We start from the raw sequence: 121,363 nt of genomic DNA, 5'->3' as shown, positions 1-121,363 counted from the left end.
TACTGATTCTGATTTTATAATGCTTTTTATTTTTATTTTATTATTATTATTTTTAAGCAAAGTTAACTTAAAATGATTATATATATATATATATATATATTTATATATATATACATATAAAATGTCAAACAAGTAAAACACACACCCAGTTAGTCGAAATGATCTGACCAATCAGATTTTAGATTCACAACTCTGCGCCTTCAAGCAGGCTGCGTCTGATTGATTCAGCTATGTAGCCCTCTGATTGGTTGAGCTCAAGACGCCGCATGAGCATTGATTGACGAAAGAGGACGATTTTGAACGTGATTAAAAATTCATTCTCAAGGCCACTTAAAAATAATAATAACAATAAACCCCTTACTTTGTGGGGCTAGGTCAACCAACATATTACTATCGGACTTGTTTTCAACCCGAAAAAGGATTTTGGGGCACTTTCAGAGTAGCATGTAAGTGCTAGCTTACACATAGCCAGGTGAAAAGAAAGGAGGTCAGCATCTCCGGTGAGTACGATGTATTTTATTTAATGTTTTAACGTTTTAGTCAGCGGTAAATATTGCTTGTGAACTGTTATATTGTATAACATTACAACTTTTATAGAGGGTTGGAGGTGATGTATTGGAAGATAAAGGTAACTGTTTCTTGCTTGAATAATGGTATTCATCCTCAAATATGAGCAATGGCGCTGTCTCTTCTTTTAATGCCACACATAGTTCTCGTTATTGTACGCTATTTTTGCGACGTGATGGTGTTTTTAAGAAGTGGATGAGGTCACTGATGGCTCAGGGGCCGCTGTATTCGAAGAGTGCGTAGTTTTCTTACTAAAAGTTTACGTACGCACAAAAGTTGAAAATGGTGCACGACCAAAATCCGATCAAATCGTTCGTACGCGCAAAGACACAGCTGTAGGGAATTAAAAATTAAGTTTAAAAAAAAAAAAAAAAGACAGTGTTACTGCTACTACACTGAAAAAAAGTCCAGAGAATTTACTTAATATAATTTGATTATTTTCGAGGGGAAATATTCTCTTTTATATATTCTTTTATTGCAAATAAAATGCAACACGTGAACAAATAAAATAAAACATTGTTTAGAATGTGTCCTTCGTTTATTCCAGTTGGGAGCGGTCGGTGAGTGCTGGTCACTGTTGCATTTCCAAACACACCTGCAGGGAAGTTTCCATGACAAGTCACAGTTCCACTTATGAAAGTGTGCATGTTGATCCTGCAACAGAATCAAGACAAACAAAAGAAGCTCCTGTTTATAAATGAAACTGCACGTATTGTGATGGGGAAATTTATGGTAAGGCAGTTAATTCAACAGCGAGGACTTGTTTGGAAATAATAATAATAATAAAAAAAATCTAACTTAAAAGTAGTTGCCAATAAAAAATAACTGCACCCCATAGCTAGACGCCAATTTAATTTTGCATCAGAGCCATCTCAATCAATCAATAAATTTACAGGCCCCATTTTGTGCGCGCGCAGCGGTTTCATAACTGATAATAGGTGTCATAAAATAAGTGCTGCAAGATACACCATAAAGAAAAAAAAACAATACCTACATCTCATTCAAAATGGCTTTATTAGTATGTGGAAAAGAAGTTTAGGTTAACAAAGGAAATGTGAAATAACAGCAAAAATATCCATTGATGTAGTTTGTCCAAGTGGACTTCAATGTTGATTTTCGGCCTTGCTGCTTACGTGTACTTATTTCTCTAGATTGGTTGAATCTTTGGATGATACTATGGATGAAATCCCTACATTCCTTGCAATTGTAAACTGAGAAACGTTCTTAAAACTGTCGGACTTCACAAAGTGGTGAACCTCGCCTGAGCCTTGCTTGTGAACAACTGAGCCTTTCGGGGATGGTCCTTTTCTACATTACTCACCTGTTTCCAATTAACCCGTTCACCTGTAGAATGTTCCAAACAGGTGTTTTTATTATTTTTTATTTTTTTCCCAGCTTTCATCAACTTTCCCAGTCTTTTGTTGCCCCTGTCCAAGCTTATTTGGAATGTGTTCCAGGCATCGAATTCAAAATGAAAATAGATTTGCACAAAATAAAACCAATAACCTCCATCAGTTTGAACCTTAAATAACTTGTCTTTGTGGTGTATTCAATTGAATACATAAAATATTTGCAAATCATTGTATTCTGTTTTTACTCACAATATCCCGATTGGAGTTTGGGTTAGGAGGCGCTCTAGTGCGACAACAGACAGTCGATTGACACTTTTGAGACATAAAGACATTGAGAAAAAGTCACTGAGCAATAAAGGGATATATATATATATATATAAAAACATTAAACGGCGTCCTGCAGAGCACAATGACCTTCAGTAGAAGAAAACTGCCAAAAGCACCGGTCTGTTGGTGATTGGCTAATGCGGGTTTTCTCCACCGGTTTCTGTTTTATTATTACTATAGAATTACTATATTATCATTGTGTGGCTAAATTTCTGCATTTTTTTCTTTTAGGAAAGGCTACAGCTTGATTAAATGAAGCTCCATGCCTCACTTCAACATGGTTCCTTGGCTCCAGGATGCCACAAGATCACGGCTTGATCTGCGACTAGGTGAGTTGTATAATGCAGGGTAGGTCCACAACAAAAATCCGCCAATTGGGAAACACCCAAAAAAAATACGCATCTATAGGAACCTACAAACCTTTTCAGGGGGCTCAATTACTTTGTGGGTAATCGAAAACAATTACGATGCGGCCCGTAATAAAATCGACCTTGCGCTAAATCATAGGTGTCAAACTGGTAGTCCCGGGGCCAGTTAAGGCCCACCACATCATTTTATGTGGCCTGCGAAACCAAATCAAAATACTAAACTAACTAGTAGTTTTTTGTAGTGTAATACCATTGAGATATTTGCGAGCATTTTTGGTTACTAATCCCCCTTTGAAAAGAAATGTAATAGTTGAAAAATGTTTTTATAGGCTTCTGATTTTAAAACTGGTTATTCATCAATGTGTTGTGTATAATGTATGTAATTACAGTATATGAGGTAATCTTTAATTTATACGGGTTCACAGTCGTAGAGGCCATCCGAGGGCAGTCATAACTACGATGTGGCCCGTGACAAAAATGAGTTTGATGCCTCTGCTCTAAATCATCCATTGGTGTAAATGCATCTGCTTGTCTATATCAGAATGCGTCTGCTTGTCTATATCAACGGTAACCAACATGGACCACACGAGTAGCCCATGGGCCTTTTCTTAAAAAAATAAAAATTAAAAAAACCTCTCCAGTAATGGGACATGGTACATCTCCTAGGAACGTTGTAGAAGTGATCATTTAAAAATGTAAATACAAATGTTTCAAATGGGACAATGTTTTTCCGGCTGTTGTCGTGCCCATTATTTTCTCCACCCTTTGGACTTTGGTGTCTTTACATGTTAATTGTAAATAAAATATAGACTTTACACCGATCTGATCGGTATCGGCCGATAATTAGCATTTTATGCCGATTGGCTGATCAGCTTTCATGTCATAATTCGCCGATCCGATCAATGACGTAATCCATCGGCTCCGCAAAAGACATTTACTCCTTGTTTTTAGCCTTGTGGCGTAGTACTGTAACTATCTGACGGCCAATAAAGTATTTTTTCAGTCTTGTCAGTGAAAAAACATGTCGTGGTGTGGGACTGTTTTGTGGTGTCTCAGACAAACAACACGTTAAGTTATTTGCAGTCTGTGCACAATTGAAGTACGTCGTGGGGAACGTCATCCAAATGCTTCAACACAACAAATTTTGTCGGGCACCTGAAGAATGTACACAAGGAGAACGCAGGGTGGGGGGGGAGGAAAAGCCAAACGGACGCAAACTCTGGACAACACCTGTCTATGTAGCCGGCACAGTGAGAAAGTTAGAGTAAGCATGTCATTAACATTATTTGTTAAAGTAATTTAATTGCAGTGACGTAATTTAATTACAGTAAGTTAGCACTCATTATTTCTGTAATGTTGATTTGACCTAAATTTACAGTATGTCAGTGGCCAATCCTTGACTACCCCCTTGAGGTCATTGTTTGAACTTTTGTCTAAAATGCAAGAGAATAATTTTGAAGATACTCTGTGTACAGTACACAAGTATATACAATAAATAAACAAGTCACGTAAATGGACACATTGCTCCATCTTGTGATCGGATCGTTTTTTTAAATTTAAATTCAGCCCCAAAAATCCTCATCGTGTAAAGCCTAATAAAATATAGAGGTATTTTAAAAATATATACAGTATTTTTATACATTTGGGCTATAAACATCAACCCATTTTCCATCCATTTAAAAAAAAAAATCTTCCTTTATAATACACAGCACAAAATGTGTGTTTTTGGCAACTTTTGTAGCTTTGCGTACGCAGATTTGTGCCTATATCGTGCGTAGGCACGTTTGACGCACAACTCTGTGAGTCATCAATATATTCATACTTATTTTTGTTCATACTCTGCGAACATATTTAGAACCTCCTTCAACCATGTGGATGCACAAATAATACAGGATCACCGTTTGAAGATGCGTCAAACTCAAATCATTCTGACATGTTTCAGCGCATTGCGCCAATCATAACACAGTTCATAAAATCTGAACTCTTATCTCCACTCATTACCCTGAAAACTTGCTTCAGTTAAATCAGCTTCCAATATTTTTGTCTTAAGTTCCACCATTTCACAAGTCATATCCCTGTTGTACTCCTCCGTTTGAAATATTTGTAACCCAGTGAGTTTTGAACAATATGATAAAACCCCCAAAAGACCGTGGATGCCAGCACATTGTGCCGCATATTTTTTTCCAGTAATGTAAAATCTAGGACAAAAAAGTGGTACTGGTAAGAAATGGAATGAGAATTGAGCAAGTTACGACTTAATTTAAATGTCCATGTATTGGCTTCGGTGTGAATGTCGACCTCTCCAACATGGCCGCCACGTAAGGTGCTTCGGTTCGCTGAGGCTGCTACAGCGCGCTGGCGTATCTCGTCTTCATATTGATGCCTACACAGGCTGGGGATCAGAGTGAGTGACAAAGTGTAACTGCCGGCAAGCACAGGGGCGGTTTGTGATATAGGCAGCCGCCCAGGGAATAGCGCATTACACTTATCGCATTTTTCAAGGTACTGAAAGACGGTTTACATTTTCAGGCATTATTAATTCACTACACAGTCACACCCTGGTGGTGGTAAAGCTACTGGTCTAGCCACAGCTGCCCTGGGGCAGTCTGACGGAAGCGTGGCTGCAAACTCTACGCCCACGGCCCCGCCGACCACCACCAAACATCCAACCACATTCATTCATTTAACACTGCTGTGGGCGGCGGCCCATCCCGTTGGGGTCGTGCCTGTGGGGCCACGGCCCCGAGATGCTGTGGTGGGTGTCCCTTATTTTGATTTCTGAAAGGTGGCAATCCACATATTAATTATTATAAAGAAATTATAAATGTATTAACATTGATCCTAATCAATTGCTATTGTTCCTGACTTTGTAATATTGCATACTTCCCTAAATCTGGCAGCCCTGGCACTTCATTCTGATAAAATAACAAATCAAGTCAAGACTGAGAAGTGTTGGACGAGCAGCAACTGTCTGTTTTAGGTTATGTCATTGTATTTTAAAAATCTAGGTGAAATAAAATAAAGGTATGCCCACACCGAAAAAGAGCAGTGTCTAAGTGCTTTTGCATGAGTTGATAAAGTTTTATGCCTGATACAAATGTTATTTTAGCTTTTAAAGGAAGTATGGGTCTTAATAGGTAATTTTAGCTCAAGGAAATAAAACTAACAGCCATTTCCAATAATATCAATGCATTTTGGAGCAACTGGTAAATAACGAATTGCTTTTGGAACAGCCCCGTATCATAGCTAAAATCGACATAAGTTATGTTTGCGACTCACTTTTAATTCATATTTAGAACACATGAATTCCCTTGTGTAAACATACATTCGAAATGAATGTTGTATTTTCCTGCTACATTAGACATAGCCTGAAGCCTCACAGTCCACTACAAATTTTAGAATACACACAAACACTTTACATACATTCACTCAGAATTCAGCGATTACACTATATATACACGTATTTGTATTTACGCATATTTATCCATATGGACATATAAATGTAGTTATACGCCACGTATTTTCAGAAAAAAAAAATCTCCCTTGAGGCGAAACCGGAAGTACAAAAAGGGTTTCCTCTTGATTTCCTTTTTTTCGCGACGCTACGTGGACTGCTTCCGCCAATCAGAGGGCTCGAGTCACTGCGTCCGAGGAGTGGACCAATAGCGTTGCGAGTCGTGGTGCTCGGGCTCCGGAATGAATTTCGTCAACAAACGTTAGCTTGCGGTTTCGTATCAGCTGGACCTGTCAGCAGTGTCAACGGCCTCTTTAGTTGACCTAGGTAAGCATCACTTTACACACTTTATATCCTAAATAAGTGAAATACTGTTAAGCTTTTTTTTGTGTTGTAAAAAGACCAGCGAAATGTCCTTACTTTTCCAGTCAAAATGGCGAGTTATTTTCTTGACTGCACACGTCCCGATTCAGAAGGGTTCAAACAACCGAGAACAGTTGCCTATAACTCATCTTAAATCCTATTCGCGACATCTTTTGAAATCGTTCTAAGTGCAATTGCAGTGTGACGTGTTATTAACAAAAGTGGTCCGGCATCCGCTGACGGTGCCCAACAAAAGAAGCCCCAAAGCAGTCATGGCCACGGTGCAGTGTGTGTTGCTGCTCGCCCTTCACATCCTGCTCATCTCCGAGTTCATACTGGCCAAGAGGGACTACTACGATATCTTGGGGGTACCCAGAGACGCCTCGGAGCGCCAAATCAAGAAGGCCTTCCACAAGCTGGCCCTCAAGTACCATCCGGACCGTAACAAGGACTGGGACGCAGAGGCCAGGTTCAGAGAAATAGCGGAGGGTGAGGAATTGCACGAATCTCAACAAATGTTCGGCTGCAAAGTTATGGATAAACTCTGTGTGATGTCACAATGGTTCGCTTACACATTTACAACAATAGGCAACTGGCAAAACATTAATGTTGTGTAATTTCATACACTGCCGTTGATGGCTGTGGAATTTAAATATCCATGTGAATGTGGAGGATTGGCACTGAATGAGTTTTAACATTTAGGAGTACTAAGTACTTGTATAAAAGCAATCCAAAAGTTAATTTCCCCCTGTGTTACCTCAGCCTACGAGACATTATCAGACGACAAGAGGCGGCGAGAGTACGACCGGTTCGGCCACGGCCCGTCGTCGCGCGGAGGAAGCGCAAACTACGACTTCCGGCAGCACTACCGGTCGTTCAACTTCCACGACATCTTCAAGGACTTTGACCTTTTCAGTCAGCAACAACACTTCCACTCCCATCATCAAGCCCACCGGAAGAGGTTCTTCCGGGAGGCTGCGGGGAACCAACCGAGGCGGCCCTTCGGAGGAGGAGGAGGGGGACTGTTTGATGACATGTTTGAGGACTTGGAGAAGATGTTCTCCTTTAACGCACATACTTCCAGGAGTGGCAGCAGATTCCAGCGCTCAGTCAAGCAGCACTGCAGGACAGTGACGCAAAGGCGGGGCAACATGGTGACCACCTTCACAGACTGCTCCTGAGGGAGGAGGGGGGACTCTGACACTGCTTGGTTTCGTTTTGAAATTGAATGCCAATTTATCACGTGGCTTTTGGTGACTTTCAGTATGAGATTTGTACTCAAGGAACAAAGCCGGGTTGAGGTCCCTTCCATTTAGGTCAGCTTGTTTACTTGCTCAGGAATCTGCATAAGCGTGTGCATTCTTTGCTCTCGACAAGCTGCACTGGTGTATTATTTTTGTGTGAGACTGAATAAGACGACGTACTATTTGAATTTACAAAAACAAGCACTTATGTTCTATTTTGCTGGAAATGTTTTGGGAGTTCACTATTTTCATGTTCAAAACAAAAACCTCAAGCTGATCATGTGCAATATTTAGCACCTTTTGCTCTTCTTGTTGCCTACTATTCATAGACAGTGCTGTTTGAATAATCATTGTCAAAATGTCTGCACTTTGTGTGTGTGTGTGTGTGCGCGCGCGTGTGTGTTGATCGATTGGATGACGTTTGAAAATGGAATAAAAAATAAAAAAAAACTTGCAATATATTCTATTGTGTGGTGATTTGTTGATAAACCTTCAAGTGGCATCATGAGGGGGCATTACTGCACAAACGTACAGTTGGGCAAAATAAATCAATTGTGGGGAGGAATCCAAATGCTGTTGCAAGCACAAAGGAAAAACAAGGAGAGGAAAAAAAAAAAAAGAAAAATGCCACTATACTATATTGAGAGTGTGAACGCAAGACAAATGAATGAAACATTGCATTTATGAGTTTGAACGCAAGACAAATGAATGAAACATTGCATTTATGAGTGTGAACGCAAGACAAATGAATGAAACATTGCATTTATGCGGCAGACCGGCCTGCACCCAGATGGCAAAGTAAAAGATGTGAACAGACCATTGGACCAGCTTACAGAACGGAACAATACATCTGTTTTAGTTTGTAGCGGTGACGTCATAGAATTACACAGCAAAACATCTTATTATGCAGAGCGATTTTGAATGACCTTATATATATATATATATATATATATATGTGTGTGTGTGTGTGTGTGTGTGAATGGAACAGAATGTTCAAACTACACTGCATGGAAAACAACATTCACAATAAATAATGCACACCATTGATAGTGTATCCATCCATTCTATACCGCTTATTCTCATTAGGGTCACTCACGGGTGTGCTGGAGAATACCCCAGCTGATTTAAACTTCTGTAATTGAATTCCCCCCACTGAGAATTAATAAAGAATATCTTGTACTGTCGTATTGGCTTTTCCTTAGTCAGCTGTGTGATAGTCCATTGTTGTCGCAGTCGTCATGCGCTTAAGTGACAGTTTAATTTCCCCCTTAAACCCCCGCCTTTTATTTTTGTATTTTTTAATAAACCTCTGGGCAACAGCCCTTCTCTGGTTGATGTATAGCACCACTCTCATGAGTGTATTGTGGATGTTCACCTTCTCACTTTTATTTTTCAGAAACGAAGGAGAAAAAGATCTCCGAGATTCCTTGTTGAGCGTCAACAACGGAGCAAAGATGCCCTTTGTGTGACTTGGGACGTGGAAGGTAAGTCTTAATATTCTGATACACAATATTTAATATCCATCCATCCATCCATCTTCTGAGCCGCTTCTCCTCACTAGGGTCGCGGGCGTGCTGGAGCCTATCCCAGCTGTCATCGGGCAGGAGGCGGGGTACACCCTGAACTGGTTGCCAGCCAATCGCAGTATTTAATATTTACTCAATATTTAAGGTTGCTATTGCATGATTTATTTCCTTGTCGTGGCTCCTTTAAAATGTGATGACCTTTGCAATACAAGCATTTGTTCAGGCTTTTTTCCCCCTCTACATTTTAAATGAGATTTGAGAAGTTAGCCAGAATTGTATTCTAATATATTCTCAAAAATGTTCTACACATGATGTTTGCACAGCTATGAAATATTTATTTTAGGTAAGACTCCGGTTTCCTCCCACATCCCAAAAAACATGCATTAATTGGAGACTCTATGACTGTGAGTGCGAATGGTTGTCTGTTTGTATGTGCCCTGCGATTGGCTGGCAACCAGTTCCGGGTGTACCCCGCCTCCTGCCCGATGACAGCTGGGATAGGCTCCAGCACGCCCGCGACCCTAGTGAGGATAAGCGGTTCAGAAAATGGATGGATTGATGGATGGATGGTACTTTGTAGGTATTTTAGATTATTATTATTATATTATTATAAGTATTTCTATTGTCGAAATTGAGTATAAGTAGCACGGCAAGTGTGGAAAACTGTAGAAAATGCTTCTAGTGGCGGAAACAACAAGCCTGGGATATTTTTGTTCCTTTCACGGTCCTTTCATTACTAAGAAAGAGCGAGGCAGTGAGCCCACGGCAAACCACGAAGTCACAATTTGGGGCAAACGTGAGCAACTCGTGTGCCTCCAGTAGAAAGAAAATCCCTCATTTGAACTATATGCGAAAAGAAAAAAATAAACCCTTCAAATAAACTGGCAAAGTGACTAAGAGTAGGCAGGCCTGGACACCCCCAAAACCCGAAGCCGCGCGGGGACCAGAGCACCCCAGCCCAGGCCTTACAACTCTGCAGTGCCAAAGACCACCATACCCCAGGTGCTCACCCCACCTAGAAGGCTCCCACTACCAAGAGTTGATTGTCTTTTAGCCATAAATGGGATTAGCTGTCGTGCTTGTGGCTTTCAATTTGGCACTGATTGTAATCCGGAGACTAGCTAGTAGATAGATACTTTATCTATATATGGATCACAAATAGATTCCATGATTCATGAGCAGCTGATACAGTGTTCCTCCTGCATGCAGTCATTCTTTCTTTGTATTTGTATTCTACAAGTAAATTGTTCAAGTAAGTGACGTGGAAATATTTGATTTCCAGTTTTGAAGGGTGACCTTCTTGGAAATCATTAAAATAAATGAGTCGAGGGTTTGTGTATTTAAGTGAAACGCTGACCTGGGTCCAGTCTCGGAGCGGGCAGGGAGCTGGTAAGAGTAAACCTCCAATGCGCCTCCATTTTTTTTTTTTTTTTTTAATTATTATTATTTTTTTTTTTACATGTACCACCATTGTATACAAGAACTCGAACAGAAGAATTGGGGATCAATATACCATCCAAAGGCAAAGATATCACAGCAATCTGATTGAACGCTATCATCCATGCTAATTTGTTCCCCTGAGATTTTGCAGTGTAATGACATGCATAATCAGTCAATACCGTTTGCCAATGCAGTTATGGTGAGGAAGGCTTGTGAGAAGACTATCAGTGACCTCAGACTGGACTACCTGGACCTGTACCTGACTCACTTCCCTATGGGCGTCAAGGTTTGCCATCTTTCCTCAAAATAAATCCGTTAATGATTGGTCCAATTCAGAGTAATAATAAAAAATAAAATAAATAACAAATCTTGTTTTGCCACTTGCAGGCAAGGGATGAGCTCTTTCCCCTGGATGAAGACGAGCAGGTCAACTCTGATGGCAGCAGCTTCCTTGAAACTTGGGAGGTAATGAGAGTGGCTGGTCGCAAAGCACGGATAAATAAAGAGGGGTGATGCAGCACTAATGTGTGTTTCGCAGGCCATGGAGCAGCTTGTTGATGCTGGCTTGGTCAAGGCTATCAGCGTGTCCAACTCGAAGCAATTCTCAAAAAGCCGTGTCTCAAGGACAAAGCCGGCCATCAATCAGGTGATTGAAGGGACGAACAAGGAATCGATGTAACTAAAGTCGCATTTGACTACGTTCCAACTGTGTACGTAGGTCGAGTGCCACCCATTCCTGATCCAGGAGAAGCTGGTCAATTACTGCCATTCAAAGGACATCTTTATTACGGCTTATAGTCCGCTAGGATCCCCTGACAGACCTTGGTAAGACACAGTGTTAACTACAGCAAAACTTTAGTAGCATATTGTACAATAATGCAATGTAATAAGGGCCATTTTGTGGTTTTGAAGTGTATTCCTGAAAGTCCAACCACTTTTAATATATGAAATCCTTTATAAAAAATAAAAATAAAAAAAGTCACTGCTGCTTGCGCAGGAAACTGGCACGTTAACACTAAATTTTCTGGCAAATCAGCCAGCCCTAACCAATTTAGCGCTTATTTTTCGATTGAAAGTCCTGTGACTGCACACCCCATGAGTTGATAAGATTTTTTTTCTTTACTCGCAAAGGGCATTATGAGGTGATCCTTCGCACTTGGATGAGTCAAAAGTCAAGGAACCTGCTAGAAAGTACACCAATACGGCAGCACAGGTAAGAAACGCCCACCTCCTGCACTGCACTGCAATCTTTGTCACACTGGTCACAATGCAGTCCGAAATACCCAACGAGGTTTTGACATATGATGATTTACCATGGAAAAAAAAAATGCTTTGTTGTCTTTCAGTAAGACATTTATCTTACACAATTATTGAACACATAGAATACCGGCGTTAAGTTGTGACTGGCCTGGAAACGATAAGACATAACAGGCGACAGCTAGACGGCAATGCTGAAAACAAATGTTTTATTGTGTGAATGATGATGTTTCGCTTCCATAATGCCGCATTGTCACATTATCTCCACCAGGTTCTCATCAGGTTCCATATTCAGAGGAACGTGACTGTCTTCGCCAAGTCAGTGACTCCCCATCGGATCAGGGAGAATTTTCAGGTATTCAAAACTTCAAGAGATACTTAAAATGGATTGTTACAGGTTATTTCTGGTAACGCTCATATTTAGTGTAGTTTCTGAAAAAGTTAATCCTATTGATCTGGGTAAGTCAAAGGTCGTCAGGTTGCCATCTTCAACCATTCAGGGATCGAAGCAAGAACACAGAGTTTTAACTGACATCTGATAGAAGATCATCAATATATCTGTTGTTGTAGCAGGTGATGTCGTCTGTCTCGTCGGCCGTTTAGTAGCAGCAACCAAAGGGGAGCTGGAGCTCTTGGAAGGGTTTAAATAGTCAACAATAAGATGTCGGAAAGAATTCCAGGTCCTCCCATTCAGTTGGATACTGTAAATGTAAAAGCCATCATTTATAGGGCTCAAAACATGAAAAAACACCCACCGAAATCGACCCACCAGCCTTCATTAGGGTGGTGGTAAGAAAACAATGGCGTGGGAACAATTTTAGTGCCATTGACATCACGTGTGTCACTTGCAACATTTCTGTTAGCCACTGGGGGCAGAATTTCAAATAATGCTCTGCCCTTTACCATCACGGTCAGCAGCAGTTAAAACAATTCTAGATTTTTATCCATCCATCAATTTTCTACACAGCTAACCTCACGAAGGTCGTGGGTATGCTGCGGCTTATTCCAGCTAACTGCGGACAGGAGGTGGGCTACTCCCTGAAGTGGTTGCCAGCCAATCGCAGGGCACATAGAAACAAACAACCATTCGCACCTACGGGTAAATTTTTAACAAGACAAAAAACAGATGAATATTATTGCCAATACGACTAACATTTATTTTTACCATGTGAATAAATGTGTACAATATTTTTCAAAAGCAAATTGTAAATAAAGTGGTGGCAGGTAATTCCTGCCGCGGAGAATTCTGTGGACAGCCGCATGAAGCAGATAACAGGTATACTCGTACAACAGTAAGTGCGTCGAATCCATTCGGAAACAAATCATGATACACTGTGATCACAAGAAGGGCGAGAGCTCCAAATCTTTAGAGAGGCCTCGATAGCTGGTTGCCTTCAAAGAGTAAATCCAACATGTCGCTCTGTTTGAACCGTTTACTTTTATCCCCACCCCTGGCATCATGGTGAATAGCTTCAATCCCTAATTGCTGTGTTGAGTCCCTCCCATGTTCCAACCTAAATTAACTTTTGTCCCAGAATATGTAAACAAAATTCGGCATTCAGTATCTGGGTACATGCTAGGTAGTTTGCCTGGTTTTAATAAACTTGGCAAGGAAAATAAGCTTGTCTCCAACATGAGGCTTTAGGCATGCCTTATTAAATGTTGCAATGTCACCCATACACTCAATATCCTTTGTTTGGGCACTTAGCGATAAAAAAGCCTATATTGATTGACCTTGGGAAGTTTATATTATGTTGCTATCAAGTCTGGTGAACTTCCAGACACTCTTATTTTAAAGTCACACCACTGGAAGCAGTCATATAAAAACTGATGGATTATGACTTGATGGGAATAAACCCAGACTGTGTGACGCATTAGGTAAATTTAGCTTGTTGAGGCGTATAATTACCTCGGTATCTGGCTGGATACAAATCTAGATTTTAAATATCACATTAAATGCATTAGTCAAGAAACTTACGTTTCTTTTATCGCTATAAAATTATCCGAATCAGAATCGCCTTTATTTACCAAGTATGGCAGGAATTTGTCTCCTTGATTGTCAAGGAATCATGCTTTTCGCTTTCCCACAAACGGCTGGTTATGGCCCTATTTCTGTCACAATTACATTATGGGAGAAACATTTGGTTGTTCCACTGCCCTAACTAAACACGAACCGCTCTACGATGCAGCTGAGATTTATTAAAAACTCTGCATAAAGGACACATCAGTGCTCATGACTCCTTCTATGGTTTGTCCTCACTTGCAACACACAGGCTGCAGCACTGGTATTCTTTTATATCTAAAGCTGTTCTTGATATCCTTCCATGTTACATATATGTCCCAAGTTCGTGATGATTCAAAATTCCGCGAATCTCAGCTAAAGAGAAGTTTATCGGACTTTGCCCCTTGGTCCTAGAATGACCTTCAGCCGACTCAAGCTGGCCTTGTTGGTCTCTTTCTACTGTATACTTTTATGTATACATTGTATTGTTGTTGTTATGACATGTATGCTCTACCTTCTTGGCCAGATCACCATTGAAAAAGAGAGGTTCTTATTTTCCGGTTAAGTAAAAGCTTTGATGGATGGATTCATGCGGTTGTCCACAGAATTCTCGTAGCCAGGAATTGTATATGCCGCTATTGTATTCATTATTTGTGACAAATATTGTGCACATTTACTCACATAGTAAAAATGAAATATTGGTATTGGCAATAACATTCCTCGTTTCAAATCAAACACATTTTGAGCCCTATAAATAAAGCCCTTTTATATTTACAGCATCCAACAAGGTGTGGGGGGTTTCCCTGTTTTTGTTTTAAATTCCAAAGTAACTTATCGTAATATGCAAATTGATTAACAGTATGAGGTGTCAGAGAACATGGGAGGCACGCCTCAAGTGTAAAACAATGAGGGGGGGTTTTGCTTTGACATTTCCCTCCAGGAAAACAACTCTGAATCCCATCAAATAATTCATGGAGCTGATGGCAACAGTTTTAGAATGGGAGACTGGAAGTGAACTTTTGAACAAGAGCAGCAAGGGAAAAAGATAGCTATCGCAGGATGTTACAAAATAACACAAGAAGCCAAAAAATGTAGTTCTTGTTTAGTCAAAGACGTTTTTACAGCAATTTTCACTTTTCCCTCCTGTAGGTGTTTGATTTTGCACTTAAGGAAGACGACAAGAACCTCCTGCTCATTTTATGGTAAGTGGAGAGGACGACAAAGAGGCACATAATCAGATCGTGTTCCTGTGTGTGTTAACTGTTGCTATTGTTTTCCTGAGAGGGCGTCGAAACACAAAGGCTATCCAATCAACGCTGAATATTAACTCAGGAGACCATAACATGTTTCTGCATGGGATCCAACAACTGAGAAACTTGTTTGTGCTCGTCGGTTTTTTTCTCTCTCCCCCACAACCCTTTTCACTGCGAAAAGTAACTCCGTATTGAGAACCAAGATGGGGGAAAAAAAACTAAGGCACATTTACTTCATTTCACATGCCACATAATAAAATACGACAAAAGCCAGTACATACTAAAACTATTTTATTGTAATATACCCCGCAGTGAAAATTGTTGGAAGGCATAGAAATGTTCTGCCCGTGGCCTTTAGTGACCCCTAGTGCCCATTAAGAGGACCAAGGACAGCAAATCCTGGGTGCCCTTCAGGCACTGTGTCATGCAGCTTTGGCACGCACACGCAAACAAATGAGGCAACGCAATCACAAGCAGCACATATGACAATAGTCACAAGTGCCACATATGACTCGGAAATAAGAGGAAGTGCTTGTATCACGTAAGGAGAAACTACAGTGCAACGTATTCATGCTTTGTAAACCTTGTTGCCAACATTACGATGCTACTATGATTAATTGAGTAAATATGTCTCAAATCAGGGTTGCACGGACAGTTTTTCCTCTAACAAGGACAGTAACAAACCACAAGTGCGCAAAAGAAAAGAAAGCAGCCCGTCTTTTAGCAAACTGCAGCACACACTTGCAGATTTTCCGCATCAGAATTCAGCATGGAAAGGGTAGTCCTTGTGCTTCACGCTCCTGGAGGGCAAAGGTAAATAAAACCATGTATGAAAAACATGCTGCACCACAAAGAAAGCCTTAACATACTGTCATTTCTATACACTTACGATTTAATCGGACAGACTCTCCAATTACGATTGAATCCCAATATGGTCTTCATATCCTCGTCGCTTACTTGAAAGTCAAACACCTGCAAACATTTAAATCAACAAAACGTAAACGACAAGAGGGCGTTATGCAAATATCGGAACCGTTTCTTGCTCCCTACCTTGAAATTGTCCTGGATGCGGTGAGGGGTGACCGATTTTGGAATCACAACCAGATTTCTCTGGATTTGGAAGCGGATCAGGACCTGATTTTACATCCAGAGTTAACACCCACTTTTTCCCAATCAAAACAGACTTAACTTTCATTACTGCTGTACCTGAGCAGAAGTTTTTTTGTACTTCTCTGCTATGGCTGTGATATCAGGATGCTCCAAAAGCGAAGGGTCATCTGATGTAGCCCTGCAACGCAGCCAGCGGACTTTGTCACACACTACTTTGAAATCGGTGTAAACTCTCGTTTATCGTGGGGGTTACGTTCCAGAAACCCCCAGCAATAAATGAAACCCCTGAAGAAGCGGCTGACATGATGTGAACAGGCGATTTTTCTCCCTCAATCATTGTACCCCGTTCCACACACTGACGGTCCTGGCAATGTAGTCAGCTAAAGACATTATGGGAACCCAGCATCCAGCGCGGTGATGCTTTTAACTATAGTACCGTAATTGTAGAAAAATCAAGCTAAACGTTTCTCTTTACTAGTATTTGTTCCTATTGAAATTGTTATGAGTGTGTGCAGATAACTATTAACCCTTTATTGCTCAGTGACTGTTTTTTGTCAATGTCTTTATGTCTCAAAAGTGTTCTCTGTCAATTGACTGCCTGTTGTCGTACTAGAGCGGCTCCAACGACCAGAGACAAATTACTTGTGTGTTTTTTGGACATACTTGGCAAATAAAGATGATTCTGATTAGCTAATAGTCGGGCTAAGGTTGGTATTTGTAAGTTAATTGAATAAAACTCTTAACTGTGGCTTGTGTTTCAAACAGTGGCTTTCCAGGCAGGTTCTTCGTATCCTCTGCAAGGTTTCATTTTCTGCTAAGAACAAGAGGCCTGTTGAACTAATGGGAGTCACTGATAGCAGATTAAAATCATATAGCCAATAAAGCCAACTGCATCAGAGATGTGCAGGTGAGTAACTGCACTAAACACTGACCTATAAAACAAAAATCTAATAAGTGAACCGCAATATAGCTAGGGATTATTGCAGACAATCTACCCTCAAAGACAAGTAAACCTACCAGGGTCTGTCAGGGGAGCCAAGGGGGCTGTAGGCTGTCACGGAGATACCCTTTGAGTGGCAGTAGTCGATCAGCTTTTCCTGACACAGGAACGGGTGGGACTCCACCTTCAGGCATAAATATGCAACCAATCTCACCCTGTTCATCAAGCAGTACGAATGACGGATCAGTGCTGCTTTGTGGCTCCCTTAAACGTTCAAATGTGAGTTGAGATGAATCTTTATATTTCTTTTTGGAATAAACCTAATATTTCCACTGTTCTTGATCTCATTGTCTGCTAGTTTTTGTACAATGTTTACAGGTCATAGGGGAAAATGGCAGCCCAATCTAATATGTGGCAAGATTAAACCAAGACAACGGGTAAACAACATCCTAAATTTATTAGCCTAGCCTAAGGGATGAACTGCATCAAACTCGGGGGAATTAGAAAATATTTTATTTTAATTTATTCTTGAGAGAGGAGCACACATTTCAGACAATTACCCCTAAACTCTTTTTAAAAATTTTCTTCTTCCTTTTGGATGACGCCATATTTATAGAAAAGAAACATCAATAAATGTGCTTTTTATATTATTATGGATTTATATTGTGTGTGTGTACCTGGTTATTGGCAGGCTTGTATTTGAGGCCTGGCTTGTTGAGGAGACGCTCAATCTGATCCCGGTTGAAATTGGAAATGCCGATGGCTTTGACTAGACCAGCATCAACCAGCTCTTCCATCCCCTGAAACACAAAACATGAACATTTTTATTTTTTCCCTTAATGATTCCCTTCTATTTGTATACTTTGAGGAGCTCCACAGGGCTGTAGACCAGTGCTCCGCTTTTGTTAATTAACAAACTTGCATAGGGTGAATGAAATTCAATCATTCACTGGATCATCATATCCATCCAAATAAGAATTTAATCACTTTTTAAAAATTATTTTGGCAGACTCCTAACTCACCTCCCATGTCTGCAGGAAGTCAGAGTTATCAGGAATTATTTGGCCGTTGGTATCCGAAGGAAACAGGTCGCTGCCAGCCTGTATAAATGCAAAATAAATAAATAATAATAAATGTTAAAAAGAAAAAAGAAAATCCAGAACAATATACAGTAAGTTACATCTTTCAGCATTTACCTTGAATCCCATTGGCCAGTGCACGAGATAGAGGTCAAGGTAGGCCAGTTTGAGATCGCTCAGGGTCTTCTCACAAGCTTGTCGAACCATAGCCTTGTCATGGAAGGTGCACCACAGCTAAGGTACAAAAGATGTGGTAAAGGAACATTATGAATCATCCTTAACAGGCACTAGGCTTATTTCATCACAACACCATCTGCCTGTTTGATCTGCACCTTTATTTGTATTTGAACCAACATTTAATGGCTTCTTCGCTGACTCCTGCTACCACCCTAAATGTACCCCCTCGTGGCCAGCAGGTGTGCATTTTGACCAGAATTTTACACAATAACTCCTTACCTTACTAACAATGAAAAGGTCCTCCCGCTTGACCACTCCGTCCTTGATCATGGCCTGGATTCCCTCGCCAACCTCCACCTCATTCTGGTAGATGAAAGCCCCGTCGATGTGCCTGTACCCCGCTGATATGGCTGCCTTCACGGCCTCCGTCACTTTTCCAGGGGGAGACTAGAACAAAAATATGATTGAACGTTTCTTTTACATGAAGTGCAAAAAACATTTTCGCAAATATTTTACGACATGCATTTTATATCCACAACGAATCACCATGTACTGTCAGTCCAAAAAGGGGCAGGAAGAAATAAAACTCATTTAAATCATAACTCTTAACCATTAACTACAATAATCCATCCTAAAGTATAAACCAAAATACATACAGTAAACAGCTGTTATTCACAAGGGATAGGAACCAAGCCCTGCCACAAATAGTGAAAAAACAAGTAATAGACGCCTGCCCAATTTTTTTTTGGTAAATAATTGCCTGTATACAATGAGTTTAAACTGTGTATATATATCACAAACTATGACCCCAAACACTTGACCCATTTTACAACATTATCCTTAAAGGCGTACAGATGATTTGATTTGGTACAAAATCCACCAGAAGTGCGCATGTAAATGCGGCGAAGACTCCTCCACGTAACTTCCGTTAGCAACCCCAGGCTAAACTTAGCTTCTCCTCGACATAAAGACTTCACTTCATCATACTTCCTTGACATGATTTTGGATAATTGCAATTTTTTTCCTCGATATTGTGATTGTGATGTAATATGCAATTCGTTTTTTCCACGGTCCTCATGTATTTTTCAACAAACAAGCAATAAATTAATCTGTATTACAATAAACAATTAGATTTCTTATACATGAATTGTTCTCTCTTGTAGATTAGTCTCACTCCAAAATAAAGGCAAATGACGGATGACTTAACATGAAAGACATTTATCTACTTCAATTACAGTTGTAAACTTACTACATACTTGCAGTCTTTTTTTTTTTTTTTTTTTTTTAAACCGCGAGGCGAAGAACGTCAAATGTGTATTCGCCTCAAGGCCTCAAGAGAAAAACTCACCAGATTACGCGCCGCAATGTGGGGCAGATTCTAAGATCTCTCTCCCTGACCAGTTAAATAGCAGCTGTTGCAGTTTGAAAACCGTGATTTATTGCAAATGCAATTAATTAACAGTCCAGCCATACTTGTCACCAATTACTACTTTCCTATTAGCAAGGGCTATGGCATCTTAAGAGTGTTACTGAAAGAGCAGAAAACGTTTGCCAGCTATGAGCAGAGGGGTTCCACAGGGAAAGAAAATGTGAATATGTTCACTTTATATGCACAATCTTCACATATACACACAGGTAAATCTCAATATATCAGAATATGGCAGAAAAGTCCATTCATTTCAGTATTCATACATTATATAGATTAAACACTTGGGGAAAATACTTTTCAGAGGGCAAAAATCGTAATTTATACATTCAAAATCATCTACATTGTTTCTTGATCGTTTGATATGTATAAATATTCTAATTTCTAGAGATGGCAAATTTATGGTCTTCGTTTGCTGTAAGCTATAATTATCAACATTATGCTGCATGTACATAAAAAATAAATACAAAATGTGTGTAGTGCATCTCCGAGTTCCACTTTTTGAATTAAACTACCAGGTACATACCAACATTAACACCTACGTATACATACACATGACGTATTTATACATTCGAGCCCCATATAAATTATGAAAAATATTTTTTGCCATATAGATGACGTTATCTATTTCGCGTATAAAACCTGATTTTAAAGCGTGCATAAATTACACACACACAAAAAAAAAGTCAAGAATGTACAGTTACATACATATGTTCATTAATCTGTTGTGTGTTGTAAGCGTCCATATGTACATGAATAAGTGTCAGATGGTGTGAAATTATGATGCATAATGTGGCGAATCTGCTAGTATCAAAACACCGTCACGGACGTTATCTGGGGCCTCCATGCTTGCTAGCATTAGCCACGGTCAAATATAAGCACAAAAAATGATTCATTCACACTCAAGATTATTTCCGAAGCGTTATGCAAACACCATGACGTCTACATTGAAGTTTATATGGAGCGCCCCTCAGAGAAATAAATCAATTATTAACTTTCTACACAATCGCGAACATTCGCAATGGATCACTCACGTTCCACGTCCCCAGCCCCACGATGGGCATTTGTGCTCCGGTGTTGAGCTTCACGGATGTCGCCATTGCTTCCCGAGGACGAGTGAAGTGGATCCCGTCAGTTTGGCTGGTGTTGGTCAACAAGTGGATACGGCCGCGTCTTAAGCATCGTCGATCGATTGGTGATGCCTTGCAAGTTGCCCCGGGCGTGAAACCGAATAGTGCAGTGATTCAGCGATTTCACACAGGAAAAAAAACCAAACAAACACATATAATATGATTTGGACTGTAGTCATAAATAAACTGAAACAATAATAAATACTCAAATGATGTGATATACTCCAAGATGTCAATGTCTTTTTGTCTCCAAAGTGTTCTGTACATTGTCTGTTGTCGTACTAGAGGGGCTCCAACTACCGGAGACAAATTCCTTGTGTGTTTTTGGGACATGACAAATAAAGATGATTCTGATTCTGATTCTGATGCTGTGATTTGTCACGCCTGAAACATTATTTCTGACGTTCTTTCCACGACCACTAGAGGGAGACAGTGCACCAGCCTTGCTTCGGGCACATTTTTATTGCAACAAATGGTGACAAAATGTCTCAAAAATAAAATAAAAACATCCATCCTTAAAATACAGATATCACATCGTTTGACAATTATTGATGGCGGATACAACACGGATGCCACCTACTTTGAGACCTTGTCCAACACAGGGCATTAAAAAGATTTGATTTCTACTTGTATTCGGTCCTGTGTGAATGACAACTGGGCCTGTATTTACACTTGGTTGTACAACATATTGTAGGTTGTTCAGACAGGATAGTTCTTAAGCTTGTTAGCTGTTGTGTTCATAGTCAAAGATAGCTGAATTGTTTTTCAAGGAACAGATTTCCTGCTTCCCAGCTGCTACACATCTGATGATTAAAAATCAGTCAAACAAATTCACGTTGACGGTCTCGAATTATTTCTTCTATTCAGGCGACAGTAATTTGGATGTATAAACATAGCTTGACATTTCATTCATAATACAAACATCCCAGTTTCTTATTGCAAAAGGGTCCAAAGCTATTGAATGTTTATATCCAAATTATGATTGTCTGAACCAGTGGAGCAAATAATTCTGATGTTCAAAATATTTAGGTTGACATATTGATTCCATTTGCACAATGAACACTCTTTGCATTATCACAATGGGCTATGTGAAGTTACATGCTGCTTTGTGGTAGTTGAATAATCCCTGTAAACAATCTCTGCATTCACATAAATCATTCATGCAGGAGTTTTATTGCACTGTCAAATACCATAAATTAGTTTAAAGGAGACTTAAATGTAGCTTTCAATGATATAAAATGAACTACAGTCCTCCCTCGCCATACCGTGGTTCACTTTTTACCGTCTCACTGTATTATGGATATTTAAATTGTCCATACCTAATTTTACATTGTGGATTTTTCGCTGTATGTTGGGATTTTGTGCCGATACATTTTCCACACGGACTAATGTAATTGCAAATTGCGTGGCGATAAGCATCAGCCAGGAAGAAAGTGCGTGTAAAAGACAGTGAATGTCCAAAGTTTGGGATCATTTCACACTTAAAACCTAAGAACACAAAGTGCAACGTGTCTACTGCAAAGCACAACAGGCTGACTGCACGTCAATGGTAAAATAAACATCGTCAGATAATTTAATAGCGCAATTAGCACCGCTAGTTAGAACAAACTGTCATCCCTCCAAAGTAGTGCTGTGCGTAAAACGTGCAGCTGCTAGCAGTTGGAACGTACTACATTGCGTCAGTGAGGTCTCAATATTCATATATATTCATATCTCTTCTGTTGAACAAACCGTTGGTTGTGAACACTCTTCCCAGATGTCAAGCGGCTCCGACTGTGCATAATGTTACAGCGGCTTCCAATAATATCGATTTTTTTTTTTTTGTAGGAATACAACACTCGTTTTTCGTCAAACCTTGGGCTTACTACGCTACTGCATTTTCATGATTGTGGTACTTGGAGAGCTACAGTACTGGAATGTCGTAAAACGTTTGAGAGCGAGCGCTATAGTCACAGTTTTTAATGCAAAGTCAGTCATCATACTACCTACCTCAGAACCGCAGGTGTTCACATACTGCAAGTGAACCACTCATATACTGCTCTGTCAGTGCAATATTGCAATTTAAATATTTACAGTACGTACTTTAGGGCCAGGAGAAGTGGACACGGCATTCCCAGCATGCCTAGCGGCATGTCTTACATGGGCTAATTACCTGTCACCTGTAATGTTGGAGATTTTTTGTGTTTCACCATAATAACAGTGACTTTTGTCTTCGTTGTACTGTACGTGTAGGCTGAGACTCCTGGCTTGTTTTCATTGTGCGGCAAGTGTGGAGTCTTAGAGCAGTACAAGTAACAATGTCTTTTGTCGTACATTCTTTTTGTGCTTTTTTTTTGGTACACGGGAACAGTTATAAAGTTATCTATTGTACTACTTGAACTCAGTGCATCCGAGAATTTGGTTGGATCATGCAACTCACTGGGGAGAATCTCCTTCCAAAATGTTTGTGTAGCCTTGGCTAGCATCCAGGGTGCACTGAAGATTAATCGTGTTTTGGAAAAGAAAACTCAAGGTGAAACAAACAATCTCAAGGTGAAACAGCTCTTCAATTCAAATCAGATAAAACCTCACAGCGCTTTAACTGAGCCATGAGAAGATCAGAGCTGTCGAGAAAAGTGCTATACCTATAGTTGGTCCAAATAACAGAAAAAGGAAAACATTGCAGGAGCCAGCGGTGTTGTGTACCTCACAATGTCTCCTCTGATGTTCTCCCCCGGCTGGACGTCTGCTTCTACGTGCCCCCTTGCGCCTCTGATCTCGCTTCAGACGGCCTCCGAACTGTCAAAGTGGCTCCGGAATCAAACGTCGTCACACGCTGCCTGCATCAAAAGACCGAGGCGAAAACTGACACAGTTTTGTGCGGGGCAACCATCTATTAGAATAAAAGGAAGGGGGGGTGGGGGGTGGGGGGGTGACCACATATTTGAACATGCTGTATGAAACGAAGTCGCTCTCAAGAAGAGTTTGAACAGAAGTCACATCACCTTTCGAACATGATCCTTCATGACACAAACTGTGACTTGACGGACACAAGGGGGCGACAAAACACAATGAAAGATGTGTGGAGGACTTGGACTTCCACAAAGGGGCATTTGTTTTCATCCGATTGGGTTGCGCAACTTCCTGTCTACTGTTTTTTTGATATATCACAGTAGATTATATTTTTTTAACCCGTGAAGAAAATGGATGGATGGATGTTATTCCCCATTAAATATCAGTAAAATTTTACTGACCACATAATGGAAAAAAAATCTAGATCCAAAATTAACTATTTAATTGAATAACTATTACTATTTAGTTATAGTAAGCCCGAAAGGGTAACGTGGGTCCCCCTTCCCATGGGCTCACCACCTGTGGGAGGGGCCATAGGGGTCGGGTGCAGTGTGAGCTGGGCGGTGGCCGAAGGCGGGGACCTTGGCGATCCGATCCCCGGCTACAGAAGCTGGCTCTGGGGACGTGGAATGTCACCTCTCTGGCAGGGAAGGAGCCCGAGCTGGTGTGTGAGGTCGAGAAGTTCGGACTAGATATAGTCGGACTCGCCTCCACGCACAGCTTGGGCTCTGGTACCGGTCCTCTCGAGAGGGGTTGGACTCTCTTCCACTCTGGAGTTGCCCACGGTGAGAGGCGCCGAGCAGGCGTGGGTATACTTATTGCCCCCCGGCTCGGCGCCTGTACGTTGGGGTTCACCCCGGTGGACGAGAGTGTAGCCTCCCTCCGCCTTCGGGTGGGGGGACGGGTCCTGACTGTTGTTTGTGCCTATGCGCCAAACAGCAGTTCAGAGTACCCACCCTTTTTGGAGTCCTTGGAGGGGGTGCTGGAGAGCGCTCCCGCTGGGGACTCCATTGTTCTGTTGGGGGACTTCAATGCTCACGTGGGCAATGACAGTGAGACCTGGAAGGGCGTGATTGGGAGGAACGGCCCCCCCGATCAGAACCCGAGCGGTGTTCTGTTATTGGACTTCGCAGCCGAGTGTGAAGCGGCTGGGATGAGAATCAGCACCTCCAAATCTGAGACCATGGTCCTCAGTCGGAAGGTGGCATGCCCTCTCCGGGTCGGGGATGAGATCCGGCCCCAAGTGGAGGAGTTCAAGTATCTTGGGGTCTTGTTCACGAGTGAGGGAAGAATGGAACGGGAGATCGACAGGCGGATCGGTGCGGCGTCTGCAGCGATGCGGACTTTGTATCGGTCCGTTGTGGTAAAGAAGGAGCTAAGCCGAAAGGCGAAGCTCTCGATTTACCGGTCGATCTTCGTTCCTACCCTCACCTCTGGTCACGAGCTGTGGGTCGTGAGCGAAAGAACGAGATCCCGGATACAAGCGGGGGAAATGAGTTTCCTCCGCAGGGTGTCCGGGCTCTCCCTTAGAGAGAGGGTGAGAAGCTCGGTCATCCGGGAGGATCTCAGAGTAGAGCCGCTGCTCCTCCGCATTGAGAGGAGCCAGATGAGGTGGCTGGGGCATCTGATTCGGATGCCTCCCGGACGCCTCCCCGGTGAGGTGTTCCGGGCACGTCCCACCGGGAGGATGCCCCGGGGACGACCCAGGACACGCTGGAGAGACTACGTCCTTCGGCTGGCCTGGGAACGCCTCGGGATCCCCCCGGAAGAGCTGGATGAAGTGGCTGGGGAGAGGGAAGTCTGGGCGTCCCTGCTAAAGCTACTGCCCCCGCGACCCGATCCGGATAAGCGGTAGAAAATGGATGGATGGATGGATGACTATTTATTTAATTTGACATTTTTATGTCTGTATTTCAAATCTAACATGGAAAAGCCCATTGAACAGGGTTGTAATCTGTAAAAGGCTAAATATAAATTTCACTTCATGGATTCAAATGGAGTATCATAAATAATAATAATAAAAAAAAATAAAAATAAAATAAAATACCACTCTGATAGCTTTGATACCACTCTGACAGTTTCAATTACTACTCTCTCTATGCAGGCTTATAATGTTGAAGCTGTATTATTTTTTTTATTTTCTTTCTTTCTTTTTTTTTTTTTTTTTTTTTTTTTGAAGCGAGGCGTCCTCTTTCAGGCCCTTCACATCACTTTTGGTCTTGATTGAGCACTCGGCTCTCGCAGACGTCGCCCGGAGGAAAACAACTCGTGGAGGGCTTTTGAATTTGCACACAGACGCACGGACGCCCGCCTGTTGCTCTTTTCACGCCGGCCGGCCTCGTCCATTTTGCACCTTCATCAACCTTAACCGCTGTCAACAAACATCATCGCGGTCATTATGCAGATTACAGTGCCCTTTTGCGCGAAGATGTCACCCAAAAACACAAGTTGAACGGGGCTAATCAGCTATGCACCACATTTGAAAGTCAAGCCTTCATTTTTAGACACAACAGTATTAACGTGCACTAGCATGATGCCACTTGTACGCCTCGTAAGTAGCATCACATTGCAGACAGCAATAATAATATATTATTTTACACCCACTTGCATTTGGCACACCTGAATGAGACGATTTTTCAACATGCCTTCAAATTGGGAGAGTAGGTGGAGATAAAAAAAAAAAAAAAAGTCTACACACCCTAGCTCAAATGCCAGGTTTTCGTGACCAATAAAAAGTGAGACCAAGACAGATCATTTCAAAACCTTTTCCACCATTAATGTGACCTGTACAACTCAACTGACATTATTATTATTATTGTTTTGCTGTGGTCTATAGAGATCTTCCATAGCATCAGCGGCATCTCATTGTTAAAGGTATCAGTCAGGAGAAGGGTATAAAAGAATTTCCAAGGCGTTACGCTGGAACCATATACATGTATCACCGCCTCATCATATCATTACATATACAGTAGACCCCCGCAAAGTCACGGTTAGGTACTTGCGGATTCACTTATTTGTGGATTTGTTTTCCCAATTTATTTTCTTTTTCTTTTTTTGAGGGGTGAACCAACCCCGAAAACGCCTATTGGCAGTTTATCCCCAACCTTTCAAGAGTGTTTTGCATTAAAAACAAAAACAAGTTTAAATGTTTTTTTTTTTTTTTTTTTTTTTAAACGCAATTATAATGGTCGTCAGTTATCCACGCATTTTGGCGGTGCGGCCTGCTTCCTATCCCCCTGCGACTATATCCATCACAAAAACCTGGCATTTGAACAGGGGTTACTGTACACCCTCATGACCACCACATTTTGTAAGTGTGGAAAGTGAAAATGTCACATGACACAGGGGAAGACAAAGAGTTAATTGGGCCAATTTGGACTTTTTCCACTCAGAGGTATACTCACTTTTGTCGCCATGCATTAGACATTAATGGCTTTGTGTTGAGTTATTCTGAGAGGACAGTACATTTTCACTGTTATAAAATCTGTACATTGTCGACCTTACATTGTAGCAAAAGTGTCATTTCATCGGTGTTGTCCCATGAAATGATATAATAAAATATTTACAAATTTGTGAGGGACGTACTCACTTTTGTGAGCTACTGTATGTCCTCATTAACCCACACAAGCAGAGAGAGAACTCCACACACGAAGATTCGAACCTCGAGTCTCTGCACCGTGCAGCACATTTGCTAACCACTACATCTCTGTGTCGAAATCTTAATGTGTCCATTTCAGAGCGGTACAGTCAGTATTATTTTGCTTGTCATTTGCAGTGAGGAGATGGCATCATGACTTGCCAGAATGGAAGAGGTTCCGTCTGTGATGTGGGTCACTTGACGCAATCGCTCATCTTTGCACCCAGCTCCAACAGATGCCTGGGGGGGGGAAAGAGGAAACTCACATTGCTTTAAATCTCCATGCCCTTTCACTTGCCCATACTTCTAGGAATCACCAAACATAAACAGTAGGTCATCGAGACAGAGCGGAGGAACCGATAACCCTGCAAAACGACAGGTAACCACCTTTTTTTTCTTCTCCAAATTGGAACGATGCTTATATTACATCGAGTGCCTTATGTATACAAAACCTTTAAAATGTCATGCATACACCGAGCATGACCGCTTCACCTGTAATATTGCTAAGAGGCAACAATGAGTGGCGTGACTCAATTCGCAACAAACATCCTGTTTGCCAGGAAGTTCATTAAAAGCTATCATTAAAAGAATTGTCTTTTGTTCGCCCTGCAAAACATGACCGACATTACTTGAAATAGAAACAGACAATAGACAAAAAATATCAGCAAATTCAGTTGTCACTGAAAATCACATACAGTTGTTTGGTTAATGGGATATTTCTCCTACTGGATATGACATATAACCCACGAATATTACATCAATATTAGCAGGCCAGTCGTTTGTGTTTGCTATCCAGGATGACACAGCAGGAAAATCTTCCTTCGCAAAGTTCCTCAAATTGAGTCACCTGATTTTATTGACAATATACGGCGAGTGAACTTCTCCAATGGGGGCATGCGCATTCTATCGGCCGACTGGGGTGGCGAAACATCTGGATGATTCGGCATAAGAATTTACCTCAAGTTTCAAATCGAAGCAAAGACAACAATAAGAGTGTGCAACAAATTCATCGAGTAAAGTGACTTGAAAGGTGAAGTGCAGCTTAATGTCAGGCAAGAGGAGTATTTAATTGAAGCAGTGATGAAATGTATTTCGTTATTTGCAGAGGGCGAACGTGTGTGTGCACGCTTTCGTATTCGGACGGGGCACGCACGCACACGCAGGGTTTTGCAATCTGAGCTGATCACGCATGTCTGAGTCACGGCTTATTTGCAAAGTCATACAGGGAAGCAAAATCATGTCACACCCCGAAGCAGCAGGAGGGAAGGAAACGTCAGTACAAACAAATACTTAGCTTCCCTCCTTTTTTTTTTTATTTTTTATTTTTGTTTTTTGAAAGGAGGAATTGTGATGGTTGGATATTGCAACATCTAGTGGTCAATTTGGGTATTGCTTCCACTGTCGAACGATTGTCAGTCTGCGCTGATAAAATATGAATTCCTGAACGTCGTCCGTCAATAAAACGTATGTAAGCAAACGAAAACAACTTTGGCATTCGGCTTATCAAAACGAAGGAATTTTTTTCCGGTTCAAGTCAATGGTGGAGGACTACGAAGGTACGCGTCTCTCTTTTACACACTTGAGCATATATATATATATATATATATATATATATATATTATTTTTTTTACAGTATTATAGAAGAGCAGCGGAGTTATGTAAGTTTTATTCATAAGACACAAAAGGAAGACACGCTTCATAGGGCTCCCGCCCGTGACCTGAACCGCAGAAAATTGCTTCTTCCCGTTTTGCCGAATGCGAAACTAAAACTTATATAAAACGTGAAAAGGTTGAATGCTATAATGTGAAATTTCCCCGTTCTAACAGCAAATCAGAAGGTCATACTGAACTTATGATTTTATAACATGAAAATGTATCACAGCCGGCACGTGAGCGGCTGGTTAGCACATCTGCCTCACAGTTCTGGGGACCGGGGGTTCAAACCCCGGCCCCACCTGTGAGGAGTTTGTTCTCCCCGTGCCTGCGTGGGTTTTCTCCGGGCACTCCGGTTTCCTCCCACATCCCCAAAAACATGGCTGGTAGGTTGATCGAAGACTCTAAATTGCCCATAGGTGGGAATGTGAGTGCGAATGCTTGTTTGTTTCTATGGGTCCTGCGATTGGCTGGCGACCGGATCAGGGTGTACCCCGCCTCCCGCCCGAAGATAGCTGGGATAGGCTCCAGCACTCCCGCGGCCCGCGTGAGGATAAGCGGTAGAGAAAACGGATGGATGGAAACGTACCACGTTGTAATGTGACATTTAGAACGTTAAAACATGAACTTGATCACATTACTGGACTTTGTTTTGGTTTGTTTTGTGGTGTGGCGGCATTACACTTTTGTAACTCACATTCGCACAGCGACATAAGCTGGCACTATTACTACAAACATCATACATAATTGGGGAAAATGGCATCAGAAGCTAAGAGGGTTTAGCTGGCTTGACAGCGTTTGAGACAGGAGTGTATTGACGGAGCGTTCAGGAGCAAAGCGATGCGCGGGAAGAATGTCAACATTGTCTGCTCGGAGGCACCGCTTCAAAGCCGAAGGGCGCTAACCTCCTCTCAGCGGTGGCGTGCACTCTTGACCGACGAAAAGTGAAAGTGAATGCTCATCCACGGTCTGCAGCCTCTTCCCGGGACCGCTCTTTGAAGTTCCCAAAATGGATCTCATTGACGGGCGAAAAGTCGACACGAAAACAAGCTTTTTGTTGTTTTCCCCGTCGACAGAAATCGATTGTATGTGACGGCCCGCAGGCGTCCAGTGTCTGTTTGCTTTGAAAGCAAAGAATGAGAGATTCAACTTGAAGGACGCCAAAGGAACAATAGCGCGGTACCACGCAGTAAATGAAATCTATGAAGTAGCCTCCAATTATGTGCTACATCACTATATACATTTCAAGTTCCAAAAAGGCAACTCAATGTCAATTTGGGAAACTGCACTCTGGAGATGTGCAGGGAATGAGTTTGTCCACTTGAGGTCAGCAACCACACACACACACACACACACACACACACACACACACACACACACGACACAAGCCCATGCCTATTGGTCATGCCCTACTTGAGTGACATGAATTGCATGCATGTTTTTGTCCTTAGATTGGTCAGACACCAACCAAGACACACGTAGCTGAATGTTCTGTCGATGGCTTCTATAATTGCCGCGTGAGGAGTCGTATTAAGACGTGGATTAAGTCGGTTAAGTCCCCCCTTTGCACGACACAACACTGTACAAACCACAACATCATAAATAGCAACATGCAGTGACACAGTCACTGTTCAGATCTGAATGACCCGTTTTGCTTGAAAGGAAAACGATGATACAAATCAACTCGGCCAATTAGCTGGTTGATTTGGTGTTATGAACTATTCACCACTGCAATGCACTGACATGGCAGTGATCCCTTTTGCTTTAAACTGTGACTGAAGCCATTTGTTATTAAATTTGCATGCTGTAATATCACTGGAGATGTACAGGCGGGCGGGAGGAAAGGTTACAAGTTGAGATACATTTATATCCACTGGTATTTTCTATAGAAGTAAAAATAGATACACAAATATGTACGGTCTATCGAATGCGTTCGTCCATTCATTTTCTATTGGGCCTTTCCATCATTAGGAGGGTTGGCCAATATTGGAGAAAAAAACCCCCCCAAAACAGTGATTGCGATGTTAAAAAAAATACAGGATAACGTGAAAACCAGCAAACATTTCTCTTTTTCCGTCTCTAGAAAAACAAAAGTACACAATGTCAATTGTATGAAGTCTGCCCATATTTAATTGCTCTGTCAGCCAGACATGAAGCTAAAAGAATTTCTTTTCATATATCGTAGAATTTCTACGATATATGAAAAGAATTTCTTTTCATATATCGTAGTCATTAGCACGTTCCTAACACTATTCATTTGTTTTTCATCTGTTGTTTTAACATATGCATTAGTAGTTCTATATTGGAGTGCATTAGTTTAAGCAAAACACCTTGTCGTGTCCACATGAAGTTTATCCCTTCAATAATGCCGTGGCCCCCAAATGTAATTAATTGCGACATGCATTCATTTGTCACATTTTGAAGAGAGATACAGTAAATGAAGGTGGAAGGTATAAATGAATTGTTTCGCGTGTCCTCATTGTTATCGTACAAAAAAAAAAATCCATATTCTACAAATACTGTAGACAAACAACCATTCACACTCACATTCACACCTTCGGACAATTTCTAATCATCAATAAACCTCAACACCAGCAACCTGGGCAAGATCGGAACCCAGAACCCCTTAACTATAAGGAAAATGTGCTAACCGCTATTTCACTGTGCCGACACATATACTGTAGAATCTGAATATAAAAATATATATATTTTAGTGATTGTCACGTCAGTCACAACAGCCAAGAAATGTCACCAAAAACTGCCATAATACCACAATGGACTCTGTATTAAATACAAACCAAAACCGCCACTGAAGCCTTTCTCTTTTTTTTTCCCCCTCTTTCTTTTTGCTGCTTTGCATGTTTATTGACTGTTAGCCTCTGTACCCAAGTGTGGCTTTCATTATGTGTCCGAAAGTGAATTGGTTGACATAAAAAGCGACTATAACATACTGTATGTGCTTGAGCGGAGTGGAGGTGATGACGAATGGAGAGCCGGACATCACTGGGGAAAGCTTTTAATGAGGCAGTGTGTGTGTGTGTGTGTGTGTGTGTGTGTGTTGTCATCTATGACACTTACTCTTAACGAAACCCTCCGCAATGATACTTTCTGATAACTGATATTTTCCTGCCTCCACATGGGGGGCTCAGTATTCGAAGAAGAGACTAGTGAGAGCTAAAGAGAGAGAGAGAGAGAGAGAGAGAGAAACAAAAACTTTGTGATGCAAGTCGCAAAAATACACTCGGTTAAAGATGCATGTAAGCCAGACCTTAAAGTGTATTTTTTCTTCATGTGTATTTCCTTTAAGAAAGTTTTTTTGCAATGATGATGCTAAATTGTTACTTAAAACTAGGGCCGCTGGATGGAAAGTTTATTTTTCAAGAAAAATGTTGCGTAAGTTATGATTATTTTTTCCCCCATAACTGATTCAAATTCCTAATTTAAACGTTACCTGTAGAGTTCAATGATATCCAAATTGAAGGCCCTTGACTGCATTTTCATGTTTATTTCTTTTTTCTTTTTTCGGGTGACCTTTACAGAAGTACAGTGGACCCCCGCATTGAGCTATACCGTATGACCACTAAATGCGACTGCAACCCAAATTAAGAAAGCTGGCATTTGCAACATTTCCAATCTGTTGCGACCTCAACTGAACAATGAAAGCTGATAAATGTTGGTCCAACCATCCTCATTTAGGGGCTTAGCCATCCGGCGGTGAAGAGGAAATGCCGAAGTGGTCGGTGGTGGCCAGAAATGGACCACGGGAAGTTTCGACCTGAGCTGTTGCCTCGAGGCTTTCAATACCTTTCTACCTTATCCGCACTCCAGGAGACCTTCGGTTTCACAGCTGGATAAGAATCAGATGAAAAGATAATTATGGCATCACAAGTTAAGGACATTGCGGTGTTATTGTTCTCATGCTATAAAACCATTCAGCAGCCAATTGGTAATAGTAATAGGTTACGCTAGCTAATGAACCAAGATGGAGGAAGGAACACCTCAGGCTTCTTGCTCTGGTATACAATCAAAGATGCCAATTAACAGTTTCTCATGGGTCGTTGGTGTACGGTTGTTACCCAAATACAACCAACCTGCTTGGACAGGGAAAAAAACTCTTCATGTGCCTGTTGTGCCAATGATGCCTTGCTCACGGGCGAACAGAGAGGCTCACAAAGCCCAGACAAAGGCGGCGCTTGAATCCGCGCACAAACGCCGCTGTTGTTTCTGACGTGAACACCGGTACGGGAATGCGGCGAGGTCGACAGTTTGTAGAAAGGTCCGCATTATCCCACACGGTTTCGCACAGACGTGCCTGGCAACGGTATCCTTGCAATGTCGGCGACAGAATAAAGGCAATTAAGTTTTTCCGACTCTTACGCATTGCCAATTAACCTCTATGTGAGGGGAGACAAGGAATCAAGTCTCCTAATAATAACATTCCACAATGACGTATGGAAATTTAGATACAAGGTACTTGTATCCCTTTGGGAACAAAGGTTGTCGCCCTCCATTTAACCATTAGCCAGTGGATACTGCATTATTCTAAAAATAAATGACAATTTTGAGAACCAGGGGGAAAAAAGCATAAGACAACAATGAATTTATATCATTAGAATGGTAGAATTGAGCGCAATCCTTATAATCAAACCCGTGCATCTACAATCTCTGGGATTCAAATTAGGTAATTATATCTCCCACAATCATACCGTGGCCTCGGCCGAGTTCACTTAAGGCGAGGACAAAACTAGTGGAATGGCGCGTAGTATGTATTTGCTGTATTTGCTGACAATTAGCCACTTATGAGTTCCACCAAAGGCCTCAATATCATTTAAGAATAGTTAAAAGACAATAAATGGACTCTGTTACTTTAATTTGTTGAATTTCAGAGATGTTCCCATCCGGCCCAGACTGACCAGTGGATGACCAGTAGGCGAGACGCCAGGCGGGCTTTGTGGAACTCTGGAGCGCAGCCACATAGCTTGCTCCAGTTCTGCACCGCATGGCCCAGCAGCACCGGCAACGACTTCCGGGCTCACTGTCCCTACTTTGGCACCTACGGCGGCGTACGATCCGCTTCTGCTTTGTACCACTCCCAAGACACTTGGAAGGTAGGCAAAAAGAAACAAAAAATAATCAAAACGATGACAAATTGTTTTCAAAATATAGCGCAATTTGCTTTTGTCGCTGTACCTAATGTTGTCGCCGATGAGTGTATAAGCCGATGGGCCAATTAAAAAAAAAAAAAAGCGAAAAAGAATAAAATTAGTTATTTTTTGGTCTTTTAATGCTTACGACAATAAAAATATGAATTACAGGCAGAATATATGACTGCTTTACAATATATTGCCTTTAAGCATTTGTTTACCTTTAAAACAGAGAGGGAAAAAAGAAAAACAAAATCGGCTGACTTTTTACTGTTTTTTGCCCATTTCTTTTTTTTTTTTTTTTTTTTTTTTTTTTTATAAAAATGTTTGTTTTAATGTCATTATTTTTGTCTTATGTGTTAATGTGTAAAAAGAAACAAAAAAAAAACAGCAGATTTTTGACGACCTGAAAAGGGCTGATGAATCGGTCAGGCTTTGTCAGTATGAAACCTACTCAGGCCGTAAACACGGCAAGCCTCCTAAAATAGCATCAGCACGATGCAGCATTCTTGTCTGTTCGATACAGTTTGGAGGGGGGAAAAAAAAGGCTTATAAAGTGCGTTGCATTGGACTTTTGACAAATAATAATGAATTAACGATATGTTCTGCTACACCTATTTAAAAGCAAAGCAGGACAACTGCAATGTTTTTTTTTTTTTTTTTTTCCGGGGGCCAATTTCATGTGGCTAAATAGCCCATGCAACGTAGCTGACGAGAAACTGAGCCATGACCAGCTCCACTGCAATGACTGCTGGTCATTCTATGCATGTATTCAACATGAATGTAGGCAAATGTGCACAGTGGTTGCCATCGGGGATAAAAATGGAGAAATCCGGTCTGTTTTCCTGCTTTGATGCCGAATTGAACCGGAATTCCGCAAGACTGGGATACGGGAGCTCTGGTGGAAAAAAAGCTCCAAATTACTCCCAGACTGACCACGGCGAGATGGGAATGGAAGATGAAGATCCAGATGGCCGATATGAATCAGATTTGTAAAGGAGGAGGAAGAGAAAACATCCCGACTTTAGATGGGCGACTGATAGACTTCAAAGCATCGTTACGTGATGCGTTTCGCTTCTGTGGGAGGTCTTTCATGTGTTAAAGTTGCGCTGGTGAGTGTGAGCGTGTGTTTATATGAGCCACGAGGAACAAGAGGAGGAGGATTGGATGGGCTCAGGTGCAAAGTGGAGAATGCCATGAAGAATTCATTTGACTTTTTTCTCATCGCTAGAAATTGCAATCCCCTCACGACTTGCATGTGAAGGTGAAAAATGATGCCATCAAAATGCCCAAACAAACAACAAACAGAAAAATCATACCCACGTGCATTATGTCTCCTAGTGGACCTCTTGAATGATGTCAACATTGGCACTTAATCCATAGTTCTGGACTTAAAAGAAAGAGACTCAGTAGTAATTTGAGGTTTGTTTTCTGATGACATATTTGCTTTTTAGTCAGATTTTGGCCTGCCCACATTTAGGTCCAAAACAAGGGCAGAAGGCGAGCACATTTCCTTATACTAGTACGTGTTCTTGGTTGCTTCACAAATGGATACTATTGGTCTGTCCCCACTTACACAATGTTAACGAATTTAAAGTGGTGAAAATCGCTTGAGAACAAATCTATAAACGCTCTTGAACGCTCAAAAAACTCAGCGACATTTTTCCTCATTCTGTGGAATCCTGCAATGTTACTGTCACGTATATTGGAAGTCTGAATGTTTTTTTTTGTTTTGTTCTTTTAACCATAATGAGCGAAAATAATGGCGTTAGATACATTTGAGTAGGCTTGTTTTGTTTAAATCGATCGCTGTAATGCTGCGTTGCAGAAGAAAGGGGCATAGCTTATTTTTTTTAGCATATTAAGTAAGCGATTGAACATCATTTTGGGGTCTTATTGTGTCGATATGAGTTTGCAATGGTACATTATAAGTATATTATAGTATAGTAGATTCCTTTGTCCACACCGGCGATGCAGCAACTTTGGTCTTTAGTTCTGCCTATGATGTGGTCTTTAGTTCTGCCCATGATGTCACACCAAGACATGGCAGCGTATGCTTTAAGCAATATAAAAATGACGAGCACAATGCGAACAACAAAACAAAGTCATATTTGAATTCAACTTGTGACAATTTAGTTGGAAATCATACAAAATTGTAAGTAGAATATTAAAGCAGCAACATGCATCATGAGCATGCCGGTTCAAAAACAAATGTTGCCATAAAAATGCGAAAACTGCTTCTCACACCGGTTACAGCGGCATATTAGTCTTTCCACATTGCATTTTCATATAATAGAACTATTTCTTCTTTCTACGAGAGTAACTTCATTGCATAACTTTGTGTACTAAATCCTACTGGTGAGAACTGGCTCTGGCTTTTTCACACTGCAAAGTGCAAAAATCGGCAGTATATCATTTTCCAGCCTGGCATGCTGGGCTGTCGCTTTGAGGAATAAAAACCACATGCAAGCGTCGCCGCTACGCTTGGGACAAGTCCAACTTTGTTGTGTTAAGATCCGTGGCGGAACCTGTCAGTCACAGCGGGAAGGCGGCGTGTCATCGGGTGCCATGGGACAAACCGAGGTGTTCGCGCAAATTCAACCAGTGTCCTGTACGTACCGTGTTCCAATGTGTGAACAATTCAGTGCAAAGAGGCGCTATACACATTTATGTGGTGGCGAGGAAGAAAAGCAAAGTAATTTGGAAAGCAAATGAAGTGCTCTGGGAGGGTGCATGGATGAAGCGATGCGGATGAGCACAGGCTGAGGAAGTTTGAGCACTTTTGGGCCCAACAACGGCCAGGCTTCGGTGACCGGTTTGGAGTCGGACCACCCATCTGGACTGTCTGAACCAGAACGGATGAACGCAGGGGCTGGAGACACACGGGAATCCTGAGCAGTGACTCGGATAGATGAAGGAATGTGGAGGAAATATTACATATAGAAATACAAATAAAGAGAAGACATTTTGTTTCATAAGGTGAGCTAGTTTGGATCGACTCACTGCAACAACAAACAATCTTGAGCCATGGCATCCACTATGTCAGACTACTGCAATAAAACCTTGCCACCGCATCCCGTTTTTTACGATCATTGGGCTTGATCTTGTCAACTCAAATGCGTTACACCCGTTACCGTGGCGACGACAACAAGAGTGGAGCGCGCTGACTTTGACTTTTTAAGGACAAAATGGGGAAAAACGTGTGTCGGTGGTCACCGGTGCTCAGGACAGGAGAGGACGTTCGTTTAAGGCTTGCTTGAGGTATTTTCACGTACTTTGAATACGATACGGCTCACAAGCAGGCAGCCAAAAACGTTATGTAGCCTAGCAAGCGAGTGGTAGCACGAACGGTTGGACGTACACATGCCGCCGTTCTGTCGAATCATGCTCTAAGGTTTCGGTGTGGGTGAAGTCATTTAATTAAAAATAATTTAATTACAGTAAGTTAGCAGCCATTATTTCTGTCATGTAATGTTAGTTTGACCTGACTGATTAGAAGATACCACCTGACTAGAGCAGTGATTTCCAACCTTTATGGAGCCAAGGAACATATTTTACAATTGAAAAATCTCAACGGCACACCAAAAAACCAAAAATGTCACAAAAAGTGCATACATTAATTACTGTATTTACTTCCTGCCATCTAGTGGAAGACCATTCATTTGTTCTGTCTGTCGTTATGCCTCACAAAGATACATTATTTAGTGTAAATATCATTTTTTGAGCAATTAAGTACACAAGTATATACAGTAAATGAACAGGTCATTTAAATAGACACATTCCTCCATGTTGTGATCGGTTATCGGTTTTTTCAACTCACTGATTGGGTGAGCGGCCCCAAAAATTCCTGATCGTGTAAAGCCTAATTATATTCCAAGTTCACTATAAAGGCCCTACAGTAAGTATATTAGTCAGATTGTTGTACAAAATCACATCAGTTAGTCTCAGCAAAAATCCTCACCCTCAAATATGTGACATGAACTGCATACAGTTGATTCAATTAGCTAATGACATCAAGCTTCTGTAATTCTGCTCTTTTCGCTCCCCTCTATAAAAAGAAACATCAAAATAAAGCAACAAACTATAATCAGGAACATGATGACAATCTATTTTCTCCTGCCTTGCAAACAAATGTTTTCTTTTTCCCTAATACAATTGCCAAGCACACATTTCAAATTTGAGAAGAATTCTCAAACTCTGATCAACATCTGTCTGTTCCCCAAAACACAGTGGATAATCAAAATTATTATCAAAAAACAAAATAAATCTAATTGTATTAGTGAGAAGACTGTTCTTCCGCGACAATGTACCTCGCACAAGCATCACAGCTCACCAGTTCACCCTTCACCCGTTCCTACAGTGGTGACGTCTTGCACACTGACACGGAAGAAGAAGAAAAAAAAAAAAAACAGGCTACTTCTGGATAAAACAGATCATAATCCCTCATGGTGCTTTGGAAGGGGGTGGTGGGTATATGTGGGGGCGATCCAAGGCCACCAAGATAGCTATTCACAGTGTCCAGACACACGGAGAGACCTCCGGGGAGGAAAGATGTTGTGAGGTGTTGGTATGAGACTCCGTACGACACCCCTGGGAAGAATGGTGATTAGCAAGAAAAGGAGGATGGATGATAACGTTTTAAAGCCGCCGAAAACGACTGCCGACACATGTGAATTAAGCGGGATGATAATTCAAAACAACTCTGCTGGTCCCAGTCGCGTGATGTCGAGTTAACTCATGGCAACCTTGCCTTGTGGTACAATTTCGAGTGGTGACTGTGCGACTTTTACACACGCGACGAACGTGAGGCAAGTCGAGTCGACAAGTCGAGGAGGTCATTGATATTTCGTTCAGTTCAGTGCCGTAGGGTCTTATACGAGCGCCGGTCGATCGACAACCCTTTTATTTAGACCAATGATTTCTGAACTTTTTACACTTTTACGTAGTAGGCCCAAGTGTCCCTAAGTTTCTTTATTACTGCAAGCCATTGTAATGTTATGCAGTTGGAACATTGACACTGCACTAAGAGGAGAATAAAATACTATACTTAAATAATGATTCAATTAAAATTGTATTGCACGTAAATGCTTCATTTAAAAAAAACAGAAAACATTGAACTGCACGTATTATACTTCAACGTTAAATACAACTGAATTGTACTTAAAAAAATGTACTGCACTTGAAAACTTACAAATGTGTATTGTACATATAAAGTAAAATGTACTGTACTCTAAAAAAAATTGACAAGCTTTATTTCATTCTAATATGTTTGATTGCTTTTCATATTTGAAATGTTGCAAATGTCATTTGTGTTTAAATGAATGACTCTTTTGCATACCACTAGAGGGAAATGGTGTACCACCATTGGTACTTGTATCACACTGAGACTCACTGCTTGAGACAATGAACAGTTACTGATAGCTGTAACCAACCAACCCCCCCCCCCAATAAAAAATCAAGTACATCGACAGAAAGCAGCAACTCAGCTGTTACATTTTACATAACACACACGTTACTATAGGTGCAGCCAACTACGTCCACTTGATGTACTGCCCCAGGTGTTACACGTGTTGCTGCGTGCGGTATCAAAAATTCAGTTCTTGATCGCACACAGTCGTCGTCCGCGCATTATTGGACAAAACACCACTCGGTGAACCGTGGTCCCGGTGGACATTCCTAGCGGCGATTGGACTAGACGAAGCTACCGATGTGAGGTTAATCCACATCCTGGGCGGAGATAGCGCATTTTTCGTACTCTCGGACCTGCGCAGATACATGAAGACTGTGTCGCATTGCTAGCTGGAGATTTCGCAATTTCACAATTAATTTCACAATTAAATGAAAAACAGTAAGTATGTCAGTAACTAAGTACGCCTTCTGGTGCTGTGTGATGACGTGTTCTTGCTGCACTCTCAAGTTCAACGCGCGCCATTTGTAACCTCAAAACGGAGCGTCGCAAACCGAGGACCCCTGTAGACGCCTTTACTTTTCTACTACGCGCACTATTCCTGAGCCAAAGTGACAGCACGCTGTTCACTGTGGTGAAAAAGTCTGACCAGTCTTTGACCTCAGCAGCCTCTAACAACTCAGCACTGATCTGGACTTTGTGAGTACTTGGTGGGGGGGAGGGGGGGGGGGGGGGGGAACAAAAACAAACAAACAAAATAAAAATAAAAACCTTTACTTGAACTTTGAACTCAGTTACCTCTAACAATCGAGCTTGGCAGGGAACCAAAAAGTATGGATTTGACTTTTTGATCTGGAGGACTTATTTCTACATTTACCTACAGTATGGAGCAAGTCAAGGATTCATATCGGCTCCGGAGGTTTATATTGTACCTTGACCATGTTTGTCCATATTAACGATGGCTTTTTATTTTTTTATTTTTTTGCTATGAATTCAAGCCTTTAACTCTCTCACTTATCTGACACCATCACATTCCATTCATGCTTTTGCTCGTGCTCTTTCACCACCGTCCCAAATGCTATCAGGCTGAATGTTAAACCCCGTGGAAGTGTTGTTGCCCACAGTCCTCGGCCGCTTTTGCACTCTTTGCAGCACTGCAATTAAACCATGGATGAAGCTTGTCATTCCAGTCTTCTGGCCCGGGCCTTACAAATCATAGCATATTATAAAAAAAAAAAAAAAAGGAGAAAACAAGGATATAAACTAACATGCATCTTTAAGGAAATTAAGTTACATGCCCACAGCTGTTTTTGTTGGACAAGTTATTAAGAATGGAATGCAAGATTTGGAATGGTCATAGATTATATTGGAGGGGCAAAACAAACTTGTTAAATACTGTAGCAAATATTATGGTCTGATCTTAGAGTGGATGCACCAGATGGACAAAAGTAAAGTGACGCCAACAGGTCAGGAATTTACAGACAAAACTGCAATAATGATGGATGCATTCCATCAATTGACTGGACTCCAAGGTGGGCGTGGCCAAAGCCTCTGCATCCTCTATAGCTTTGGTGAGATTACTGCCACGGATGGAGCAGGTGTCTGCAAAAAAATTCCATTGCCATTTGAAAACTCCCGGCCCATACCGGCATCCTTTAATCCTATTAGGCCTAATTGAGTGAAGTCGACAGTCTTTTTTCAGTTAAACTATGTTCACAGACTAATAGGATTTAAAAGGAGCGGGGTGGGGGGGGGGGGGGGCAGAAAGGTACAATGCGTGCAGAGTAGTATATGGTGGTGGTGGTGAAGTAGACCATGTGCATCAGGGACCCGCTTGAGACTCCACGCTGGTTCGGGGCTCTGTGTTTACGAGAGAGGGAGGGCAATGGGCCGGAGGTCTCCCTGGAGGCTAGATAAGCACAGAGTGGGGTGGCGTGTGTGTGGGGATGGGGGGGCAAGATTCACCTAATTGGTATTCAGGGACCCCTAGTGTGTTTGTTTTTCTACCATTTTCATATGAGTTGATCAATAACAAAGACATGGCCCACTGAATTTCCTCCTGAAAATCAATTTGTTAAAGTGGCAGAACCATCGCGTGTCTTTTACCGTTATTCAGATTGCATAACGGCAAGAGTGTCGTGGGTTTAATGAGCAGTTAGGATCATTTATGCACTTGTATTCGCAGAGTTTGAAGGGCAACACGGATTTATGAAACTGTTTTACGGCTTTACCGTGATGCACTTTTGTCTTTACTGTTATAAAAAGAAGTGTATTTCAATGGGCCACCACCTTTTGCGCTCTCAGTAAGGACTGCCTTTACTATGAATGCCTACAATTTGAAATCATCATTAACTTTGCAAACAGCATGGGAGACATTTATTATCAGCATGGGAGACATTTATTTCCCCATATAAAACTAAGGCAGCATAAAAAAAAAATTTGTTAAATTTGAATTTCTCTGTGTCTTTTTGATGTGTCTTTACCGTTAGCGATCAAATTACATGAAAATGACCCATATGTAATACCCGCAAGAACGTGCCGTTAAAATGGGGGAACATCTACATTGAAAACAATAGTGATAAAGTGCATGATCAAGTTTGGGTTTATGCACTGACACAGCCCCGTAACTGGAGTAATATCTAAAAGCAGGTGATGCTCCCCCATTACGTGAAGCATCATCATGAAAAACTGGAACAAACAATAAAATAGGAGCACGGAGGAAGGGCTCTGATTGAAATCAGACCATGCATAAGACGACAATTGCCTGCATCCAATGCATTAGATGGCGCGACTCATATAACATATTACAACGTCCCTGACGTCTCTCCCTCCGAAGGTCGGCTCATTTAGCGGGAAGAGCCGTTTTTCAACAAGACGCGAACGGCGGATTAGCATGCAGGGCAGCCGTTTCACCAACCACACACACCGGGCAACAAAAACAACCGATTGTTTGACCACCCCCACGGAACACACCCACAGAGGCACAAATAGGGAGACTCCACACCTAACATTTTGGAACTGAAGAACCCTTTTGGATTACAGGTGAAACGTCTTCAACAAACAATAGTAGTCCAGTTGCCTTGATCAACCTTTGCGGATTACCATGGCCAGGATGACTGACAATCTGCACAGACAGTCCAAGGGATAATTAAACTCTGATATGCTTATTATCACATTAAAGGGGAATTGACATCACAGACAACATCTTCTCCTAATGTGATTACTCTAATCGTGCGGAAAAATTGAATTTCCTTTTGTTTCCTGCTCATCCTGTTTGAATGTCAGTCTTTATGAAATACACCAAGCACACATCTTAGTTCAAATGTCACCGATGCTGCTCCTCTTCCTGTGTGAGACAATGTGACTCACAGTCATCCACGCTTACCCTAAACAGAGCAATGCGTTGCAAATGGTCCGTTAAAACTGGCCTCGACTGTGAAAAATGGACAGAGACAAACTCGCCTCTATAGTTCTGGGAACATGAGGAGCTCAATGTGGAAACCGTGGCGGAAAATAAGGCAGAACAACTCACGAAATCCTCAAAATATCAAACTACATTTTGGTTCAAATGGGTTGTTTGGGAACATGAGCTTTCCTCTTTGCCATTGGAAGTCATGAAGAGACATACAAACTGGCCACAATGTGCCCTTTGGAGGTGTTCAATGTGCAATCGAGGCCTTCTAGACGGCCTCGTTAAAACATGTACAGTCTGTGTACGCAACTGATCTGAGGTCAGCAAGATCTGACAAGATGGGGTGAGGCCTTACTTAACCTGATGAGGCCTTTGCTGTCCGGAATCCACCCGACATGTCAATTAAACGTGACGTCAATGAAAGGTTTAGGGGGGATTTTCCAATGTGTGGAAATGATGAGCACAAGTCAAGGTGGCACAGTCAGGAACGGGCATGTGGGCGGGCATCCGATGTAGTGCCATCCTTGCGAAGACAGACAGAGACGGCTTCCGCAATTGGCCACGTGACCCCTGACCCTGCTCAGAATAATTAATGAATAACAGAGGGGATAAAGACAAAAGGCGCAAAGTGGTCTGCCTGAGCGGCAGGCTTGGCGTAATACATCCAAGAATGCTGTTAATTGGCCCTGCGGCTTTCATTCTTTGCCCTATTTCTTTCAATTCATTGACTCAAAATAATGGGTTCAGGTTCATTATCAACAGGTCAGAAGCTCTGGGAGTGCCCAAATTCTATGTGCCAATCACAGCCCGCCGGCGCATGTGGACATGTGTGAACGCTAAGCTTTGCCTCCCGAAAATTCCACAACTTGTCTGTGTTTATTCTCGTACCTGTTCCGAGAGATAACAAGCGGAGGTGCATGTTTTGGTCAACGCTCCATCCTGAAGCAATGCTGGAATATAACTGGTATGGACAGGTACGTGACCATGACGGAACCTACTCCACTGCTATTTTCACATAATGCCCGCGTGCTGCTGAACGCTCTCAGCATGCGACGCGCCTTTAACATAAATAACAACCACAAACGTGCAGAAAAGACAGTCGCGTAGATGACCACATGAACAAATTCTGGCATCATGTTATATTTTCATGATTTCCCAACAAAATGTCCAAATTTATGAGTGTGTCATGTGGCTGTCCCAAATACAGAGCGGCTTTGTGATATATTGGCGCCGCTGCAAATTCTAATTGAATTAGATCCAAACTGATATAGAAATCATTTCCATTGCAAAGTTCCGGGATAATTGGAGAGCAGTGATGTTTAGTGCACAGCAACATTTGTTGACATTGGGGTAGCAATGATTCCCTGAAGACTGTCGCGGATGAAGTTGCTCTTCAAATATGAAGACGATACTTATCATTATACATAATGTTAAAAAAAAAAAAATCTATAATATGACTGTACAAAATCTTTGGGGTGTCAATTTATGCTATACAAATATACACAACCATTCAAGAGTTTTTGGTCATTCATTTTTAAAAGAAAAAGCACTGTTATTTTCAATAATGATAACATTAAATTAATAAGAAATACAGTATTGACATTGTTCATGTGGTAAAAAAAACAACAACAAAAATTTCTTTGACATTAATAATTGACCACAAACTTTAGAATGGGAGGGTATACAGAATTCTTGCATAGAGTATTTGCACTTTTCCTGCCTTTGTTTTATTTTTCTACCCTATAACGACATCGGTTTGATACACATTGGCAATGTGTGTTATTGTTCCATTTAAAGGCCTCCTCATTCCATGGTATTCACTGTTGTTTTTCAAAATGGTGCATTTTGGGACACCCAGCATTTGATATAACATTTTCTTGTGCACATCCTGGAGAAGTGAGGAGGTCTTTAATTTACAGAGGTAGGCAGTAACACACCGCATTTGCTCTGTTGCATTTACTTAAGTCAACATTTCGGGGATCATTTGTACTTGTCAGAGTAGTTTTCATGCAAATAGCCATTTAGTTTTACTTGAGTATTTTTTATCAAGAAGAAACAATACTTTTACTCCATTACATCGAGCTACGTTCCACTCACTACTTGTATTTTTATCTGTGACTTCTTTCACATGGCTCTCTTGCACCATTCCAACTTGGCCACTAGTGACGTTTGACTCCATTTGACCAATCAGACAGAGCCAGGCAGTCACATGACTGCACACAAAGCTTTCGCGGCCTTGCCTACATAGAGGAGAGAATCATTTCCCTTTAAAAAGTTAAAAATGTAATCAAAATGAAATTAACAGCTGCAATCCTTGGCAGGTGGAAGCATCATCATCTGTTTTTAAGGGTGGCAAATCGGTCTATCACGGTGTTGGGACTCAGATGCTGATGTGTGTCCTTTTCGATTTACATTACTGCAAGACTGTGACTTCTTCCCATTCAAGATAAATTGAAACAATTAAGAACTGATCAATATACAGCCTAATGACATGACAAAATGGTTGGAGAAAAATATGAATTACTTTTAAATAAATAAAGTCATATAAAAGTAGTCTTGAAAACATCTGGGACAGCAGAAGGTCCCATGCTACTATTGACTAGCGTGTCAATTACAGTGGACCCCTGGCACCCGTGGATTCACCTATCCCCAGTTTCTTTTTTTTTTTTTCATTTTCTTTTTTTTTTTGGGGGGGGGGGGGGGGGACCCAATCCCACACTAATTTAGTGGTGGTTTATCCAAGCTTATTTAAAACTTTTGGGGGTAAAACAGACTGACCTAACGACGCCTATGCTTCAATCTATGTTTACCTTCCAGACTACGAAAAAGAAACAGCTGTCGTGCGCTGTTATACGTGTCTGTCTAAAAATGTCCACGTTTCAGCCTGCCAGAACGCCACCTGGCAGTTGACCCGTTTGATGAGCGAAACAAAGAAAGTTTAAGACCATTTCTTGCGGCTGAATTTGCCCTAATTTATGTTATTTGATAAAGATTTCATTCATTGGTGTTTCACTTAAAATTATATTGTTGGGCAATATCTCAATTTGCAATTTGACAAACCCCCCTCAAATAATTATTTGGAGGATCACTTTTTATTTGAGCTAACAGTATTCTTCCTTGAATACACTTTTTGGCCACTCTACCCACTTCTGTTAACTTAACATAACTTTGTGTGCCCCACGACACATTTTCCGCTTAGACGAAGTATTTCAGCCATCCCCACGTCCGTCCACTCCCCCACTCTGTTTAATTGCCATACATGCAAGGTTTCCCATACCTGGGTGAGCCATGTCAAGCAATTAATACCCTGAAACACGTCTTTTAAGTGAGTCTTTTGGTCTTTCGGCTCCCCATTGTGATGAAAAAGATTGCTGTCGTCTCACGTTAGCCTCGTCGCGCAGGTGTAAAAGCACAGATGAAGAGATAGACGGACGCAAAGCCGATCAAGAGAGCGACAGAGACAAACATCAAGGTAGAAAAGATGAGAAGAAGCCAGAGTAAAGTGCGCAAATATGTAAATGGGGACATATTTTTAAGAAATGACTGATGAGAGGGAACGTTTGAGGTTACTTCAGGTTGTTTTCTCAGCTTTAGGATTGACTTTGCTTACATGCAGTACTGAAGGTACCGTATGTGCTGCATAAAACTGAAGAAACAAAATCCCTCCCCATTTTGATGTCACCATTCCAAACATCACACAAGAAAATGAATAAGGGGAAAATGGGACTTAACTCTTGTGTGTTGGACGTGGGGGAGGCGTGGTTGTCAAAGGCAGAAATTGAACTCAGGCACAGTTCGTTATTCACTTAAGCCGATTGACTGACTAGCTGGCTACTAGATGTGAGAGTACAATATTTACATACAGTGTCCATACTGGATCGCAGACCATCAGTTTGATATACCTTGTTTCAATCAAATCCAAAAATATATCAGTACGGGTTAGTGTTTTAAAAAACAGCCATATCAAGCATTACAGTTTGACGGCTGAGTAACAGTGGCTGATCACGTTTATATGAGAGTGCAAGATTTATACAGCAGACCATCAGTTATATCTTTAAGATGCTTAGCAGTATGATTCCGTGTTTAAACACCAGTATTACTTTTGGAGTCGAATGGCTGATCTGGTTGTAGTATGTATTCCAGGCCACCAGGCGACAGTGTCGCTGTTATTGAGCATACAATATGCACAAGAAAAGCTACATTGGCTACAAAAATATTAATTTTGCTCTATAGTGATTATCAGTGTTTTTGGTTGCATTTGGCAAATATTTTTGAGCTCCACTGGTGTTAGTTAAGATTAAATTCTTCCACACCAAACTCATCCCAACAGTAAGTGGAATGTGTGAAAAGAGAGAATTGTCCACAATTTATTGGTAAAATGACCAATACAGATTTAAGGGGAGCTTAAGGGATTTCAATGTAACCATTGGTCCCGAAACGTTTGGGTTGGTTGCAAATTTTATGGGCAGACCCGAAAAGGCACGCGGAAGCAAGGTAGCCTATATCGACCCAAGTCGTACAGTTTAAACGCAATGGTGCCGAATACTAATGAAATGTAAGCAACTTTTGCCAATGTAAACCAACTAAAGCTGAACACTACCAATAGTATGACCACCCTACATCTTCCAGACAAACATTGTCGTAATACCTTATAATAACAAGAGATGAGTTGATAGGACATTCACTGTCTCACAGTTTTATCCAATCATGGTTCCGTGAGTATGCTTCACCTTGGTCTTAAAGTCTTTTGGAGCTCTCACACTCATTGTGCCTCCTCTTCCTCGTCTGCTGGAAAGAGAATCGCTGGCCCTCTTCCGGCTCCCGTTCAAGGAGCACTAAGATAGCGGAGCAGAGCAAAACACAAGCCGTTCTTTGTGTCCACAGCACAAACCGTATAATATTAGTTCGGCTAACGTCAAAGCTTGATCTAATTTTCTGCTTAGTTCTCATTAACAAGCTATTGCATTATTTCATTTCCCACAATCGAGTTAAAAGCGCAGTGAGGGGGAGGTTTAATCAACGTATGCCCACCAAAAAGCTTTTGAACAGTGTTTCAAAAATGTGGTTAGGGTGAGAAGGACGCTCTTTTTGATGCCACATTAAGCTTCAAAGTTCAGACTTTGAAAATTCACTGATGGTAATTTTCACTCTTTTTTTGTGGTTCAAATTACTCAAAGACAAAAATTAAAGAGCATTGATGTCCGACCACCGCAGTTTTGGCAATTCCCTCAACTTCTTCCTTTGCTCTCACTGCGTGTTGGCACATATTACAGCAGGAGTCAGAAGCCACTTTCGTGGAGTATTGTTAAATCTTATCTGGTTCCCTCTTCTCTCATTATCTAATCTGTTGTACCCTGTTCTCTTCTCCTTTCAAATTTCTCACACTGGATGCTTGCAAATTTTACTGTTGATATCTTCATCCTTTAGAGACAGAACTATTTGGCCACTCCATCATTCCCTGACAGTTTTTATCTATATTATCTGCAGTTCCATCATGTAATCAATCATGTGCGTACTTCCATTATGACTTTATCCACGTAGTAAAACTGCCAAGGAAAGACACTAAAAAAATATTCCTAAAACATTTCTGCAGTCCTCCAAGAAAGCAGAATGATTATCTTTGTGTTAAATCAAACAAACGCAAACATCTGGTTCTACAACCCCCATTCCAATGAAGTTCGGACGTTGTGTTAAACATAAATAAAAACAGAATACAATGATTTGCAAATCATGCTCAACCTATATTTAATTGAATACACTACAAAGACAAGATATTTAATGTTCAAACTGATAAACTTAATTTTTTTAGCCAATAATCATTAACTTAGAATTTTATGGCTGCAACACGTTCCAAAAAAACTGGGACGGGGTCATGTCTGAGAAAGTTGAGGAATGCTCATCAAACACCTGTTTGGAACATCCCACAGGTGAACAGGCTAATTGGGAACAGGTGGGTGCCATGATTGGGTAGAAAAGGAGCTTCCCTGAATTGCTTAGTCATTCAGAAGCAAAGATGGGGCGAGGTTCACCTCTTTGTGAACAAGTGCGTGAGAAAATACTCGAACAGTTTAAGGACAATGTACAATTGCAAGGAATTGAGGGATTTCATCATCTACGGTCCATAATATCATCAAAAGGTTCAGAGAATCTGGAGAAACCACTGCATGTAAGTGGCAAGGCCGAAAACCAACATCGCATGCCCGTGACCTTCAACATCAATTCCGTCCTCAAAAAGATCCAGCAGAGGATGTACTTCCTGCGGCTTCTGAGAAAGCACGGCCAGCCACAGGAGCTGCTGAGGCAGTTCTACACAGCGGTCATCGAATCAGTCATGTGTTCTTCCATCACAGTCTGGTTTGGTGCTGCTACAAAAAAGGACAAACTCCGACTGCAACGGACAATCAAAACTGCTGAAAGGATTGTCGGTACCCCCCTACCCACCCTTGAGGACTTGCACGCCGCCAGAACTAAGACAAGGGCGTGCAAAATCCTCTCGGACCATCCACATCTCGTTCACCGGCTCTTCCGGCTCCTTCCCTCAGGTAGGCGCTACCGATCAATGCAAACTAGAACTAGTAGACACTCCAACAGCTTCTTCCCTCTTGCAATCAACTTCTTAAACAGCTAACTTACAATTCCATTGCAACATGCTGGCAATTGTTTGACTTGAGTTCGTTGTCACATTTCTGCGGGGCCAATTATACATTACTCGTGCACTCACTGTAGTAGTCTCGCCATGATGCACTATTTGCATATCTGTTGTTGACCAATACTGGCCACTCATGCCAGAGTAGCATCTGCTCCATTTGCACACTGATCGAGGAGTTTCTGCAACATTTGCACAATCAACATTGTCCCAGATTATCGCACGACTCGCTTGAAGTCTCGGCGCCGTTTGCACAATGGTCATTGCACCGAACTATTGCAATATTAGTCATTGGAACTGCTCTAAGTGCTAGAGGACTCTGCATCTTTTTGCACAATTGTCAAAAAAAAAAAAAAGAATAATTTGTACCGGCATTACCAGATAACTAGCAACCCTTTATTGCTCAGTGACTGTTTTTTGTCAATGTCTTTATGTCTCAAAAGTGTTCTCTTTCAATTGACTCTCTGTTGTCGTACTAGCGCGGCTCCAATTACCGGAGACAAATTCCTTGTGTGGTTTTTGGACATACTTGGCAAATAAAGATGATTTTGATTCTGGTAAAATAGGACAACGCAGACTCCGTAGTGTTGAACAGGTGAAGCTGTACATCAAGCAAGAATGGGAAAGAATTCCACCTCCAAAGCTTCAACAATTAGTGTCCTCAGTTCCCAAACGTTTATTGTATGTTGTTAAAAGAAAAGGTGATGTAACACAGTGGTAAAAATTACCCTGTCCCAGCTTTTTTTGGAACGTGTTGCAGCCATACAATTCGAAGTTAATGATTATTTGCTAAAAACAAAAACAGTTTGAACATTGAATATCTTGTCTTGTCTATCTTGTCTCTGTATTCAATTAAATATAGGTCGAACATGATTTTCAAATCATTGCATCCTGTTTTTATTTATGTTTAACACAACGTCCCAACTTCATTGGAATTGGGTTGTACGGAATACAACATTTTTGCCCATTTGCTGACATGTTACGGACCAAACCAGTAACTGAATCATAATCAACTTAGGTTTGTGCATTTTTTTGCCCTGTCAATTTGAAATAATGTCGTTAATGCTGTATTTCTACAAAATATTTAGCAAAACAGTCGACTTTGAAAAGGGAAATTTTTTTTGCAACGGTATCCGGCACCCTTGGTTGGGAGCACCTGCTTAGTTGATTAGGACATTGCAAACAAACAAGTAAACTGCAACTATAATTATCTTTCACAGTTAGTTTTTCGGAATAAATCGCTAATAAACACATAACACTATTACCTATCTCTAAACATATTAGAAACAGCTATCTTTGTGAAATTCATATTTCTCATATTTTGTCTTGGAGCTGATTGACTGGAGACGTACCTAATGTTGAGTGTGTGCACAGTGCGAGGATGGCGATTGAGGCATGTGCACGTCGTCTACAATTCCAATGCAGAGTTCTTGTGAACAGGTGCACAGAAAGGCGGCCTAACCAATTTAGCTGCAAAAATTGTATTATTCTATTTGACTAATCTCAGCTGCTTGGCGCTGACAAGGGACTGACCGCACGCATGCCCATGTGCCCTTTTTTCTCCTTTTATTTTTTAATTGTACAATTGGGGCGGCACGGTGGGCGACTGGTTAGCACATCTGCCTCACAGTTCTGAGGACCGGGGTTCAAATCCCAGCCCCGCCTGTGTGGAGTTTGCATGTTCTCCCCGTGCCTGCGTGGGTTTTCTCCGGGTGCTCCGGTTTCCTCCCATATCCCAAAAACAGGCGTGCTAGGTTAATTGAAGACTCGAAATTGCCCGTAGGTGTGAATGTGAGTGGGTATGGTTGCATTTGCCATGCAATTGGCTGGCAACCAGTTCAGGGTGCACCCGCCTCTCGCTCGAAGATAGCTGGCATAGGCTCCAGCACGCCCGCGACCCTATTGAGGAGAAGTGGTGCAGAAAATGGATGGATGGATGTACAATTGGAGATGCAAGAGAGTTCAGTCGTTTCATTTTCTCTTCTTTGAGTATTTATTTATTTTTAATCAGAATCATCTTTATTTGCCAAGTATGTCCAAAAAACACACAAGGAATTTGTAGTAGCCACTCTAGTACGACAACAGACAGTCAATTGACAGAGAACGCTTTTGAGACGTAAAGACATTGAGAAAAAAATACAAAATAAACAGTCACTGAGCAGTAAAGGGTTGCTAGTTATCTGGTAATGCCGGTACATTTTTATTTTTATTTTTTTGACAATTGTGCAAAAAGATGCAGAGTCCTCTAGCACTTAGAGCAGTTCGAATGACTAATATTGCAACAGTCCGGTGAAATGACCATTGTGCAAAGGGCGCCGAGACTTCAAGGAGTGTATGCGGTTTAAAGTGACGAGTAGTGCGATCATCTGGGACAATGTCGGTTGTGCAAATGTTACAGATACTCCTCAATCCGTGTGCAAATGGAGCAGATGCTACTCTGGCATGAGTGGCCAGTATATGCAAATAGTGCAGCATGGCGAGACGACTACAGTGAGTGCACGAGTAATCCATAATTGGCCCCACAGAAATGTGACAACGAACTCAAGTCAAAAAACTGCCAGCATGTTGTAATGAAATTGTAGGTCAGGTGTTTAAGAAGTTGATCGCAAGAGGGAAGAAGCTGTTGGAATGTCTGCTAGTTCGAGTTTGCACACTAGTTTAAACACACTCATTAGCACGTCCCATCATTAAAATCACTAAAACTGATATCCTGGCTGCATACGTGGCACAAAATAGCATCGTTCTTCAATCCATGACACAATATTGCCCCTGTCACATCCCTCATTATGATCTGATTTGTAATGAGGAAATTACATTAACAGGCGGACAAAAACATAATTCTTTAAACATCAATGGTTTGTCTTTAATTCGTTGGGGTGCACTAAATAATAAAATCGTGTAGATATGAGCGTTCATGTAGAGCACTATTATCCACTATATTTTTATATAATTCAATTGACAATGAGTTAGTTAAGGGAATTTTATCCAAAAATATGTTTTTAAACTTAAGCATGTCTTGTGCTGCTGAATAATGATATATAAATCCAACTTTATCATGATGAGTTATTATTAGATCTATATCTATTTATGGATCTCGTGCATTACTTTTTGTGCAAAATCCAGCAAAATTCTTGAGGGGTAAATGTGAGTTAAAGTTACGGATACAACCGTAAATACATGACGTGGACTGAACTTCAAACTTTGGCGACAAACCTGTTAACATTATCGTAATTGGGATATTAACAATGAGCACATAGTTTCCCATGTAATTCGGTTAAAAATGGCTGCAATATTTAATTCATATGAGGATCATTAAAAGTGCAGCGGTGCCGCGTCTGTCTCCATTATGCATTCCTTTTCTAGCAGGATAAAACAGTCCTCAGATGTGCGAGCCGAACTTTGATGCGTGGCCTCAGAAGCCGGGCGGGCAGTTACAAGAAGTCCCTGATGTTTAAAACATGCCGCGTGCGCCGTGCGACTAACAAAGGTAAGCACTTGTGGCGCCCCAACGCCCCCGAAAACTGGAATTTTCATTCAGCACGATAGAAATGACGATACAACATCACACCTCAAATGCACAGCATGAGAGGAAAAATCAGTGATGGGCAAAATTAACAATCAAATACTAATTGATTTGACTTGGCTAATAAAAGCCAGGAGAGAATCATAGTCCCCCTCCCCCCCCCAAAAAAAAAATTTAATGAGCAGCGGCGACTGAGACTCAGAGCTAAAACACTTCACATTAAAATAAACAGCAGCAAAAGTGGCTTCGTGCAGGGGTGTCAAACATTTTAGTTTGCGGGCCACATTCGCCCCAATTTGATTTCAAGTGGACTTGTCCAGTACAGTCGTGGCTTAATGGGTTTTAAATTCATTGCACCATACAAACTGAAGTTGGAACTATTAAAAAAACAAAAAAAAAAAAAAAGGGTGCAGTTATCACCCCTGTTTTGTAAACATATACAAATATGTTCCTTTGCTATATCGCAGTTCACCTTTTGCGGATTCAGTGCATTGCGTAAACCCCCCCGCCCCCACATTCAGATCGCGCATAATTTGTCATACCGTGGGATTTTGAGTGAATGCTGTAAAAAAAAAAAAAAAATCATTAACACAAAAGGAATAAAATGTACATACTAGTGTTCAGTACTACTGTTCATTACTGTATGTTTACTTAAGTTCTTTAAGACTAGATTAAAGGTAATGAGTCTGGGGAGGTTCATGCAACTTTAGCATGTGTATAAATCATTTCTAAAATTTGTGGTCAATACTTCATGGATCTTATCTATTGTGAGGGTGGTCCGGAATCTAACCCCCGCAATAAACGAGGGATTACTGTACATAAAAAGCCATACAAGTTGTGGCAGTGCATAAATTAAAAAAACAACAACAATCCAACCAACCTCTTTTGAACTGAAGCTGTTGACTGATATTTTGCAATATTCATAGTCCTAACATGTTTCTACAGGAGGTATTTATTTTCTCAGAACTGTATTGCGAAGGTGGCACAGCAGTAAATATGAACTAGGCTTACATTGCACCTGAAACGTGGCATCATTCACAAGCGCATCAAAATCAGGTGTCAAATTGTGAGTAGGAGCCAATTTTTTTTTTTTTTACTTTTACTGAAAAACAAACAAACCCCGCTCTCAACGTTAAAGATAGACACGTAGTGACGTACTAAATTTTCCCGTTAAGCTTCTGTTTTAATTTCAATAGCATACATTTATGCAGTAGTGGTAGTGAAACCCAGTTTTACTTTTGTTACTGCAAGCTTGCTTCAAAATTAGCTTGCTTCCTGTTAACCTTCTGTTTTAATTCAAATGGCAGACATTTACTGTATGCAGTGGACAAGTTGGGCTTGAACTAATTGGTTGCTGACAAGCAGCCAAACCCATTTTGTGCCTCCTGTCGCGGTGACTACAAGTCCTTTTCGAAATGAACATGTGATCAAGTGTCAGAACGATCAGTAAAATGTGATTTACAGTCAGCAAGGCGTCGAGCGACAGTCTCGTGGACACGCAAGTCCAACATGAGCCTCAGATGCCGGCGAAACATTTCTTTGGTCACGGTGATGGACTCGCATTTGACCTTTCATGAGAGCCTCCATCAGTGGAACATGTGGCGCAAATCCAGTCAATACCAGACATATCTGCTCACTGTGTATTAAACGCTAATTTTTTTCAAAAGCATAAACTGTCTTGACTGGACTTTACCGCATCATTGAGATCTGATATGCTTTATCAAGTTTTGCGTTGATGGTTTATTGCAGCGTATCAAATTCAAATGTGATTAAATGGAATTGCTTCACTGAGTATAATCAGTAATAGAGTAACACCCTGCACCTGTGTGAGTCTTTTGTAGACTTTACACCGATCTGATCGGCTTGATCGGTATCGGCCGATAATAAGCATTTTATGCTGATCGGCTTTGACATAATTCGTTGATTCGATCAATGACGTCATTGATCGGCTCCGCAAAAGACACGTACTCTGCGTTGCCATCGAGTACAGTATATTTGGATCCTAAAGCTGGTTTATTTTTTTAGCCTTGTCGCATGTCTTTTGAGGTAGTACTGTAAATATCTGACAACCAATAAAGTTATTGAAAAAAAAAAAACATGTCGGCGGTGTGGGACAGATAACACGTAATGCCGGATCAGACGACAAGACAAATTTGCTCTTTCACGATTGCACAATGTCAGAATACTGCAATAACATCTTGTATTCCGATACCACCCCATCCCATCTTTACGATCACTGGGCTTTATCTTGTCAACTCAAACGCGACCGGATACACGCGTTACCACAGCGACGGCAACAACAATGGATCGCGCCGTGTGTATTATAAGAACAAAATGGGGGAAAACGTGTGCTGGTGTTCACCAGTGCTCGGGAGAGGACTTTCATTCAAGGCTTGCTTGAGGTGTGTTCACGTACTTTTAATATGATACGGCTCGCAAGCAGGCAACAAAACGTGATGTAGCCTAGCAAGCTAGTGCTAGCACTAACAGTTGTACATAAACATGCCAGCGTTCTGTCGAATCATGCTCTAAAGTTTCGGTGTGTGTAAAGTAATTTAGTTACAAGTGAGTTCGCACCCATTATTTCTGCCATTGACCTGACTGATTCGAATACCTGACCTGAATAGAGAATACTTTTGAAGCGACTCAGTATACAGTACACAAGTTTATACAGTAAACGAACAAGTCATTTAAATAGACACATTGCTTCATCTTGTGATCAGATCGGTGATCGGTTATCGTCTTTTTTAAACTTGGTGATCGGCCCCAAAAATCCTGATCGTGTAAAGCCTAGTTTTTTGGAAAATGATTTTTGGGAAATAAGAAAATCTTTTTGATGTGTGTGGGAGTTATTTTTGGTCTGAGTGTTTTTGTTTTTTGTGTGTGTGTGAGGGAGTGTTTTTTGGACGTGTCGGAGAGTGTTAGAGGGTTTTTTGTTGCTGTGAGTGAGATGTCTGATGTGTGAGAGGAAACAAAATATTCAAAATTAATATTTTTCAAACTTGAAATGCCAAATGTCTTTACCGTTAGGTGTCCGAAGTGAAATTGAATGATTTTCGACAGCTTTTCTGAAGATGCTAATTAGATTGTATATGCATTTTCCATGAAAACTAACACAAATGCATCTTAGTGTCTTCAGAGTTCCTTTTTTTTTGTTTGTTTTTACAAACGGTCCTCCTTTGTCACTCAAGCTGTCTTGAGTGACATCAGTATCTTTCCGTGAAAGACACTGAACAGTCTCCTTATGTTCCAATACACCAGAGGGGATCTGTGTGCAGAAATGCCAGGATGTAGCAGCCATTTTGCATTCACACAACAGCAGGCGGCAAAATAAATTGTGTAAATTTCTTCGATCTGAATGAATATGTATGAATTGCAAAAGTGCCAGAAATATTGCTTGTCTTTCCCGTTATTATAATTGTATGTGTCAGCAAGTGTGTTTATTGAGTAGTTAGGATAATTTAGGCACCTGTCGCCACAAAGTTTGAAGGGCAACACGTAAGTTGCGTAACTCACACGATTTTTGTGAAACTGTTTATGTCTTGACTGTTATGCACATTTAACTTTACCGTTATAAAAAATAAAAAATAAAAAGTCTATTTCAATGGGCCACCACCGTTTGCTCTGTCAATAAGGATGGCCTTTACTGTGAATGCCTACAAATTTTAAATCAGCAATAACTTTTTAGAAATAGGCTTACTTGGGGCTGTTTCAACATGGGAGACATTTACCCATATAAAACCAAGGTGGAATAAAAAAATATATATATGAAAATGATCCATATGGTCTCTTTATAGTGCAAATTTTTACCCAGCGCGGTTGCTTGCATCTGGAACAGAACTCCTGTGATGTACGGGGATCACTGTATTACTTTTACTTCATGTTTGTAATCATAGGAAAGGCAAAATGAAGGGACGCCTTGCAGGACCAGTGACAAGTGTGTACAATTTCAAATGGCTCTTGCTTGATTGCTTGGGAGAGAAGAAAAAAACAACAACAACAAAAAAGGCCTGAAAGGGGGAAGCGCCTGTCATGGAGATAACCTGGCAGAATGTGCTGAATTTTCTGCAGGAAGGAAAAGTGCGGCGATGTGCATGCAGAAGCAACTTATTAGCATCTCTATCTCTCTCTCTCTTTCTCTCACACGCACACACACAAACACACAGGGCCAACCGCCGTCGGTGTTTCTGCTTCTGTCAGGTTTTTCTGTAACGCACACACACACACACACACACAGAGGAAGCGGCCTGTGTTGCTCCCCAAATAAGCTGATGTGTCATGCCTTCCTTTCCTCGCTGATATTTCTGCAAAGCTGACGAAGGTGGGACCTCTTCGTCTTCTTCCTCTTCTCTCATCCCCTACAGTGAGAGACCGAGCTCCGAGAGATTGGGTCCCAAATTTTCGTTTTCCCCTGGCCGCGTGCGGTATGAGTCGGTGTTGCGTGGTCAAAGTGGTCACTCTGACGGAGATCCAGCTGCTGCAGGTAGGGCGAGGGGGCGGGCGCACACCCATGCTTTGTCGCGTCAGCAGAAACTCCACCAGCGCATCCACTTTCAAGTTAAAGATAAACGCCGTGTTTGTTACTCACGCCCACTTGTTAACTAGCTTTTCAAACGAATCGTCGAACGGAAACAAATCCGAACCTCCTGCAGCTCAGGTGCCAAGCTCAAGGCCCATGAGCCAAAAGCAGACCTCCACTTCATTTTATGAAGCCCGTGAAAGTTTGCCCAGATTTTCAAAAATTGATGAGTTAAAATTGTGGGCATTTGTATTAAGGGCAAACCTGGTTGACAGAGCAAATGGTGGTGTCCCGTTGAAAAGGTAAAGCTAAAAGTGCATAACAGTTAAGACATAAACAGTTTCATAAAAATGGTGTGAGTGTTGCCCTTGAAACTGCGGATAAAAACGCACAAATAATCCTAACTACTCATTCAACCCATTACATTCTTGTCTTTATTCAATCATAATAATGGTAAAGATATGCAATAATTCAGACACTTTCACAAATTCATACATATTAATTCATCTCTTATCAATAACACCATTCATTTTGCTTTCTGCGATTGTGTGAATGCAAAATGGCTGACTCATCCTGGCAATTCAGCTCACAGAGCCCTCTAGTGTATTGCAACAACATAAGGCTCTCTGCAGTGGCATTATCGGTAAAGACAGCTTGAGTGCGAAAGACGCCGAAGACATGACGCATTTGCGTTAGTTTCCATGGAAAAAGGCAAATTAACCAATAGGAGAAAAATCCTAGATGTCCCAAAATGTCATTTGCAATGATAATCAAATGCTAGCGCTTTAATGTACCGTATTCATACGACGGGGCGATTATTAGGGGTGTAACGGTATATGTATTAAGATTCAGATTGTTGCTACATTTACCACACGGAATAAATCATCAAGTCAGCTTTAGGCGCACGTCTACTCTGTAAACAAACGCACTGCTGCTCAGCCTCTGGCGATAGGATTTTAGTGGTTCGTCAAACTTATTTGAAATGTGAATATCAGTGTAGCAACTAAAAAGCCATTAGTGTCTTTGTTCCATAATTGATACTAATCCCTGTTACTGAACTGTTAATGTTGCATTTCCCGAAAAAGTTCAGATTTAAGCTGTTAAATATGATTCAATAATTAGTTTTCATTATATACATGACTGTTTATTTATCTGTTATACTCTCTCCAGGGGAAGTTGAACTCACACGCCTATGTATATTTTGTGTTGCACACCACACATGGATCCAGATCACACACATGCAGGCATGCAAGGAGAGATTCAAACAAAGACGCGCGCAAAAAGTACTGCACGACTTGAGCTGGGGTGGTGAGGACGATGCCTTGCTCAAGGGCACCTCAATAGCACAAAAGCACCAATCCAACAACTAGTTGTCTTATTTACATTTTGTGGGACTCGAATCCGGGTCCTCTGACTGCAAAACCCAAGTTCTTATTTGTCTTTCATGTATTGGTACACTGACTGCTCACTCCAAACGATGAGCAGTTTTGCTCTGCATTTCGTGCACCCGAACTACGATTTCTGGTGTATGGTTCCTCCCCACCTGACCATTATACATTCATGGAGTTTTGCAGTTATAAGCAACCCGCGCAATGCAACAATAACAATAATGTCGCCCGTGATGAAAACAAGTTTAACAACCCTACGGGTGTTTGTCCATCGTGTGCTCATGTCTGCCAGTCTTTCATAAGCAGATGGATTTTTCTGAAGTGAAAGGAGAAGTTGAGCAAGACTGAAACTTTGTTGAGCAAGAACTTTTCTCTTTTAATGAGATTGTTTGTTGGCCAGTAAGAGCAGCAGTTACTCTGATTCCATTACTTTCTTTTTTTTTTTATGACACCTCAATCCACCATGTCAAAGGCGGAAGGCATCACACTGAATGTGTATGAATGTGAAGAAGAATGTGTAAGAATGGGGGGAGAGAAAAAAAACTGGACTTTTGCGCATTTACATAGATCAATCTATCTATCGATAGATCTAGCTAGCTACCTAGATCTAGATTTATCTAGCTAGATAGCTCTAGATATATCTAGCAAGCTTGATACAGTTAGATAAAGCTAGCTACCTACAGTAGGCAGCTAGATAGCTAGATAGATTGTCTGCCTGTCTGTCTGACAAGATATACTTTATTCATCTACAAGGGAAATTCACTTAGCAATCAACGGAGGAATGCACTGTATGACCGCCCATGTGCAGCATGGATGTTTCGTGGATAACTTGCCATGATACACTTAAAGCAAAGTCAGAATCTGCGAGCGCAACTCACGTTTTCAAAACTCCAGATGGGGCTTGGGGGGAGGTTATGTCACTGAGGACCACTGAGTCGCTTGTGTACTAAGATCACTGTCACTTGCAGAAGCGTAAGCAAAATTAGCAGAATTTCACACTACACTAGGGTTACTTGTATAATCATTGACATAACAGGAAACCGAAGTGTTTTTGTACTGAAATGAAACCTGTTTTCCACCAAATTTGGGGAAAATGTCACATCAAAACTCAATTGGAGTTTGTGCATCCCTATTGAAATGAATGGAGTTTCCACCAGGGGCGTGATTTGGGTGAAGTACTGATTTTCGTCGTTCGGGGCGCTCTATTTGGCAAATGCGTAACCCTCCCCTCTCAGGTGGTGCACTTTTCCTAGTCTTGAGGTTTCACAGGCCATTCCAATATACTTTGCGCACGGATGTCCCAGCTCCAGGCTGGAAGTGCCAGTTCCAAGAATTTGGGCATCATTTTGGAAATTGTGGGAAATTTGTAAAAGTCATTCACCATCTTTGTTGAGTTCTGTGCACATGTGCAGCGATGCTCATGTTATTGGGAAATACAGCGGTGCCTTGATAGAAGAGTTAAATTTGTTGTGACCATGCTCGTAACTGAAAACACTTGCATCGCAAATCATCTTTTACCATTAAAATATGGATCCGTTCCACCTTTGCGTTAGTTTGTGTGTGTAATGTTTAAGGAGGAAAAATAGCACTCCATAATATTGAACTTCATAAAAACATGCAGTAATGATATAATTCAATATAATAAAAAAACTATGAAACAGTTTTTGTCACACTGCATCAATTGCACGGCCAGTCTGCTGCTCCTCCTGGTGTGCCCGCCTCAGCCACCTGTGGGCAGTAAACGTCAGACAGACAGACAGACAGACTATTGTTCACTGAGGCGTTATTATGAATCTCACTCTAGTTCGAGGCAGTGCTGCCTGGCACGCCAATCATGTTGCAGCGGGGGGTGTCCTGCCTAGAACTCAAGCGGGATTCATAATAACGCTTTATTGAAACCTCTCAACTCCTCTCGCAGCTCATCGGTACGACGCTAACGTTGGTCGTTCTGCGCAGAGGATAAAGGATATGACTGAGAGCACTGTTATCGTCTGTCTGCATGTTGCACCGTTTGTGTTCAATCCTCTCAAATTTGAGCTCGCAAGTCAAAGCAAAAAATCTGCCGAACGACAGCTTGAATCGAGTCACTCGTATCTCAAGGCACCGCTGTCGTCCATTTTGTACCAATATAGCACCATATTCAATTAAATGAGAGCATGTTGACCAAATGCATAATTTGGTGATTCAAATGTGCCCAAATTGCAGTTAGGGGAGCTAATTCCCTGTTGCCATGTCTAAATGTATATCCATCTATTTTCTATAATGCTTATAGAGCTGGAACCTACCCCAGCTGACTTTGGGCAAGAGGTGGGGTACACCCTGGATTGGTTGCTTTTCAATCGCAGGGCAAAATGTATAACACGTGCAAAAAATCTATGTAACAACATGAAATATTGACTTCAAATTTGTATATCACCATGTGGGATGCACTTTATGTCAGTGCTGTTGGTGTTATTGCTCTATTGGATATTTGAGGCCCTACTTAAAGTGTGCATGTCAGGAAAAGTGTGGAAATGTGTGTTGAACACAAGAGAGCCGGTGAACTCAGCAGCGTCAAACAATGCCTTGATTGTTGCAGCAGGTGCTTAGCACAGCTCAGCATCCCCAAAAAGAAACACTCAAGTGTCTCAAACAAAACAATTGGGAGGAAAATATCTGGATTCTTCTCTCATTCCTGTTCCTGTGATTGTGTGTGCAATGCATGTGAGTGTGTAGGGCCATTGATAATCCTCCGGCATGTCCTCTTCACACATGCACAGACGCACCATTGTGGAGTTCAGCTTTGGCGACTGAAGCACCGTAACCTCTCCAATCTAATCAGATTCCTTTAAGTGGCTAACAAGCGTGTCTCCGTCATTTACAGTAGCGAAAATGGTAACGTGAAACCAGAACAGAACACACACACACACACACACACATACATACACAAGACAACAGGCTCTGTAGCAGCCCTGGCTTGGCCATCGGAAATTTTTTTTAGTTAATATAGTTTGACTAACAACTGGCATCTTGTTGAGAGAGATAAGACCTCTCAATGACGACTGACAAGATGAGTATTGTGGTGAGGACGCCCTCAGTTAGGTACATGCCAAGCGAATAAGAGCAGCTCCAGTTTAAGGAGGGGGATTTACTTGCTAACTCCCAAAACATTGCAATGATTTGTAGTGTCGTGCTAGTTCAAATGTCACCAATAATCATAGACTTCTTCCCACTCACTTTTAAACATGGAAAAGTAAAGTGTTTCATTGGCTATTACTCCCTGGTATTTAAAAAAATAATAATCTATTGTTTTCATGTTCAAGATAAATGATCAAATCAAAAATCAATCAATAAGCACATTCATTTGAGTTCTGGAAACTGAAATTTTTCTTCTGTTTAAGAATTCAAGGAACTCTGATTGTGGCCCAGTAAGGAACTACAACCCCAATTCCAATGAAGTTGAGACGTTGTGATAAACATAAATAAAAACAGAATACATCCATCCCATCCATTTTCTGTGCCTAGGGTCGCGGGCGTGCTGGAGCCTATCCCGGCTATCATCGGGCAGGAGGCGGGGCACAACCTGAACTGGTTGCCAGCCAATCGCAGGTCACATACAAACAAGCAACCTTTCGCACTCACATTCACACCTACGGGCAATTTAGAGTTTTCAATTAACCTACCATGCCTGTTTTTGGGATGTGGGAGGAAACCGGAGTGCCCGGAGAAAACCCACGCAGGCACGGGGAGAACATGCAAACTCCACACAGGCGGGGCCGGGGATTGAACCCCGCTCCTCAGAACTGTGAGGCTGACGCTCTAACCAGTCGCCCACCCTGCCGTCCGCTTCATAAGGCGTCACACAGACAGGTATGGACAACAGGCAGGCCAGTCTAGTACCCGCACACTTTTACTACGAAGCCACGCTGTTGTAACACGTGCAGAATGTGGATTGGCACTGTCTTGCTGAAATAAGCAGGGGTGTCCGTGACAAAGACGTTGCTTGGATGGCAGCATATGTTTCTCCAAAACCTGTATGTACCTTTCAGCATTAATGGTGCCTTCACAGATGTGTAAGTTACCCATGGCATTGGCACTAACACAGCCCCATACCATCACAGATGCTGGCTTTTGAACTTTGCGTCCATAACAGTCCGGATGGTTCTTTTCCTCTTTGGCCCGGAGGAGACGACGTCCACAATTTCCAAAAACTATTTGAAATGCGGACTTGTCGGACCACAGAACACTTTTCCACTTTTCATCAGTCCATCTTAGATGAGCTCGGACTCAGAGAAGCGTTTCCTGGTGTTGTTGATAAATGGCTTTTGCTTTGCATAGTAGAGTTTCAAGTTGCACTTACGAATGTAGCGCCGAACTGTATTTACTGACATTGGTTTTCTGAAGTGTTCCTGAGCCCATGTGGTGATATCCTTTACACATTGATGTCGGTTTTTGATGCAGTGCCGCCTGAGGGATCGAAGGTCACGGGCATTCAATGTCGGTTTTTGGCCTTGCCACTTCCATGCAGTGATTTCTCCAGATTCTCTGAACCTTTTGATGATATTATGGACCGTAGATGATGAAATCCCTCAATTCCTTGCAATTGTACCTTGAGGAACATTGTCCTTAAACTGTTTGACTATTTTCTCACGCACTTGTTCACAAAGAGGTGAACCTCACCCCATCTTTGCGTGTGGATGACTGAGCAATTCAGGGAAGCTCCTTTTATACCCAATCATGGCACCCACCTGTTCCCAATTAGCCTGTTCACCTGTGGGATCTTCCAAACAGGTGTTTGATGAGCATTCCTCAACTTTCTCAGTTTATTTTGCCACCTGTCCCAGCTTTTTTGGAACGTGTTGCAGCCCTAAAAATAAAATTAAATAAGTTCATGATTATTTGCTAAAAACAATAAAGTTTATCAGTTTGAACATTAAATATCTTGTCTTTGTAGTGTATTCAATTAAATATAGGTTGAACATGATTTTCAAATCATTTTATATATTCATGGTTAATTGTTCTCTGAATTTCCCAGTTTATCGCTACTCCTATTATTTCCGTGTAGCATTTGAGCCCCTTGTACACAAATCAGCTTTCTGTGGCATCACACAGCCTCGGAACAAAAAGCGCCTTTATTATTTCCAAGAGCGGACATCCTGAATATTGCGACGTCAGTGCAACGGATAGTAAATAATTGAATTGTTCTGAAATATCATGGCGCTCGACCATTCAAACATAAGGTCAAGCGATAACTGAATGATTCTTGTAATGGTTTAGCTGGATTCGGTCATGGAGAATTATCCATTTAGAGATAAAGAAGTTCAGGCTTGTTCATAAAATGTGCTTTTTTTCTTTTACTTTTGAGTAGAGTACTAAAGACCTCAAGATAGTGTTTTCAATGTGTTGCTTACAATACATACACTATTAGATCATCTCAAAATAGTAAACAGGCCATAAGGTAATAGAGGCAACAGTGAGCTTCATTGTCAGCTCAACAGAAGTAATTAAATGACACGTTTCGGGTGAAATACAATTTCCGGAAATAGTCGTCAACGTACTGTAGCTTAAAGGCCTCTTCATACTACCGCGCTCGCTCGGCCAACAACGGCCACATTGCATCACGTGACCGACGCATTGGCCTGCGCGGCCCCCCTGCGTCACTTGACGCGTACACGGCAAAAATTGTTGCTGCGCGTAGAATGCCGCGGAGACCATCTCTCGTGATTGGTCCGTTTTAGTCACATGTTGTGATGACGCACTGAGTGTGCCCCTTGGTTTAACACACCATCTACGCCGCCCGCCACCTTCTTGATTGATTTTGCAGCATAATTAAACGTATCATCTGGTCATCTTGGTCCATTTGTTTTCGCAGACACTGTGCCGTGGTCGCCATTGTTGTTGCTTTTTTACTTGTTACGGAATGGAAAGTAAAAACGGTTACCGGAAATGGTAACAAAATGCAGAGGAAACTCCATCCTGTGGTTTCCTAGCCAATAACAGCTGTAGCGAGTGCGCTCGAGTATCAAGGTAAAACTCTGCCCGCGCGAGTATAAAGAAGCCTTAAGACCTCGCTTCACTGACGCCACTGTTGGCGTAATTCAGGGGTATGAAACTAATTTGTGTCGCGGCCACATTGTAGTTATGGTTTCTCTCAGAGGGCCGTTAAGATTTTGAAATCATATAAATATTGAATCACCTCCTTATATTATTACATAGACAACAAATTGATAGATGAATAGTTTGGAAATCAAAATTCAAGGGTAATACTTTGCAACTATTGTTTAAGTTACTGTATTGTAAAAAGAGGTTTGGTAAAAACTTGGTTGGAAATATTTATTCCATATGACAATTCAATTTTTTTCCTACAGATTTTAGCAAGAATCATGGCAGTTCAAGCACATGATTTGCTTTCGCGGGCCACATAATATGATGTGGCGGGCCAGATCTGGCCCCCGGGCCTTGAGTTTGACACCTGTGGCGTAACTGATCGTTCTAAGCGTTCCATATTGACAGCGAATGAATGAGAAAGGCTGGTTAAAAATGGCATTAGTGGAGTTATTTAAAACCACTACTGGAGAACAAGGGTCATTTGTGCTGCCACAACCCCTGAAGCAAGCAGAAGAGGAACTCGGGAGCTAAGCGCCGATTGGCCGCTCAGACAAAAAAGGGCGGTCCCAGTGAATTAGTGATAGACGGTAAAGGCAGACGTCCTGCAGTGATCAAACCTTAGGTGATCTGACAGCCAGCTGTTTGAAGTGATTGTCATGCTATGTAACATGAAGGCTTACCCCCAGCTTTGGGCCTAATTAGTTCACTTAGGGCCCTTTATAAAGAGACTGCTGGGACACCAACTCAATAAGGAGCCAGAAGATCAACAGACCAGCAACAGCAGACTTGGATCCCGACACTTGTCCTGCTGCTATAAGCAAACAAACCGAATCTGAAGATTTTTCCGCTTCGCTGAGAATGCCACACTTATCCGACAGCAGCTACTACACGATGCGGGATGCAACCAGAGCTTCGAATGTAAGACAATCAAAGCTGAGCGCGGTGACCACTGTTTGTAAGCAGTTTGTTAATTGTACATATTTACAGAGATCTTTGTAGCCTGAATCAAAGAAACTGTTTTGTTTGGATTGTAAACTTAAATTCTGTTGGGGGTGATGCATTTTTTCATTCCGAAAGAACATGTCGAAAATGCAGTCAATTTCGAGAAAATGCAGCCCAGCTGTTAGCATGCGAAAAAAAATGACATAGCTGTGACTCACGACTAGTTCTGCATCCTGAGTGAGATCATCTTCTCGCAACAGCCACAACACCTGTGCGAAATATGTTAGTCGGAAATTGTCCACACTCCCAACTTATGTGTTCCTTGTCCTGTTTGCAGGTACAGAACCAACTGGAAAACTCAAAGTTCCACCTCCATCAGAGCCAGAGCCAGCAGGTCAAGCAGTACCTGTCGCTGGGCTCAAAGTTGGCCTCGTCGGCCGCGCAGGCCCACGGCGTGCCGCACCCCCACGCGCCCGGCCAGCCGCTGGCCACCGTGCCCATCATGAGGAGCGGACACATGGCCTCCGTCAATGACAGCAGCAACCCCGACAGCCCCGTCACCCTGATGACCATGGCCAACCACGACAGCGAGGTGAGTGCCTGTCGGAGAAATGAAACGCTCTTGGCTGCTATCTTTTGCTGACTGTAGGGAAGTGATACTGTGAGACGGGAAAAAGAGTGAAGTTGCAACCACGTTAGTGAGCAATTCACGGGGGCACGGACTGGATGACACAGTTTCCCGTCATTGCCATTGTAAACATTCTGATCTGATTATTGTCAGTCCTCCCACATTCTTTTATTGAGATAAGAGGTAACGCTTGTTTTAGACAGCAATCAGAAAACTACAGGAAGTAGTTCTCAACATGTATCTCTTTCTGATGTACACATCAATAACTTCAAACTTTGTCATCTCTAATGAGAGAGTCTCACGCAGGAGAAAGTTTGATGAGATTATGTTTTTCCCACCACAAACACTGGACACTTAACTGAAGACTTTTCCATTATTGGATTAGTCGGTGGGAAGTCCCTTCTCCAGAGGTGGACAGTTGTGGCGTTTGAGTCTTGGCATCCTCAGTCTGTTCTTGAGCCACTCTAATGACTTTATTCCTTTCAGTTTCCAATGGATGAAGTGATTGATGACCTTATCAGTCTTGAAACGGGCTTCAAAGATGGAGGCCTGGATTGCATGGAGTCTAACATCCTAATGCAAAACAATGTAAGCATACAATCTCTTTACTATGGATGAAGAAGCAAACACCCCACTTCATTAATGTAACTGGTATTTAGACCATTTGCGTGACCCACTTCTCTTCTTTTTAAAGGTGAATAGGAACGTCAGATACATAAGGTGGCAGCTTGGGAAAAAGTAGGGTGGGTGTGGAGGGTGGTCGAGGGGGGCGCTATCTTTGAGGTCAGCTTAAGTCGAGAGATGAGTCAAAGTTCATCAAGGCTTAGCAACAGTTCTCACATCATTCAAGATCGCAATTGCTGGTCAAGTAAAGCCTCCAACGTTGATTCCAACAAGACAGAATCACAAAATCTTTCTGCACGACTTGGCAAATCCAAAACCGGGCTAGTGGTACAGGTACTATGGGAATCTATCCAAACTCAATAAATCCCATATGGGAGCTAGAGCAGCAGACAGAGTCATACCCACTGATAAAGTGACAAGGAGCTAAACCCAAAGGATACTGTGACAGTGTGGGGGAGGCGGAGATAAGACCAAGTTAGTCTGCTTCAAACGAATCATTTTTGTTCTGCTTGTGTTCTGGGCACTAATGGGATTGTTCAGGAATGCCACCGTGCCTAAATGTATTGGTTCGACCGAGTTAGCATTGATGTCTCACTTTGTCATCACATTCGGGAATGCGTACATAAGTGGAGGGACTGTCGGATCACGATGGGAGGAGTAGTTGTGAATTGTTGGACTCTTTTTGATAAGCTCTCCTCCACCTCTTCTTCTTCCATCTTGGGGAGATAATGAGGGTAAATGCACTTCTGTTTGGTTTCTTCTTACCCCACACACTTCCCTCTAACAGTCCTCACTCATACCTACATGCTGTGGATCAAATCAGAGAGGGACTCGTGCATGTTCCCATTTGTACACAAATGTGAATTGGACACACATGTGGGGGATGGCACGCAACATCTTGACATCCAGCGCGGTTCATGAAAAGCCGTCTTTATTGCAGGGCAGGCGTACGCTTTCTCAGACAAAAAATGGCAGCCGTAGAAAAACAGTTTTGCCTCTGTTTCAAGCAGTTGACTCAGCTCGGCCTTTTCATCTAATGGGATGATATTTTCAACACAGAGCCCATCTCTGTGTGGGGTGGAATGGTTTTGAAAATGGGGCATTAGCGGAGGTCAGTAGGAGATGGAGTCGGAATGGTGGCCGTGGTAACAAACCCTTAAGGACCTTGTCTTTGTTCCCTAAACTTGGCGTTAAGTTGTTTTGACTCATTGTGATTCAACATGAGCAATTTGCATGTCTGGGTTCCACATTCCTCTGAAAGTTTCCCGTCACTCCACTTGTCAATATGATAAGTTAAATCCCCCCCACCCCCCACCACCACCACGGTTTTTCCTCGAAATGAACTGGTTGCCTTTGTTGTCAACAGGTGTCCCTCAGTAGCAGCATGCTGGACGTGTATGGGGGTGAACAAGGTATGAACCCCCCTAATGGTGGACTGAGTCCCACATCTAACCCCACAAAGCTCACAGTAAAATGGGAATACACAGGTATGAACTCATACCGTGCGCAAACAACAACAAAAAAAGTCAACTCATTGTTGCATACGGGTCATTTCCATATAATTTGATCAATAACAATAAGACACTCTGTTGTCCAAACGCTATTGAGGGTTTAATATTTTCACAATTCATAGGAAAGGCAATACTTATTGACAGAGCAAATGGTGGTGGCTCACTGAAATATTCTATACGGTAAAGACGAAAGTGCATAACGGTAAAGACATAAACAGCTTAATGGAAAGAAAAAAAATCACGTGAGTTGCACAATTTACACGCTGCCCCTCAAACTCTGCAGATAAAAATGCATGAATGATCCTAACTACTCATGGAACTAACTCCTCATTGCACTCTTGTCTTTAAACAATCGTAATAACGGTGAAGACATGAAATAGTCCCGAGACTTTCACAAATTCATACATATTCATTCGTATCTCATAAAATAACCATTTATTTTGCCGTCTGCTACTTTGTGAATGCAAAATGGCGGACTCATCCTGGCACTACAGTTCACAGAACCCTCCGGTGTTTTGCAACAACATAATGAGGCTCTCGCAGTGGCATTAACGGTAAAGACGGCTTGAGTGACAAAGAAGGAGCATTTGTAAAAGACGCAAAAAAGGAACTCTGAAGACACTAAGATGCATTTGTGTTCGTTTTCATGGAAAAGGCACATTGAGCAAAAGCAGACAGTTTCTATTAAACTTAATTTCAGACACCCAATGGTAAATTATATTTTAGTATTCAAAGTTTAAAAAAATATAACAGCATATTTTTTTTTCTTAGCAACATTTATGACCTTTTAATGGATAACAACTGTCCATAATTCAAATACTCATATCAGTAAAATTAAGTTCAGTGGGCCATGTCTTGACCATTACTGATCAAAATATATGAAAATGACCCATGCGCTCAGTGGTCACTTCAATAGATACACCTGCACAATTTTAATAAGGAAAAGATCATGTACAATACCTGAGCACCAACACAGTACCAAAAAAGTGCTCTTGTATTGTATCTCAGGTGTATTTAAAGTTGTGTCCAGTGATGTTATAAATAGTCAGCATAAGTTCGACTACACAAGTACGCATATGTCTTCTAAATACAGCACCCGTTTTTTGGTCGGATGGAATTGATTGAGTTCTATTTGGTGAAATAAAAATTAAACAAAGACCAACACTCGGGCCCTATGAGTCTTATCAATATGGCGCATAAAGCAAAGAGGCCTTAAAACTATTTAGGAAATAGAAAGTATGGCCTGAAGAACACTCCATTCCCCGTGGGGTGCGGGCACGGAGAGGACACTGTGCACCGACACAGACTCCAAATTGTCTTGATTGAATCAACAGAGACAAATTGGGAAATCCAATTTCAGTCCCTAATTATGTAATTTGGAAGAATGTGAATGCAAATATAAATGCGGTGGCATTTTGCTCCCCGTCTCCAAGGCCGCTTCGTAAATTTGCTTAATTACGGAGTACGCCGTTCTAAAAAGTGCTCACTTTTTTTGTCCACAATGAGCTGCAGACATGCAGCAAGAGATAAACTGGGCTCTCTTTCATTCTGTGCGTGCGTGTGTGTGAGCGAGAGATGTCAAGCTTGTTGAGGCTCATGCACGGATGGAAACGGCACATTTAGGCTGACCTCAGCTCTGAGCACCCTCAGTGTCTCCCTTGACTGGACCTTTTTGTCTCAATCAGACTGCGTTGCTAATCAATTTGTAATATCATTTTTCTTTGTCTCGACAGAACACGACACACGGGTCATGGCCAAGGAGAGACAGAAAAAGGACAACCACAATTTGAGTGAGTGTTCACACAAACTTGTCTCGACTGAACAGCTTAATTTACGCCTAAAACCCCTTTTTGTTGATTTTCAGTCGAAAGAAGGAGAAGATACAACATCAACTACAGGATTAAGGAACTGGGGACACTCATACCAAAGTCTAACGACCCGTAAGTTGTACACATGACATCAGAAATTCTGCCTTTATGACAATAAAAATGCTCAGTTTTGATCTGACACTATCAGAAATGCAATGGTTTTAATGTATGTTTACTTTTAAATGCAAACATATGCGTGTAAAGAATGCATCCTACAGAGGCATTTTTAATATTTTGCACCTCTGACAGGAAAATAAAGTTGCTATTGTTTTGAGTGTACCTAATATTGTGGCGAGTTAGTGTATACTTATTTCAAACGAATAGACGGTTCTGGTCATCTTACATGCATTTTTCTTCAGAAATGTGATTTCAAAAACACACTTTTATTTTAAAATATTACAAACATAAATGCTAGTTTCACTACTGAAGGCTTGATATTTACCATAGTGTCGAAAATGTCACATAGGCTAAAATTGTGCATTATCGTCTGCGTTAAGGCAGAATTCTTGATGAATTGGTTCATCTTAGATTGTGCAGGTTAACCTAACATTGGCAATAAATGGATTCAATTCCGAGCCCAACGGCACAAACTAAATCAAAAATACACTTGAACCTCTGAGGGAGGGGTCACGAGTGGGGACCATTTTGAATCAACTGGGAGAACAACAGGTGGACGGGCCTGAATTCAAATCCAGTGGCCATCTCCGGCAATTGAACTTTGGCGTACATTTAAATGTAAGGTCGGCCTTGTCACGGTGGTGCCATTAACGCGGGATAAAGGAGATTATCAACTTTGATCCAAATGGGGTCTCACTTCTGCAGAAAAAGGACAATTTCACCACCTTACCTTTAAGAAAGGCAGTAATCTCGGACCTTAAATTCCAGATTCAGCTCATTCCCCCTCATCTCCACCCCCCGCCCCAGTATTAATTTTAGACACCGTGGAAGTACGAGAATGGACTTTCCACAGAGCTACTTAATTATTCTATTAAAATCCCCTTTCAGAATCCCATGTAAAGTCAGAGGATGAATAATTGCCGTGTGTAAATCATCATTTCTTATAATAGATTGTGGGGAAAACCATGTTAAAAAACACCCCTGATACAGGAGATTCTGGGAGCTAAAAAAAAAACAGGTTATCTTGACCAATTGTTTTGTTTTTTTTCACGTGCGCAGCGACATGCGCTGGAACAAAGGTACCATCCTGAAGGCCTCAGTGGAGTACATCAGGTGGCTGCAGAAGGAGCAGCAGCACGCTCACGAGCTGGAAAGTCGCCAGAAGAAGCTGGAGCAGGCCAACAGGAGGCTGATACTCAGGATTCAGGTAACACAATGCAGGGGAAACGGCCTCTGAATATACACGCAATCATTATCTTAGCCAGAGAGGTTAAACTGGTCTAGCATTGAACTAGTAACACCTCATTAAGAAACAAAACCATTTATTTACTAACAAAACCAGACGAGAGTTGGTAAATATTCAGTAACGACAAGCTACAAATCAGTCGGCTCCACTTATGTAACGGCTGATTTTAAATGATTTAAGTTGGTATCCCACCTTATATTGGCATCATATACTGTCAACACAACACCATCCCGAAATCGTGCTCAATTGCTGAGTTAATATGCTACAAAAATTGTGAATGAATGACACCGTCATTGATTAAAATGAATATGGTGCCAGTCGCTGGTGTTAGCGGCTAGCTGCGAGTGCCCAGTACTACTTTTCAAAGGCAGTTTAATAGGGTTTATTTACCTTGAGTGCTGACAGCCTGACACATATGCAGTTCCCACCGATTAATTTTTTTAACAAACAAGGCTTACATGCTATTGAATTTTTTTTAAACAATTTTATTAACATGGTACCCCTCCTGAAGTTAATGAATTAGTTTAATTTTTATTCCACAAATGCAATTTTAATCAGAGTTCCGTGTTTTGACTAGTGCTGGCACATACAATGGATTCTTACACACAAAAAAACCCAAAAAACAAATTGGGTTTCATTTCCCTTGACTGACTGAAGGACTTTCTACAGGTTCCTGATTGGCTAAAATGGCTCTACAGTGAGGCCTTACAGTGCCACCTGTTGCTTTGGCATGCTCCTAACACCCAACAACTACACGATTAAAAAGAAAAAAACATTTAATTTTCACGTCCTCGGTTAATTGATCAACAACATCCTCCAGCTTTTCATCGATTCAAAGAAATTACCAAATGCATCAATTGACACCTGCAGGCGCAGGACCGCTCGTGCTAATCTACAACTCCAAGAAGCTCTTTACGGCCCTCAAGTGTAAGCTCATTACCAGTGCAAACGCTTTATGACTCTTAAACCAATACGATGAACCCCGCCTCCCCCCTGCTATCAAGCCAGGTCCTTCCACTCGCTCCCATCTCTGATTTCACTGACCTCGGCGCTAATTAGCCGACATATTAAGAGGGGAAAACTAGCAGCAGACAATCCATAAAAGACATTGTGGAATCCCCCTCAGTGCTGGGAAAAAGCCCTGATGGATTCCAACTTGGATGATGAGCAAACAATCAAGGAAATACAAGAGAAGTGGCGACGCCCAAACTCCCATCGTGCTACTCATATCGGCCAAACCTCAATGTGTTGATAAGAACAAGAAAAAGGTGTGGCAGAGATGTAAGCACTTTAGTTGAATAAATAAAAGCTATTCGCAAATGATAGGTACTGAGGCCTCCCTCAAAAAGAGGGGGGGGGGGGGGGGGGGTAAACAAACGTAAATGATTGGACCACCCCATTTACTACCTAATTAATAGTTGGGAGTGTAAATATACCCCAAAGTACCATCCCAAAACACATGAATACAATTTCAAACCCATCTTACAACATGACCCTTTAAAATAAATGGCTGACGCATAATTTGATTTCCATATACATCTTTTCAACATACTTCCTTGATATGAATTACTACTTTCCTATCAGCCAGAGCTTTGACGCAGTCTGGTGGCAATTTAGGGCATAAGAGAACAAGCCCAAAAATACGCAGGAATACTGCAAATTTTTCAGCAAAAAGCTGAGCGCAAGAAAAAAATGCAGAAAAAAATGTGAATTGGTGACTGTTCATTGGTTGTGCCTCAGCTTTACTACGTCTTTTTAAAGCAATCTTTTTTGGAGTTTTTACAGTTCATATCGTTATTGTTGTGAGTACCTCTCCTCTATTTAGGATTTTGAAAATTATTTTTTAATATGGTCTCCCTATTGCAGATTTTCACCTATATCCCTTGCGATAATCAAGGGTTCACTGAACTTCTTTGGTTAAATTTGGTGGTTCACATTTTTGTTTTTTTCTGCAGGAACTTGAGATTCAGGCTCGAGCGCACGGCCTCCCGAACATAGCGACCGCTTTGGGGACGACGGACCTGTCCTCACACCTCCTTAAACAACAGCAGGCGTCCCCTCAAGCCCAGCAGCCCCCGCTCTACCAGGAAGACCCCAACGGCGATTACCTGCAGAGGATAGCCGTGGTCGCCGGCGTGCCGTCCATCCCGATGCCGCCGGGGCCGCAGGACCACGTGGCGGGCGCCGACGGCTGCACCACCTTCTCCGACCCGCTGTCCCACTTCACCGAGATCTTCAGCGCCACGCTCAAGGGCGAGCACCGGCTGGACGAGATCCTGATGGACGACGCGCTGTCCCCGTTCGGCGCCGACCCGCTGCTGTCATCCCGCTCGCCCCGACCCGCGTCCAAGGACAGCAGCCGCCGCAGCAGCTTCAGCTCAGGGGAGGGTGATGACCTATAATGCAAAAGGACACAGGGTCAAAAGCCGTATCAGACATTTGTAAAGACAATGAACACTGACCAAGCCCCCTTTTTCCTGTATATATTGTACAGCTCATGGACCTCCCTATCTTTCCAGCATCTCTGCCTCCCACAAAAAGCAGAAACAGACTCGTACAAAAAAAAGGGAGAAACTTTGATTTTGTGTTTTGTTTCTTTGGGTAACACTGTAGTAGCTGTACACTGAATCGTACTCCAAAGAACTGCTGAGATCCTGACAATAATTTCCAACGTGCCTTATTCAGTCTTATCTATTTCTTCACTGTCATGTCTCACACTGCATCTTTTCTATGGTTTTTTTTTTTTTGTATTTATATGGGCTTAATCCATGCAATCATAAAATATATTTACAGTATATATTATCTAACATGCTACTTTTTTATTCTCAGTAGGGGTTGGGAAGACTATAATAAACCCCTTTTTTGATATGATTGGCTTCCTGTCGTTATCTGAAGGACATCACGACAGACATCCAATAGTAATGGAACAACAATCTTCCATCTGCGCTCTTTACTGGTATCTTAATTTTGAGTACAAAAAAAAAAAGCATCAGGCACAAATCAGTCTGCAAAATTGGGAGGGAAGTTTCACGGGGAAAGCGAAGGTGGCTGATTGGGAATGAGACAAGGGGGGAGTGGACAATAAAGACAAGTAGTACTAATGCTGATGAGTACTGTGAGCTGATGAGCCGTTGAGGGTGCATAATGACGAGAATAATGAAGAGCGCCTTCAGCGGCAGGGCCTGGAAAGTTTACCGAGGTGAGCGTCTAATAAAGTTGGCATAAGGACATTTGATTCCAAAGTATGCGAGAAGACAAAATACTCATATTTGTTAGTACTGCAGGTGACTAAAAAGAAAACGAACGTGACCCACTTTCTGGGAACAAAAATCACCACAGTCAATTAATCTATATACAAACGAAGTTAAGGGAAGCTAAAGTGGCTATACAGTTAATATATACAGTTATGATGATTAAGAAAAAGGTTGATATATATATATATATATATATATATATATATATATATATATATATATATATATATATATATATATATATATATACAGTTAATAGTCTACACATCTATTCAAATGGCGGGGGCTTGTGTGCACTGCGGATCAGCGAGGGGCACAAGTCTCACAAGAACTCAAATACCCATCAGATTAACCAAATCGATTTAGGAGGAAATTGATGACAGAGTCCCCCCCCCCCCCCACATTTTTAATGGGAGACAGGTCTGGACTGCTGGCAGGCCAGTCTTTGACTCACACTCTTTTACTACAAAACCAGGCTGTTGTAACACCTGTGGCTTGGCGCTGTCTTGCTGAAAGTCCTTGAAAAAGCCATTGCTTGGATGGCAGCATATGTTGCTCCAAAACCTCTATGTACCTTTCAGCATTAATGGCGCCTTCACAGATGTGCAAGTTACCCATGCCATGGGCATTATAAAACACCCCCAATACCATCAGATGCTGGCTTTCGAACTACGCTGATAACAATCCAGATGGTCTTTTTCTCTTTGGCCCAAAGGACATGACATCCGTGCTTTTCGAAAACAATTTGAAACGTGGACTCGTCAGACCACAGTGTGGTCAGTTGTGTCAGTCCAACTCAGATGAGCTCAGGCACAAAGAAGCTGGCGTTGTTTCTTGGTGTGTGTTCATATATATTTCTTGGTGTTCATATATAGCTTTCGATTTGCATGGTCTAGTTTTAACTTGCATTTGTAGATGTAGCGACAAACTGTGTTAATTGAAAATGACTTTCTGAAGTGTTCCTGAGCCCACGTGGCAATATCCTTTACACAATGATGCCGGTTTTTAATGCAGTGCTGCCTGAGGGATCGTAGGTCACGGGCATTCAGTTTTCGTTTTCGGCCTTGCTGCTTACATGAAGGGATTTCTCCAGCTACTCTGAAACTTTTGATGATATTTAGGACCGCAGTTTATGAAATCCCTGAATTCCTTGTAATTGCTTGGGAAATCTTGTTCTTAAACTGTTGGACTATTTGCTCATGCAGTTGTTTACAAAGGGGTGCGCCGTGCCCCACCCTTGCTTGTGAACAACTGAGCCTTTTGGGGATGCTCCTTTTATTCCCACTCATGACATTCACTGACTTCCAATTAACCTGTTCACTTGTGAAATGTCCCAAACAGGTATTTTTTTTAACATTCCTCAACTTTCCCAGTCTGTTGCTGCCCCTGTCCTAGCTTCTTTTTTTTTTGGAACGTGTTGCAGGCATCAAATTCAAAATTAGAGAATATTTGCAAAAAAAAAACAAAACAATAACATCAGTTTGAACATAAATAGCTTGTCTTTGTAGTGTGTTCAATTGAATATAGGCTGAAAAGGAATTGCAAATCATTGTATTCTGTTTATATTTATGTTTTACACAACATCTGAACTTCGTTGGAATTGGGGTTTGTAAAAAAATATACATTCCTATTTGTTATTTACAGTAAAATTGGATTTAAAAAGAAATCAGTCAGAATCTGATGAGCTATTGATTAAAACAAACCAATCGTGAGCTCAATTCAAACAAGCATTAAACAGATGAGGGCTGCGTTCTTGTCGCACAATGATGTCATCACATGCTTACATGAAAACATAAATTAGAAAAAAAAAAAAGAAACAAAGAATATGAATGATAATTTTTCTTTATCATGAACACGTAACGGGGAGCAGGGTGGACATCTGCCTCACAGTTCTGAATTTGGGAGCTCAAATCTCAAATAAGTTTTTCTTACGAGCACATTTTAGGCAATTGTTGCACATAATACATACATGCCAATTACTCATGGACTCTCTCAACTTCGCCCCAATGGAAGTGTGCACACAGTACTAAAAAAAGATGCTAACTTTCTCACATATTTGAATACTACTCAGCAGACAAAAAGCATATCCCAACTTCTTCCCGCATATCAAAGGCAACGCGTGGACAAAGTTCAACGCTCGTTACATGCAGGGCCTTCAAACGGGAATTGTGGTCGGATGAGGCAATGGTGACATCAGAACAAGGCGCTCTTTTATTTGGAATATCACACTTCATCAAGTTGCGTATGTTCAACTGCATGTCAGATTGCAGCGCCACGGAGTATCTGATAACACGTCAGCGCACGCCTGAGCCTTTTAAAACACATTCGGGAGACTTTGCGGGGACTTACTCCTCTCTTCTCTTCGCATTCATGAGAAACTGATTAGACTATTAGGTTTTGGGAAGATTTTTAAATACTCCGTTTAATATCATTTGCCAATTCACTTTTAAGGCGAGCAAGGTTAAATAGCCTCAATAACCTTGCCTAAAATAACAGCTGCTGCATGATGTCCAACAGTAGATGGCAGCAATTTACTATGTTATGCACATAGCCAAATGATTTGGAGAGCAGTAGTGTGTACATTTTATATTCTTTCTTCCAAAATGCCTTTTTTAATTTTGTTTCAACTACAACACTAGTTGAAGAACATATTAACCAAGAAGGGCTCTTGTGAAGATTTAGGATTTGATACAAAGATGCCCTGCAATTAGTAGAAGAGGAAACATATTGCTACATTATTTGTCACATTGACTAATGCTGTCCCTTGTCAGAATTTAGTTGGATCTCAGAAGTGATGACGAAAATTAACCTACAGTATTTTACAGTATTTTTTCACACATGATAAAAGTATATTTGAGAGAATTAAGTATGATTTAATAGTAAAACACATATGCACTGTAATTCGCAGAAAACACATACTTTGGGTGGTATTATTATAGTTTCTGTTTTATAATTGTGACTAGTAGAATAATATATCATGATTCATAAAATCACCAGGGATCATTTTACATTTTAAAACCCTTTATTTTAACTCGCTAACTGCTTTGAAGAGATGGGAAATTTCTTGCATTTTTATCACCAAAATAGAGCACAGTGTAGTATGTCCACCATTTTTTTTTAGTCTAATCTGGTCCTCAAACGCTTCGTTTGTTGTGCAATTCCCGACTAAATTCCATGCAGCACAGCGCGATGCATGCTCCTGTGTAAGGCCTGACAACTCGAAAGCAGGGAAGGGATGTCGTGAACCCCCCAGCCGAGGAGCTCCTGTCACCAAAATGACGTTGTCGGAGGCCCTGACAGCCACTGTGCCAGTTCTACAGTGCTCTCACCTGTCGAGCCTGCCATGGCTTACACTTAATCACCTCCCGCATATGCACATGTATGCGCGCGCGTGTGTCAATGACATGTCGACACACGAAAGAAACCTAAAAGGCCCTCATCTGGATTTAGAATGACACGTTTTACGTGCAAATTAGGTGTAGCACAAGTGGAAATAATAATATAGAGAGGCACTGAGCATCACGTGTCATACAGTATCTATTTCCAGCCGTGAGTCAGAAATGTGTGACAAACAACAATATCCTTCCTCTCAACCGGCCCATTAACAGTGGAAATGTGCAAAACTATGACACAAAGGTCATTAAGTCATCCCATGATGCTATGAGCCACTTGGTAGAAAAATGACCAAACTGTGCTAGCATTAATGGTGTTACAGTAAATGGGGGGGACACACACACACACACACACCAAGTTAAAAAAAAAAGAAAGAAAGAAAGAAAACACAAAGGGGTGGCTGGGCCTTTCCAAAATGCTATAAAATTAATGCGATTTCCAGAGTTTTTTATGAATCGCGCCAGATGCCAAATACATAACTTCAAACAAATTGACTTCCAATTATTGGTTGTGGTGCACCGCTTCCAGATGTGCAACAGATGGGGCCGGGGCGACCCAAGGTGTCTCGCCCCGTGCTTTGTGTTATTGTGCAGTAAAACAGCGGTGCGTGTGTGTGCGCGTGTGTGTTTTAAATCACAGTGTGGGCTGGAGGTGAAGGGAAGGACAGGGGACACAGGAACGGAAAAATAAAAGAAATAAGAGACAGAAATCTCCATCATTAGGTAAATCGACACAGCAGAGACAATGTAGGCCGTAATAGAGGCTGAAATTATGTAAAGGCAGATGAGAAATGTAAATGTGATCTCTGCTGTATCTTAGTTTTGGGATTAAACGGGGTGGGCGGGGGGTGACTAACAATTATGGTGCTTTTTTTTATGTGCATATGTTAATAGCTGAGAATATCCCTGCATGCATAAAGTATATTAGATGAGATTAGACGCACAGAGTTTTATAAACCAAAAACCTTTCTAACGACAGTAATAAGTAGCAGTCTCAATTGTTGTGATGAATAATTAGTCATTTTAAAAGTGAAAATGGGATTTCATGTTTGTGTTGGGTCAAATTTCTTGGTTATCTCTATGAGAGTAACCCAATTGTTGGGTCAAATTCACACTTTATTGGGTTATATGGCTGATACACCCAATTTACCCAAAATAATAGTACCCAATTTCTGGGTTATTTTGAGATCGTCATATTTATTGGGTTAATTTTCTGAGAGTAACTAAATCGTTGGGTCAAATTAACCTATTGTTATTGAGTTGAGTTGTCTAATTATATTTTGTCACGCGCACACAGTATCTGAAAAAAATAAAGCAGGCGGCCATGACAGCCACCAACATAGGTACATGGTACATATTGTCGAACTGTAGTACAGCGGTCAAGTTGACATCATCATTTTTCAAATTTGTTTGATTGTTTCACAATGTAGAGATATAATGAAACAAAAAAAATACAATGGTGGGTTATTTCAATTAACTCAGTTTGGGTTATTCATTTGACCCAACTTCTTTTGGGTCAAATTGACCAAAGCGGAAGTTGCTTCCTTTTTACGCAGTAATTGGGTAAAATTAACCCAAATTGCGCTATTTTTAACCTAACTGTTTTAAGAGTGTAGGGTCCTCTGCCTGTTTCACAATAATTTAGTTGGATTTTGTACAAAAACTGACATATTTTGGGGCTTACTTTAAAAAGCCTAATTTAGTCACACATCCAATACTTGTTTTGAGTGGATTTTGTTAGATTTCAGCCACAATTAATGGACTATACTTGTGGACCAATGTCTGTTGTCATGAAAATTTTGTAGGATTTTATACAAACAGTATTATACGGCACTTATGGGTCAAAGGCCGTTTTAGCCAAAATTTAGTCGCATTTTACACAATAACTACAACACTAAATAGTAGAAAATGGACAAATATTTGGGGATTCATACAAAAGTTTTATTTTGGGACCATTGTAGTGCACTAGACAGAAAAACTACATTTTGGGGGTTACATTAAAAGGTTTTGTATATACACTAAATAACAACAAGATCACCCCCCCCCCTCCCCCACCAACACGCACACACATACACACACACAACACAGTATGAGGGAGGGGGATCTTTTACTTGCATATTGTACTTGCATGCTAATCCACAGGAGCAAATCCTGCCGCAGGCTGGTGTCACACACACTCAAACACACGTTAACCTTGTGTTATCTGTTTGACCTTGGACTTGCAGCAAAGGAGAAGACAGTGATGGAATTATTTCATCGTGTTTTGTTTTATTTCTCCATATTTGACAGTGGGGGCATGATGATGTTCATTAGCAGAGGAAGATAATGATTAACCCCCCCCCCCCCCCCCCCATCTCCACGCTACCTTACTACTGCATTTGGGTGCTCCGATGGTCATCTTGTCTGCATTATTCATTCATCTCTCTTTCCCGCAACTCTCCGACTGCCGTGTTTCACTTTTGCGACCCGGCCCAGGCGCTGGCCCTTTGGAGCTTGGATTCATCTATTATAGATGGGTAATTGTTTATTAAATGCAGGCCTGACCCTATTATGCCTATTACCGCAGCGCGGCACACCCACACGGCTGACAAGTGGCTTGCTATCCTCCATATTCCTCAAGCTGTAACAATCCCCCTGTCAGGAACATGAGGCCGCCACAGTGCGACTGAACAAAAGTGTGGAAAGGCTGGAAAAACATGTCTGCCACAGGCCAGAGAAGCCTCGCCTCGGCGATGGAGGCTAAGACAAAAAAAAGCTTTGCCTCTCATTACCCGGACTCCTAATCTACCTCTGCCCTTTGCGGGCCAATCCCTGCTTCAGGCGTTGGGAGGCTAAACCTTCCCAACTCTGGAAGCGGATTTATTACCTCAGATAGACTAAAGCAATGAAACGCCACTTTTGCCAACTATACTGACACTAGAGGTCAGTGTTGTAACAGAGTTGTGACTCAGGCTCCTGTTACATGCCAGCTGCAGGCTACAACAGGAAACTAATTCAGGTAAAAAAAATAAAAAAATAAAAAATAAAAAACAGGAAATGAAATGATTAAGTTCACTTAATTACTCGCTGACTAGGGCAAATCATCTTAACTTATATCAAAATCATTATGCCACCAGACATTGGCGCTGATTGTGTGGAACAGCTGGCCAACATGTATGCAAAAAAAAAAAAAAGAAAAAGTGTATCCAAAGCAGGACGTGGCATCGTGAGCTGAACATCAACCATAGCACTGCTTGTCATGTCATCCAATCAACTGCTTGCCTTACTTTATGAACCCAAAGACAAACTTCCTGTTTAAACATTAAGTGGCACCGAGTCAAAATAACCACAAGACGTCTCTTTTATTATTATTTTATTTTTAAATGCACCAAGCTGAGGTGAGAGCGGGAAACGTGGAGTGCATGCTGGGATAGGTGATCTGCATGTTGGCCTGTCGCCAGTTATTACCCGGGTGGAGAGTGATTAACATAAGGTGTTAATTAGTGGGTCGGAGTGTGTGTGCATGTGTGCGTGTGTTGCTTGGAACAATATTACAATCACATTTTTGATTTATTCTTAAGATTTATTCACAATGAAGACAATAATGTTCTGTTGTTGATTTGACAATTCCATTGTCATGAGATTAATCTCAGTTTTTCTTAAAACCCTTTTGAGCCAAGGCGCATATTTTACATGAGAAAAATCTCACTCTACTTCCCCAAAATGTCATAATGATGATCAATATTTTCAGTATTAAAAAATTTACTAACTCAATGTGAAATCTTGGGCCTTTTTAGCAATTGTACCTTCTGCCATGCGGTGGAGGATCATTTATTTGTTCTGTCTGTCACTATACGTCAGTGGCATAAAAGATACAACAAAACAAAACAAAGATACATTATTTGTAGAATATAAAGAATGATTTTTGGACCCAATAAGTGAAACTGGATAACTTCCTGCGGAAAGACCCCGCCCTGTCTTCGCTCTCTGCTCACCATGCATACCACCACCCGCACGCTCGGTTCCAGCAGTTTTATTCTTTGTTCTCAAAGTCTGCACTATTTATAGTCGATCTTTTCAATGTTTTGCCCCAAACAACTGAAACACAACAATTGCTGCACCTGTTTTCAGCCCATTATATTTTCTTAATTGTATGCTATCATATAATGTAATGTGTTAAGTAAATATGTAACTACGTCACAGTTTAATGTATAAGTATTTTTATTTGAGAGAATCTCAAATATCTGAGAATCTGTTCGGGTTAAATGTTAAATAAATAATAAAATAATAAAATGTGTCACAGCGGCACAGTGTTTGGGAATGACTGATTTAGCCACATGAAAGCCATCAACCTATGATGGAGTGCAGTCATGGGCATTTTGGTAAAGGTTGCATTTTTGGATTGGATCGCATGAACATTAACAAATATGTTTTGATTAAAAAAACAGAAATTGCTATGAAATGCACTCAGCAGCAGCAGTAGGAGTTTAGGTTGAGGAGAACGTTAAGTGAACGTGTGCAGACAGCCGCCTTTATTTATTCCTCAAGCACTCTGATTAGGCTGCCGCACGTTCTCATAATGCCTCGCCGCGATGCAAATTCGACAGGTTTAGGAGTAAATAACACCCGGGCTTTGCGAACATAGGCTAAGGCTACACGGAGATTAGCCTAGTAGGTCTTGCTAGTGAGTTTAATTACAAATAAATGAGATCACGGGCGAGGGTTAGGTTTATGCACGTCAACAAACACACGACTAAATGCAAATATCTCCTCGGTGGGGGCGTTAGAGAGCAAAATACCAGCTTTTTCTGTACATTATGGAATTTGTCATGTTCAGTCGGAGCTGTCATTGCTAGAACAGTGTTCGCTAATGTGTGTAATCTGCTTTGCAACACATCAATTATGATGGATATTGCTCTAGCGCCACGCTTCCAGGCTTTTTTCTTTCTTCCCTGCACCAGCCTTCAGGGGAATCAGTCTTCTCTTGTTAGGCAACCTGTTTAGTAAATAATGATCCACTTTGAGCCTGGTTGACGCCGTATAATGGAATGTGTGTGTATGTGTGTGGTGGTGGTGCTCCGGCGCACATGGATCAAGCTGACTCTATCAAAAAAAAAAAAAAAAAAAATACAATAAAATAAACAAACAAAAACAAAAAACACTTAACGTGAAAGCTGGAATTCAATCAAGCCACTGCTGTCAACGCCGCGACACCTTCAGAGACGAGGCCATATGTAAAAAGTGTAAATATTATCAGTGGCTTGTTCAAGTATTTCCAGAGCTGTCTGAGGTAACAGAGACGTTGCAAGTTAAATATTTAGATCTTGCACTCTGTCAAGCAAAATTGATTTTTGTTACCTGCCAAACTTAAGACTTTACAGGATGTAACATTTCCACCCACTCTCCTTTCCAGTCATCACATTTCTATTAGTTGTCTGCCTTTTTTATTGCGGCTAATATCATACTTCTTTAATTTCTTCTTTGTCTGCGGATCAGTTTGAGGAAGGCTGAAGAATTCTTTAAAACCCAAGAAACTGACAATTTCCAAATACACATTCCACCATCTTGTAGAAGCTGTTAAACCCATCATAAATTGGCCCCCTCCATATTTACACTTCCTATAGGTGGCTTTTTTAAAATACCGCAGGCTTGAAGAAGTCCAGGGTACCTTAAGACCTAAGCTTTTCCTCTTGGGTGTCTGCTTTCTCCCAAGCAAATGCCATCCATTAACCATTTTGACAAAACACACAACTTCTTTGGAATACTCTCTTAAAAAAAAAACAGCCTTCCTGGGCCTCAGAGCCCACCGTGTAAGCCGGAGAAAGACTTTGGCTGCGGGCCCCTTCGGGAGCCGATCACATGGAGATCCCTGTCAGATCTCCACTACACTGCACTTCAGTCGGTAAATCGCTCCATCAGCACAGCAGCCGGGCAGGTAACACAGAGAGACGAGAGAGGCAAGGAGGCCCCTCTAGTCCAAACATTTTTTTAGTGTCAGCGTAAAACCCCTGAGCTGCATCGAGAGCAGCACTCTACCTATGTGTGTGTGTGTTTTTCTTGTTTGCCTGTCAGACACACAGAAACTGAGATTTTGCCGGCTTTATGTCAGATTGGGACAGACACCGACGGGTATTCTATTGACTCCACGCAAGCTGCTCCCCAATGTCCCATAAAGCCCCCTTGCCTCGCAACTAAGCCAGCCAGGGTTAAAACTCCGCAGCAGACAGCAAGACTGAGTACCTGCAAACTGTGTGTGTGTTTATGTGTACTCCACCACCTCCCTCCAGTGTAATGTCTTTATTTATGAAGTGGCGGCAGCAGTAACAGGCAAGCGATAAAAGGAGGCGATAGTGGCGAAAGCTGCCAATGTCACGTGTGACCGCGTGGCCTGCAGCCATGTCGGCGTTATTGCCTTTGGTAATATTAATACTGTTTGACGGCGGCAACATATCCACTGACGCGGGAGAGACAGAGGTGGTATATCATTCATAATTGTTTTTTTTTTTTAATAAGTCAGACATTTCGTACGGTATAAATGTTGACAACTGATGTTACAGACCAAACCAGTAATCAATTGATCAATTGTTTGCGCTGTCAATTTGAAGTAATGGCCTGATTTTCAATAAAGGGATGGAAATTAAAACATGTTTTGTATCCGATTTATCAATTAATCGAAAAATAATTTGAGATTAATCGATTACCAAAATAATCGTGAGTTGCAGCCCTTATTGAAACACAAAGAAACTTTTGATATCCATAAAATAAGGTACAATAAAAGTACACTATATAATGCAATATTACACGCCCTGCAAAGGAGGTTTGTCATCCGAATCACAAAGCGAGTAAAAAGAAGAGAAGGTGAACGCTCAAGTATAAATAGAGTATCTGGGTTTTGTGGCCTCTGTTCGATGCCATATTTCAGTCTGACCCTGATCCTCAACAGCCTGAATTTACAGCTAAAGCAACAGAACCATTCCGATGCATCATCTCAGTAAACTGCTCATTTGTTAGCCGGCCTGTTATAATCACCATCACGATGAGGTTCCCCCGTCATGTTTTGCCAGGTGGACGGGCGGGGCCCGATCCGGCCGCTCTGGCCGACCGCTCTGATCTGAAGCAGCTGCCGTATTAGTCTGAGAAATCAGCCTGTGCAAACAAACACCCTGCCTGCCCCGCATCCCCCCACAGCACAGCGCATCTGCCGGCCATTAGAACCTTGTATCTGTCTTGAATCAGTCTCAAAATAAGCCAGATCTTGCTCCCAGGCCAGCGAATAAACAAAACAGGCCCGGGGCATCATTATTCTTTATTACAAAAAAAAAAAGAACAATGTTTGTAACGGCCATCTGCAATGCCTTAAACGTCTGCTAACAACCGCATCCCTTGGGTCACGCTAAGGCGACGCTTCATCTTACGAGGAGGTTAACATGTCATCGACATGTACGTCATATTTTCGCTCAGTGATTCAACCTGGCCTGAAACCTGAATGGAAAACTTTAGAAGCATTTTTAGAGCGGTGCAAGGAAACAAAAAAAGTTTGAGAAGACCAAGCTCACTTTGGAGCACTTTCAGCATGTTTTATTTTGCCTTCAGTCTTCATTCATCACACCGCGCACTGCTCATGGCCTTCCTTGTCCCTTAACCATAATCATTTCACTCAGAGCCTCAGGATGGGGCTTCTTCAACCCCTCTGGCCTCCCCCTGTCCTAAATACTAAGCCCCAGGTCCTCATGCACTCTCAAAGATGGACAGCTCCAATGTACAGTTTCACCCGAGCAGCGGTTTGGACTTTTAAGGCACGTTATCTCGCATTGCAGCTTTATGATTCTGGGAACATCTCACAGCCTCTGGCACCTCTGGACAGCAAAGGCCGCGAGCAAAACCCGATCTGCCATCAGGTCATATCAACCGAAGCAGCGGCGATACAAGATGGTACCAACCATATGGGCAATATTAATGATCAAAAAATAGTAATGATTAAAAATATTAATGATTACTATTAATAATTATATTAATATTATAATTTTCTCGTTATCTCTCTTTTTTTTTAAACAATAATTGTTTGGTTGGTTTGCAGGATTACGCAAAAACAAACAAAAACAAACAAACAAAAAAGCAAAAACATGAGTGTCTTTAAATCTGGAGAGGTCATGGTGGAACTTGAGCCAGACACAGCTGAATTGGGGCAAGAGGCAGGGTATGCGCTGGAATGGTTGCCAGCCAATGGCATGGCATGCACCGATGGGAAATTTAGAGACTTCAATGGATCTAACATGCATGGAACCAGGAAGTGGCTTACTGCCAATAAGACGAATAAAGGTTTTCCCACTCTTCAACATAAGTGCACTACAAAACCTCAAAATTGTACATAGTGAATTCATCTTACGTACTCATTTTAAGATTTTCCCCCCCTAAATTTTCAGCAATACAACAAAACTTGCTTTAAGACAAGACCTTAATTTAAGAACCTTAATTTGAGAACCAAAGCTCATTCTTACTTGAAATGTGTAGAAAAACAATTGCCAATGGAGTATGTTTTTTTGAGTGAAAATTGTCTGACAACAATTTACTTTTTACGCGATGAGTCTTTGAGTAGAAATAGGACAAATACTGGCAAGATTTTCAGTTTCTGCAGTGATAGGTGAAAATGCTTAGTTTGGTTACAATGTTTGTGTGAGCACCACTTTGGCGACATTTGAGGCCTATTTTTGGGTTGAAAAGGTGTAAATTCATTTTTAAAAGAAAAATACCTGTGTACATGTAGACATACAGCAGCCTTGATACTCCATGTCTCAATGTGTGGAAGTGCGCTCAAGAGACGTCATCATGAGCCACTTCGCACGAGCGCTGCCTTCAATCAGCCTTCAAATGAATCTTCATTCCCCCCAACACACACACGCACACGCACGCACGCACTACAGGCGAACACGCACGACCCTACTGATGACAAATAATGATGTGGGGAGAAGCAGTAAATAACATATTTACTAGTGAGGATGTGTGTCCATGGCACCTTTCTGTCCCACTGGCTTTACAGTTCAAACCATCATTCAAGGCTTAATTGTACCCAATCACCACTGAAGGTCACTCTGCAATACACCCCTATACTTTATCTACCCTGACCAGTGATAGATGCCCCCCCCCCCCCTTTTCCCCCCTCCTCAACACTCCTCTTTGCTCATCATCACTGGTGATTAATAACCAAAAACTGAATAAGTGAATAGAATGCTTGTTATTCTAAGGGGGGAGCTGCTGCCTCCCGCGTAAGCGAGACGGACAGAGACAAAGAGATACGGGGAAAATGTGACCCCGGGAATCAGAAGTGATAATCCGGTGCGTGTGTGTGAGCGAGTGTTAAAGATGGCTGAAGGTCAGGGAGACATTGAGGCAATCACGCTAATGAAAACAAACGAGGATTTCAGTCAGAGGAAAGGAGGCGAGTAAGCGACACAGGAAGAGAGAAAAGAGATGTATCTGTGTGTGTGTGTGTTTGTTTGAGGCACTCTGCTCTGCCTCACAATAATCAAACACAACCTTGTTGTAAAAGGCTACGGAGAAAGTACAGACACATAAGCAAATTCCCGACGCCTGCCTTGTACTGTTCTTTTATTTACACGGCCTCCTAACCCGACGTCTGGCTGTGGGATGCGTGCGCGCGCACACGCACGCACGCACGCACGCACACACACACACACACACACTCACACACACAGCCCTGTACACAAGCAAACACGCTTGGCAGTCGCAATATGTGAAGGTTATTCCTGCAGAGGGATGACAGTGTTTATTCAGGGCGAGCAGGCACACTCTGTGACATTCAGCACGAGGAGTATGATTAATGCGGCCATATACATACTGGAGAAGAGGAAGAGGAGGAAGCTCGCCAGTCGTCATGTTACATTTTTTGTGCCTCGAACAACAATTGATCAAATCATACGAAAATGACCTATATACAGCCGAACGCCACACAGGAGACAGAAAAACATATTTTGTGCAAAGAGCTTTATCGGAGAATAAATTGCCCTTTTGCAAATGCTGTCATTTCTGTAGTTTGTGGAATATTTTCAATCTGAAGCCTCACTAAAACAAACAACCAAACCAAAAAACAAAGCGAATGATGCACAACTTACAAACAGCTTTCCAGCTCCAAGTGAAAAGATGCCGATACAGCTACTTGAAAGGATCCCTCGAAATCAGTCACTTAGACTTAATGTGGCCGATGAGCCAAATCAAACAAACAAACCACCCAAACAGCCGCCCGGGCGGTGAAATAAACCGAGTCAGCGCCTCTCTCTGACAGCACCCTGGCTGAGCCGAGGCGCTTCAGAGAAAGCTCTCGCGTTCATTTTTCATACGGAGGGGATTTGGCAGCTATCAAGTGGTGGCAGGCCAGTATCAAACACATGTCTGGCTTGTAAACAGGCTGCTGGCACCTCTCCAAGCTCCCCGCGGCATCTCGAGCCAACTTGTGACACTCATCCTGCCCCAACAGTAAGGGGGCTAATGGAGCCTTTAAACATTCCTCGCCGCTATCTATATTGTATTTAAGACGTGCCATGTTGTGTTTGTGTTGGCATGCGTATGTGTCCCTTGCTTGTTGTTGACATGGATCCTTTTAGCCCCTAACAGGAGGCAGCGGGGAAGTGCTAAGCCGCTACACACACAGACACCGCTACACCAGTCAAAAAGCATTATTCAGCAGGTCAACAACCGCTTTCACCGCTTGCGTGTGTGCATGTGGATGCACACCGAGCGCTTCAGGCTACGGTACTCCCAGAGAAATGATGTTCTCAGACTCGCTCCGTGTTGCCCTCTTTATCCTGACAGGCCACAAATAAATAAGCAGCTCCCTCTCTCCCCCCAGACGTGACCGCCATGCCTTACGAGAAGCGTGAAGAAAACACAATTGCATTTTATTGTGGCGGCGGGGGAAGCGATAAGCACGGTGTGTTTGTTGTATTTGTGCCACCGTGGGAAATGGTGAAAGGGCATGTGAGGACACTACATGAAATCCATACAGTGGGAGGAAAAGCCCTTTGGAATTTCTTCTGCATAAATTGGTCATCAAATGTAGCTTGATCTTCATCTCAATCACAAGAATAAACAAAACGAGTCTGCTTAAACTAATACCCGCTTCAACCGCTTTCATATTTTTTTGTGAAATTGACGGAAACATTCACAGGACAGGGAGGAAAAAGTAAGAGAACCTGTAGGCTACGGATTCTCCAAGAGCTAATCAAAATCAGGTGAGTGTCAGCTGAAGACTTACAGAAATCCCCGGCATATGCCACCATCTCGGTTGACAAATACACCGAAACTACCGGGCATCCACCATTTTTTATGACTGTGTCCGACATGTTCTGTAAATGTAGATCAACAAAGCGATCGAGTTCCGAAAATGAGGTTTATTAAATTTGGACTTGCCGATATGGGAAACAAATTCTTAACTTTGGCAAAACTGAAGAAAGAGAAACACTTTTGGCCCATGTTGTAAACTGAAGTGCAGTTACAAAGACGCAAAATTTGGACATAATGCAACAAAAGCGTCTGATTTCAACATGGTTGCAAAAAGAGGACGAAAAATCATTCATGGTCTATAAGTATTTTAACCAAAGCATGTCACAGATATTTTATTAAGACTAGACTAACTGTTGCAAAATGTAAAAACACATCTCTGTCTTGTCAATGACGTACAGGTTGGTCAGTTACGAAACTTTAGTTTCCCCTCAAAGGAAACCCTCATTTTTACTACATGTTGATTCAGGTTGTAGTCAGAAGTCCAAAGCAATGAAACAGAACATTAAATAGGGGATATTTAAATGGTGTCTGACGACACAGAAGAAGGAAAAAAAAACCTCCCCAGCGAGAGACTTGAAGAAAGACATCTTCGAAGGTTCTCCTTCAAAAACCTGCCGTGCCCCGGCTGCCGCATCGGGGATATTGGTTATTAATTGAAGTTAATTTTCTGGGATATCAGTTTGCCAGGCATGTGGGGGACGATTGATAGCCCCCACCCAGCTCCAAAGTGTTGGGATGTGCAAAGGGTGGGGTGTGGGGTTGCACGCCACTGTTCCCTCACCATTTCACTTTTATCTTCCCCAAATCAAATTCCAACATTGGCTTGAGGAGATTTCCATGAGATTCATTCGGCCAATAGATGGAATCGGCAGGGCAAATATGAAATAATAAACACAGGAGGTGGTGGTGGCGACAGGGACGGATGGTGGTGGTTGGGGTGGGGGGCTTTGGATGAAACATGACGTCAATCGGACAATGGGTAATTAGTGCAAGCAGCAGCGTTCTCAAAGGCAAAGGCACAGGGAGGACAGCAGCAGCCAGGCGAGGGGCTCTCAGTTGGCCCCAGTGATGTGGAGGGCCGTACGGTGGGCCCCACATTTAATTAGCACCACTTTGATACCCACAGGAGTGCCAGGGGCCCTGAGGGCAACTGAAACAGTGACTGACAACCGCACATTTCCGGACAGCTCCCTCCTCTCCAATTATAGATGCACCAAGCTGAGAGGACGCTGTGTTAAATAAAAGTATATATTTAAAATATAACATCTTACAGATGCACAAATGTGCGCCGACACACACATTTGCACGGTTGTGGCTGCCAAACAAGAGCAGCTGGCTGGAGCTTCTTCCTATTTGTGCGCTACAAATTGGCATTTGGATTAAATGGAGCTTGAGATGCCCTGAAGGCGGCGAGAGACGACAATCTCTCACCTGGCTTGAAAATGAGGGTTCATTTTAGCGGGGAGGATGACGCACAGAAGAGAGAAGGAACACGTGGGGGTTTGAAAAAATAAATAAATCAAAGTCAAACGCAAACACACACAAAGACACGTCAGAGCACAATGTGCAATATTGATGAGCTTTTTGCAGCCTTGCCGCGAGTTTTATTTCTAATGTGCGGGGATCGACACGTTTTGCGGCGCTTGACTAGTGCGTACAAACAAACGCAAGAGACCCATGAATTATGCAAGCGCCGTGTTTTCATCCGGGCCCAAACACATATTTAGTAAACAAACTGCTTACTCTATAGCCGACACGCTGTTTGTGTAAATAATAGATATTCGAAACGTGTTCTGCTCGGCACATGGGTGGCACGCGATGTAATTTGTTGTATTATTTAGCGCGTTGTCTTTAGCGCTCACGTCTCTGATGCCTCTGCGAACAAACAAATGAAAAGATCAACAACTGCGCTGTCCTTTTTGAACAATCTTCTTTATTTTGCGGTGTGTCATAAATGAATCAGCGCACTATGAAATACAGTAGTCATCTGTATTATACACACCCTTCACAAAGGAATTTGCCATTGTCTAGTCTTGGATTGTTCTAATCAGACTTTAATCAATAGGATAAACATCACGTGGAACAGTATGGCAACTAATCATATGTCTTTGTTTGTGCTGTCAAAGGATGATCCCTTTTCCCGTTCTTGACAAACCGGAGACGATTTGGCGTACACGCGATTGTGTTGTTTGCATCATTAACGTCTGTTTGACTGCGGCTGGCCGTTAAATCGATACCGCGGTGGGGTGAGACACGCACGGACTGCTAATGGCTGCTAATCTGTGACAAGGAGCTCAACACCCAACGCTTGATCCACTGCACAACTCTTAAGAGACATACACAAATATGTCAGGCTTTGAAACTAGGAACCGGCATGTTAAAAGCAAGATTAAACACCATACAAATGTGTATGTTCCAGAGCCCACCAGCGATAGGTAGAAATCCATAAAAAATAGATATATTGCTTTTAGTTCTACCCCTCCTATACCCCGATCAAAACACACTTTTTCAAGTACTGCTTAGCGCCTGATCTCACTCTTTGGCAATTTAAATATTACAGCAAGTCTACAATAACACTGAAGCGCTTGCGTTAAACTGTTTATGTGTCCCTCCCAGTTGAGGTTGTCCTGTGAACCTGTGACATAAAACACAAGAGAATTAAATACTGTAAATTAAAACACCAAGATGTTCAGCCTACCAATGCAACTTCGCCTGATGGAAGTTTGTTAGCTAAATGCTAACATAAAATGTGAAATATGAATTGAGCATAGATGTTACGGTAATTATAAACTTTCAAACAACTGCTACTTTAACACACATGGAGCAGAAACACACACAAACAAGGCATACGACAATACTGCATTACAATACTTTGTCATTTAGTATTTAACTTTAGAGCTGAAAGAACATTTGGCAAACATTTACCGTTTTTTTTTCTTTTGCCGATTGTTTTAATGTTTGTTTGAATGTCCTTGTTTGTCTTATGTGGTAACGTGCTGATAAATGTTTTAAAAATGTTAATGTCCAATTTTTGCCGATTTGAAAAGGTCTACTATGGGCCGGCCGATTAATCGGTAAGCAGTATTAAAAAACATGACGGAAGAACCGCCACATAGCGCCGTAATACTGCAATCCCTATCACTACAGGGCCACCCAAGTCGACCACAACCACATTAGCCCGATCGTCACAGCCCCGCAGGTAGAGCAAAAAACTTATGACCCAGACACTGCATAGCTGGAGGTGCCCCCTCCCGCGTGACCACCGCACACCCCTTCACACGAGCCTCGGGATCGGAACGCAGCCCCAGATGGGCCCGTCGACCCTCCTATTCCTTTTTCATCACAACAGGCAGTTGTGCATTTATGAGGCTTCTCTCTCACCTCTTGGACGTTTTCATAGTGATGTGCAACTTTTGCGCAAGTTGACCAAAAATGCGCACGACTCCCGACAGCTGTCAGACATTAAATCCAATCAATTTGGCTCTCGAGCGGCCGTTGGGCAATGTGCCCAGACCGCTGAGCGTCGATGGCCTTTATTGGAGATGACAAATTGGAGCCTCTCAAAACACTCGGCCATTTGTGGCGTAATGCAATTTGTCAGAGTTACGCTCGCATTCCGGAGAGCAGATCACCTTTCCTTGAACACATTGGAGAGCTGTCAAAGTTACCCTTTTTACCCCAAATCACGTCACCCGACGTCCTTTCAAACACTGCTCCCATCCTAACTCGTGTCCCACTTGAGAACAATACATCATCTCAAAACCAATAGGGGTCTTGCTCTGATGTGCTAAAATGTTTCCTAAACATTTGATGGACAACAACGAGGAATTTTGACAAGGACCCTGTGCTGACATGAGCTTTCACCGCAACCGCTCCAAGCATATTGAATGGAGTAGTATTCGAAATCAGTTGTCTTCTTGGTATCACATTGTGAATTATCCTTGAACAATTGATGAGCAGTGAGAATTTACGCTCTCAGAGTTGAAAAGAGACTTTGCAATACAACCCAACTAAGTTGCATATCTTTTGCTATGATACAGTTGATGTGAAAAATTGGGGGTTAAAAAAGAGAGAGAGAGAATTATCACCGGAAAAGTAACGTTTTTAGACAACTTTCACTTTTTCATATTTTTTTACCTAAAAAGGTGGAAGAAAATGTACATTAATTGTACTTCTTTCAAGTAAAATTTACTTGTTTCAAGCTAATTTTTACTTGAAATGAGTAGAAAGAAAAAAATTAAATCAAGCTAATTTTGAATTAATTATTGTTTTAATAATTATTGAAAGTATTTATTTCAAATACAAATGCTTGAATAAGCAAGTGAAAATTGTCAAAAAAAAGTTACTTATTATGTGACGAGTCCATTTTAAATGTAATTAGATTAGTTTTGATTAGAAACAAGACAAATATTTTTGGTAAGATTTTTACCTTTATCAGTGAAGGCTATACTTTAGTCTGGATATTAATTAAAATACTATTTTAAACTATTTTAAAGTCAGTATTACATTAAGTGAAAGGGCAAAATGACACACTGGACATTGCAATTAAACTACAATAAAGCCAAATACTGGTAGGGTGGTTAAGAGTTGTTTTCTCTTTTCTTTTTTTAAACAGAGACTATCAAAAGTCATCCACGAACAGACACCTCATTTATCCCACAGCTGCAAGGCATTATCATTTGTTACAGATTCTGTGTATCAACCAGAAAAAAACATGACATAAAAGCTTCCATATGCTTTTCGAAATTCCATTCGGAGTGTTGGACACTAAACGCTTTAGAGTCATTCAGCATGAAGCGTTTTCGGGCGAGCGACTCCCGCAACCCCCGCCGACTGTACACCGCCGTCCGTCCCAACAAAAGCCAGAGGAGCATGCGGTGCTGATACTTCCCAGCGGAGTAACGTTTACTTTGCAAATCACAACCACATTGGCCTGCGATGTATCTGGTACGTCCCCATTCATGCAAAAATACACTGACAAATTAGAGCGCAATGAGCTGATAGTAATCATACACGTCAAAATGCTATTGATAGGTACTTCAAACAACTGCAGTAGCAAGCCGTTGTGCTCCTGCGACGCTACATTAAGGCTTTAACAGCTTTTTCTTGCTCGTCACTTAGCGGCCGCAAACACCTTGTTGGTGAACTGAAGCGTTATGTTGGCAAACTAACGAGGAAGATGGGAGGGAAGTGCATTGCCACCATTCTCCCCTCCCGGCACTGGCTCTCGGCCAGGCTCAGACTGTGTGGAACCAAGGGGATGGTGTTGGAAGGAAAAAAATCAGCAGCAGAAAATACATGCTAATATATATATATATATATATATATATATATATATATATATATATATATATATATATATATATATACATACACACACATGCATATAATCCTATGTAGCAAAAAAATGGAATTAGCATCTTCAGAAAACATGTTGCAAATCATGAAACCTAACGGTAAAGACATTTTGTCAATAGAAGTTTGAAAAATATTACTACAGAATATATATTTTTCTCAGAAACAGTTATGACACTTTGATGGCTAACAACTGCCAATAATTAAAATTCTCATAACAAATTCAGTGGGCCGTGTCTTTACTGCTGTTGATGAAATGACATGAAAACGACCCACGTATATTCCCAGAATATCGTCTGGTTTTTGTGCAATTTCCTCCAAAAATCACAAAGCAACACATTCAGGATTCCGTTGGCCTCCAGTCACTATGATCATCTTTTACAAGCTAATCAACTGCGGGTGCAAATTAGAAAATGAAATATGCCGCAAAGCAAGCATCCAACACGCTGCACTGATAACTGAGCATGGATGGATGAAGGCAGTAAAGGCTCCACTTTGAGGATGACACTGGGGCTCATTTCCTCAACAGTCTGTGTGAACAACCCCTGGCCCCACTCCAAAGTAACTTTATTAGGGTGCCAGAGTGGAGCCCACTTAACCCCTAATGACGCCTTTATTTGATAGTTTCAGTATGAAGAGGAGGGAGGGTGAAGGATGGCAGCAGTGGCTTCATAAAACACCACCATTCGTCCTCTTCCTCCTCCTCCTCTTCTGGTACAGCTGTTTCCTCTCTATCGCTTCTTTTTTGTCTCCAGCATCCTCTCGTTTACGCTTCTACTCCGTTAAAGAAAAAGATAAAAATAGGCCAAGGTAACCCCCCTACTCTTCAACCACCTCCATCTCTCCCCCTCCTCCCTCCCCAGGGTCTTGCGTGATATTTAACTACGGCTACAGTGGCATTTACTAATTTTATATGTGCAGAATTTATGTCAGATTCTTATTCCGGGAGAGCAGGGGAGAGGAGCAAAGGTGGCTGCCTGCATGTCCGTTGTGTATACACTGGTATTATGTGAACTATTCACAACACGTCGGCTGACACGGGCGCCGCTGTTTTGTCTAGCGTTCCTGGCTCCACGCCGCAATTAAAGCCTAACCTCAGCATTTGGAGAGGCCGACAGGATGAGGCCAATTTGTTGTCCGCAGCTCCATTGAGAGTGGGCGGATAAAGGTGGCCTCCTTCACAGAGAGAGCTGCTTCGTTTGCGAGTGTGGGATCGCACAGGAGGAAGCTGCGGGCGTCATATGCGGGCAAGCAAGGTGACGAGTAATCATTATCAGTCATGATGGAATATGTGCAGTTGCATGCAGCTTTACTAACAAAGTACAGTAATTGCTCTTTTATCGCGGGGGTTACTTTCCAGAAAATCCCCGCAATAGATGAAATCCGGAAGTAGCTGACAATTATTTAGAGCATATTTATATCAATTTGAAAGTTGTATTTTGCAATTCAATGTCAAAGATGTGACACTTTAGAGAGATGCAGTTGCACACACTGTACACAAGCACATTACCTTTAAGAGGCGGGTGCGCTCTGCTTGAGTCACATGAGAGTCAAGCCATGCGGTTGTGCTAAAGACGAGCAATTTGCCGGCTAAACCATTAGGCAATGTGCCTGGCAGTGACAGTCTTGGCATTGTAGGCAGTGCAAAGCATCATGATGCGGTGTTCTTTTAATGTGTAGAAAATCAAGCTTATCATTGCTCTTTACTTGCATTTGTTTCATATTGTAAGTAAGAATATATCTGCGTTTAATTGGCAAAAATTTGACCATTTATGATTATTTTGAAAAGGGCCACCGATTAAACAGTCGGGACCTAATAAATGTGTTGACTTGACACAAATTTACTCTATGTATGAATGTATTTACATTCAATACAGAATTCAAGTTCTAATGTAACACTGCTATTAATCAGAGTTTATGCAGTTAAGACGATCATCACAGTGGCTGTGTAGTGGGAGTGATAAAGAAAAAAAAATACTTTAACAGCAGGAAAAAAAAAAAGCATTGAGTTGGAGGTTGAGGGGTTTGTTAGAGGAGAAGGGGGGGGGGGGGGGGATAATAGGTAGAGCCTAAAAAAGGCGTTTGAACAGATTGACCTGTGGGGGCTTAAAAAAAGAAGAAAAAAAAATCAAATTTCAACAGCATTGTATTCCCTCCCATTTCCAGTATGGCTATTAAGCTGCTTATTGATAGATGGGAAATGAGACCACCCATACCTGGGGCTCATCCTGCCGTAGCCCAGTGGGATGGGCACGGTGGGGGAGGGGGGACCCTTTTACTATTTCGCAGCCAAAGCCAAATCCCTCCGGGTGGGATCCCGCCTCGTCGCCCTGCTCAATAAAATAATTAGCTTCTGCTTGGCCCGGCCGTTAATCAAGTTGCTCAACATATGCAAAAGCGAAAAGAAAGAGGCGGAGTGACTAGAGAGGATATATTCCTTTTTTTATCCACCTTTTCACACGCAGAGCTGTGCCACTTTTATCTGCAAAAGTGGCTGATGCCAGTTCTTTCCCCCCCCCCTCTTTTCTTTTCCAGATTACTATAAAACATACGGCATAACCCTTTTTAATTTTATGTTTAGTCTACAGGAAGCCAGATTAGAGAGGGGAAGCGGAGGTTGGGGGTTGGGGGGGGTGGGTGTGAATCGGCAAAAACGGTTTAAATAAATCTGCGAGGTGACGGAGAAAGCACTCATCACATTGAGATTACTTTAAATAAACTTTCCCTGCATGTAGTTGGGAGGTGAAACAGCTGTTGTGTGCGGTCATGGACACACACACAAAAAAACTCCCAGAGTATATTCAGTCTTAAAAATATTATTAATGGTTCATTTTCATCTAATTTGATCAATAACGGCCCAATTGCCTTTTGAAAATCCATTAATTTTAATGATATAAGGATTTTCATTATTGGCAGTTGTTATCCATCAAAGTGTCATAATTGTTTCTAAAGGGATAAAAAAAAAAAATGTAAGTCATATTTTTCAACTTTTAATGCCAAAATGTTTTTACCCTTAGGTGTCCCAAATTACATTTTATGATTTGTAACATGTTTTCTGAAGATGCTAATTAAATTTTGGGATATATAGGATTTTATATATAGGATTTTCATTTCCATGAAATTAACAACAATTAACAAATGCATCTTGGTGTCTTCAGAAAGGATTTTTTTGGTTATTTTACAAACGGTCCTTCTTTGCCACTGCTGTTGCAATACCCCAGAGGGAGCTGTGAGCTGAATTGCCAGGATGAGGCAGCCATTTTGCATTGACACAATCATCAACAGCAAAGTGAAGTGTTATTTCTAAGATTGCATGTCTATGGTTATTATGACTGAAGGAGTCAATAGTATAATGCGTTGAATGAGTAGTTGGGATCATTTATGCACGTGTAGCCACAGAGTTTGAAGGGCAACATGTAAATTGTGCAACTCACGCGATTATTATGAAGGTATTTACGTCTTTACCGATATGCACTATGCAGTATTTTCGCACCTGGTGTATAGAAAGGGCAAATTATGTATAAAAAGAAATAGACCCCCATCTATTTTAGTTGTAGAATAAAAGGTCATAGGTGACTCATAATATTAGCTGGTCAAAGTAAAAAGGAAAACTTTGGAGTACAGACCTCGACCAAGACCAAACAATCCTAATTTTGGATCGTCTTATTTTCATCACTTCCTACATGAGAGAGATTTCTTTTACGCCAATATGTTTCATGGATTATTCACTGAGAAATATGTTCTAAAATGAGACAGATTTAAGGGACACGCATGGTGGAAACGTCTATCCAGTGAGGGAAAACGAATAATATAGGACAAATATATTCAAATTATTCTGCTTACTTGTCAGTGTAAGGAAAAAATTGTACTTAAGAGATTAGTACGAATAGAATTTTTGGATGCCGATTCTGACATTTGGCCGAATGGAATTCCAATAGCTGACGAATTGGCCGATTAATTTCAAAAATACATTATGAATAAAATAACTTCTTTTTTTGGTGCCTTAGTATTTAAAGAAAGAAAATAGGTCTGACTTTTGCCCATTTTTGGGGATTCTTGGTTTGAATGTCATTATCTGTCTTATGCTGTAATGTGTTAATGTGTACATTTTATTTGAAAAATGTTGGCAAAAATCGACCCATTTTTACCAATGTTTGTCTTTTGTTCCCAAGGGCTAATATCGGCCGGTTAATTGGTCAGACTCACTATAAATACGTATTTTTGAATATACAGCAAGTCCAGTATTTGAATTCATAATGTTGGACTGTCCCTTTAACAATCAAGTGCGCTGTTGTTTGGTTCGAGCCATATAGGACGAATAAACCCACATTAGGGTGTTCATGTGTGTGTGGGATGTTGAGACTAGACGATGGAGCACAGTAGACAGCGTGGCCAATGATCTCTGCAGATCATCAAGTATCACAATTACCCAGAGCATAAATTAGGACTAAAGGGGCTGAGGGGTGGGGGTGTCGAAATTTTCATCATGTGTTTTTCTTTGCACCGTGCACACCTAATCAACTCCAAGCGGAACACGCCTGTCAATCATCTGCCAAGTCCTGTCGTCGATCCATAATTCCGGCGCTCCCCGGACGCGCGCAGACAACATGCGCACAACTGGTATGCACAATTAAACCCGCACAGGGCGGCAAGATGAGGCAAGGGGCTGAATGCAACAAATTACATAAATAAATAAGTGGATAAATAAATGAAATGTGGTGCTCTCATCCATTTTAGATGAAAGGCCCCTATTGATTAGGGTGTGTTTGAAACTAAACAAGCTATATCCACAGCCCAGAGCACTGAACATGAGCTTGCTAATAATTATTTAGGATCGATTTGGAGGTGCGCTGTTTTGGCATAACAAGATACCTTCGGACTCCGGAAGACCAAGGAGAAGAAAGAAGGGGGAAGAAAAACAAAATAATAAATAAATAAATGCATCAACCTAAACTTTCCTTGATGATGAATTTGCGAGCTCCTCATCGGATTAATAACCAGAATATCCTCACGTGCCGTGCCCCAATAACATGAAAATAAACCCAAGCGCTGTGTTTATGAGGAAGATGATCGCCCTATTTAGCTGGGCGCTGGATCACGCGCCGCCGTCGTGTTCAAACGCTAACAGCCATCATCACGTCACATCACAAATGGTGCGAATGTAAGCGAATGCGGGACAAAGACGCCAATCCTGAAGGCGACAGGTGAGGCACTTCGCATTTAACAAGCTTACACTTCAGTGTGTCCGTACATACAAACAGGCCCTAAGTAGCTTGGAAATCAATGGCCAAGGCCCCTGACTCTCCTCCTCCTGCACCCACCACCTCCTTTAAGACCATAGACACTTCTAACCCATGTTCCATATCATGGGAAGACCACTGTCAGATTTCCAATCAGAATCAAATAAAAAATTGAAGAGTAATGCAACACTAATTATGAGCCGTTGTTTACACGGCTCTGAACTCTGACCTCCCGAAGAGTGGGAGGATGTTTTCTCAAGAGACCATGCAGCGTGTACACATGTGTACTCTATGTGTGTGACTAGATGAAACTCATGCTTCCATCATATGCAAATGTTAAATTCAAGTTTATGAAACACTTCACTCTAGGTTAGGAACACTGAGCAACTCAAATAAAAACATGTTTTTATAGATCTTAAATTTGGATTAAAACCAAAATAAAATGATTACATTATTATTTTGTTCCCTATAAAGAGCCCCATTTCCAATGAGTATAGTTCTCTATCATTTAGGCTAAAGAACCTGTGTTTAAACGGAATGGGTGAACCGGAAGTGCAATGGGTATTTTGAAATAAAAGAACAGACATGCTATAAGTTGACTTCAATTTGAAATTTCTCACTACTGCTAATAATAATCATAATTAGGATTTCTATTCCACCTATCAAGGGATTCAAGGATGCTTACTGTTCAAAATGGTAAAACTTTGGGAGCTAAAGGCAAAAGATTCTGCATTAAACACATACACTCCGTGATACTGGATGTCTCGTTTATATGACAGGTGGTTTAAAACATTTGTTAAATGCTGTATATCAAATAAAAGTATTGATCCACCCCATCACTTTTAATATATTATATTTTATATATACCACATATTATGAGCACTGATCTCAGAGATATACCAAAACGGGTAGTCTATAATCAGGTATTCTGGCAAAAAAATGAATTTTCGAATTTAAACTCTCCTTCTTGGGCTCATCTGTGCATCATCATCATCATCATCATCATAATGCATTACACTTACACCGCACCTTTCGAGACACTCAAAGAAGCTTTACAATTTCACACATTATTCAATCACTCCACGGCTGCACCCTAGTGGTTGGCAAGCTACTTGTGTAGCCACAGCTGCCCTGGGGCAGTTTTACGAAAGCGTGGCTGCCATTCTGCGCGTACGGCCCCTCCGACAACCACCAAACATCCAACCGCACTCATTCAGAGGCAATGTGGGTTAAGTGTCTTGCACGGGGACACGATGATGACATGCGCTCCGGCGGGGATACGAACCGGCGACCCTCGGGTTGCAGGGCGTTCTCTCATCAAATTTAAAGTGAGAAATCTCAACAGAAACTGTTATGAGCGCAGCAGAACAAAGGCAAGAGACAAATAATCCACTGTTCTAAAATGGTCATGGTATTTTTCGTTCCAGGTGTTATCTGCAGTCTACTCCAGTAACAATAGAAGCGCTCGCTGAAATGCAACTTTTAGACGTTTTTACTACGCACTTAGCGGCATCAATATTGGGCAGACAAAAGGCACAAAGCTCGGACCAAGACAAATGAAAGCAGGAACAGAGTGCTACAACAAATGTGCCCTTTTCGACACCACCAGGCAAGACAGTTGTGACAGACGACAGGAAGGAAGGAGGACAAAAAGGGTGGCGACGGCGCGAGTAGAAAGTAGACAGGAAAACTCAATCCTGGGATCTCAGTTCATTATATTTTCAGCAACGCAATCAATAATCAGAGACTCTTAACTCTGCCTCGTCCTTCATACTCTTCTGCTACTACTGTCTGGGAAGTAATGAATAATAGAAACAAATCACAGGATTAATTTTTGGGGGGGAAGCAGATCTTAAACCTGGGCAATTAGTTTGAGAGCAGATATCACTTCCTGTTGGCCTTTGTCACCCTCGCAGGAGTCCTTATGGCCGTTTGCGTGCCTGACCGACGACCGTCCAAAGGAAATCTGCATTGGGGTATAATTGCTCCTCGGTGTCTGCATCATCTTTACCTTTGCCCTCTGCTTGCACTAGCAACCTATTACTCACTATTACCATTATGGCGGGTCAAAAAGTCCAAGTGTAGCCATCCCCGAGTGGTCATTTAGCTCTTCTTTACACGCAATGCAGATCATATTGCTGTTGCGCGAAAAGGTTACACGCTGCACAACCTGTGGAGGTCGCTTACGGCCAACTCGTTGCATATTTAAAAGAAAAAGAGAAGAAATAATCGTTTCATTCCAAGCCCTCGCCTCCTTCTCACAGTGTGTAGGGAGAATATTAGTCGGGCCTCGCGGCGACCTTGGCTACATCCCAACCTGCTGCTGTTTAAATACAAGCACAGCTCCAACTTTGTGGATGCCTTTGTATTATTAATACGGGGAGAAATGAGAGGCAAGAGGTGATACCGAAGTGCCCAGCAGGGAAAGGTCCGGCCATAGGAGAGGAACCTGACGGAGTTATGGAATAATTTGGAAGCCACATAAATATGAGTGAATAGCCAGAAGGGCGGGGACACTCGAGTGCAACTGGGCCACGCGGCAACATTATAATCAGCGTGGGTTCCTTCTTAATAAGTTTTATTGCTCATTTAGGAGGAAGACAATAACGCATCGCGGGTGGGTCTGGAACATTTTTCCCGTGATGAATGAGGGTTGACTGTACTGTACATATTGAGTGAGGGGTGAGAGCCAAAGACAAGTTATGGTGACAGATTATAACTTCTCCCTTGAGATTTTCTTTGGAAATGCAAATAACACTCGATATGTGAGTCAAGTAATGAAGGAGCCTTGCGACAATGAACCAGTTGGACACTTTCACCACGATCTGGTCGAACAATGGCTTTGGTTCATGGACAATTATTACAATGAGCAATGTGGGGCGGGGGGTTCGGGAAAACATCCTTTATGGCACGTGAAGATTGTCCCACTTTTACTGCACTGACCTCGACTTTAAGGATGACAGACGCTCCTCCATCGTGCTCACCAGCGACGTATGTCCATGTGCACGACACATAATCCTTTTACCTGCTCTCCCCTGACAATCATACACGATAGCTGGCTGAAAATCATCCAAAAAATAACTCAATTTGAATAGTGACCTATTTTTTGTGTGAATACCACTTCAAATATAACAGTGTAACTAATTGACCATACCATAGCAGGACATCATGATTATTATTATTTTTCTTTTTTTTTTACTTATTACCGGCACTTATTTTGTTAAAATTCGATTTGATTTGTGTCTGCCTTTTTTTCCATGACTGTTGAATTCCTCTTTTTTTTCCCCCACCCAATTTTCATTACTAATGTTGTGGTGACCAGCGAGTCGACTATATATTTGTAGATCTAAGTTGATTCTAGGCTAATCCTGATTTGATTAATTTCAGTATACTCAAACCTCACAGCAATGGTTAATAGTTTAATGTTCTGCTACTGGTCTATAAATCATTAAACGGTCGAGGTCCTGAATCCATAAAGACATTTTGATGGAATATAATCCCAGTAGGGCTCTGAGATCTGCAGACTCAGATCCAGAGTCCAAACTAAACATGGTAAAGCCGCAATTAGGTGTTATGCTGAACACAAATAGAATTACCTGCCAGCAGAAGTGAAGTCAGCCCCAAGTGTGAATATTTTTAAGTCCAGGTTAAAAACTATTCTTTTTGTCATGCTTATGATTGAGCATTTTAGAGTATTTTCATCTTTTTTTGTTTAAGTCTTTCTTGCACTGAATGTTCTTTTAGTGATTTTAGTAAGCTGTCTTTTATGCTTTTGTACTTTGTTTTTTAAATGCTCTTAATCATGTAACGCACGTTGCGTTACCTTGTGTATGAAATAAGCTATATAAATAAATTTGCCTTGCCTTAAAATGTCTGATGAGAGCATCTCTTTTAACGTTAAGATAAACAGTTATGAAAGTACAACAAGATCTTTGAATGAAGTCTCTCTTAATGAGTGTTTACTTTGAGAATTGATGCATGTATGTGCATTCCTGACCATCGGCACAGTTTAAGGCCTCGCTAAAGAGCCTCTGTACGAGAAATTAAACTGGGGGAATCTGACAGGCAGCGATACAAGTGACTATGCAGACGGCGTTAGCGGAGGAAAAATAATTGCGCTGGGCGTGGCTTGTGATAAAGAGGAGGGTCGCATGAAGAGAGCACAAAATTCCAAAGAAGTTTGGCTGGCGTAGCCCAGCAGAAGGATGCCAAAAAAGCCATTTTGGTACACCTCACTGTACCGCCATTTAAATCACTCCTCCAGATCAGAATGAGAAAAATAAAGGCCCAAATATATATATATATGTATACAGCATTTTAGCTAAGTAATTACAGCGTTTTACCATGAACTCCCACCCGCCCGCGCCTCTGTCACCAGAGAAAGCAAATAATTCAGGCTCTCTGTGGTAGTAATTGTCAGCGGTGTGCAACAAAAGGTCATATCAGTCGCCGTGAGAGAAAAGGAGGAAGAAGAAAAAAAAAAAAAAAAAAAGGAAAACCCACCATGACACAATCGCATGAGAGCAATTTAATGAGAGCTAATGGATGGAGCGCACATGGAGAGCGTGACGAGATGTTTACATGCTAAGAAGTTGGAAAAAAGGAACTGAATGCATATTCTCCATGGCATCACAGCATAACATATTTTAGACATTTAATGTAATGTTAGAAATGCATTTGCAGATAGTGGAATAGACTAATTGTGATCCCTAAACGGAATTATCTTTATTCACCGGGGCAAAGTCGTGTTACTACTTTATTTATAAATAGTTTGTTTATTTACATATCTCAAAAAGTTCTGTATAAAAACAATGTAGCATTAATAGTCATTAGGTCTGTGACAATAACCAAATGTGTCCTGAAAAGAGGGTCCGAAATGGGTCGGGGCCACAATCTTTAATATTAAACATGTTCAATATTTCCAACCAAAAATCTTCACGCGTGTGTGGAAAGCCGACTACTTCAGAGTCATAACTCTGTGAAGTATGAAGTGAAACGGAATGTGGCCAATCGAGAAGCAACCTGACTTAGGAGCTGGGAAGTGGCCGTAAATAAAAATAAACCTGTCCTATCCAATGTCATATTTTATATCAGTGGGTTCATCGGACGTCAACAAGTATTTTCCAAAGTGAGTCTTTATTTTTAATGTCACCATTCTACAACAATCCTTCTTCCGGTACATTCGGCAATACTCTGAAACATTGCCGCAACATGTTTGATCACGTGAGATTTCTCAGAATTTTTATGTGTGCTGTTCTGTGGTTTACCTCAATAAACGAGGCAAAGTACTAAAAACTGCCCTTAGTAAGACGCAGAGCAATTCTGCAACATTGGAAACCAAATCCACGTCAATTTCCCAAAGTTCATCTTATTCAAAACCAATACAGAGATACAGTAAAAGTTGACGGTAGAGAAGATAAAGACAACTGCAGTGGGAGCCAACGAGAGGGCAGCCTCGCCTTTGAGGTAACTGACTAATACAGTAGCGGGTATTAAAGTCATTGAGTGCCAACAGGGAGCAGGCAGACGCTTGACCCTGAGCCACTTTGAACTAATCTAGCATTCAATCCAGCGTGTAATGACTGCCAGAGCTGTCAATCCTCCAGGCACTCTCTCACACACCAACGCACACGCACGCACGCACGCACACACACACACACACCACACAAACACACACACACACACACACACGCGCGGCACGTCTGCTTTTCACTGTGTGCTCCAACGACAGAAGGGAGTGACCCGACGGATCGAGTCGAGGATCACGCGCTATCCAGGCCATCACTCTCGTATTTTGTGGTGCCGCCCGTGATAAAGAGTCCAACGACTCTGCAGCGAGGAAGAAGTGAAGTTTGGGAAAGAGAGAAGGGCAATCCCCACCTGGCTTGACTTGATGTGGGTGATCAATACGTTTGAATCCAGACAGTGACGCGTCCATAAAGATACCTAGTGTCACTGATCTAGCCACACATTGGTTTGCATGATTTCTCTGTTAAAAATGCATTTTATTTCATAATTACTCATCCATCCGTTTTCTATACCGCTTATCCTCCATTAGGGTTGACGGCTGATGTAGAACTTACCCCAGCCGACTTTGGACGAAACGTTTTCAAAAGGTTGCAAAAGTGTATGGGGGCTTTTTGGGCTTTATTTCTATGCATATATTTCCATTCTATTTCAATAAATAAAGCTACAGGAAGATTTGGTGCATTACTCTTTGACTCCCCCTCGTATTTTGGTTAACTTCGTAAGGAACTGTAGTAACGCAAGGGGACTGAAATAACTGGGAAATGACACAACGCCTATAGCCGACTGAGCACACAGTGTGTGACACATCAGCGAAGCGGCATCTGATAAGCGATACGGGACACGTCCCGCCCCACCCGTGCAACGGCAGAGGCGGCGGCACTTCACAACACTGTCATTGCCATTCATAATACACATTGGTGTATAAAGAGGGGCCATTAGGGGCCCCAACCTTGGAGCCATTAAATCGTTTTAAAGCAATGTAACATCCTATTAGCGTCAGTGCGGGGACAACATAGTAGTGTGTATTAGAGAGATAACCACTAGACTCATCCTGCTTCCCTATCCTCACCTCTGTTCCTAGCGAGTGAGGGGTCACCAGTGTCTACATAAGGGACCTGGGTGGAGTATAGTGGAGGATTGAGGGTGGGGGGATCGGGGCGCGAGGGGGTCCCTGCGCTAACTGCTGCTGCTTTGAATCAGGAGGAGGCTGCTGAATAAGGAGATGAACAGCGATAGCAGGCCGATGAATTAGGCATGATGCAGGTAGCCTGTAATAGGGCCATTATGCTGCCTTTAGCAGTGTCAAAAGGAGACCTGGGAATTAAACTTTGGTCTGCTGTGTCTACAGGGAGCAAATCAGCATCTCTTTTCGCTGCATGTGTACTATATATCCCTGCTCTAATACGACGAGTTCATGCGAGAAATCGGCAGCCCGGGTACAGATGAGAGGCATTCATAAATAAATGCAGGTGGATACTTCCGTTAAGTTCCACTGTCGCGCAAACACACCAAAATGAGGGCACAATCTTTTGGGGGGAGAAAAAGAACTCACCAGAAGAGTGGAATTGACATACTGAAGCCTTTGTGTCAGCTTGAAGTGGGGAATAAATACATTGTTATGTTGATTTCTCCCTTTGTCACCTGCCTTGCAGGAATTATTTTGCAATGTTACCAGAACGCAATTTAACAGGGATATTCGATACCACCGATTTGCTTTCCGATCTGATGCTAAAATTCAAGCTGGTGTGGGCGATACCGATCCAATGCGATTCTTTGTGCAAATATACCTATGTCTGGCAAATCGAAAAAACAAAGTGCATTTCAAATCATAGTTTCATGAAGAATAGAAGACAGAAGAGTAGTTTATTTATTCATTTATTTTTAACTCAAAAGTATATTGAGGTAGCAGTCAGTTCAACGTGACTATTATAATGCAAATGCTCTGTGTAATTTAATTCCACCTACTGTAGTTTAATCCAATTTAAATGATTAATTCTTTAGGAAACCTTACATGATTGAATCTAGGCTTCTTTTTTCTTGCCTATGTGAGATTCTTTCAGTGATACACATTACTCCAAACTGAACTCATGCAGCTATTTGTTGAAGCATGCATTTCTTTCGCTTATTTCATAGCCGTATTTATTAATTTGAACAACTCCAACAGCAACAGCGCTTAGCACTACTCCAGGCTCCACAATTTCTCCCTCCGGATGCACCGAAGGACACGACCAGAGACGCCTGCAACAGCACCTGACACCGTGCTCTCCTCTTTAGCCCGCCTCATCACAAATGCCTCGTAATGTGTGTTGTGGTTGAACCTGAGGTGTTTCACAATGCTTTTTGTGGTGGCTCAACAGCTAACCGTTTTGACACAAACCACATTTGGACGGTTTGTGGAGCTGAAATTGCTCCACGCATGACTCCGTTGACGCGCTGCCATTGTATCTTCAGAATGAGAATGCACGACTGCCCAACTGAGCAGCGCGTAGCTGCGCTTGCTGCACACATTATGGACTTCCTAGATGGAAGAAAAAGTAGTTCCCACCAACCGGCTGTGTATCATTTAGACAAGATCTCAATAGTTTAGTTACTTTCCATTGTGTTACTGTTAATGATATACATTACCTCAAATGACTGAATTGTCAAAAATATCACTATTCTGGTTTGAAAATCATACATATGAGATATCAGAAGCATCAATATTTCAGTATCGGTTCGCACATCACTACAATCTAATACAAAGCAGATGCGGAGGAACCACGTGAAAATTGTAAAGTGAGTGACAATAAATATGCGTTCGATAGTCGCAGAGAATCATTGAAGCTCGACATGATTACTACTGCTTGTGTAACTCTCCCTTGGGAGTCATGGTGACAATGCAAACTTGAAAACGTGTCAGACTATTGTGAGCTGGGAGGGGGGTAAACGTGCTTGTGTGAAATATGCATCTCTTCATTTCTCAGCTATTTTTCTCCCCCGGATGATGAATAGCTTATTCTGTGGACCCTCTGTGTGCCCTAGCGGTTCTTAAAGAACAAAGCCATGATGAATGGATCAATGCAAACAGCTCTTCCGGCCGATAAAAAGGATTTGCCAATGACAATTGGGGGACAGCGGTGACCCGGAGAGTGGGTCTTTGGGGTACGGCCCCCCCCCCCAAGAGGGCCCCCGGTGATGGAGCTGGGATCACCATTAGAGGGAAGATTAAGTGGCCCCGGCTTCCTCGCTCACTTAATTATACATGCAAGTCCTTTGCGTTGGCCCGCTGCAGCACCTCGGAAAAAGGCAGGGCTCCTTTGTCTCAGCCGCCGGCCACCACTTTGATTGCTTATTGGCTGTCTCTCTTGACAACCGCCGGGCACACACGCAACTCCCACTGGCCAAGGTGTCAGGGAAGTAGAAAAGGATGGCTAAAAAAAACAGGAGCAAAGGTACAGAGAAGAGAAGGCAAGATGTACGTATTTAGTTTGAATTACACAGAGAGCAAAGGAGGGGGCAGCGAGGGAGGGGAAGAAAAAAAAAAAAAAGTCCTTGTCAGGATGGGAGTCTCGGGAGGTGCACTCGTGCCATCCGTTGACACTCAGCTGACAAATATGGGAGCCCTCAAAATAGAGTGGCTCCAACTTGAAAACAATGGCTTATGAATAAACAACAGGCGCTGGGAATCGTGCTAATAAACAAGGTGATACCGCTTGGGACTGAAGTGTGGCAGGAGTGGAGTGACAACAATCTTTCTTATACGCGAGCAACCTGCACAATGCATTGCCTAGGCTAGGGGTTCTCAAACATTTTGGACCCAGGGACTCCTTAGATGGGATGCATTTGAAGGAAATCGTAATAGGAACTGAACTACTAAGTTTATACATGAAGGCCACTGGAATGAAAAAGTTGCCTGTTTTCAAGAAAAAAAAATAAAAAATAAAATAAATCTTAATATCACAAATATTCCCTTTTTTTTAAACAATAATTTCATGTGAATACAGTAATATTTTTTCAAGCAAAAAATGTTTTCATTTATACTAGATTAAATACATTCTCTCTGGATAAAAAAATTATTTTTTTTTTTTTTACATTAATTAAGTAGCATTTTTCCAGGATAAAGTCATAATATGGAATTAAAGTCAAAGTTTAGCAAGGGAAGAAAATGCCATTTTATTTGATTTTTAAAAAAAGTTTATTTTTCTAATATTACACCTTCACAGTATGCTCTAAAAAAATAGGACTAGAAAACAAATTTGGTTTGAAAAAAAAAAAACTTTATTCCTGTAACAATATTCCTTTTGTTCATTAAAAAATATAAGAATAATAATTCATGCAGGGATGTCAGATTTACATGATGATACATGATACATAATCACATGAAAGGTATAGAGAAGTTATTTGTTTATTATGTTTGTTTTATTAGTGTGCTGGTCCCTATATGTAGGAATGCACTTATTTTAAATGATACAACACAATTTATTGAAAATTATTTTGCGTACCCCCAAGCTACGGCAATGATAATGACTTCCATCCGTTACCTTCCGAGGTTTACATTCGCAATCCACATGCTGACAAGAAAAATATGCCCTCCAAAGTAAGACTTTTTTTTTTTTTTTTTTGGATAAAGAGAGGCATCTGAACACTTTTAAGATTGGGTTGCCCAAAGGACAGTGTCAATAATTTATCTGGCAGGCAACTTCTGCTTCAGTGTACTCATCACGTTTTCAGAACATAAGCGGAGATGTTGTTAATATGTAATGGCGCTGCCGAGATGCTTCCCCCGGCCGAGCGCAAATCAACATTTATGTCCTAAGGCAACCTCAAATCAAACGTCGGGCGGCGCTGTCGAACGTGCCAAGCGGATCATTTAGCGGGTTAAACACAAATCAATAGGTGAAGTCTCCATTGCCCAATCCACCTAATAATAACCACTACAAGAGACCGCTGAGGGCAGAAAGACTCCTTAAATTGAGGTGAAAAAAAGCCCCCGCTAACTACCATTTAGTGCACTCACACAGTACATCATGTCATATGTACATTACACATCTATTTGTCTCTTAAAAATGTCTTAGAGACACTCCTCGATCGTTTTTGGCAACGTTTTTCACTGGCCCAACAGTGCGTCCGTCTGCAACAAACGTCCATGAGGTAAACTTTGACAGTGGCCAATTGGTTCCGGGCGATGCAAATATGCTTTTATTAATAGTTTTTATTGCCCTGAGGCAGAAACATTTGCGTCGACCAATTTCTGTGATCGACATAGCTGAGATTTTCTTTCCACAAGCCCTACTCAAAAATGCATCGATACGTGAATGTACGTGGGTCTGTATGTTACGAAATTTATCTTTGGTGAACAGACGATACTTGAAGGTGTTTTATCTATGAATGTCAAAATTTATTAAGGTCACAATTATGGAAAAATACAGCATTACGCCCATCACGTGTGGAGTGCGAGTGTTGTAATTAATGATAATAATATAGGTGTTATGTGTGCGAACATGTCGACTCAAGAGATCACATCTTTACTCGGGAAATATCATTCCTCGCAAACGGACGTCAAATGAAAGCGTCGCTCGTCACCTCGTGATAAGATCTGACATGAGCGTGGGGCTTTTTGGAGATGGCGTGCATCATGAAAATCGCACATTAGTTCAGCCACATTTCCTCCGAGGTCGCTTTTAAGGGGGTAAATCAATAATCAAACCAACTGTTTGCCATTTTTTGGACTGAGGCAATGTTTGGGTTCAGGCTAAAAGCAAAGTTTTTTGGGGGGAAAGTTAGAGGCACACTTATTAAGATTTTGGGCATCTGCATGGAAGCTCTCTGAATATTAAGAGGTTAACTACGGCATGTCACTTTCAGGATGTAAAATTCCATGCAGTTCTGCATTAACATTCATGGCTAAAAGCTATCTATTATTAATTATAATTTGGGAAATGATGAGCTGAAAGTGACATTAATGGCAGACACAAGATTGATATATTTGGACTCAAACACACGCAAACGCATCACACATGCACAGCAATAACTAGGTGCTCTATTTTCACGTTTGCTTCTCTAATGTGACACTTTCTCCATATGCGAAATTGTAACCGATATTTAAAAGCAGGTCAATATTAACACGTAGCAACTTATGATTTATGGTCAGAATTGTTTCCATAATTCATATGCTGATTATCAAATTACGCAGTATAACCGAAGCTTCTTTAATCAGACAGCGCTCTCGAGGCTGAGGTGACTAATATTTATTGTAATTAAAAATCAAAGCTAGCAAAGCTCGTTTGGAAATGCTGCAAGGACTAATCAGTGTCCGACTCCCATCATCAAACACAAACATTGTTCTCGCCTTAAACCAGAAGCCGCGGAGAGGCCGACGGAATCAATAGGAGAAAATCAATTAGAATAGTGTTTGCATGTATGGATTGACATCTTGAATCATCACTTCTATTGATCCTCACCACTGTGATCTTCATAAAACCCATTTGTTCCATCTAGTTTGCACATGCAGCCAATACGTTGTTCTTTTCCCCCCTCCCACAGGTTTGCATAATAAACAATAGTGCAGGGGCCTTAAAGAAGAAGTTACAATACTATATGAACCGAAAAGAAACATTTGTGGACAAACAAATCAACACCGACTGCCGAGGTTTGCGCCCTAAAACAAAAAGCCATGTGGACACGCATGTGACTGAACTGAACTTAATTATAAATTATGCAGTCATTGTAGGCCCACAAAAGAAGACGTCTCCCACTCTGCAGTCAGATGTAATTACCAAAGTCAGGCGCGCTGCACTGTCTGTGATCCATCTCTGACAGCCACCGCTGACTGATGACCTTTGCAGATGGAGTCGCTGAGCACGGGACACACACATCTTCCAATGGCAGGGGCTTGTGCCAGTCTGGCACAAATTTGCCTCTTTCTTAAGTGATCTGATTAATTATTCAATCAACAGTGGCACAAGACCCCTTTAACTCAAATTTTATCCGTATTGTTGCTACGGCAGAGGCTATGCAACTTCCTAGCATGCTTCGCGGCACACTTTGTAAATAGTGGCCGTTACTAAAGCTAAACATTGCTCTTTGCTTGCCTTTGTTACTGCCTGCATTGTTACGAGTGTGTTCGTTAGCAATATGTTGGGCTTGTTGGTATTTGGACAACTGTATTTTAGAATACCCTGACTGTGTGTTGTGTGATGAACAGTGACTTTCCGGTCATATGCGCTATATCACTCAGCCTTCCCTGGCGACTTACCAGCTGTGTAAGTTGCTAGTGCGTTCTTCCTGCTAATTGCTCAATCAAGCTTCTTTTTCTGCAAACCATTTTCTATAACGCTTGTCCTCATTAGGGTCATGGGCGAGCTGAGTGAGGCGGGGTATACTCTGGACTGATCCCCAGCCAATCTCAGATAGTATCAAGTAATGTTAGACCAGAGGTGTCTTCATTATAACTTTGAATCCCTCGGCATGCATAGAAGACACTTTTCATCACACATACATCATGCATTTAATTACTATCACCCTTTACCAAAGAATTGATGGATGACTTGAAATAATAAGGGAAAATACTGACGCGCAGATATCAGTGGTACAGTACTTTGAAGTACACATGCTTGATGTACAATTGAGAGTTGGACCTTTTTGTTGTTGTTGTGAAACGTGTCCTTAAGTTCTTGTGTGAAAAGATGTGATGCGTGAGCAGCATCAGTGATGTTTATTATTATTATTTTAGGAGGGTTTGGTTGCTTTTAACATAGCCATGGTTAAGGCAGTTATTCCCAACAACGTAATTATTATCATTATTTTAGGAGTGTTTTGTTGCTTTTAACAAACATGGTTAAGCCACTCATTCCCGACAACAACTGTAATTGTAACTGATTTCATGTGGCACCAAATTGTTCTTGCGCTCCCAATTATTTTTGAACCTTGTTGTGGCAATTTCTTAAACAAAATAATGAACCAGATGACTCATTTAACAGTATATGCATCGTGCACTTGTTTAATATATATATATATATATATATATATATATATATATATATATATATATTTGTTATTTTTTTTTTTTTTTTTTCATTACTTTTAGAAGTTCTAGATGATATTCCATTCCCCTCTTAGTGCTTTATCACTTGGAGTGTTGTGAAAACCTCAGCAGGCTATTGCATTATTATTATTTTTATACTACTTATAATCGCTCAATGATAAATTCATCAATAAATGAACAATCAATATTATTGGCAGAAATGGAGTGCTTGTTAAAAACGCTGTTGGGTCTGAATGGGACCGGAACTGGGTGTGTGTTAGCGAAGTCTATGCTTCCATCAAGGCATGGTTGGATGCTTTTGGTGTGAAAGACCATCACTCAGGTCTTGATTCAATCCAATGAAACACGTTGGAACAAAGTGAAATTTACATCTTTGTTGTTAGATTTCACTTCCTGCATGTATAATGGCTCTGACAATACCCTGCCCCCTACAGGTTGACAGCGTGACACGTGAAGCTCGATCGGCGTGCAAATGGCTCTTCTAAATAACACCGGCGCGACCCCGGGCTCGCCGGTGACAATTTGAATCATCGCATCGCAACGGCCAGTCGTGCCTATCATTCACCATAAAGGCTTTATAACTCCAACATCGCTTGCTGGGGCAAAGAAATATGACTCTCCCGTCAGCGGATAGCAGAGGGGGGTGTGGGACTGGGAGGACGGAGGAAAAAGGGTAGGGGGTAGGAGAGGGCTAATTTGACACAGCTCGCTTGGCTTGCCATAATTGCTCTGTCACTGTCAGTCCTTGAAAGGCCTCGTCGCCGCACAATTTCGACACAATTACCGTCCGTTTACCGGCGGCCGTTAAGCCCATCACACCCCTCCACCTATACAACACCCCCCCCCCCCCCCCCCGCCCTCTCCCCTGCAGCCCTTAAAAAACTCCCGCCCGCTTGCCCGGTGGCTAGGATGTGCCATGGCTCATCAAACGCGGATGCGGCCCATTAATGAACACTGTTAGCATTTCTCTTAAACTTCTCCTGCCTCTAATAAACATGCAGTGTTCCATGAAGGAGCATTGCCATCCTCGTGACATGATATTTATTGCCGGTGCAGGCAGGAGGGGGGGGCTGGGGGGGACATATCAGTGATGAGTGGAGAGGGGAGTACCAAGGGGAGTACCAACATCTCTTTTTGCAAAGGCACAGCTAATGGCTACCACCCCATTAACATATGCATCCACCTTGGGGCTGCCAAAATATACAAAGAAACAGAGAGGGCTACGGTGTCAGAATTGTGTTAATGATGCCGGCCTTAGCAATCTTTTTTGTGAAAAATGCATGACAAAGATATTCAAATCAATAGTTTGATATTTGGAAGCCACAGGAAACAAGTTGACGCCATCTCCATTTCAAGGTGAAAGCCCTCAGAGGAGGAAGAAGAACTGGTAAAACTTAGCAAATACTCACAAATGCTGCTTTGTGTATTGCAACATCATCTACCATTGTGTATACTGCTGCTGTTACTTTCACAGATAAAACAAATAACTAGAATGACCACCACTAAAGCTTTGTGTATGGGGAAGCTGCAATAGGCTACAGCACAGTAGTATTTGAAAGTGGGTGTCCAGGCTCAAAGGCGAAGAACAAGAGCCCGAATTGACACTCACTCATCTCCAAACAAACTTCAAAAGGAGCCTCCTTGTGGACAATCTGTGAGTTGTCTGCGAACCCACCTGGCACAAACCTTTGCAAAGCCTAATTCTTTCACAATTTTCGCAACACGTCCGTGGCTTAGTCCCAGAAATTCAGCGACGTCATCAACGGTGACTCTACAATCATCGCTGATCAGTGCCTCAACCTAGTACTAGCCCCAGGATTAACTGCTGAAGATGGTCACGGAGATCACTCAAAGCAGGCTCTTGTTCTTCGTCCTTGATCCTGGACACCCACCTTTTGACTATGCTGTAGCGTATTGCAGCTTCCCCATACACATTTTGCAACCTTTTGAAAATGTTTAGTGGTGGTTCTCCTTCCAAAGCAAGCGACTCAATCAACAATGACATTATTTCCAAAATGGCTGACAGGAAGAGGGCAGGCTTAAACAAAAACGTTTGAAATAAACAAGTATTTTAAACTACAAACTGAAAATGTCTAAAACAAATTAATTAGTAGGCTAAATTCAATTGGGCTCATTACTTCTTGATTGCCCCTTGTATATTCTGTTTTTTAAAAGCATTTTTTGTTATTGGTTTTTCCATGATATAGTACCTAATGGCTGTTGGAAAGGAGAGCCAATGCACTTTTAGACACGACAGTATGTAAAGCATTTACTACACATCTTGTGCTTCAAACTTTTGTGTGTTCAAATGTGCGAACAATGCATTACAAAAAAAAAAAAAAAAAAAAAAAAAAAAAAAGAAAAAAAAAAAAGACTTTTGATGTGTTTAAAGCGTGCGAGAGGGGTAAGACTCGAAATAAGGTCTCTCTACATGGCAGACCTTCACCTATTGCGGCTGGTTCCGGAACGTATCCCATGCGATAAATGGAGGTTTACTGCAATGTTGCAAGCAAAAGCAGATAATCACAAAATACCAGGAATAAATGCAAAAAAACACGTCAAATAAAGGATGATCAAGCATGCAGACAGTCGACTGTGTTGGGTCTCCGGGGACCCGTACCGTGGCGCTCGGCCCCCTCCCCTCGCCTCACCTCTCAGACCTGTAGGAATTAATGAAGCCCAGTGCAACCGCAGTCAAAGGGACAAAATGGCTGCTCATTAATAGCCTGCTGTCAGAGGGGCCATTGTGACGCTGCAGGGTATTAACAGAATTAAACCGTAGAGGAATTATTATTTCCAGACGCCACCGATTGTAAACAGCTCGCCTCGTTGCCATTGTAGCGGGATTCGCACTCTATTTGCGTTGCTTCAAACCAGCATGAAAACAGCACAATGCCTTTCTAGTGCAAAGAATGCTCACACAAAGACACACACGCATAACCCCTGCCAACAAAGTACGACTTTTCATGTCTCTGAGGAGATAGGCGCTTCTGCCGAACAAAGCGTCTGGTTGCTCACCGAACAAACTCATTAATTTGCTTAATTATGAAACTCCCTATCAATTCTCCCCTCCCTGGGAATTGTTTAGCGAGGTCACGTAACAACAGAACACATTTGGAAGCTATGTTTTCCCTATCACATAATAGACAAAATACACCAGGGCCTGATTAAAGGCCTTTACACAACAGAGGGAGAGAAGACAGTGTTTGTTTTGAGGCTCACAGATGAAATTGTTGCCGCTGATTTTTGACAGCTGCAGCTACAGACTGTCTATTAAAAAGGGGTGGTGGTGGTTGTAATAATTAAAGCACAACACTAACAGGAATAAATTAATGCCTCTCCGCAAATGGGAGACAGACTTTGTTCCTCCTGATTAAAATTTTTTTTTTTGTTTGCGTGCATATGAGCGAACGTTTACGCACGATAAAAGTTTAAGCATGCAGTCTGCTGTGATGTGGCTCAACAAGGCTTATCTCATAAAAACAAATGAAGTCTTTTTTAGTCATAAGAATTGTTAACATTTTAGGATAATCACAAGCCAAGGTTTAGTTGGATTTTGTACATGCAGTCCTATAGAAATAAATATATACTGTATAAAAGGTCTATGTACATATCGCTGTCGGATGGAATCGTCGCATCTCACAAAATGGCTTTAATACTTGTGGTTACATCATCTTCCCAAACTCTTTTTCAAAGGTCTAATACCCATGATTGATGCAATAAGATAAAACCTTAAAAATATATTTTTGAAAAATTTTTTAAAACGACAAGCAGTGTAATCGGCAAATATTAATCTGCACGGCAGCTTTCCGTCGTGGGTGACGCGCTGTTTTTTTTGGAAAGAAATTTTTAAGAAAACAGGTCTAAGCAGATGGATACAATCTAACTATTACCACTCTATATTGTCGAAAAAATGTTCCAGACTTTCAATCTTGAGGCGACATGATGTCACACGTGCGGATTGAGGAAGTTGTGAAGTTTTTACAACACTTCGACACTTCCGAGAGTTTGTATTGTATTGTCTATTTTTAGTTTACGTTGGTTAATAACGTGTAAAAATAGACAACCTGGGAAATGACCAATCGTATCGATTTGTTGGGGAAAAAATTAATAAAATAATTGACCATATTTGGATTTCTCTAAAAATGTTTTTTATTAAAATGGCCTCCGTCAATCTTTCCCCGGGCCATTATTCTCGAGTCCATTTGCAACCATCTCCTCCTCTTCAGCCACAAATGGCAGAGAAGCACCGCACTTGACAACAGCAGCCAAACTGGCAAGGGATGGTGAAACAAATTCGCATATATGCATGCAATGTGCCAAAACACATCCTCACGTATTGGACTTGCAGTAGCACAACTACACCGGGTAATTATTTATTATATGTATGAGACACCCACATTGAACCGCACTCGCAAATACAGGGGGCGGCGCGCTCTCGTCCGACAGGCTAAATCCCATTATTTGGCCCTCATCCCAGACAGTGAATTGAGAGTCAAGTAGGATGCATGTGGTAACCACAATGAAATTACAGCGGTGGTGAGTGCGGGTGCTGCTAATGCATCCCCATTGTGTGCTCGAGTGCATCTAAATAAGCAGGGGGTAAAAAGGCAGCCCTTGCGATGGCTGCACAGGTTACTTTATGTGTGTGCGTGCGTGCGTGCGTGCGTGTGTGTGTGTGTGCGCATCTCAAAGTAAATGGAAGCCTGGCTGTGGTGTAGGGCTGTATTTAGATCTGATGATGAGACACCGTCTGTGTCAATGTAGCCATGGATTTGGCTTCATTGGTACGCTTGTGAACGCATTCACAGATGGAGGAGATTTCCCGAAATCCCTTGCCTCCAGACATCTGTCGTATGCTGTATTTTTATTTGTAATGTATCTACAGTTTTTGGTTTAGCCACCCTAGATTGTAGAAGATGGCCAATGTTTATCGGCAACAAGTTCTCACATACGATCCAAATTTCATTTTGTCATCCATCATAACACAAAATGTATTTTGTTGTATTATCTGTCTATATATGTGTTCCCATTTTTTTGTTTGTGTTCAAATATGCGTTTGGTTCAAAACTGCGACGATCGATGTTAACTGTTAGCATGTAGATGGGGTTTTGCATTGTTTGTTTCCAAAGCTAAAAGGTTATGTGGTTGTTTTAAAGGTCCCCTTCCATCAAAATCCAACTTTTGCTACTGTTTTATTCATATCATAGGTCAAAATGAGTCTTTGACTTGGTTTAAATTTGACATCTATGTGCTTTGAATGGAATGATCCAAACGTGAGGCCGCTATGAATGCTTTGCTGTGGAGATACCGCCAACTGCTGATCAAAGCGAAGATGTTTCCCATATTTAAATTGAGAGGATGAGCAATCCAATCAGCGCAAAGCTAAACTTACATGTCGCATACTAATGAGAAGTCTCCACTGCCAGGCATAAAAGATTAACTAGAATACTTTGAAAAAGGGTAACCTGGGCATTTTCAACCCAACCTGATAAAAGGACATCAAAGATGAGAAAAATCAAAATTATGGAAGGGGACCTTTGGATATGTTTAGTTTGATAGTAAACCTCAACTGGAAGTGGCATTAAACGGCTTGAAGCCTCTTTTTTTTGATGACTTGTTCAATATTCTATATTTGCCAAACTGCTGCTTCATGTGAAGTGAATCAAATCGAGTTCACTGCCACCATATAGCGCAGGTTTGTGCTCCCAGGTCATAGTAAAAAAAAAAACAAATGTAAAAAAAAAATAATAATAAACGGCCAGATGACGGCTCGTATCTTGAAAAATTCCTAAGTCGGGTCACTCGTACTCAAGGCAGCACTGTATGTTAAATTACAAACAGACTTTCTGCAGCAGACAGGAAGTGAACTCAACTTTTTTTTTTTAAGTGCTAAAAGTAGGAATATGGATTCATCCATTAAGAATGACCACCCACACACACACTGCTGCCCTCTATGTGAGCACCGCTTCATCAACAACAGCCTTTGTAGTCAACGGCGGTGTTTTTTAAATTTATTTTTATGCCTCCTCAGAGCTGCCCCTCAGTTTCGAAGGGGGACGGCAGATCTAAAACAGAGTTGTGCGCTCCTGACAGGAGGATAGAGCTGTAACTCCGCCATTCTAACCTCGGCTGTTTGGAGGCCCGCGGAGAGAGCGCCAGCCAGCCAGCGAGGGAGGGTACGAAGAGACAGATACACATCCTAATGACAAGTACAAACACGGGCGAGCCTTTGTTGCGGCGCCACAAAACACTTCAGCGGGACTGATTTCGCCTCCCAATCAAACACTTCAAACGCGGCCTCCAAAGAGAGAGACAGGGATCCAGATAGGTGTGCGTCTCCTGCTAATAGCTGCTCGCGCCGCGGCGTTAAGCTGCTTATTTCTGACATAAATAATGCATCCGGGCAGATGCGCTCGACTTTGGTTGAATACGAATCGCCGGCGTGATTGACGCGGGGTTTTGCCGAGCGCCGACTCCATTCCGCCGCCTCACCTTTGCAACAAGGCCTGTCTCATTTAATATCGCTTATGTTAACATAATTATGACAACCCGCACTGATTCATGCGTGCAACTGTGTAATATCCGTGACAAAATTAGACTACTACTTTTTGAGATGGGGGGGGGGGGGGATTATTTTTTTTTTTTAGCCTATCAAAGGCAACTTAGCGCGTCAGCCTGTTCAACAGCTAAAGCAAATAAGAGGATATGACTTTAATTCAGGATACCTTGACAAGACTCCCACCCGCAAACCCTGCCCCCTCTTAGTTCCCCCTTTTCATTGATTCCAATCAATCAACCCTAATTAGAGAGGCTCCTATACACATATATGTCATATGTTAATAGGGTAACGATATGGGCATTTAGTTGCTTCTTTAATCTTGCTACTTGCAGCTAATGACAATCTTGCAACCAGCCATGGGAATATCCATAAGGGGGCAGCAGGGCGCTGAGAGCAGGTGCACAAATTGGCACTTCACACTACATCGCCGCGTTAAACCTTATTTACAAGGCAACAGCCGCAAATATTACAGATTTGCCGGCGAAACCGCATTAGGTTCAATGGGCCGATGCCGTGTAATCCAATACAATAA

At 41.7% G+C, this 121,363-nt stretch overlaps 4 protein-coding genes across 11 annotated transcripts; 3 read left to right on the top strand and 1 right to left on the bottom strand.

The window, feature by feature from the left end:
* Positions 1–6,304: 6,304 nt before the first annotated feature.
* LOC133397109 (dnaJ homolog subfamily B member 9-like) lies at positions 6,305–8,124 on the top strand. The gene is made up of 3 exons (XM_061667615.1): positions 6,305–6,395; positions 6,688–6,920; positions 7,194–8,124. The coding sequence occupies exons 2-3, from the start codon at positions 6,704–6,706 to the stop codon at positions 7,610–7,612; spliced, it is 636 nt and encodes a 211-aa protein (XP_061523599.1). The 5' UTR covers positions 6,305–6,395; positions 6,688–6,703; the 3' UTR covers positions 7,613–8,124.
* Positions 8,125–9,075: 951 nt separating this feature from the next.
* On the top strand, positions 9,076–17,425 carry LOC133397110 (aldo-keto reductase family 1 member B1-like). The gene is given in 8 exon segments (XM_061667617.1): positions 9,076–9,159; positions 10,836–10,927; positions 11,029–11,106; positions 11,180–11,287; positions 11,360–11,466; positions 11,773–11,854; positions 12,170–12,253; positions 15,050–17,425. Coding segments are annotated over 7 exon segments (606 nt in total). The 5' UTR covers positions 9,076–9,159; positions 10,836–10,837; the 3' UTR covers positions 15,107–17,425.
* Positions 12,085–23,858, bottom strand: akr1b1.2 (aldo-keto reductase family 1, member B1 (aldose reductase), tandem duplicate 2). 2 transcript variants are annotated; one of them, XM_061667613.1, is made up of 11 exons: positions 23,701–23,794; positions 20,920–21,087; positions 18,739–18,906; positions 18,400–18,516; positions 18,226–18,303; positions 17,881–18,003; positions 17,281–17,387; positions 16,360–16,441; positions 16,204–16,287; positions 16,043–16,125; positions 15,034–15,953 (listed from the first exon to the last, which is right to left on the bottom strand). In XM_061667613.1, the coding sequence occupies exons 2-11, from the start codon at positions 20,983–20,985 to the stop codon at positions 15,911–15,913; spliced, it is 951 nt and encodes a 316-aa protein (XP_061523597.1). In that variant the 5' UTR covers positions 20,986–21,087; positions 23,701–23,794; the 3' UTR covers positions 15,034–15,910. The 2 variants fall into 2 exon arrangements, with proteins under 2 accessions (XP_061523596.1, XP_061523597.1); XM_061667612.1 differs by lacking the exon at positions 20,920–21,087 and having other exon boundaries at positions 12,085–15,953; positions 23,701–23,858.
* Positions 23,859–27,634: 3,776 nt separating this feature from the next.
* On the top strand, positions 27,635–75,005 carry tfec (transcription factor EC). Of its 7 annotated transcripts, none has more exons than XM_061667606.1 (10): positions 27,635–27,673; positions 27,795–27,863; positions 34,024–34,245; positions 66,543–66,797; positions 67,320–67,421; positions 68,824–68,869; positions 70,702–70,758; positions 70,833–70,908; positions 72,013–72,160; positions 74,155–75,005. In XM_061667606.1, the coding sequence occupies exons 1-10, from the start codon at positions 27,638–27,640 to the stop codon at positions 74,599–74,601; spliced, it is 1,458 nt and encodes a 485-aa protein (XP_061523590.1). In that variant the 5' UTR covers positions 27,635–27,637; the 3' UTR covers positions 74,602–75,005. The 7 variants fall into 7 exon arrangements, with proteins under 7 accessions (XP_061523590.1, XP_061523589.1, XP_061523591.1 ...); XM_061667605.1 differs by having other exon boundaries at positions 68,824–68,944; XM_061667607.1 differs by lacking the exons at positions 27,635–27,673; positions 27,795–27,863 and adding an exon at positions 28,962–29,040 and having other exon boundaries at positions 68,824–68,944.
* The last annotated feature ends 46,358 nt before the right edge of the window (positions 75,006–121,363 follow it).

Source organism: Phycodurus eques, chromosome 22 (genome assembly GCF_024500275.1).
Source record: "Phycodurus eques isolate BA_2022a chromosome 22, UOR_Pequ_1.1, whole genome shotgun sequence".
Taxonomy (NCBI): Eukaryota; Metazoa; Chordata; class Actinopteri; order Syngnathiformes; family Syngnathidae; genus Phycodurus; species Phycodurus eques.
This window is presented reverse-complemented; position numbering and strand designations above follow the sequence as displayed.

Bases quoted from the DNA above. Each gene is read 5' to 3' on its own strand.
- tfec (XM_061667605.1), top strand. From the start codon at position 27,638: ATGACTTGCCAGAATGGAAGAGGTTCCGTCTGTGAT. The intron at 27,864-34,023 runs GTAACCACCTTT...GTTGAATTTCAG, and splicing joins ATAACCCTGCAAAACGACAG to AGATGTTCCCATCCGGCCCA. The intron at 67,422-68,823 runs GTAAGCATACAA...TGTTGTCAACAG, and splicing joins ACATCCTAATGCAAAACAAT to GTGTCCCTCAGTAGCAGCAT.
- akr1b1.2 (XM_061667613.1), bottom strand. From the start codon at position 20,985: ATGGCGACATCCGTGAAGCTCAACACCGGAGCACAAATGCCCATCGTG. The intron at 18,304-18,399 runs GTAAATGCTGAA...GCATTTATACAG, and splicing joins ACTGGCCAATGGGATTCAAG to GCTGGCAGCGACCTGTTTCC. The intron at 16,442-17,280 runs GTAGGTTTACTT...GCTGCGTTGCAG, and splicing joins GGCTCCCCTGACAGACCCTG to GGCTACATCAGATGACCCTT.
- LOC133397109 (XM_061667615.1), top strand. From the start codon at position 6,704: ATGGCCACGGTGCAGTGTGTGTTGCTGCTCGCCCTTCACATCCTGCTC. The intron at 6,921-7,193 runs GTGAGGAATTGC...GTGTTACCTCAG, and splicing joins GTTCAGAGAAATAGCGGAGG to CCTACGAGACATTATCAGAC.